The sequence below is a fragment of the Rhipicephalus microplus genome, chromosome 5, assembly GCF_043290135.1.
Source record: "Rhipicephalus microplus isolate Deutch F79 chromosome 5, USDA_Rmic, whole genome shotgun sequence".
Classification (NCBI taxonomy): domain Eukaryota; kingdom Metazoa; phylum Arthropoda; class Arachnida; order Ixodida; family Ixodidae; genus Rhipicephalus; species Rhipicephalus microplus.
This window is the reverse complement of record NC_134704.1, coordinates 19,163,886-19,308,064: the sequence shown is the minus strand read 5'-3', so window position 1 is coordinate 19,308,064 and position 144,179 is coordinate 19,163,886. Positions and strand designations below refer to the sequence as shown.

At 45.5% G+C, this 144,179-nt stretch overlaps 4 protein-coding genes and 1 long non-coding RNA gene across 7 annotated transcripts; 2 read left to right on the top strand and 3 right to left on the bottom strand.

Moving 5' to 3' along the window:
• Positions 1-15,315: 15,315 nt before the first annotated feature.
• On the bottom strand, positions 15,316-18,893 carry LOC142817678 (uncharacterized). Its single transcript, XR_012895297.1, has 2 exons — positions 18,275-18,893; positions 15,316-17,289 (listed from the first exon to the last, which is right to left on the bottom strand). It is a non-coding gene; the product is annotated as an uncharacterized LOC142817678 (long non-coding RNA).
• Positions 18,894-35,507: 16,614 nt separating this feature from the next.
• LOC119173982 (chitinase-like protein 4) lies at positions 35,508-37,070 on the bottom strand. Its single transcript, XM_037424763.2, has one exon. The coding sequence runs from the start codon at positions 36,957-36,959 to the stop codon at positions 35,508-35,510; it is 1,452 nt and encodes a 483-aa protein (XP_037280660.2). The 5' UTR covers positions 36,960-37,070.
• A 744-nt stretch (positions 37,071-37,814) lies between these two features.
• On the top strand, positions 37,815-39,276 carry LOC119173983 (uncharacterized). The gene is made up of 2 exons (XM_037424764.2): positions 37,815-37,855; positions 38,608-39,276. Exons 1-2 carry the CDS (start codon positions 37,815-37,817, stop codon positions 39,167-39,169), a joined length of 603 nt encoding a protein of 200 aa, XP_037280661.2. The 3' UTR covers positions 39,170-39,276.
• Positions 39,277-46,489: 7,213 nt separating this feature from the next.
• Positions 46,490-61,463, top strand: LOC119174922 (enoyl-[acyl-carrier-protein] reductase, mitochondrial). Its single transcript, XM_037426056.2, has 4 exons — positions 46,490-46,843; positions 49,905-50,015; positions 57,361-57,635; positions 60,347-61,463. The coding sequence occupies exons 1-4, from the start codon at positions 46,508-46,510 to the stop codon at positions 60,756-60,758; spliced, it is 1,134 nt and encodes a 377-aa protein (XP_037281953.1). The 5' UTR covers positions 46,490-46,507; the 3' UTR covers positions 60,759-61,463.
• Positions 61,395-128,628, bottom strand: LOC119174923 (solute carrier organic anion transporter family member 74D-like). 3 transcript variants are annotated; one of them, XM_075894934.1, is made up of 13 exons: positions 127,923-128,628; positions 95,286-95,643; positions 81,272-81,516; positions 79,658-79,910; positions 77,164-77,400; positions 74,941-75,027; positions 72,930-73,172; positions 70,207-70,371; positions 67,942-68,143; positions 66,899-67,046; positions 65,639-65,814; positions 64,037-64,101; positions 61,395-63,413 (listed from the first exon to the last, which is right to left on the bottom strand). In XM_075894934.1, the coding sequence occupies exons 2-13, from the start codon at positions 95,296-95,298 to the stop codon at positions 63,067-63,069; spliced, it is 2,181 nt and encodes a 726-aa protein (XP_075751049.1). In that variant the 5' UTR covers positions 95,299-95,643; positions 127,923-128,628; the 3' UTR covers positions 61,395-63,066. The 3 variants fall into 3 exon arrangements, with proteins under 3 accessions (XP_075751049.1, XP_075751050.1, XP_075751048.1); XM_075894935.1 differs by lacking the exon at positions 127,923-128,628 and adding an exon at positions 113,162-113,357; XM_075894933.1 differs by lacking the exons at positions 95,286-95,643; positions 127,923-128,628 and adding an exon at positions 91,228-91,377.
• Positions 128,629-144,179: the final 15,551 nt, after the last annotated feature.

Genomic DNA, 144,179 nt, shown 5'->3' with positions numbered 1-144,179 from the left:
CAGAAAAGTGGGCCGTTACAGGGTGGAAGTACAAACAATTATTTGCAAAAAGAAGTACCGTACAGGTCTCGAGATAATTTCTCGGTATTATTGTGACCAGCAACTCGAAGTTATACATAGCATACATAAATGGAACACACATGCGATGCAATACATACGCGCAGAACAAATTCACGGCCATTGCCTAATTTGAGCATCGCTAGCTCCATGTAGTTACTGAAGCCACCGCGGGATGCCCCGCGCGCGTTTGCGATCAAATTGAAAGTAAGCCGCACTATCAAGAACGAAGAAGGCTCAAAGTCTCAAGATCATAACGTGCTCCTGACGTTTTTTTATTTTTTTTTGTCGTGTCATCCCTTTGTACTTCTCCCCAATGCTATTTACCGCGTGCTTACAGAAGGCTTCCAGAAGTCTAGAATGGGAAAAGTTAGGGATAAGAGTTAATTTAGAGTACCTTAGTAACCTCCGCTTTGCCGATGACATCGCATTGCTGAGTAACTCAGGGGACGAATTGCAACTCATGATTACGGAGTTAGACAAGGAGAGCAGAAAGGTGGCTCTTAAAATTAATCTGCAGAAAACGAAAGTAATGTACAACAACCTCGGAAAAGAGCAGCGCTTCGAGATAGGTAATAGTGCACTTGAAGTTGTAAAAGACTATGTCTACTTAGGGCAGGTAATAACCGCAGAGCCGAACCACGAGATTGAAGTAACTAGAAGAATAAGAATGGGGTGGAGCACATTCGGCAAGCACTCTCAAATTATGACAGGTAGATTGCCACTATCCCTCAAGAGGAACGTATATAACAGCCGTATCTTGCCGGTACTTAGCTACGGAGCAGAAACCTGGAGACTTACAAAGAGGGTTCAGCTTAAATTGAGGACGACGCAGAGAGTGATGGAAAAAAATTGATAGGTGTGATCTTAAGAGACCAGAAGAAAGCAGAGTGGGTCAGGGAACAAACCGAGGTTAAGGATATCATAGTTGAAATGAAGGAGAAGAAATTGACGTGGGCCGGGCATGTAGCACGTAGACAGGATAACCGCTGGTCATTAAGGGTAACTGACTGGATTCCCAGAGAAGGCAAGCGGGTTAGGGGAACACAGAAGTTTAGGTTGACAGATGAGATTAAGAAGTTTGCGGGTATAAATTGGCAGTAGCAAGCACAGGACCGGGTTAACTGGCGGAACATGGGAGAGGCCTTTGTCCTGCAGTGGACGTAGTCAGGCCGATGATGCCCTTTGTACTTAGCTTCTATAGAGTGCTCGTCGGGGAGAGAGAAGATAGAAAGCAATGACAGCGTGCGACAGATCTATGTACGCTCGTTCTTGACGGGTTCTAAAAACGTTTGCGGTGGTCGATTCGTGAAGCAGTCAACTACTTAAATGAAGTCATTTGACGGTTACTTGTAGAAGTGTGACAGGGCCCCTCTTAAGAAACCGAGGTAATCTAGATTTCCGGAACCCTCCAAACGGTACGTCCCTCTCGTAATCATGTCCTTGACGTATACTCGCAAATCACTATTGAGTATTCAATACTCAGTAAAAACAGGCCACAATGGTTACCATGCCTCGGCTGAACGCAAACAGGTCGCTCGTTTACTCTTGTCCGTTGACACAATACCACAGCGCACGTTGTTGCTGTCGTCAAAGGTTATGATCAGTACGCCCGAATTCGTCGATAAACCCGACCCTTCTCCAAGGCTAGGTTCAATCTGATGCCCTTATCAAATGCCATCCGAGACTCTTGTTTACAGTAACAACGAACAGCCTAAACAACACACTATATTCACAAAACCATCGGTGCGTATATTCTTCAAATAAAACTAAGTTGCTTTAACTGCGACTATACGCAGGTGTTCAAAAGCTATTGAGAAACTAGCTTCATTTCCGCATTTAGAAGTCGTATCAAATAAGTTTCGATGCCTGGATAATTGTGAAAAGCGCCGATTTAGGGTTGCCCCTACGGAGACCGTAGTATTCAGCTCTCCTTAGAATGACATTGTATATAGCGAAAACAAAATATACCAAAAGTAAAAAAAAATGTCTTGACAACCGTTCCACTCTGATGATTACAACTTATCTCCTATATATTGTAAGTCCCTCGAGTTGCAGACCTCCAAACCCACCACACTTTTCTAGTGGTTATGGTGCGCCGCTGCTAACACCGAGGTCGTGGGATCGAATCCCGGCCGAGGTGGCTGCATTTCGATGGAGGCGACGGTGGTCAACCAGATGCATGGTCAAACTTTCGGGAGCCTCCATGATACGGCGTCCCTCAAAACTATATTGGAGAGTTGGGGCGTAAACGACTAACAGCTAATATTATGGACATGTAGACATAAACTGGCCTATTTGCAAATGGTCACAATAACAGGAAAAAAAAACCTACTCTCACGCGTTATTTTTGCACTTTGCTACACGAGGTTTGAACATAATTAAAAGGACGCGCTTACCAATGTCGTTCCAGTGACTTGGAATTTCGGTATGTTCAATGAAGCTCACTGACGGCAGTAATTTCAGTACTCGTGATATCTCATTATAAAATTAGCCCTTTTCGTCGATTTTACAACACCCACTCGTCGCGTGGTAACTTAGCAGCTATAGGTAACACATGCAGCTTGAGGACGCCTATTTGTTTTCCGACCCCGGCGGCCTCGTTTCAATAAAAACAAAATGCAAGAACACACAGTTTACTTGCGTTTAGGTGCAAGTTTAGTAAACGCGGGTGGTCAAATCAATCTGGAATCAGCCACCATTACGCAGTGTGTCTCGTCATCATATCGCGATATTGGCACAGCCAAGGTAAAAAAAAAAATTCTTACGCTAACCCTCCCATTTAGCTTTCCTCGCCGATTCGTGAGACCGGAAGTGGATGTCCCCACGTGTATAAGCTGTATACTGTGTTTCTCCTGTGACCAGGCAGTTCCAAGTCGTACACTCATTCGGTACACCAACAGCTCATCTGCGAAGGGAATTAAGTAGTGCGCTCACCGCATTGCTCCATCTTTACGTTTGTCTTTTCTCTCTCTCCCTATCTCTCTCTTGCCAGGGAAGTTGAGGATAAACGCTTTTTCGTTCGAACATGTGACTTCACCAGTACCCCCTACTTCTCTTTGCTTCTTCCAGCGCTATAGACCGCAATTAACTTTCCTGGCAAAAAATATCCATGCGTATTCAGTTAGCCGAGACCAGTTTGCCTCGCCACCGCTGTGTAGTCTTCTTCGTGCACGCTTGTTACATAAAACGCTCCCTTCGGGAACGCGACACACGCTGCCGATGCTGCTTGCTTATCGGCGTCGGCGAGAGATGCCGCCACCGGAAACGAGCGCGACGAACGAAATTCGTAATGAACGCAGCTCACGTAAAGGAGGAGGCGTAGGGGTCGAAGGAAAGAACCAGTTGAAATCGGCTCTCAGGGGAATGCCGTGCACCGATTTCAGTGACCACTGGCCGGATATTGAGAGACAGAGAGAAGGACAGCAAAACCGAGCAGAAACAGAACAAATGTGCCGCAGGAGGTTAACGAGGGGTTTCTTTAAAAGCACGTGAAGATACTGAAGTTTTCGATTGAGTCTGAAACAAGCGAGAAGTTTATTTTCAGCAGAGATTGTGAAGTATCAGTTTCTTCGGCTGATGACTACGTCCTGCCTCTTTAACAGCTTCTATTTCTTTCACTACGGACCGTATTTTGCTTTTGTAATTCTAAACCCACAACTAGCCAACCAACCACAACGAAGTACCGTAACAATACAATAGCACAGACATCCACTAGCAATACCGCTGGCCAGTGGCAACACGCATCATTTATGCAAAGTAGCACCTAGTTACAAACAATTCGCTACAATAAGGGATGTGAAGCGCTGGTATTTTATAGGTTCACTGCGATACCCTGCAGCTGCCTCGGCGAACAGAGTTACTTCGCTTCCACGTTTCCTGTTATATTATTAGAATAAGATAACAAGAATTACAAACGATAAACAGGAGTCTCACGTAAAGCGTGCTCTATCTTTAATAAAGAAGTGTATGTGAACAAAGCCAGCTTTAAAAAAAAATGTGTGAAAACATGCAATGTAAACGAGGCTAGTCAGCTCGTTAGATGCAGCATTTGTTAGCTTGTAGTTGGTGTCCTTCGCCTCCGACAACGAACTTTTCTTCCTAAATGACGGCAGTACAACGTTCCTACGCACAGCGTAAAGGGAACCGTATAGTATATCACTCTGTGTTGGCAACAGAACTATGCTAACTTAGAGAAAAACGGCGAAAAAAAAAGGTGGAAGTGAAGTGGTGTGATGCGCGCACATTGTTTCACTTCCCTCCTTCTTTTAGTCGTGTTGCGCTAAGTGATCATAATTTTATGGTCAATACAAAGTATGAACTGACTGGCTCAACTGCAAGTACTTCTGAGATATAACGATCTTTCGCGCCGTTTCAACTCGTGCGTCGTGAATCCACCAGTCGAAAAGCATAAGCTTCTGTATACAATTCATGAAGGAAAGTGAAAATTTTATGGGCTCATTTTTTCTCGTTAGACACAATATTAATGAGGACTAACAGAAAATAATACCAAGAAAAGTATACAGGACGTTGTTTAGCGAATGTAATGAGATGTCCGTAAAAAAAAAATGCACGAAAAGATGCCACGGCCAAAGACCATGGCACGTTACCTTTCGTCCACTTTTTTTCTTTCTTGACATTACATAACGTTAATATCATCTATGCTTTCCTTGGCATTGTTTTCTGTTTTTTCTCATTGGTATTGTATACAAATCGTGCGCTACAAATAATCGCAGCTTGTACGCTCGTACAATTTCCTACAATATTTACGACATAAAACTGTGTTTCTGCAAACGTTTAGCCATGAGAAAGATATGTAATCTATTGTAATAATACTGATTGTTGGCCTAGTTGGTATTTACTTAATGGCATGATTTGGCCGCAAAAGAGACACACACAAGAAAAGGAACACTCAAACGACAAGCACAGGCGGCACTTCCAACTAAAGCAGACTAGGTGCAGACCCAGACTTAAGTACGAAAATATAGACATGCGCAGTCTTCATACAGCCTTACGCTATCCAACAATCAAACAATCTTGTCTCCGAAGCATACAACGTCACCGACGGTTCGCTGATACACCTTTCACCTTTCTTTTTAATGTAATAGGCTTCCATCAGCTCACGCGCAGTTTTGTACCTGCTTCTACCCAGAATCTTAAACTCATTAAAACGTGGTACACACCCACAGGCTTTACAGTGCATAGGCAAATGCGCCAAGCCATCGTTCATTAAATTTAATTCGTGCTCCCTAACTCGTTCATTGATGCAGCGCCCGGTAATCCCGATGTACGAGTTGCCACACGAAAAGGGAATCTCATAAACAACGCCTTTTGCACATCTCCCGTACATCGTGGCGTGTTTTTTGCCGCACCCTTGACGGCTCGCCTCCACCTCCCGAGCAGTTCTCGGGCACAGCTGAGCCAGCTTTATGGGCGCAGAGAAGGCGACAGGTACCCCATACCGGCCTGCTACCTTTTTCAGGTTGTGGGAGACCTTATGAACATAAGGAATCACTGCAGGTCTTACGGTTTCGGTTCTTTGTTCCCCCGTGGCAGCTCTAGTACCATCACCCTTAGCTTTCCGCAAAAGCGCTTCGGAGACAGCTGTCAATAGCGAGTCAGGGAAATTCGCAGCTAAAAGACGCTGGATCTGGTTTCCGAATGATGCCTGCGTCATGTGCGTGCACGATTTCTCGAGAGTAGATCCCAGGCAGAGCGTAGCTATACCACGCTTAACTATTTTCGATTGGCAAGAGTCATACGGCATTACACCTTTCTTGGCGCGAGGAAAATATTGCCAACACGTTTGCCCGTCATGGAAAGTTAAGCGGAGATCTAAAAATTGCAGGGTGTTACTTTGCGGCAGTTCTTGTGTAAAAACGAGTCCTTTTCCGTGAAGCCTAAAAATATTTAAAATGTCATCGCAGCGCGTCAAGGAGCCTTGTCTGTTAAAAAGAATTAAAAAGTCATCCATATACCTAAAAACTTTGGCAACGTTCAAGGCGCTATGCAGATTAAAAGCTTCATCGAGCGACCGGTCAATACTAGATAAAAATATGTTGCACAGCAACGGAGCAATACAGGATCCAATGCAAATGCCGCGTTTCTGCAGAAAAAGCTGCTTGTCGAAAGATATAAAAGTGCTACGTAGGTAGGCTTCTAACAGAGTTAAAAAGTCGTCTATCGTTACACCAGCCGCATTTACCGTTACACCAGCCATACCCTTTCAAAATGCGGCTGGTGTAACGATAGACGACTTTTTAACTCTGTTAGAAGCCTACCTACGTAGCACTTTTATATCTTTCGACAAGCAGCTTTTTCTGCAGAAACGCGGCATTTGCATTGGATCCTGTATTGCTCCGTTGCTGTGCAACATATTTTTATCTAGTATTGACCGGTCGCTCGATGAAGCTTTTAATCTGCATAGCGCCTTGAACGTTGCCAAAGTTTTTAGGTATATGGATGACTTTTTAATTCTTTTTAACAGACAAGGCTCCTTGACGCGCTGCGATGACATTTTAAATATTTTTAGGCTTCACGGAAAAGGACTCGTTTTTACACAAGAACTGCCGCAAAGTAACACCCTGCAATTTTTAGATCTCCGCTTAACTTTCCATGACGGGCAAACGTGTTGGCAATATTTTCCTCGCGCCAAGAAAGGTGTAATGCCGTATGACTCTTGCCAATCGAAAATAGTTAAGCGTGGTATAGCTACGCTCTGCCTGGGATCTACTCTCGAGAAATCGTGCACGCACATGACGCAGGCATCATTCGGAAACCAGATCCAGCGTCTTTTAGCTGCGAATTTCCCTGACTCGCTATTGACAGCTGTCTCCGAAGCGCTTTTGCGGAAAGCTAAGGGTGATGGTACTAGAGCTGCCACGGGGGAACAAAGAACCGAAACCGTAAGACCTGCAGTGATTCCTTATGTTCATAAGGTCTCCCACAACCTGAAAAAGGTAGCAGGCCGGTATGGGGTACCTGTCGCCTTCTCTGCGCCCATAAAGCTGGCTCAGCTGTGCCCGAGAACTGCTCGGGAGGTGGAGGCGAGCCGTCAAGGGTGCGGCAAAAAACACGCCACGATGTACGGGAGATGTGCAAAAGGCGTTGTTTATGAGATTCCCTTTTCGTGTGGCAACTCGTACATCGGGATTACCGGGCGCTGCATCAATGAACGAGTTAGGGAGCACGAATTAAATTTAATGAACGATGGCTTGGCGCATTTGCCTATGCACTGTAAAGCCTGTGGGTGTGTACCACGTTTTAATGAGTTTAAGATTCTGGGTAGAAGCAGGTACAAAACTGCGCGTGAGCTGATGGAAGCCTATTACATTAAAAAGAAAGGTGAAAGGTGTATCAGCGAACCGTCGGTGACGTTGTATGCTTCGGAGACAAGATTGTTTGATTGTTGGATAGCGTAAGGCTGTATGAAGACTGCGCATGTCTATATTTTCGTACTTAAGTCTGGGTCTGCACCTAGTCTGCTTTAGTTGGAAGTGCCGCCTGTGCTTGTCGTTTGAGTGTTCCTTTTCTTGTGTGTGTCTCTTTTGCGGCCAAATCATGCCATTAAATATGTAATCTAGATGGGCTTACTTATAGTAATTCGCGCAATACGGACTCTAACGCACTTGTGGCTTTATTTACGGTCGTGTTTTGGTTTTGGTTTCAGTTAAAAGAATGGGTCGTTGTGAACCTCGTCAGCTGATTTGAATTGATCAGCCTAAGGAGGTCAAGGTGACGAAGTGTGAATGCCGAATTTTGTCTTGCGACGCGGAGCCACACAAAGCTGACACATTGATGCTTAAGGCACATCCAAGTGCCCATCTTTCCCACGCAGGATCAAAGCGCCATGCTGTGAATCTCCCACAAGCATTAGCGACAAATTTCCTTCGTACAGATCGTCTGCAAACTCAGGCCTACCGCAGTGCATCCGACCCCTTAAAACGCCGTGGGACGGTGCTTTCACCGCCTGGAGCGATGCTTGGGCAGCCATCATAAGACGGATACGTTGATGAAGGCGACGACGATTTGGAGATTGTTGTGTGCCATACTCTCCTGCTAATACACTTGTTTACAGCCTCTCGTATGCATCTCTTCGCTTAACACTATCATGAAACGATATGTGTAAAGTATGCTTGTGGGGTCAAAATGGTGTCAACAAGAATTAAAAGGGTTGGGTGGTCGTTGTCTCTCTGAACAGGAACGCGTAATATGTCGCGGAGCGCGAGGCCTGGAATGGGTTTATTTTTTGTACAATACTAATATGTTTTGCTAATAGAGTTTCCTGCACTCCTCATACTTTTTGCTCCTTTAGAGTACAGCACGCATTCCTTCAGCAGATGGCGGCAGTCCTCAGGAGAAAATGAGATCCCAGCACATATACGCACCACCATGCAGGTTCTGCGTCAATAAAACAGCCACCCTGTACCACATGGCATAGAAATGCCCACACAATCCACCTCTACAACCCAGAGCACAACACAACACTGTAGGGTGGGAGGTAGCTCTGTTTAGTTCGGATCCGAATACCCGAGAGGCCCTATAGTGAGACGAGCGAGGACAGCAGCCCGGACTAAGGATCCCGGACTAAGGATCCCACTCACTGACATTTCTTCCTCGGTCGCGAATAAATGTTTTATTCGCTGTGTCTATTGCCCCATCCCCCATTCGTTTCGCTATAGTAAGAATTCCGAATTCTTTATTTCGTCACAGAATTTTGTTTGTTCTTAAGATAATGGTGTTCTTGTTGGGTACATCACAAGTGTTTATCAGGTGTACGAAGGAGAGACGCAACAGAAATATTGCACCCAGGCAACTCGTTCGATTTCGCACTGCATTCTAAAAAAAGGAACGCATGCGCCAAACAACCGGTAAAGCTTCGGTGAAGCTTGTTCCGTGTCTCGCGAAAAAGAAAGACGACAAAGAAAAATGGTGATTTGTTGCGTGCATCGATCCACCTAACATCCGTATAGAAACGATCCCTTCTGACGAAGTACATCGCACCTTGCACTCGCTTCCGAACGCATCTCGCAGCGTGACCGATGCGATTGAGAAGATCTCTGACAATTCAGCTGTCTCGTTCGAGTCTTCGTCGGTACCCCGTTTCCGTAGAAAACGAACAAGACGGGACCGGGCGTTAAATGTTCCAGACTCGGAGTGCGCGTCGGGACCTCGCATGCGTCCGTGTCAAGCGGCGTTCGCCGAAGCGTACAACACGCTCAGACGGGTTATATTGGCTGTGTGCACGCATCGCACACTGCGTTTTGCGTTGCGCCTTACACCCAATAATTTACGCCGTCTGCCCGTGCAGGTGCACCCCCTGCCACGTCCTGAGCCGAGAGCGAGCTCCGCCATTGCCGCCTGAAAACGAATTAAGCGGCAATTTATATGCCGCGCCAAAACGGTAAGCGACCGCGCTTCTCTCGGTTATATATACGTGCAACCGCGAGCAGAGAAAGAAGAGGACGACGTGATTTACTCTTTATAACCGCACCTCTCTCTCTTTCTATAACTGAGCACTGGCTTGTTGTTATTGTTGTTCTGATCAATTTGCTATAGAGCCACCGGTTTTTATGTCGGTTGTCCATGAGCTATCGCTGTGTGAGATAGGAACTCGGTAAAAGCGTCTTCTTTTTTTCTCTTCGAAGCCGCGCGAAAACAGCGCCGGGTGGTCTCGGTGCCGCCCGTGTCGCCGTGGCCATCAGCGCAGCGTGCTCTAACCCGTTCGACATTAAATTTGCCGTTTACAGCAATTCGAGCGAAAAAAGATTAATCGACGCGATGGGCACATTCCTGCATGCTCGTGCTGGGGGTCGACACCGCACCCTGCCGGTGCCATTTGGTCGCATTTTCTTTGTTTTCATTGCATCCGATTTTTTTTTTCGTTTGACGCTGATCAGAAAACGTGTGTACGCGACGGCTTTCGTGTTCATCCTTGGGGTTATGATGATGATGATGATGATGATGATGATGATGATGATGATGATGATCCTTAATACTCTGGCGCACAGCCACAAAGGGGGATTGGCCAAGAACCGGGCGGCAGGACCTTAACTAAAAGGCTAATGGTTTTTCAAACAAAACGTAATTTTGGGCTGAAAAAAAAATACTGAAAGAAAAGCCGAAAATTCTATGCAGCAAACCTCGCGCTTTTTCGATTTCAAGAAAAAAAAAAAGGTATACCTATTACAGAAAACATAGATAATACTTTTTTGCTTATTTGCCATCGTTTCACAAACCATCAGAAGAAAAATTTAGAACCTATGTTAAGAATATGAAGCATGCTCTTAATTCTGAAAATATCTTTTCCCTTGGAGCTTCTTCTCTGGGCCACGGCAACGGTAGCGTCTGCGTATAGCAGTTTGCGAATTTCCTAGAGACGCAAGATGCATTGCTTGTTAGCTTTTTACGAATGAAGTTCTAGTCTTCGGAATTATCATTTATGTAGTCATTTCAATTCATAGTTGTACACCTACTTCATTTGTAAGAAACCTTATGATTGTCGAATTTTATATTTCTTAGATGTTTGAATATTTATTTTTTCTTCATCCAAATGTGAAATTCTTGTTCCCCCATTACATCAACTGCCGGTTTAATGGCTAGTCTCTCCCAGTGGGTACGAGTCATAACATAGATAGAAGCAAGCAAGCAAGATGCACAACACGTGCCGTCAGTCGTGTAATCTCGGTACACACGCCCATGCTGCACAGGGGCGATCATTTGTGTCGGCCTATCGGACAAGGTTTGGTTACATTTAAAAACATGCTTTTGCCGATGATGGTGAGAATGATAATGATGATAATATGCATCATCATCAGCAGCAGCAAGCTGGAAGACGAGTAACAAACTAGATATCCTATTTGGCTAATCATGTATTCATATTTATACAAGCTGCAGTTTCTGCCTCTGCTGCAATACATGCACATTTGCCGTTTTTGTTCATTCGAGCTTTATTTTATTAAATTGTACTAATAGCTACCCCTGCAACAGATCTAATTCTATTAATCGCTATTTCTTATTTATTTATGAAGAACTAGCATTCAGGAACCATCGCTACTGCAGCGGCTGACATGATTATGACGCGTTGATGTCGAAGTGAGGATAGGTTGGCAAATGTATACTGGCCAGCCTCTTGCCCCGAACAGAAACTTAATATGGCGGTGTGAGAGCTACTGAAAATAGAAAAAAATCAATTGCACCATTTCTCACTAAAGCTAACCAGGAGTATATATTCGAAGCAGCGCATAGGTCGACTTAAAGTTCCGTTTATTACGGGCACTTTGCACGATGTTAACGTGTCCTTGAAAGGGGAACACACCATGAATTCACTGTATATGGATGAATGTTACATAGTGTAAAGAGTGTCATAACACACATAATATTTCGCACCGGAGGCGTATATTTTCACTAGGCGTCAAAACATGCGAATTGCGCAATGAGTGGTTGGTCTATATAAAGGTGTTAACTGCAAAACACACTAAATGTCTTACGGACATGGTATTAGGTACTTGGCCAATTCTAAAAACAGGAATAATGGGCTTTTCGCACATCCTTTTTAAAGTGGGCATTCCAGAATAGTTTGAAGCGGCCAGTGCTACGAACATATAGGCATTACTTTTCTTGAGGCAAGGTTGAAGTGTCCATCTAGAAGCTAAACTACACTCAAGTGATTAAGCGGACGATGCGAACGAGTCCCGATCAAGCTATTGCGTTCAATTCTTGAAGGCGAAGCCGCCAAGCTTCGTGCATGGTAATTTTAAGACAAAAAAGCGGTGATAAACTGGTCGCTATCTTTCTACAGACGTAGAGAGATAGGACGACACGTATTGCGTAAAATCCCACTTGCTGCTATTTACGTAACTTAGTCTCCCTGAAAATTCGGTCGTTCTAGACTTCCCTTTCGAACGGTCACTGTGCATATGCTTGCGATGGGTGTACAATCGAGCAAACTTGTTGATATGTGTACTCAGCATGGAAGAAATGAAAGCTCCCTGAAACTGGTCGCCTGACGAAACTTGTGCCTTCCCACATTTCTCACGCGTACTTCAATTCATGCAGAGGCCGGTTCCCATTTACGCAGACTGGTTCAAAGCTGCCGAAATTCACCAAAAAAAAAAAAAACAGAAACAGATGGACATTTTGAGAAGGAGGATCGAATGAGGCGATACTAAATAATAAGCACTCTCTATGCCCCACATTCTCCCCGTTTTACGGCTCTCGTGGCGAAAGCCTGACGACGGGGGACCACGTAGAGTGTCAAGGCTTCCTTTCGGTTCTTGTTCGCTAAGAGTGTATGCGCACAAGCGTGCCTGGACTCTATCGGTACGGCCGATCGAACGTTGGCAACCACCGCGACCGCTTACCTCATGCCGCACTGCATACTTGCGGGTGACAGAATGTGAAGAGAGAGAGAGGGGGGGGGGGGGGAAGACGCACTCGGTCCTCAGGTGTATTCTCAGCGGGCGTCTTCTCGACACCGCAACGGTTACTGCGAGAGCAAAACAAAACGCAAACCGGAACGCAGGGCAGTAGAGATCAGCGGCGAGGGACGTGATTGGAGGATCTTGCGACGTGTCGTCGTTCGGTAGCTGGCGTGAACGCACCCGGGCCACAGTAGGTAGGAAGGGCCCAAAAGTTATGGGATCCGGCGACGTGGGAGGTGCCGACTCACTCGGCGCGTAATGTCCCCACCTCGGTCACCCCCCACCACCGCTTGCACCGACTTCGAGGAGACGCCACCGCCACTGCACGCGGTTATTGCCGCGGCATTGGTGGCCTGGCAGTGGCACATCTCCGACGCGCGACCACCCACCGGCCTCTGCCGCCATCTTAGCCACTCTGGGGCAGGTCTATAGATAGCTTTAACTTGGCTTCACTAGAGCAACCCCCCCCCCCCCCCGCCCAACCTCTCCTTACATCCTGCAGGGTCGCAAGAGATGTGATCTCCTCTGGCGCCCCGGCCAACGCCACCACGTAAAGCCTGTCGTAGATAGGAGGATGACGCAGAAGAGGGGGCACACCACGGGCAGGATTTCTGCGCTATGGGATACGTGAGCGACTGTTGCCGAGCTATTCACCTGCGATTTCCGTCCGCCGTCTTGGCAGGGCTCGACCACCGGCTTCTCGGTGTTCCTTCGTTTCGTCGCTATTTGCTTGTGTTCGTCGTCTTCTTCGCGAATCACCTGTTTATGGCTCCGACTCTTCGGAAGTCTGAAACACGGCTCGCCACAGCCCGTCCATCGGTGCTTGTCGCGTGTGATGGCCGTTATCTCCTGGTTTTCTTTTCTCAGTTGTGTTCTTCCAAGCACATCTAAAGAAGAGAGAGAAAGAGAGAAAAGAAAGAACAACGACGCAGCGATGCGCTGATAGGTATACGGCGTCCTCGCGCTGGCAGTAGGCGCAGCTCTCGTTCGCAGCCCAGATGCGACTGTCACATGGCACAAGCTTCATTCCAAAAGGTTATCTTCTGTTTGTTTACCACCGTGGAATATTCTTTGCTGTCTTGCTGTTTTTTTTTAAACTTCACAAAGCCTTAAGCGGACGAAGGTGCTGGGACAGTATATCAAGTCAAGACAGTCGGACGGCCGGTCGCGGCAGTGTGCGCTGGAGCGGCGCGGTGATGGATTGCGTGAACGGCAGTAAAGCTGGTCCACGCCTCTGCAAAAGAGCGTCCCGACCATGCTGCTGGATATCGGCGCTAGCTGTCGCTGAGAGTCTACGTTCTCCGCGGCATTCCACTAACGATAATACCGACTGCATTTAGGCGTGACTGCCCCTATTTGCGCTGTACTTCGCGGGCGCAGAGATACGAGGAGCCAAAGTAGTGTTGAGGTGGCTTGGCGGATCCTAAAAACCGTTCGTGAGAAAGGGAGGCTGCTTGTCTACGTACTTTGAGGCAGAGGCACCTTTTTTTCCTATTCTAACCATTACCACCACCACTAAGCTAAAGTAAGTCTGCAGATAGCCCCCACCCCACACACCTGCAAACGTTTACCAGATACCTTGTACTTCAGGATTCGTATGTATCGATCTTAAGAATCGTGTCACTTCGGCAAGTTTATACAAAAAGCTTAGAAAGATGGCTTGCTTTGCATTTGCATCCAACCGAATCTTAGCATACTTCTATACGGTAAAGCCCTATTTCATTATTTTGTATTTATTTTATTTGTACCATTGTAAAAATGGGGATCTTACGGTCAGAGTATCCGAAGAGTCGGAAGGCCACCGGGCGTACAAAACAAAGCGAATGGTCTACAATGGACTTAAGCGTTCCCGAAACATTGACTTCACCGCTATAAAACACTCGCATATTGTATAACGCGAAGCGCAGTGCTACGCAGTTCAATGTACCAGTGACTGTTATTAACTTACCGCAAAACATTTTTCGTTCTAGGTATATTTATCATAAAGATATGTCCCGCTAAAACCTTTGGTATACCATTACAAGAAGGGTTGACATGTTGTGATTAAGTATGTGTTTACAATAGCTGTGGTGTTCCCATGCCAACGAAATGGCAATGCATGTTTAATCTATAGGGTCGATGAAATTAGAGAAAAAAAAGCTACTGTAAATAGGTCCCTTACACTTTGTTCAATTCAAGTTAAGGCGGAGATCTCTCACCTGCTTGACATTTCAACGCCACCTAAATTACGGTGGTACTGGGCATCATAATGTGGTAATGTAGTGGCTATAAGGCAAGGAAATGACTCTTATATCTGCAGCCCAAAGTGAAACACGCTGAAGCGCCGAGGGGCAAACTGAACGCCCTTTGCAAGGGTGTGGTGTCACTCGCCTTCAGGCTAAAGATAGACACCGAAAGAACACTCTAAGCCAAAACGGAGCAACAGGGGTATAGGGGTTGCTCCTTTCAGGGAGCAATTGCATTGCCACTCCCATTACTCTCCTAAAAGGAGTAACTGCAGAGGGAGGAACCGTTGCTCTCCTTTCAGTTCCTCCTTCGGGGGATGAACAGTTACTCCCTCCAGTTCCTCCCTGCAGACCAACAGTTACTCCCACCAGTTGCTCCCTGCCGACCAACCATTACTCCCATCAGTTGCTCTTCTAAGAGCAGCAGTTACTCTTTACCGTTCCTCCCACGTGTTCGCAGTTACTCTCTGAAAACCAACTGCACATGCTTCCAGTTACTCCTTGGGGAAATGAGTATTTATCTCGAGTATGCTTGTCACACGCTTAACACATGGCGAGAACTCCTTGGAAGAGCACTGCTTGGGTGCTTCTAACACAAAAAGTGGACAATATTGAAAGGAAAATAAATGCTTTATTGTTCTTTTTATGAGGCGACGTGTGACCACACGTAAAAGTAGATTTCGCCACACCACAGCCAGCACTAAACAAACACCATAATACATCAAAGGTTTTCTGCGTCATCCGTGGAAAAACAATCTTGAATTTCTAGCATAGGGCAGTCTGTGTCATCATTGGTGAGAGAAGGGCAACTTCTCCAATTCTGAAGAACTCAAGTTTCGCAGCTGGTGTTGCCATCACGCTAGCGCAGCAGAACGTCACCGCAGGCATATTTGAAGCATCTCATTCCTGCAAGAAAAAAAATAGAAGTGTGAGGTTAAACATGCCAGAATCAATTCATAACAATGAGTCACACACACTGCAGCAGCGCTTACATTCTAGGATGTCTACTGCAAAACGAAATGTGAAAAAAAGGAAGGTTCGGCCAAACGTTACTTGGCAAGCCATATAAATGCTGATGTGGTAGACGCTCTTCACATGATGTCTCAGACAGCAATATTCTGGAAGAAAATGTGCAGCACCTCAACAAGGCATATTTGTAGCAGTTAAAGATACCCTTAGGTTCAGTTAACTTGTTTCCTATACACAGCTGAGTGACATTTCTATGAGCCAATTCACCAATGGGCATTCTAAATGAGGTCATGTGTGTGGCAATTAACACGTACTGTCCGCTCATGTTAAAATACTTATTTAGCTCGTGCACATAGTTGCTCTCGACTCTACTGTTCTATCATACGCTGCTGCGTCTTCAATTGTGCAATACCTGTAGGCACAAGCCAAGCATGCAAAGCCTGCTTGAAAGCAACCATTTGCAGAGGCTACATGATAATCTTCAGTATATTTCTTTGTACCTGACGCAAACGGCTGGACAAAACTATAGACAAATAAATGTAGACCGTGCTACCTTCAAAAAATGCTTTAAATTTAGAAAACTAGGGTGCATTTGTTCACTCGGTTGACGAGTCACAGCCACGAGATATGTAAACGAAGCAATATATCAATATATCTTAAGGCATGCACAGATATTCTGATTCTTTGTTTGACAGAGTCACAGATAGCTTGCCAATACATATATATTTGAGAGCAACAAGATGTGAAGCTTTTATTAGCTCAACGTCTTGTTGGTTCACAGCCAAACAGGTTACTGCTTGTTAGACAAATTGGAATAAGCACACCATGGTTCCCCAAAAAAAAAGCATTATAAGAAGTTAGCTCCCGGTGTGAATGTCTGCCTATTTATTTTGTACTGCCTTCTACATGTGCCACAAAGACATTTGTTGAGGATGTGCTACCAGTCAAGCCAAGATCGCATACTTGGTCAATGTGATGGAAATACAAACATTAGAAACACTGCCACCTCTAGTAAGAGCATAACACTTCAGTATCTTGGACTAGCAAAGAGGTGCACAAGAAAGTTAAGCCCACTCTTGTGAAACTTTGAACGCGAATATTTCAGAGTGGGGGAGGTCAACATGCTGTGGCACTTTTAAACCCACGAAACATCTGCAGAAAACAGGGTAAAGGCAAGTCAAGAAACGCTGTTATGAAGGCCTGCGCATGGACAGCTTTGTGAATCTAGGCCCAAGTGTTATGCTTTGTGCAAGCCAAAATCCATGTAAATAGGGAAAGCATACTTTTAGGAGTACCAGCGTAAACAAATCTTGGCAGTTGGCTTTTTAGTGCAAACAGCAATCCCTGCAATGAAAACATAAACATTTTATCTTAACGGTAACAGTGTGAGCACACACACGGGCCAGCGGAGCCATGTCGAATTGTCAGTGCCAGTGTAACCATGTGGCATAATGAACTATTCTCTGGCCAACACATGCACAGTTTGCCCCTAAAAAGCGATGCTTTCATATACGTAGTACAAAAAGTCTGCACTTACCAAAATTCACTTGCTTTCTGTACATTAGCATCGTTGGGAGCATCTTTATCTGCAGTATAACCAAATTTGTGTCATATCCCTGAAAAAAAAGTAAAAGACATGCATCAAATATTGTTTCATTTGGTAGCAGTGAAGTCAGGTTAAGAACAGCCAAGTGGGAATCAGCCTAATTATGTGCATGCGGCAAATCCCAAACGGCGTTATTGAGGTTGTCAAAATTTTCGTCGATTGGTCGATATGTCGATATGTGACTTCAACGGCATGCCAAGTTTTCACAGCGCATAAAGATTTCATGATGCAGAATAATGACAGCGCTAACGAGAACACACAGCATTTATGATTGTCTTTTACAATATTCAGTTTTGCTAAGGTTTTGCATCACTAAAGAAATCTGAAAGATTTGGGTCATTCCTCCTCCTATTGTTCTGTCAATATGTAAACAGAACATGTAAACTGCTCGCTTGATGGTGCGCTTATAAAATAGTACGTTCAGCGCAGAGGTGAAGCAAGTGACGCAGTGATGTGGGCAGATTTTTTTTTTTTAGGCGTGCGGGGAGGGGGGGGGGGGGGGGTCCGCTTATCTGAATAGGCCCGGCAAGCGAATATGGTCGTCAATTTGGGCTCCCTACGCCCGGCCTAAAAAAATTCTGTGCGCAACCGCCTGGCTATGCCAGTGAAGTGAGGCGACAATGATTTGTTTACTTACTGATTTACATACACTTTACATCTCTAAAAAATGCGGCCCAAGGCCCCAACACTCAGCCGTTAACATTACATAAAGCCAATGGTAGAAAAGTGCCAGTATGAATGCAGCTACAACCCCGCCCCAATGTTTTTCCAAGCGAGGTAGTGTTGCGGAAATGAACTTTTAACTGCAAAAGTACACTGGCACTGCAGTGGTGACAGGGGAAGCAAGAGGGTATGCAGGCGGTAATAGAGGTGATTTAGTCCGATACGGCTAGCAATAGATACGGTGAATAAGAGCAAATCATTTCTATTTCAATAGCGCAACCACTCAACAATGTATTGTAAGAGCATTAAATGTTGCTAGAAATGCCACTCACCTGCACGCTGATGCATGCACAGTCCTTTGTCCGACGAGCGAACAGGCTTGCAGATAGCTGAAGACGTGTTTACGATGTGTTTGTTCCACCCAGCAGCAAAATCCACAACTACTTCGCGCTCCATAAAGATAAATATACACTAACCTTCATCACGAATAAGTAGAAACGCAAATCTGCGACACACACACACGATCAAAACATAGCTCACAGCTCGCACGTCCATGTGCTCGCCAACCACAGACCATATGAAAATGAGTAAGTAGTGCGAACGCGAACCTAGTTGCGCCGAAAAAAAAAAACGTCGAGCAGTGGCAGCACAGGCGTCAGCGCAATAATTTCAGCGTGTTCTCCTAATACAATTATAAAAACAAACTGAGGTACACTAAAACTCATAAATAAATATAAAAAGTTGAGTGTAACTTTTATTTAGTGCTAGTCAACATAAACACTGAATAAAAATTACTTTGTAACTTACATCGTTTGCTACTCTAGCGCCACACTTGTCGTGCGGGCGCAGATGGCGCAGATTTGTCATTCTGCCCTCAACCTACACGGTGAAGCGTGCTACTAAGTGTATGGCTGATGAGAAGCGCGTCTGGGTCCGCTTTTTTTTTTTTCTTCTCCGATATATTTGGGCGGCGGGGGGGGGGGGGGGGGGGCTCCTTATGCACGTGTTTCGGTGCTTGATCGACTTTCACGCCCTTACTTCGCGGACGAACGGCGTGTCTAGGCTTTTTTTTATCGTTGTTTTGCACGTGTTTCGGCGTTCGGTCCGCTTTGACGTGCCAACTCTCCATTCTGCTGCTGCGTGTGTTAGGTATTTGCCGTACTGTATTCTCAGGCCTTCTGTGTTCAGCCAGCGCTGCTATCTTATTATCTACGGATGCTAAAATAAATCACTGTTTTGGTTTGGTGAAGTTTGGCACACAGAACAAACAATAATCTGGCCCATGAATATCAATGTGGGCGGCATGCATATTTGTGTGCGGTGTTCTGCCGGGGAGTAACCGTTGCGTGACGAGAGCATTTACAGCGGTTCCTCCTTCCGTTGCTCCCTTACAAACTTAAGATGAATACAGTTGCTCCCTCATTCTCGAACAAGTCGGCCATCTTGTTCCGCTTGGTCTTTTCGGAGAGTAACAGTCGGTCTGAAGGAGTAAAAACAGCCGTTGCTCCCATTTTGGCCATTTTTGGCTTAGAGTGAAGTAACCGATAAGAAAAGGCAGGGAGTAACAGAGTATAACCTAGTATGCTTGTGTATAAGCAGCGTCACCTCGTCATAGAGGAGCGCGATACTTGAGCCCGTGAGTCATCGCGCGTGGCTGGCAGTAAAGATGGTCCTGGTTCCCATCAACGGAGGGAGTCGACGCCCAGTTCCCACGCAGTTTGTTCAAAACTCCCCTCGGGCGTAAGCGTACATATAGGCTCGTTTCAGAAGGTTGATACAGTGCAAAGAACAACAACAACTATACGACTACAACAAAAATAACTCATTGGGACAGTCAGTGTATAACACCTCGCCATGTTGTGACTCTGGGAACAATGGGCGCTTTGAGGCATCGCTGCGCGTACATACTCAAAAGGGAACGGCGATGTAAATTAAAAAGCGGTTCTTTAGGTCTCTGCCTTGCGGTTTCATTCCAAGAGTGCTAACAAGCTACCATACGGCTCGCCCCGCTGAACCATGCTCTACATTTAACGTCTTCCCACGATGATCGTCGAAATGGGAAGCCGCTTAGACGATTCGCGGTCGCTTATAGGTCTACGAATCGAGCAGCCAATACAGTGTGGCTGCTTTTTATTTCGCTGTGGATGGCGAAGTATAACCGGCCTTTTACGACGTGGGAAATGCCCTATCGCGTGACCACTCCCACGCATGTGCTGCATACAGGGGCGGCTTCTTGATCTCCGTGTGCAAGATTGGGCTTTGGTCCTCCGCAGGTGAACTCTGTGCGTGTAGCGTGGCGACTCGTGCATGGCGATATAGCTTCTCGCCCCGCCGTGTATACGGCCGTGGCCGCTTTGCTGCGGCGCCCAAGGTCAGTGGAACGTTTCGTTTTCTCACGACCCGCCCGCGATGCGACGTTTGCCCCGCTTGCGGACGTTCTACTTTCGGCTGCTTGATTTTGAGCATCGCTGTATTCAAACGCCGCCTCCCATCGCGAGGACCCACGACGCGGTCAGGGCTCGAGGCCTTGTGGACTAAGGACTCGTCCCTGTCCGAGGCTACTTTCTGTTAAGAAGATGTCGATTTTCTTTCTCGCGTTGCCTACCAATGCTGCTGCTATCTATTAATTTAAATTAAAAGCTTTCGCATAAGATCAGCAATTTTATGACATTTCTATATTGATGGGAAAAAAGATAATATTCCTGGGGATGAATTCCTGGAGATGCCATGCATAGCGTAATTCTATCTGTTATCAAAGCTTCAACTGTGATGTATATTCAAGCAAGAGTTTATCTATCTATCTATCTATCTATCTATCTATCTATCTATCTATCTATCTATCTATCTATCTATCTATCTATCTATCTATCTATCTATCTATCTATCTATCTATCTATCTATCTATCTATCTATCTATCTATCTATCTATCTATCTATCTATCTATCTATCTATCTATCTGGAAAATGTAAAAGAAATTGTGCAGTCGTCAACAAGCGCAACACGAACGCTGCGACGCTTGATTTGAACTAGTTTAACTGGTGCCAACTGTGGAGCACCAGATGCTGTTGCCGCGATAATACGACAGTATGCTTGGATAGTATGTCGGCTTGCGTGGGTAAAATCTCGGCAACATAACCATTACCAACGTGGCGCTAGTGTCAATCAAACTGTTTCAGGAGACGCGGTGGAGCGTTTGTGTCGAGCTTGCTGACGACTCTACGTACGCCAGTGACCAATTGCAAATACCGCGTACTCGCGCCCTGTCTGAAAGAACATACTTGCATCCTAATCCTTTACCATCAGATATTTAAGCTTGTTAACTTACTCTCAAGTTAAGTACTTGTACATATATAGTCTTTGTCTCTTTAGTAAATGATTCCCGCTAAAACAACAGCAGAAAGCTCCGACCCTACCGTTGCAATACGCACATTGATTTATCCAATTTCCACGTCTACAGTTTGGGCAGCCTCTATTTATCTAATGTCTCCATGATCAATTTTTCACCACTTATCTTCCACGATCAAGTTCCGCGATTTATCTAATCTCCACGGCTGAGCAGCCCGGGGGCTGGCCACCCCATCAGTTACCTAAGGGGTGCGGGGGGAGGGGGACGATATTTTTTCTAAAACTTGGATAAGAAGGGCTGGGGGTTGCTGCGACGAACCTCCCCCCCCCCTCCTTCTCATGGTTCATTGAGCACCTCTACATTGCACACCCCTATATATGGCAAATGGCACTAGCACCTTGAAAATTTGTGACGTTTTTATGATGTCACGTTCTATGACGTAACACGATGACGTCATCGCTTGACTAGTTGCTCGTTAAAATTGGATTGATCACAAAGGCAGTTCAAGACCAGGTGGGGCGCAGAAAGGTTTGGAGGGAGGCGGGAAGGATCAATACATCGACTGAAAAGAAAAAAAAAAAATAGCTTTCGTCTTCGGGTCATCTTAGCCGAATGTATGAGAGACATTGTGTGCTCTTATAAGAGCTTATAAGAGCTACTCATACTACTACTTACTACTTATTACTTATCGTTTGTTATCAGCACCCTAGCGGTCTTTTTGCTGTCCCCGCTAGAGTAACGCCGTGGTAACTCTAATCCCCGCCCAGTAGCGTCACGCCATCTCTCGGCGAATCCACATACCAGTTATTTCTCCCTCACCTTTGTCGGTCCGAACGCGGTGGTTTAGGCAAACGCGGATCGCACGTTCATCCCACGAAAGCCTTCCTTATCGCCGGCTCGTACATTCACGCTGACCGCGTAATGGGGAGCCAACGACTTATTTTCCATCGATCGAGTTCGACCAATTACGCCGTGAATCACGTATACATCTCGCTATACGTCCGCGTCGGGATTATACGCCATCGCGCCCACGGCGCAGCGCGTCGTCTCTTCGTTTTTCCCACGGGCATCATCCCTGCGGTCTGGAAGGATCTTCAGAACGAAGACGTTCTACGAACGCGTATGCGTTCTCACGCTGCCCTTGTGTGACCTCGTTTCTTTTTAGGCAGGGCCGGTGGCGAGCCACTTGCCGATGCGGGAATTACCTCGGTTTAAATAAGGAACCACCGCCTGCGTTTACGATGGCGTAGTGGTGGTATGGATGGGCGAAATGATCCCACTGACTTGCCTTTCATCCGTATGCCATATGCATCTGCAGAGGCACCTGCATGCCGTCAGACTGAATTTTTGCCCGGAGCAGGATCGTTCATGCCACCATGCAAAAAAGGTGTGAAGAATGTATGGCACCTTTAGATACATCACGGTGCATCATACTTTGCAGCAAGTAGCATAGCGTTGTGCGATCTGTGGGAACGTGTTAAGGATAGTCCGGGCCAACGAAGTACATTCGCTTTCAGCCAGTATTTTTAGTAAGGGAGCAGTAAGTGTTGCGTTCAGATCGCGTGCGTACTCTCTCATGATACTGAGTCTGCTTATAGTGACTAGTCTTTGCTCGATTAAGAAAAAAAAAAGGAGTAGTCGGGGCCACAAAACTCAGCCAATAGGCTGGATTATGCGGGTTTTGAAGATATAAATATTGCACAAACAGGGGGAAATCTCTCAAGTGTGCGGAATGATGTTTCGACAGAGGGACGTTGCGAAACGCTTGCCAGTATGTCTGAGACACTTATTTCCCTCTGCTTACGCAGTTATTGTCACATATGTTGTACGTCTCCATCTGTCGGCCGCTGCCTGTGCCGTGGGTGGCGAATAGTAAATCGATAATCTCGGATGAGCCACTTCACGGGGATTGCATTTTTGCTTAAGCGCACATGGCGTGCCATGGATTATCAACATAAACCGAACATTAGATAAACTTCAATTCGGTGTATGTAGGTAATGCAGCGGTTGGTTGAAGGGCCACCTGTCAAATGTCATCTAATACGTACGGCAAGAAGTGCCCGCAGTACGTAAAAAAATGAGGCCCAGATTTGGTAACTATACACAAAGCTATGATGTCATTATTTTTTCTCTGCGGCAATGGATATCTGATATCATTACTTTCTGCCGTGCACCTCATGTTTTACACGCATGCGGAGTCGAAATTCAGTCGAATTAGAACACTATTGCATATTGAGTTTCACACGTTCAAGAGTGATGAGAACTTTATTTCACACGCTCAAGTGGAGCAGCTTCGAATATTCTTAGTGGCTGCAGCTCTGAGCGACCGCAATATGCTGTTTCTGGACGCCCTTGCGTTCCCACTTCACATTCCCCCCCCCCCCCCCCCCCCCAACAAAAAGTGCTACCTGCAGTGTCGAACCGAAAAACAATAAATATAAAGGAAAAGAGCAACGCGGCCATTACGGAGAATTCTACATGAGGTGCCCACAATGGAGTAGGCTGGTCCGCAAACACTAAACGTCTGTTTCGTTTCTTTTCGTGGCCGTGGTGACGCGCGAACCGAAGCGCTGTTGTCACGGGGGCATCATCCACTGCCCCCGCACAACCGCATTCCGCAGAATCCTGGCTTTTGTGTTCCAAGGGACCACGAACCATACGGTATATACGTACTCTTACCTTCCGTACGTTATATATATAGTCACCTATGGCTGGCCATCAAGTGCGTTCTTTCCACGCAGTTTGTTTTCTTTAGATTTCTTTTTTAGTTTCTTCTCCGTACATGGCGCAAGCATATGACCGCCTTCTTACGTTTACGCAAGTTCGCTGTTGCCCGCAACAATGGACTCGGTGATTCCGGGGCGGTACCCGTGTCTCGGAGCGCGCGCTCTGCAATCGACGGGGACGGTCTGCCTTGCCTACCTGTTCTTCCGAAGCGGTGGTAGACACGAAAAGGAGCTGCTGAACCTTGCTGCTCTGAAGCCAGCGACGGTCGTCAGGGGTGGCTTCGTATGTGCCATGGTCATTTCCTCGGAGGTCTCGTCGATTCTGCGCGCTTGTGCGTCGTCTCCTATAGAAGGCAACTCTATCTGTCGGCCGTACCACCACTGTCGCCGCTTCGGACTGGCGCCGTGCTTCGAGCTTTACGAGGGCGGACGCCTTCTTGCGTCCGCATACCAGAGCTGAAGAAAGAACATGACAACGAAAGTAAAGGGAATTTCGCTGTTCGGAATGCGGGGGTGTTTATAAAAAAAATTGCACTCGATGGAAAACGGCTGCTGAAACTGCGTCCGTGTCTTACTGCCTTTTAGACAACTTCGGCTTTTCCCCAGAAATGCAAAACTGAATAAGAAACAACAAAAAGAAAACTTGAAAAACCTCACGTATACAAGCTTTCCTCTCTGGGTTTTCCGCAACACTGTTTATATTTTTTCACCCTAAATCAATTCAATTTAATATTGCCACCACTTCAACCGATATTACAGGGTTCAAGTGCCCGTTCGTGTAAATGCAGAATATTTTATTGTGGCGATAATATAAACGAACATTACACGAACAGGTTACGCCGAAAACAACCTTAAACCAAGTGGCACAATAACAGTTGGGTCATTGATAATCGCGAAAAAAAAGTTGCATTAAACAATGCCTTTCTTGAGAGTGCTGCGGCTGCTGATGATGATCATAATGATGATAATGATGACCATGTGGTCACACCCTTCGCAACTGGGCTGGTGTCACTTGTTGACTCCGGACCAGATATAATGACAGGAAGCCGCAATTAAACAGGAACATAGACAGAAAGTATTTATGATACGTTGCTACGTATTTCGATACTCGTCGCACCACAGTCAAGCACTCCGTCAATCACCCCACAGTTCTCAATTTGTCGGGTCACCGTTAGCGATTGATACTTCCTCCCCCCAACGCCCGCCATACAGACAGGCACCCATGCACCTCCCCTCTATGTTCTGGTAAGACAAGCCCTCTTCCTCCTCCTTCTCCTCGTGCAAGAAATAGAAATTATGAATAAACTCCTAGTCACCGCATTTGCTGCGATGAGAACCAGTGTGCCTGCAAGTATTTATAGGTTGGTGGCGCCACCTGGTAGCGGCGGCCGCCAACAAATGCTACATGTGAAGCATTGGTGCGCTTCGACTCTCGACGCGTCGGGTTTCAGACTTCCTTGCTCTAGCTTTGGGACGAAAATTACCGAGTTGAATTACCCATGAACTTGCGTTAGGCATTTGGTATTCATCGCGGCCTTACCGCTTCTTCACTACGACACGAAGCAGTCAAGGAGCAGGAGCAGGCTGTGTCCGGAGTGGGCTTTCAAGTATGCATGCGTTAGTGTGTATTAAGAAGCTGCATTACTCAGTAGCTCAGCTGATCTGAAATAAATTCGTGACGTTTATAAAAGAAAACCAACTTATACCGAGCGTACAACCCAAATTTCAAATCATTGCATACGTTTAAAGTTTGGGAAAGCGAAAATCGTTAAGTTATCTAGACAGAGTTTTGAGCGGCAGGAGCAGCAAATGCTTATCGTTGACACGAACATATGTATCCAGATTTTGTAAACTACCTCGTAGCGCACTTCTTGTTTTGTTCTAGACAGCGAATCTTCAAGTCTGAAGTTGAGAGTCGCGTAGAACCTGCCGCGGTGGTCTAGTGGAAGGATGCTCGTCTGGTGGCCTTCAGGTCGCGGGATCGAATCCCGGCGGCGGCGACCGCATTTCCAGTCGGGATGGAAATGCTTGAGGCAAGTGTACGTAGACTTCGGTGCTTGTTAAGGAGCCACTTCCCCCGTGGTCGTAGTTTCTGGAGTCATCCACTACGGCGTCTCTCGTCATCAGACCGTGGTTCCGGTACGTTCAACCCCATCGGTTATTATAACACTCTGTATAGGTGATACCTGTAGAGGGCCTGTGAAAAAAATACTTTTCGTAGTCTACAGACAACAGGGTCTACAATTGAGAAATTCCCTCCGAACGTTTGCATGCAGACGCGTATACACTTTACGAGGCCCAAATTTGCTACAATGCTAATTAGCTTATCTATGGCGGACTTTCGACAGAAAATGGAAGCTTGACGGTATTAAAAATTCTTTGAACACGGGGGCTCTGAAACCAGCGCTTGGACGAAGGGTCTTGCATGTCTTCTTCAGAGCAGAAACATGAACATAGCAAGAATACGTAATTGTCTAAACATCGGCTCCAGTGACACAGAGTGTTCAACCATTTTAATCCGCTCACTTTAAATACATGAATGAACTGTAGTCTGTGTAGCTCGTTTTCATATTGTATTATCTTATCCTGAATAGTAGCTTTCCACCTGTCTGGTAGGAAGCCCCACCTGTTCCTCAATGGTTGATGAGGCCGGCATACCGTCCCTGCGAAAATAAAAATAAAATAAAAAGGCAGAACGTTTTTGTTTTGTTCTTTCCTCTTTCCTTCAATGGAGACCCAATGAGTGCGTGCACGTGAATGCACGAACGTATAGACGCATGATGCCGGCACTCACCGGGCGAGATCGGCGAGGGGAGGCGAAGAATCGTGATACATATTCCCCCTCCGTACAGTTCACGGTCGTTTTCTCGCCGGCCGCCCGAAGCCACGACTCGCATTCCGATGATCCCCGTTTTCCGTGCGGATGCTTCGCCCCAAGAATGAAGGCAGGTACTGATTTCGCGGCGAACCGCGGAGGAATATTGAGCAGTCTCGATCGGGCTGCATGCGGCGCGCTTTGTACGTGGTTCGAACCCACCGTGGGAACTATGCGAAGAAGCTTTATAAATGGGCACGGCAGGTGCATCCTGCACACGCGTACATCTGTTTCCATCAAACAGATCAACCGAGTAAAGTTCTTTTTTTTTTTGCGCTATTATGTGAGCATCGTTGGCTACCTGGCGGGTGAAACGCTATCGTGACGTGAAAGACGAGCGTATACTCTCCTGATGATGTTGAGCCAATCACACGCATTTCTCGTGTACGAAGATTTCAAGCTTTCTCTTGATTGTGTGTGTGTGTGTGTGTGTGTGTGTGTGTGTGTGTCTGTGTGTGTGTGTGTGTGTGTGTGTGCGTGCGCGTGCGTGTGTGTGTGTGTGTGTGTGTGTGTGTGTGTGTGTGTGTGTGTGTGTGTGTGTGTGTGTGTGTGTGTGTGTGTGTGTGTGTGTGTGTGTGTGTGCGTGCGTGTGTGTGTTTGTTTGGCGTGTGTCGGATACGGCGAACCACTCCCGATATATTACATCGAGTGCGTGGTGCCGCCGTATCGAGTTATACTCATGTAAAACAGCTCACTCTCTTGTAAATGAACCTTTGATATGCTCATCTAAGGGCGTCTCGCCTACTTGACGCTCCGGCTAAAGGGCCGTTTCGTTGTACATCCCAATACAGCGCTTTGACCACGCTTATACCTATGCCTCCGTAATAATTTCGACAAGGTTCTTTTCTACAGCACTGGTGTGCTCCCTTCATTTTTTGTTGAAAAACGCTGGGCGCCTCGAGATCACCCCGAAAAATGAAAGGTATTTTTTCCTAAGTATTCCCGTTAAATACGCAGGTCTACCACACTTGGCAAGAAGCCCGTGAACTTAAATGCTGCATGCTCTTAATCCTTCGTATGATAAGCTTGAAAGCAATAATAGCTTGCTTCTTTCACCAAAGGCAAACGCACCTGCACCTGCAGAAAAGAGCAAACGTGATAACACTTAGCAACCGCGCTTTGATCTAGAAATGCGTTATTGCCAACACCAAAATATGTGTCGCACAGTGTTCAAGCTTACGATTGCGTATTTCTTACAACAATGTTGATGGTTCCGTGTGGTTACACGTTGATTATCGATATTCTGGAACCCTAATGTGGTCATATAGCTGCATTGCACTCCAACGTTGTCTTCGCTTTTCTACGAGGTATACGACTTCGGTGGGCGATTTTAAGAAAAAAAAAAGCGTCTTTTTTGGGTGTAGTTACACTCAGACAAGCTAATTACAGCATCTGTACAACACAATAAATGACGAACGTGGAGACATTATCAGCTCTACTTCTTTGTTAAGACGCGTTCATGGCCACATGCACTATTCCGAATGGCTGCATTCATCGCTCCCGTCTTCAACCCCTTTCCCTCCTTCATCTCCTTTTGCCACTCCATAGCGAGCATGCATGCCATCTGCCCTGACGTCATCGGCCCGTCGATCAGCAACAATGGCGCGCGTTGAAAGCTCTCTCTCGTACCACGCGCTATGAGGCATCACGCCTCGTATATAATCATAGATTCCATCATCAGTTCCTTGTTAAGCGGCCACACGCACACACTAACAAAAAAAAGTATATGATCACTGGAAACAGCTCCGCATTCCGTTGTGGGGGCGCGATCATCCATCCACTGCAGGGTGCGTGATCTTCCCGACAGGAATTAGCCGGAGAGGCACGCATGCGCATTACACGACCGCGCCAGTACTTCGGTATACGTACTACCCAAGTAGGCTTGGTTCGCGGATTCCGACGGTGTATCAAAGGAGCATCAGACGGAAAGAGGGCAAAGAGCATGCAGTGCGTGCGTGCGTGCGTGCGTGTGTACGTGAGTGTGTGTGTGTGTGTGTGTGTGTGTGTGTGTGTATGTGCGTGTGTGTGTGTGTGTGTGTGTGTGTGTGTGTGTGTGTGTGTGTGTGTGTGTGTGTGTGTGTGTGTGTGTGTGTGTGTGTGTGTGTTAAAACCGAGACTGTGGAGAGGGCCGTGTCAGCTATAGGTCGCGTGGAGGTGGTTTGTAATGTAGGGGCAAATGCTGCAGTGCACTGCGCGGCAGGGGCGGCAAGAGCGGCAGCCGCCGAAGACTCGCGAGGAATTCTTTCGAAATTAGCCTCACGCATTCGCGTGGCAAGCGTGTCGTGCGTGCGCGTGCGTGCGCGCGCCGACCACGCAGGGTGAGACTCTGCGGAGGGCTTCTCTAATCGCGCCAATCTGAGACCCGAAATGAGCTTGTTTTTTTTCTGGAGACTTGGCCTTGGAACTCCGGATGAAGTCCTGCACCTACCCCCGCTAACCACCTCAAAAACCCCAGTGCCGCCTCCCTTTCCCCCTCCTACGCCCCTTACGCTTTCGTAGAGCAAGTATAAAAGAATGCGGAGTGGAAAAGCTGCACTGCAGAACAGGCGTGGATGGACGCACATCCATTGTGTTGGTGTTGATTCCTTCTCAACTTGCGCGGACCTCTGATTCTTTCTTTCTTTCTTTCTTTCTTTCTTTCTTTCTTTCTTTCTTTCTTTCTTTATTTATTTATTTATTTATTTATTTATTTATTTATTTATTTATTTATTTATTTATTTATTGGTGGCGTCGGCACCTTGAATTTCGCGCACCAGTCTTCGTGACGTCGCAGATCTTGACGTTGTCTGCAAGGACTTACATAGTTTCTAATCGATAGAAATGAAATAAGCTGTCCTCCGAGTGAGCCAGAGACCTCACTTAACCAACTTTCAGGAAGTTTGGTTCAGCCAACGGGACAAAAATACGAAAAAACACGTGGAAATTCGCCACAACACCATCAGAAACTTCGGGCAGAAATTCATGTGAAACTTTTGTCGTTGACTTTCTCATCTATTAATAAATCTATGAAGGTGAAGTTAGCCAGATGTTATAATTGATCAGTCGAAACTAATTTCTTGTTTCCCTTTAGTGTCTCTTTAACCTCCTCAATGTCTTTGATTGATTATGTTCATTTCCTTCGTTGCACTGCTACATGCAACATGGTTTAGTGTGCTGTACATATAGTTGGGAAAATGGTTTAATACTTCCAAGCTGGTGAGGTGCACTTGGCTCCTTCTTCCTCCTCCTCCTGTGGTGATCGCGAGGTGGGCGCGCGCCACGCGCTGCCCAACGCCAATCAAACGGCAAAGTGCCGCCACACCAGTGGGGAACCGGATCTTCTGCGGCCGTGGCGCACTGTGTTGCGTGTAGTGCGCGCATGCTCGGGAGCCACCGCCGCTGACGGTGGCGTTGGCCGCCGCTGGTGGGCACGCCGGGTCACGACGGGGTCCGCCGGAAACGCGCCCCCGCCGTGACCCCGGGGTCACGTGGCGTGGCCCGGACCATAGAGTACCGACGACGACGCCCCCCCGTGTCCGGTAGGATTCTTCGTTCAGTCGGAAAGCAATGCGGCTGAGCCTACCGTGCCGGAAGAACGGCGGCAAGACGCTTGCGCAGTGAATCGGGCACAACTGACTGTGTCGGTATGGTAATAATCACCGCTACGAATGCAATGATGATGCTCATGATGAACCAGTATACTGCGCAACGGATTGAACCTGACGGTTGCGTAGCCTGTCATTGCTGCGCCTGATTTATCCTTCTGTGCGGTCCACCGACGTGGATCAGTGGCTGGGGTGCTCAGCTGCAGTGCTTACCCAGAGGTCGCCGGTTTGACCCCCGTCGAGGTGGTCGTATTTCGATGGCGACGGAATGATTGAGCCTCATGTGCTATACGACAGCAGTGCACGTTAAAGAACGCCAGATGGTCGAAATCTCCGTAACCATCTACAACGGCGTCTCTCATAACTATATCGTGGTTTTGGGATGTAAAACCCCTTATGTTATTATTATTATTATTATTATTATTATTATTATTATTATTATTATTATTATTATTATTATTATTATTATTATTATTAGGTTATTGCATGATACACAGTAGCGTATCCTGTGAAAACGCTTTCAATAGGGGTTCTAAGATAACTTGTGGGACGTATACAAAAGAGCAGTCAGTCTCGCGATACCTGTCATTCAGTGTTCGCTTTGAGATGAATGGCACTGCAGACATCGAGCGACATCAACGGACTCCCATCTCCTTTGGAAATGACTCAAACGTGCTCGCCCCGTTGGTATCTATACGCCAGTCGTTCGGGCTCCATTTGTACATTTCCCTTTTATTAATCACCAACGCGGCGAAATGTGGCGACGCCCTTTCACAGCGGCACGCATGCGCGCCTATACGTACTATCTATCCACGGCCATGGCTGCACACCCCGTGGCCGCCTCTTCAACAAGTGAGAATTCCACGCATGTCACGGCCGCACTATCCCCAGTTTCACGCCAAGCCAATCCACCGGTCACGCGCCCGCCCTCGATCCATCCCCGGTTCACGAAGTTGCGCTGCAAAGACAAGTCATTCTCTTCTACTTTCTCTCTCTTTTTTTCTCCATTTCTCTTGCCAAATCATATACACCCTTAGTAAATGTGCTTGTGGAGCGATTTTCGTCGTTGCATAACTTCCCTCCACCCTCTTCATTTTTTTTTTGTGTATGTTTCGAACGTAACAACGCGGAGACTGTTCGAAGTTCGAACGAAGAAACGCGCGCATATAGCTGAGCAAAACGAGGGTCACGAAAAGCGTCGCGGGAATTTCTCTGAATGAAAGCACCTTCCTTTCGTCCTCCGCACTTGTCCTTCAACCCTCCAGCAGCTCCTCTCCTCTTTCGTGTACAGTCTGGTCATACGCCGTCTCGAAGCTCGAACTGTGCCCCGACCTGATCGAACGGCGAAGCAAAATCGGAATCGGAAACAGTGCGGCCGCTTCGTGCACGCGCGAATGCTTACAAATAATAACACGGCAACGAAGACCCGTGGAGAAGAGATGGAGTCGAGACTAAAAGCTTTGTGTGTAAGGGGAGAGAACGTATAAGGGGGGGGGGGGAGGGTGCAGTTCGAGAACGAACGGACGTTTATAAACGCCCTCGCCACTGACGACGACAGATGCCCCCTTCTTTACGCCACAGTTTTGTTTCGTTCACTTTCCGTCCCCTTACAACGAAGCCGAGCGTAGTAACGCCGCGTAGTATCGCTTTTTATTAGTTGTTGAGCTGCTTTTTGCCGTCGAGCAGTGGCATCCCGCGGCGCAGCACGCTCCTAGGGGGCGTTGCTATCACGCCGCACGCGCGCCCTCTGCGTGCCGCGCGGTGGAGGATCGGTAAAGCCCCGTGCTGCAACAGAGGAAGGGGCGCTGAACACAGACCCACGGTGGACGCGCAACTTCTGAAGCAGCCGGCCAAAGAAGCCACCGACTAGAAGCCGCGGGGGCTACATAAGCCACCGAAGCTTAGTCCCGCAAGCTTGCACTGCGCTATTAGACGAGAAAAAGGAAAAAAAAAAGTAAAAACACGCGAAACATTGATTGAAATAGGGGTTCCAAAATTATTCCTTGTAGTATGAGAGTGCGCGCATTGGCGGCGTCGTGACCCCGGCAACCTGCGGCGATGTAGGCTTTCACGAGGTCCATACTCGCCGCATCCGTCGTAGACTGCCCCCTCTTTCTTTTTTTTTTACTTCGTTTTTCGCGCATACTCACTCGCTCACAGCAGCAACACACGAATGCTCGCCGCCATCACATTCAAAGCGTGCGTCGGTGTACATGCGCTGATCACAGCTTGCAGCCTTCATCGTAGCGAGAGCCACAAGCCAACCACCCCTGGCTGGCTCTCAACGAAGCTTCACCACCAGTATGCACCTCCTCCCCTCCTCTTGCTCCTCACGCCTCCGCAACGGACCACAGTTTCGCGTCCACCACTGCAGGCAGTGCATTTTTTTTTTTTAAAGCTATTCTCGTTCCTTACTTTTACGCTGCCCTCGGAACTGTGTACGCGCATGCCAGAGTGAGAAAGAAATGAACAGAGGATAAAAATATTCCTCGCCATATTCGTCGGGTGCCGAGATGCCCCCGCAGGGAAGCATATCCTGCCGCCGCCACGCTCTTTGAAGAAGGCGGATGGCGACTTGACCCGACCCCGCCGCGGTGGTGCGCGCAGAGCGCCACGAGTACATAGTTGATGGAACGTGCGTAAGCCGACGATGCCATATCGCGGGAAAAACAAAGACACAGAAAAAAATTTTGTGGTAGGAAATATGTATTTGAGAATGCGGCTATAGCTACTTTCTATGCGCGCACCTATACAAAAATAAGTGAACGTTGATTTGGTGCGGGATATTTCTTTGCACGCACACTTGGCAAGACGAGCGTCCTTTTTATCAAACACCCATTAATATAAGAATAGTCGCCCCCACAGGAGAAATTGTTATGGTACTGTTTTTAGATTATTATGTACGCAAGCCCAGATACTCCATATCGTTTGTAAAGTCTGTTAGCCAATAGTAGAGGCTTTGCTAATTCGCTATACAATTTTTTTACTACACCAAACGAAAGCTCAATGCATGAGTGCGATGTTCTGTTGTTCAGTACAAAGGTGCGGGTTCGACTCCCGTGTAACAATGGTAAATCAAAACATATGGCACAACGTTTTGAGGCTGGCATGATGGTTCAACTACTTGTCCGCAAATGCCGACCCGTATCGAGTCCAGACAGATATACGACTATAAATGAAAAAATAATAATTACAAATTACTCTAGTCTTGTACCAAGCCGTGCAAGGCTTGAAGCATCGAGACTGAATGATGAAAACTTCTCTGGTTGCCTCTACGATGTTACAATGCCTTAGCTACATGGTTCATGCTCTAGGTCGCTTGTAGGTTGATGCCATAGGCATCAGCTAGGTGATGCTAGATTGTTGGTACGCTGATTCTCGGTGCACAGACGTCCGAGTGAAACCACATGCAGTCACACACATGACACAGATTTTTAAACTCCAGCGACAGAAACTCCTCGCGCTGATACCAAGCGTTTTCACTAAGACACTATAACTAGCCTCGCAGACACTTTAAGCGTAATCTATCTATCTATCTATCTATCTATCTATCTATCTATCTATCTATCTATCTATCTATCTATCTATCTATCTATCTATCTATCTATCTATCTATCTATCTATCTATCTATCTATCTATCTATCTGCCTGTCTGTCTGTCTGTCTGTCTGTCTGTCTGTCTGTCTGTCTATCTATCTATCTATCTATCTATCTATCTATCTATCTATCTATCTATCTATCTATCTATCTATCTATCTATCTATCTATCTATCTATCTATCTATCTATCTATCTATCTATCTATATATCTATCTATCTATCTATCTATCTATCTATCTATCTATCTATCTATCTATCTGTCCATCTATCTATCTATCTATCTATCTATCTATCTATCTATCTATCTATCTATCTATCTATCTATCTATCTATCTATCTATCTATCTATCTGAAAAATGTAAAAAATATGTGCAGTCATTAAAAAGCTTAACACGAACGCTGCACAACGCTTGATTTGAACTAGTTTAACCGGTGCCAACTGCGGAGCACCAGAAGCTGTTGCCGAGATAATACGACGGTATGCTTGGATAGTATGTCGGCATGCGTGTCTATAGTTCCCACCTTTCACCGCCGTTAGTTATGGGCACTGCGGCCCAACCCTCGCTAAACATTGCCCAAACTAAGAAAATTACGCCCAGTGAATTTAACGTGGCAACCTTTTCTGGTCAGATAGTGCTCAAAGTGTGTCCCTCTGTTACTATTATTTATTAAGTATCAAACTCAAGGCAAATTTTATTGGAGATTAAGTCACCGATACTAGCCTCTGTATATATAGGTTATTTAATCAGAAACAACTTTATTTTGACTTATGATTAACGTGCGTAGGTTTCCACCTTAACTCAAAAGGGTGCGCGAGTGCCGCTCCTTCAATCCGGTAGTGGAGGTGGCTGCCTACTACTACTACTACTACTACTACTACTACTACTACTACTACTACTACTACTACTACTACTACTACTACTACTACTACTACTACTACTACTACTACTACTACTACTACTACTACTACTACTACTACTACTACTACTACTACTACTACTACTACTACTACTACTACTACTACTACTACTACTACTACTACTACTACTACTACTACTACTACTACTACTACTACTACTACTACTACTACTACTACTACTACTACTACTACTACTACTACTACTACTACTACTACTACTACATACATACATACATACATACATACATACATACATACATACATACATACATACATACATACATACATACATACATACATACATACATACATACATACATCGCGAACGCACGACACACGTCTTAAGGTGCTTCACCCCTAATTCTTTTTATAATGGCTGCAGAAGTCTGTTTAAATAGGGAAATTCACGCCTGGAAGTTGTGCACACACAATAACGGTGGCTGTTCTTTTCACTCGTCTCTTTTTTTTATGTCTTAAGGCAACGATTTCACGTACGGTGAAGCTACGCTTGCATTCTATAGTGCTTCCTGTGTTGGAGCAGCTGGGTTATGTGAGGAGGCAATCAGGAGTTCCTTATGGACGGATGCCAAGAGAGGCGTGCGACCTAATCCACACGTCCCTTTTGCGTCGTCCATATCAATGTCCCACATAACGACGCAGTATATATTGAGCCTTCTGAATATCTCAGAAACCTTCGATGACAGCGACATAGGATTTTCGTAACTGATCCAGTTATTCGCCAGGCCCTTGTAGGAGCAAATCTCCTTGAAGTCCATGTACGCGCTGTGGTCGCCAAGCACGCATACCTCGTAGAAGGCCATGCGACCTCTCGTGCCAGTGAAGTTCCCTTCGATGCCTGGTCCGAGAACTCTTGCGGGCATCAAGTCCCTGTCTGGGGAGTTCACTATGCCAAGGCGAAACGACAGCGCGGCTAAAGACAGGCTGAAGCAAATCTTTTGCGTCGTGTATGGAGGCACGTCTTCGACGACGTCAGTGAGAGCGCTGATCAGAGACGGGCCTTCGCTATTGAAGGGCGAGGCGCAATGCGTAGCGTTCTCGTACGGGCCGTGAATGTCGTGCGTTTGGACGATCAAGTAATCGACATTAGCCACGAGGTTGTCTAGCGCGTAGCCGGGCCTCCGAGACTTGAAGGGTGGAATTGTCAGCGCAATCGTGTAGTTGCGCGACAGTGTCAACCTGAGCTTGTCGACGAGCTTCGAAAGCCACGCCGCGTCATGCGGAGAACCGCAGCGTCCGGCGTCCGCAATGGTCCAATGAACGTGCACTCCGTCGTAGTCGTTTTCGGTCAGCCAGGACAACACGTTCTGCGAGAACTTGGCCCTTCGCACCGCCGACGAGGCGAGGATACTTAAGTTAGCGCTGCCCCTTTCGTACTCTCCAAATGACACGAGAACTCTCAGGTGCTGATACTTTGTTTTGAGAAGGGCCAAATTCTTGAAGCCCTCCTTGACCAGATCGAAACCGGGATCAGCACTGGCCAAGTCATCTCCGGTGACCTTTGCGGAGGCGTAGACGACGTGCGTACAGAGTCTACCATTGATGAGACCCGTGCGAAAGGCCCACTCCTTGTCCCTCTTGTAACTACTGTGGTTGAAGATGCAGAAGATCGGGCCTTCTACCAGTTGAGCAGTGGGGTAGTCTTCAATGGGATCCGTGAAAGGCGGCTTCCAGGATGACTCTGGAAGCGCTAGAGGCTTACGACACTCACTCGTCTCCCAGTACGGCACTTCAGGTGTTTTCGTGGATGTGGAGGCGACGCTGCTATCGGAATGACGCAATGATGGCACTGGCTTGGTGGAGTGGGCCCACCTTTCTTTCCATTCCAAGGCGTGCTCCATCTGGTCACGATACATCTGGTAGTTGCGAGCTAGAGCGATAGCTGCCACTCCTAAGGGAAACGCCAGAACGGCCCAAGCTATGTTGGCGAAGAACCAGATGTAGTACATCTTGCGGTGATGCTGCAGGGGCGTCTTCCCATCTCTAGATCTCGCTGTTCTTCGGGTCGCTTTCGTTGTTTGCAGCAGCTTGCGAGACGAGTGTGACACGGTTGGTTTTTTGTCCAGATTTTCGTAGCACACATCCATGATCGCGCTGGTCAGCTCTTCTTTCTCGGGGCCCGAAGCGCACGAGATAATCACAGGGCTTGTGTTTAAATTTGATTTCCTTCAACCGGTAGTCTAACGTTGTAAAAAACTTTCCAGAGCCCGCTAAAATATATTTTATGTTAAACAGCCTGATTCGTTTTCAGCCGTATAAATTTCAAGAATTCGAAACCCACGCCGCTTGGCAGTCTCGTGAAATCGCAATCAAACAATAGAAGACCTTAGTAGCCCCATTACGAAAGCTAGGAGTACAAGTAAATCTACCAGTAATTTTATCGCTTGGCAGAACTTCATTTGGGTACTGCCACAGGGATATATGCTCCACTGTGTTTGATTACATCCACGCAACTAAAATATTACCGTGCTAGTGACATAACCTTTTCAGAGCTTTAGTTTAAAATTCGTAGCTATGTCTATCAAAAACAAGAGATGGTTTGACCGCTTGCTCAGCAAACATTTTTTTGGTATTATTGTTTTTAAACTACCTTTCAGATTGCCTTCATTTTCATTTTAGTTTCATTTAAGTATCCTGCCGCCCGGTTCTTGGCCCATCCCCCTCTGTGGGTGAGCGCCATCCATCAGAGGTCATCAGCATCATCAGCAAGACCTCTTTCTAGTGGCAAAAAAAAACAGTTAGGGTTGTCTCTGACGAGGTTTGCGAGCTTCCTCGTTACAAGATGAGTCCTCCGTGAGCCTATTATGTTTTCAAGGCTCCACATCGAAAAGCACGGCTCGAAAAGGTGAGGTTTTAGCAACATTTTTTCCTGGTGATGTGGTTTAGCCTCCTGCCCATTTGGTTGGTACACCTTTTGTAACTGACCGATTTCAAGGTTTCAGACGTAATGGCAAACGCGCTTTGAGTGTAGTGACGCGCCAATTGCCGTATCATATGATTCATATAAATTACTGCTACCGCCAATGCTGCCACTCAGATTCAAAGGGGAAGGTGGGGGTGGAGGGTGTTTACACCCATTCCACGCTCATTCGTCGTTGATGTATGCTTTCAGGAAGACGACATATCAAGCATTCCAATAAGCATCCACCGTCCCCACCCTTTCCCTAAAAATAAATAAATAGATGAAAAATTTTTCACGTCACTACGAATTTTATACCTCGTCTAATTACGACATCAGTCAATGCTATTCACTATGTAAACATCGCTGTTTAAATAGTGAAATAAATAATGGCACATAAATAGCGCTTGGATGATCCCACTCTTACTGAGAAACGTAAGAAAACGTATGGCACTACGAAAACCACATACTTCAGTGCAGGAAGTGTTCCCAAAGTAAATTTCCGTGTACCTTTCAAGCTTTTTGCTCCTATAAACAGAGCAGGTCTTTTTACAGTGTCACACGAATCACTTTACAATTCTACATACATAATCACTATCTGCCAAGTTCATTCGCCTTCTAAATAAATATAAAAGCTCTTCTATTCAGTGGTACTTCGTCTATTTATACACTTTATATTCTTCTGACGCCGCTCGCAGTCATTCCTTTGACGCGCTCAAGGTGGAAACGCTGGCCAAATTGGACGAAGGCCTCGAATCGATCAAGTTCCTTCAGCGGCTGGGCCAAGTCCACATGAGCGAGTCGCAGTTCAGCGCCCTCCTCCAGGTCTCGAACGACTTCTTGTGGACCAAGACCACCATCGAGCGGGCTTTCCGGAAGTACCCGCGCAGCAGCGCCTCCAACGCGGACAAGAGAATGTTCCGCGAGCTGCTCATCCTGCTCTACAAGTACGTCACCAAGAGCATCATCATGCTCCTCACGCAGGTCGGCATCCGATGTCCGCAGAACGCCAACGCCGAACTGGGTCACGTGCTCGAACTGATGCTCAAGAGCGTCCAGAACACGACCCACCACGAGTCCCTGCACCCGACGCAAAGCAAGTTTGCGGTCATGAGCGTTCGCCTGCTGGCCAAATCGCCGCGGCCCAAGGACGCCGATGTAGAGTTCACGATGGTCATGAAGGCAATGAGGAAAGAGCTGGCCCAGCGCAAGAACACTATCAAGGCCAGCTCGTGGCTGTCGCTTAGTACGAAGCGGTGATGATACTGCGTGTAGTGCGTGGCGTATATTGATGCCAAGTTCACGACAACGTGCGTACCAGTTGGTGGAACGAGCTGGTCCAATATCGTAACTGTTTTCGCAATTTGAGTGCTTGTGATGTGTGGTGCGCGTTCAAAGTGCGCGCCTTTGGAAAGTGCGCGTCACAAAAACAGAAGAGAACAGAGTGCACGCGCGGTGCTGCCTAGACAACGACGAAGACGACGACAGTGAAGATGTCGCGTGCATGAGGACGCGTGGCATCCCGTGAACAAAATAAAAGATAAGGTAACCAATGATCATAGACCACGGAGATTTCAAGGCCCAATGGCTGGGTACCACGAAAGTACAGAATCTCCAATGAGAACGAGACAAGTGGGCCAGAGCTGAAGCAGGAGCCTGAGCAGACCAGAGCAAGGGGAATTCGAAGAAGACGGGGCAAGCGGAAGGTCGTCACCAGACCGGGCGCTGAAGATGGGCCGTCGGGCGTAGGACCCGAGCCTGCAGGTCTTCAACCGGCCGGGGCCTCCTGCCGTCGTGTTCCCGCTCCAAAGGACCGTGGCCATCCGGTCCTGAACTCCTTTCCAGGGCCTGCGGACTTTGGTTCCGGCAGGCGAGCTACAGCCGTTGGGTTCCGGGCCCGAGCTGTGCGCCCAGCTGCTTGACTAGGTCGACCCTGGTTCTCTGACGCGTCACCACCAGCCTGCGTTCTCTCGTCACAGACGGGTCCACACTCCTAAAGCCAGAGCCACCACGTTCCGGCCTGGTTTCTCGACGTGTCGTCAGCAGCCAGCGTTCCTTCATCCCCGTCCTGCCCGCGTCCTGAAGCCGGAATCACCGCGTTCCGGTTTGCTCATCGTCGGCGGAATTCAGCGTGTGGGTGAGACCGAACAGATATCTTGCGCTACTCCCATCACTCAGCCCCTTTCGAACGTTAGGTTTAGTTACTGACTTTGAACGTTCTTGTTGGGTGTTTACAGATGTGTTTCGTCATGTCCAGTCAACTGTTTATTAAGTGTTTTGTTTTGTGAGGAATCTTTGCCTTTTTACTTTTCAATTAAACTTTTTGTGTGTTTCTTGGAAACCGAACGGCTTTGTCCTTATTAACAAAACTCTCTGAGGCTCAGCCCGGGAGAAAAACAAATCAGCAACAAGAACCCGCATCACAAATTGGCGTCCGCAGCGACAGGACAAAGTCGTTTGTTTTTCCAGTAGATTTTTTGACGCGGTTAACACGATGACGAACACGTGGGAGTTAATTGAGTTGGCGGATAAAATGGGACTGACGGGAGCGGAGTTTAGAGTATGGTACGAGGAGCGGATGGAGAGGGAGCGTGAGCAACGGGCTGCGGAACGAGAAGCTCGAAAGGAACAGTTGGAACGGGAGACGCAGGCCAAGAAGGAGCAGCTTGAGCTCGAGACGCGCGAAAAAGAAAAACAGCTCGAACTGGAGACACGCGCAAAGAAGCAGCAGCTCCAACTAGAGAGGGTGGATTTCGAGCGGCGACTCGAGCTTGCCCTGGCAAGAACGGGGAAGCTGGGGATACAGAGGAGTGAACGAGTGGCTGAGGTGTGCTCTGACAGCAGTTACGTCACGAGCGATTTGAATTTATATCAGGCTGACCCTGTACCACCTCATGACCTTTCGCTAGAGAGTGAAACTAGGCAAGCGTATGACAGGGAGGTGGGTAGTGAAGAAACTAAAAGGCTCGAGGAGCTTATTGAAGCACGGGAATGCTTCGTGAGCATGGAACAAGAACGTTCCATTCAAAGTAAAGGGTGTGTTAAAACCTGCGAGAAGTCAAGCACACTTCATGCAGAGGTAGGATTGTCTCTGAAGAGCTCCATTGAAGGAGCAACAAAACATCTAGCTAACGCCGGCGAATGCCGTAATGAAAGCTCCGATCTAGTTTCTGCCTTTTGTTTTGGGCCACTGGATGTAGCAACAGGTGCTACGTGCACAGCTTTTCACGATGAATATAACTCGCCTATACAGAGAGAGGGCTTGAGTTCTCGAGAAATTGTAGATGATGCTTTCATGAGTAAACTGGAGCAAAATGCAGAAAAACTTGAAGAACAGAGAGTAGAGTTGCAGTGTAAGTCAGCTCTACGTAGTAATGAGGATAGGCACGATGACTCGGGCAGAGGGGTTCAAAGTTTTGATGAAAGAGCAAGACAAAAAGCTGAAGTGATGGAGGCTGAGCACGCAGGGAGTAATGGTCCAGCAACTCATTGTACGAGGAAGGACGCCGACTGGTGCTCTCTGGCATCTTCGGTTGAAGAGGTCGCATCTCTAAAAGTGTCTGAACGATTGTCGGCTTACGAGCTCAAGCAAGGCGTTCCCGGGAAGCATGAAGTCATTCAGACGTGGTTGTACTGGCGCACCTTGAGGCAACGCTTCCGACTGGCATACATCCATTCCAGTGTGTATGCTTGTGATTTAGAGGTTGGGCGTCTGGTGATCCGCAGCTGTAGGTTCAGACGAGCTTACGGCCGACAATTCTTCCACCGGCGTCGAATTCCTCACTCTTGTCAATTGGTTAGGGCCACTAAACATTTTGTTTGGGACGCTATAACTTAAGCGTCAAGTTTGATTTCCTGGTGATTTCTTCTGGATCTTGGTTTCGGACTGCGGAAGGCTGTTTCATGGGAACAGTTTAAGAAGTTACATGCAATATAACATTGACTCGATGTGTAGTTCTTTTTTTTTACCTAATAGGGTATATATAAAAAAAAATGGGCTGTATTAAACAGGCTAATTTGGGAATTTTTATGATCCGCTAGTTGAGTTCAGAATTTTTTTGCTTCGTGTGTATATAGTGGTTAGCGAATGTGGACCTTTGGACGATGTAGCGAACTGTAGCCCGGTGATGTGTTGAACTGCGTGGTGCAAATATGTGGTTTAATTGTGACGTAGTGCAGAACGCGCACTCATCGGCAGTTTTTTTTCTAAAAAAAAAAAAAACTTGAATAAAAGGGGGGCGTATGTGATGTGTGGTGCGCGTTCAAAGTGCGCGCCTTTGGAAAGTGCGCGTCACAAAAACAGAAGAGAACAGAGTGCACGCGCGGTGCTGCCTAGACAACGACGAAGACGACGACAGTGAAGATGTCGCGTGCATGAGGACGCGTGGCATCCCGTGAACAAAATAAAAGATAAGGTAACCAATGATCATAGACCACGGAGATTTCAAGGCCCAATGGCTGGGTACCACGAAAGTACAGAATCTCCAATGAGAACGAGACAAGTGGGCCAGAGCTGAAGCAGGAGCCTGAGCAGACCAGAGCAAGGGGAATTCGAAGAAGACGGGGCAAGCGGAAGGTCGTCACCAGACCGGGCGCTGAAGATGGGCCGTCGGGCGTAGGACCCGAGCCTGCAGGTCTTCAACCGGCCGGGGCCTCCTGCCGTCGTGTTCCCGCTCCAAAGGACCGTGGCCATCCGGTCCTGAACTCCTTTCCAGGGCCTGCGGACTTTGGTTCCGGCAGGCGAGCTACAGCCGTTGGGTTCCGGGCCCGAGCTGTGCGCCCAGCTGCTTGACTAGGTCGACCCTGGTTCTCTGACGCGTCACCACCAGCCTGCGTTCTCTCGTCACAGACGGGTCCACACTCCTAAAGCCAGAGCCACCACGTTCCGGCCTGGTTTCTCGACGTGTCGTCAGCAGCCAGCGTTCCTTCATCCCCGTCCTGCCCGCGTCCTGAAGCCGGAATCACCGCGTTCCGGTTTGCTCATCGTCGGCGGAATTCAGCGTGTGGGTGAGACCGAACAGATATCTTGCGCTACTCCCATCACTCAGCCCCTTTCGAACGTTAGGTTTAGTTACTGACTTTGAACGTTCTTGTTGGGTGTTTACAGATGTGTTTCGTCATGTCCAGTCAACTGTTTATTAAGTGTTTTGTTTTGTGAGGAATCTTTGCCTTTTTACTTTTCAATTAAACTTTTTGTGTGTTTCTTGGAAACCGAACGGCTTTGTCCTTATTAACAAAACTCTCTGAGGCTCAGCCCGGGAGAAAAACAAATCAGCAACAAGAACCTGCATCACAGTGCTACACTCATCATTGTTTGCCTAGCTGAACTTCGCGAGAAAGTGCTTGACTTTCTTGAATTGAGTTGTTTCCTTTGTAATTATAATTATATATTTATCCTGTTAAGTATCGGCGTACAAATGCACTTTTAGATGTGTGCACAGTCAACTGAGAAAACTGGTTAATTTTTGCCGCACCTGAGTTTATGCATTGTCATCGATAGAACACCGTGGAGTATATTCGCAGAACGCATGCCTGTTGTTATTATTTCTTTGTTGAGGTTTGCTTTTATATAAGTAGTACAGGGGTAGCCAGAAATTTTCAACCATATCTTATGTATGTTCATGCTTGTGTTTGTATGTGAGTCTATAGGCGTACTCAAGGGGGGAGGGGTCCAAAGTCTGCCTCATACATTGACTTAAGAGGCATGGGGAGAGGCTCCGCGACAAACCTCCCCCCCCCCCCCCAACGCGTAGTTATGCGCCCAGTTATGCACATGCAGATTTTTTCTAATAGGGGGAGGGGGGGAGCTGAGGCAGGGGGGGGGCACCAGCTAGATTTTGGGAGGGGCACCCTCTCGAAATGGCCATGTTTCGCTCTCTGTGGCAAAAAAAATTTCGGGGTGGGGGGGGGGGGGGCACGTGCCTTGGTGTGGATGGGCTACCCCCTGGCTACGCCCTTAGGCTGAGGGGATAAAAATTACTATTCGACTTGACCTTTCTACGCCAGCGGTGGCACATGGCAATGGTGGCAACTTCTGGGTAGGCGCCCGTGAAGCCAACACATGGTGCAGGGACGCTATTTCTCTTCTATGCTCACGCGGAATATTTAGTCGGCAGGGTCGTTTTATACAGCACAGCTCGCGTACGATCTACAGTGAATGCTCGTCACGAAGGAGGCCATAGCACGTCTCGTACACCAACTTGTCTTGTCGCCTAGAAGATCTTGGCTCATGCCCACAAGGGGGATTGGCCGCACTGTACATAATAATGGAATTTTTTTATACAACACTTGCTAAAAAAAGAGAGAAATTAGATAAGAACAATAATATTGTTCCTTTGAAAAAACGTGAAAAAGTGCCGAAGAATTCGATAAACCAGAATATATAAAACAAATTAGCAAGAATGAAGAAGGGGGACAAAGAATTAGATATTTATTTATTTATTTGAGAATACTTCACATACCCCGTAAACGGCATAGGGTGAGGGGGGTATACAGTACAATTCAATACATTGTAAAGAAAGATTTCCACAGAGTACAATTACAGGGCAGTATAATAAAATAACATAGAATAAAATAACAAGTAGGAAATAGATTAACAGATAACTATACGTGCAAAAAATATATATCTGGTAGTACCACTAGCAGCGTATCCTGCCAGTTGGCTGAATGAATTTACGTAGCGCTGACAATATAGAAATTCGGCCCACACCCAACTGACTGGCTCCAAACGATAATAGGGTGGATGTATTGACTGGCAATCCGAGCATCGATCTCTCAAGAATTTTCGGTGCAGTGAGGCGAAGCGGCGGCACGTGAGAAGAAAGTGGTCTATTGTTTCCGGTTCATTGCAAACTGCATGTAGGTTAGTTAATGAAGAATCTGATTCGTGGAGATCAAAATTTAATCGAGGGACTCTACAGCGAAATCTTGTGAGGGTCACCTCACATCGACGGGAAAGGCATTTTGCGCTGTTCCATGTGAATTGCAAGTGCCAAAATTCTCCAGATTGTAGGAGCGATGTTTCGTTGGTTTTTAAGATTAACAGGCGTTTGAATCGTTCGGCAGTAATAAAAGGAAACTGCGGAACTACTAGTACCACCAGGCAATTTAAAGATGCCGAAACGAGCGAATCAGCGATTTCATTTAGTGCAATTCCAGCATGCCGGGGACCCCAAAAAACCGAACTTCTAATAGGCGACGCGGTACGATAGACCAAAATATCCTGAGAAGAAGAGACTGCTTTGCGGACGCTAGATGTGTACAAACAGACAAAGCGCCCGAAATAATAATAGCTTTTGATTGCTGAGAACTTAGTTTTCGAAGAGCCAATGTAGTAGCCAGGAATTCTGCGAGATAAATTGGTGTGAATTTAGGCAATCGGAGCGCAAAAGACCAATTAAGCTGATGAAAAAAATACCTACTCCAGCCTTCTGAAGACTTTCCGTTGCATCCGTCGAAATTACTACGTAGTTGGGAAAATGAGTGAGGTGGTCTTGAAGGAGGCCCTCCAGAACGTGCTTTGGAAGTAACTTGGCATTTTCTGGGAAAATATCATCGAAAATTAAGTCAACTGGCACCGACCATAGAGTTTGGGGAGTTAAATGCTGGAGGGAAACGTGAAAACTTGATAACAGAGACTCGACGAAAATGACTTGGGGTCTTTGATAACGACACCACGGGCGCTTAAAGAAAGAAACTGGATATTTGATGTAAACTGTCTGTAAACAGCAGAGGGGCACATCGTAGAGTTTTAAAAATATTTGCACTGTAAGCTGTCGAAATCTAGCATCAAGTGGAATGATTTGAGCTTCCAAATAAAGCACGCTATTCGCGACACACCTAGGTAGCCCGAGAAACAGCCGCAGAGCTTGCCTTTCTAGCAATATAAGAGGTCTTAATTTGTACTCAGCACTTTTGGAAAACAAAACGCAACTAAACTCCAGAATTGGGCGTACGTAAAGCTTGTATATCATAAGTAACGTATCCCTGCCCATCCCTGAATTCTTATTGCAAAACCGGCGTATCAATCCTACAGCGATTTCTGCTTTGCGGGTGTTTCATTCTATTTGTTGCTGCCAATTTAAATTGTCCACGTAAACAATGCCAAGATATTTTAGTGCCGTTACTTGTGGAATCAGATCATTTCGATAATGTAGTGAAATAAATACGGGAGCGGATAGAGGGAATACAAGCAGAGCACATTTGCCAACATTCCATTCCGGCAATTCAAAACACGCGCTATTACAAATTATTTAGTGAGGGCTGCCATCTGTTGCAACGTACTGACACTGTGCAACATTGTGCATGGCCTTAAAGATTAACGCGTGGCAAGCTTTTCTGCCCACTCGCACTCTCGGAGGTTCTGCGCTGTGCGGTGAAATAGTTGATGTAATTACATTGCATATGACAAATTAAAATAAAGTCAATAAAAATAAAAAATCATTTTAAGTGTAAATTGGGATATTTATTGTGTGCTAAGAGTATTATTTGTAGTTTTTGGTGCAAAACACGTCGTACATATTTGAAACAAGTTGTGCTATTAAACTGATTTTGGCGCGTATCACTGGGCTAAATCTAGCAACCACAGTCTAAACAAACATGGCAGCCTCAATGCGGTGCGTTCGTCTTCTTGGAGTCTTGCTGAGATCTCAATCGCCGCTTTTAGCGTCTTGCAAACCTTGTCATGCGATGAGTATAACATGGTCAAGAAAGAGCAGTTACGCCGTACAGTTTAAGGAATTTGGAGATCCTTGCAAAGTTTTGGAGCGTGTCGAAGAAGCCGTTCCCGACACACTGGGCGCCGACGAAATCTTGGTCAAAATCCTGGCAGCCCCGATAAATCCTTCAGACATAAACACAATACAAGGAACCTACGGAATCAAGCCAAGCCTTCCCGCGAAAGCAGGACTCGAAGGTGTGGGAGAAGTGGTTGAGGTACGTAACACTACGTAACATGCTTCACTGTGGCGCCCGAGGTGGTTTGTTTCGGGCAAGGCTCTGTTTGGCGTTGCATAAGTCAGTTGCCAGATTTAGACGTGATTGTTGCTTTGTTTCGTATCATTCTTACAGAAGTCACGTTTAATTGGCGTGTCAATTTCGTTGCATGTGCAGACAGTAGCAGGTTTTAGTGCCGCTAGGTATCCGCAGGGCAACCTCAAAATTCTTAAGGCGGCGCGAGTTTCAAATCGTGGCGCGTGCCGGTACTACGGAGATTGTGTTGTTTTCTCCAATATTCTAATTAATGTTCTGAAATGAAACACATAGGCTTACAAGATATGTGTGTTTGACCCACTGTGTTATATTTACTGCCATCGGCATAGCCTGATAGTGGACGCCAAGAACTCCTTCATGGCGCCTTGGTTGTTTGGCGGCAGCTGTGCAACACCTGCTTTTATTCGACAGCCATCTTGTGTGAAGCTAGACAGACAAGCGACGTATCGCACACGTCGGGAGCAATATTCCCCGCTTGCACACTCATTACCGATGTCTGCTTGATCCGGCTTCATCAATGATGGCGAGGTGGATGTGGGTTAGCTGGAAAAGACAGCTGCAGCAGTTGTAGGTTTTGTGGCAGCACACCTGCGGTGACAGGAAACTGCAGACAGGCAGGAAAGAGGCTGGGTTATTCATAGATATGCAATACACAAGCGTCGCACTATAATACACTCACGCACGCTCAAGCAAAAAGAACGTCTGAATGCTACATTTACAGCTTAAAAATCACAATTTATACCAGGATTTCTTTGAATACCATGAATAAAAAAAGGGGGGGGGGGAAGGAATAGCCAGATTTGGAAGAATTGTATACAATGCTTGTCAGGGCATGTGCAACATAGGAGAAAAAGGGCATTGTGAAAGGGGGTTATTGGTGGCACTTTTCTTAAAGTCATTCATTGATACCTTATGAGTTTTCCTTTCTTTTTCTCCACACAATTTTTCACTTGGCCAGCAGGGCAACCGTTTTCAAGATATAATTGTAGGAGCAAGCTCTCTGGAAGTTTCTGTGACTATTATTTCTCATTTGCTTAACATACACAGGGTCTGTCCCAAAAATTTCTGGAATTTTATTTTATGAATAACTTATTCTATATAAGTTTACAATCTTTTAACGACTTTTCAAAGCAATGTGGCCCTGATTTAATGCATTGTTTTTAATGCTTCAGCCAAATATTGAAGATGCCTTGTAACCCATCAAGGACCTCCTTTAGTGAAGTCTTTGAAGATGCTTTTACTGTCTCTAGCATTTCATGTCGACTTATATTCAGGTTTTCTTTGATCATTGGGGAAAAAAAAAGGTGAGGATTGATGCTGTACAGTGGCTGGAGCTGCGCTGCCACACCCATTCTGGCCTGCAACTTAGAAAGAGAATCAGTGCGGTGTGACTCCTCCTGCACTTCACTCAAGACTTTTGGCACCATTTCCATGCAGACTTTCTTTATTAGAATATTCTCCATCAAACTGGGACAAAGGATTGCTTTGGGTATTCCACACTTCTCCGCGATCATCCAAACACTTAATCGCCGAGGCTTATCAGATACTTCACGCAATTTCTGCATCGAGCCGTTCATTTGTAAATGTGACAGACGTCCAGAGTGGTCGTCGTCATTGACAGATTTCTGACTTTCCCGGAACCTCTTGTGCTGCATCAAAGTATGGCTTTGTTTTATCGTGTCATCTCTGTAGGCTTTCTGAAACATTTTGATCATCTCTGCCCTATTTTCATTTCTGTTTCAGACAAAACTTGATTGCATGACACTGCTCCAAAAACCTGTTAATATTTTCTCTCAACGAAGGTGCAGGTGATACCTTTGCAATGGCTTGACCCACCTCAACGACTACTCACGGTCATCAGGAACTAGACTCGTTTTGAAGCTTATATCCCACACTTGTGCACCTGAAGTGCCACCCTGTCAAGCGGTGCTGCCAACTAACAAAAAAAAATTCTGGAAACTTTTGGGACATACCCTACATGCACGCACACATGCACGTGCACACACACACATATACACACACATATCGATTGTTATAAATTGGATACAAGCTTTGGTAGAGTGGCCTGTAGTATTAATGAATTATCGCGTGGCATGTTGACTACTTTGTGTCCTTACACTTCTAATGAATAAAGAAACTATGCTGCCATATAAGCCGATAGACACTATAAGTGTTCTAAAATCTTGTTGAATGAAAAGGGATTGAACTCAAATTTTGGTGATGAGCGAGAAATTATTTCATAGGAGAAGTTGTGGCAGCAAATTGGCCATACTGTTGAACAGATTGTCCTCAGGAGCCTTTGAAGAATTCGGAGACCCAATCCGACTAGCGCAAGTCATATCCTCAAAAAACAACATGGTGGTGTAAGATGTCCTTTCCATAAAAATTAATCCACCTTCTCAGTTTCCGTAGAACTTTCGGTGTTTGTGCACTTTCAGTTGTTGATTAATGTATCCCCCCATAACGGTCTTTTAGCCTTCTTTGTCATAGAAGCTACTGTTTGTGAGGAACAAATATAGTAATTGTAATTTGATGATAAGTTATAAATAATGCAACATTTCATTTGTAGTGCTTGCAGATTTGCCATGCACAAGGAATTAGGTAGGAACTATGCACTATCTGAGACGGTTGATCCTTTTATGTGCATTTAAATCTGGAAAAAGCATTTTTCAACCATTCTTGCCACAGTTTTGTCACCCAAAAGGAGCCTTTGTAAGGAGATGGTTCTTCATTTCGTCTCAAATATAAAAGAAACCGAGGCTATTTAGTTCGCACAGGGTTAAAATGCACATCATGGTATTGTGTGTCTTATGTTGTAACAATTTGGCAATTTAGTAGCAATGCAATAATAGTGATATGAAAAAAAAAAAGACTGGATATTGGTGTGCATTTCTATATATTAAATCTGCGAATTGATTTCCTCCACTGAGATTCATGCTTATGTTAGTTTCCAGGAGGGAAAAATGTTGATGAAGGAGTGACAATTTCCACATCTTATTTCTAGGCTGGGCCACATGTCAAAAACTTGGAAGTAGGAAATTGGGTGCTGCTTCCTGGCGATTCTTGGGGGACATGGAGGAATTTCGGAAAAGGGGACCAGAAAAGGTTTCGAAAGGTGAGTATCCTTCAAGCCATTGCATGAATGGATGTATGGTCGAAACTGTAGGCAACTTGTTTGGCTAACTGAGGTTATAAATTTTGTGAATATGTTCTGACCATGACTGCACAAACATACTGCTTGCTTGCTGGCTAGGCAGGCTGTTTTCATGAGCTTATTGCTTCTGTCTGAGTCAAGGTGGGGGAAAATGATAATGAGTCGACTGGCTTTGTGCAATGCCAGAGATTGGCTTGAAAGCGATGTACATGTTTGTATAGTGCAAGCAAAAAAAGGCAGATACACATTAAAAACAGGCCTATTCTTTCTGTATGCGTTTTGCAGGCTGCTTGGCATGTACTGTAAAACCTAAATTTATGGGATCATTTGCTTTATTGAACCAATGCTCCATCTCTTTGCGAAACTAAAAATACCTACTCTGTTATGCATATATTAAATGGCTGTTCACCTTGATACAAATGCATGCGCATGGGGGGTTGTGGTGAAAATTGCACCCCTACACATTGACATGTAGGGAACAGGGGCAGCACAATGATGACCCCCCCCGCCCTCCACCCAAAATGGAGGAGCCTGGTCCATGCCTATGCCTCAACATTCAGTAAACCAGACGCTTCACTGCAGTGCAACCATGACGTCAGCTTGTCCTTATCATATGGTTATTTACTTCGTCAGAAATTTTCATGCTGAAGAAGAGCACTGTCATGGCAGATTCTGTGAAACAAAGCTTTGAATCTGATCGAAAGTGCAAACCATGGTGGAAAAACAAGTGGTGTGCGTGTCTCAAAACATGAATGGCTCATGCACCAGGAAAGTTATTTGCGCTCGTGAATGGCATATTGCTTTACGAGGCTTCAGCGCAACACAGCTGTATAGTGCAGGGAAGACCACCAATCATCGAAAAAAATCAATTGTTGTGCAGTGAAACTTACTGCCTGCAGCCATTCATTACCGTAACGAGTATTGCCACAATGCTTCAAGAAACCGAAAAGCTTCATTCCAGCACCGACATTCTGAAAAAAAAAAAATGTGAGTGAAAAATAATCAGTAAAATAATAAGCAAGAGGAAAAAAAAATCGGAAGTGCTTTTTTTCCACAATATTAAGGTACTGTCTGAAATAGGCAGAGTTTGCAGACTAATTCATAGACTTTTTTTGGGCGGTTATAATTCATTGAACTATTTAATGATGCCCTTCGAATGAGGTATATCCAGGTTAGACTGTACTGACAAAGGGAATCAAAACCTCAAACCAAAGCTTTAATGCACGAGTTGATTGCAATGCACTACAGCTATGCAGGTGTCGCAGCTCGCATTTGACGGGTCAAAGCGTTCGCTATCCAGCCAGTGAACGGTCAAACACTTGTGAACATTTAAACAAAAGTAACTTTAATTAACAGGAATTGGGGCCACATTTTAACAAACATTTACAAGCACTCAGTAAGTCCCCGTAAAAAAAGCGGTGCTGTTGCTCGGGCTGGTAGGGTGAGTCTGCCCGCCGCCTGGCATTTGTTCTTCCGTCGATGACCGGTGCTTTCACTCTCTCCATGAGCCGACAGAGAAGATAATGACGCTCTGAAGGTCGTTTGCGGTGCCCGTTTAAAGTGGCCATAACAAAGGAAAAAGTATTTTCAAAACGTAGAAGTAGCCCCTATTAGGGGCTTAAGCATCCCCCCGACTTCCTTTGGCGGCACTTGAAAGGCAAACACGACTCCTGGCCGCTCTCTTCGAGAGGGGACGGCACACTCCCCGTCTGGTGTCTGCTTGTTAGACGCCACAGTTTGTTGATGGTGAAAACAAGGGCACCACTTCCGATATCGGTCGGCAGAGTTTCTTTATTGCGCCATTCCTTGCAATCTTCACCTCCACCTTGCGCACCATTCCGTTCGCACTGGGCAGACTTTGGGTGACAACGCCGATGGGCCAATCGTTGCGATTTGCTTCTTTGTCCCTGATGAGCACGACGTCGCCTTCTTTTATATCCTTTCATGAAGTGCACGAAGCGCTCCTTTGTCTCAGGGTTTTTTCGCAACGTGCGTCGCAGCGAGTACAGGCGAGAGAGAGCCTGTTCTCGGTTATTCGGAAGTTGTCTTCTTGGTGAGGGAAAAGGTAGAGGGGCAATCCAGTTGTTGGACCTGTCTTTGTATAATTCCCTATCCATGATATTGAGGAAGGCTCTATCTTCTATAGACAGAGAACGCTCGTTTTCTTCTCGCGTTGTCTCGAACAGGTTAGGTGCCAAGGTGTCATCTGATGCTGTTATTGATGAGAAATCATTCTTGACCTGATGCCTATCCGCAGTGTAGAGAACCGGCGCTTCTATCACCATGAAATGTTTTGTACATGGGGTGAAAAGGGATGGTCTTCCCTTGCCCAGAATGGGTGTTTTTAACACATTTATGGTGCCTGTTTTACGCGTACGACCCAGGCAGACGTTTCCGACAATGACCCATCCGAGATCGAGCCTCTGTGCATAAGGAGCGTCAAGTGGCCCGTTAATGGTCTGGCGAACTTTGTGGACTCTGAGAACTTCTCGACCGAGGAGGAGCAATATTCTTGCCTCTTCGAGAGGTGGAATGTGAGCGGCAATGGCCTTCAAGTGCGGGTAGTTCCGTGCTGCGTCTGGCATTGGAATTTCTTCCCTGTTGTCCGGAATCTCATCGCACTCAAGAAGAGGCGGAAGGGAGAGCTTGACATTGCCCGATACGCTCCGCACAAGGAAGCCGTTTGTGACCTTACCAACAACCTCAGTACTGCCGGAACAAGTGCGTAATGTGTACTGGGTAGGTGTGCCCTCCACACTGAACTCTTCGAGAAGTTCTGGCAGAACCAACGAACGATTACTCTGTTCATCGAGTATCGCGTATGCTTTTAATATTTTGTCAGGCTAAGATTGATGAGTCACATCCACAAGGCAGATTTTAGCGCACGATCTGTAGTTGTCGTTCACGTCTGCAACCTCGGTGACTCGTTCATCTGCAACCTCGGTGACTCGTAGATGTGACTCGTTCATCCAAATTCTGAGTAGAGCTGTTATCGCGTTCAATAGGCTTCGGCGACTCTGAGCACGTAGTTGATGGGTGAAGTGCTGTCGCATGATTACCGCTGCTGCATATGTAGCATTTTACAACTGCCTTGCATTGCCACTGCGTGTGATTTGGGGATAAACAACATCGTAGACATATTCCGTGCGCTTTAAGAAAGGTCATCCGCTCTTCCAGTGTTTTTTCACGGAAAACGCGACACCGTGCAAGAGGATGAGTCTTCTTGTGATGCGGGCACCATTTTTCGAAGCTCTTCGATTCAAGTAGCTGCTTTGGAGTGGTTTCCTGAACCTGCTCGAAGGCGTGATCTACGTTTGTTTTCCTTGCTGACACAGATGACTTGTGCAGCGGGGTCTTGGTGGTCGTTTCTTCTTCTCACTGTGTGATCGAAGGGGAGACATATGGTGGTTGCAGGATGAAGCTGGGATCGTTCCTCATGCTTGCCTGGTCTTGAACGAACTTTGAAAAAACCGCAAAGGGTGGGAACGCAGTGTTGTTCTGTTTTTTGTATTTAGTCCCCACTGACATTCAATTTTCTTGAAGTCCAGATGGTAACTTGGAAACAATTTTGTTTATTCCTCTTGTGCTATCCAAATAGTTAAGACCGGCAAGGTAGGGATCAGATTTGGCAGCTTCGAGTTCCAGTAGGAGGTCTCCGAGCTCTTGCAATTTGGCATTATCTCGGTTCGATATTCTTGGGAATTCCTCCAACCTCCTCAGCAGCGCATCCTCAATTGCCTCAGGACGTCTGAAGGTGTCGTCGAGCCGTTTCCACACGATGTTTAAGCCCTTCGAGAAGTCATCCACATAAACAGATTTCAACCTTCGAACTTGATGCGATGACTCAGCACCAAGCCATTTGAATAGAAGGTCGAGCTCTTCCTGCGCAGGAAGGTCTACATCTCTGATGACGCCTTTGAAAGATGACTTCCAAGCTCGAAAGTTCTCAGGTCGATCATCAAACTTCGTAAGTCCTGTAGAGACAAGGTCCTTGCGGCACAGGAATTTAAAGACGCCGGCAAGCTCTGAGCTGGAACTGTTGGGTGCTGGCGTGTACGCAGGCGGCTGATGATAGTCACGCAAGTCTGTGAGGTGGTTGGTTACTTCGGCATGCTCCAAGCTCTGGCTTCTCGGATGAACAACAGGTGCCCGAAGAGACATAAGCTCGGCATCATGTATGGCGGCTTGCTCAGTGATGTAGCTCGAAACCCATAGTGTCCGGTATAAAGGTGGGTGGGTGCGCACACACTCCCCGCCATCCTGTTCCACAGCTGCCTCGAGTGCACTTGCCTGTACGTCTGCAGCAGCTGCCTCTTTTTCATGTTGCAATACCTCAAGCTCGGCCTCGATTCTTGCCTTCTCTAAGCGCATTGCGGCATGTCCAAACTGAGCTCTTGCTTTGACGGCCTCTGCTTGCGCGCGGGCCTGCACAGCAGCCAGGCTAATCGTGGAGGAGCCCGATCGTCGTGATCGCGAGGAAGCTCTTGAGTGTACCGATAGAGAGAACTGCGATGCTGTTTCATGTGCCTTGTCGCGTTCTTGCGGCGTAGCCTCTCGTAACTTTTCGCTCACGATCGCCTCACGGTCCTCATCGATTGCCTGTTGTAGCTGTAATTCGTGCCTGGCTTCAGACGTCTTCGCCTTCTCGAGAAAGACTGAGTATCTTGCGGTAGCCTGTCCGTAGCAGTCGTAGTTTGCACGAAGCTGCCTTTTGGCGCCGGTAAACTGTTCTCTCTTAGCGCGTGACAGTGCCTGAAGAGCGCTCTCCACGTTTTTCCAAACAGAATCTAGTTTACGGCAGTGCTCTTCGCGGCTCGTGTGATACATTTCTTTAGCCCTCGTCGATTGGGTTGTTTTTCTTTGCGGCCGAACGTTTGATGCGGAAGCTTCATCTTGTGGTGTGACATTTGGACACTCATGCGTCAGCTCGTCCTGGTCCATCCTTGCTTGCACGTTTTGTCTCGGAGCGGACGTATGTGAAACAAATGGTGCTAAGCTGCGCTTTGAGCGTTGAGAGATGAAATGAGCCAACCTTGTTGCTGCCCTTCTGCTGTCAGCTGCTCAACTCCTTGGCGATGAAATCCTTGCAATGGGCGTGTCTTTGGGTTCAACCGGGGGTCTTGCCGTGGCGACGTATCCCATTGCCGGCGGATGTTGAGTTTGTGGCCGATGGCAGTTGAAGCGCTTTTTTTACTATGCTGGTCTCGCAGCTCGCATTTGACGGGTCAAAGCGTCCGCTATCCAGCCAGTTAACGGTCGAACACTTGTGAACATTTAAACAACAGTAACTTTAATTAACAGGAATTGGGGTCACATTTTAACAAACATTCACAAGCACTCGGTAAGTCCCCATAAAAGAAGCGGTGCTGTTGCTCGGGCTGGTAGGGTGAGTCTGCCCGCTGCCTGGCATTTCTTCTTCCGTCGACGACCGGTGCTTTCACTATCTCCGTGAGCGGACAGAGAAAATGACAAATGACGCTCTGAAGGTCGTTTGCGGCGCCCGTTTAAAGTGGCCATAACAAAGGAAAAAGGATTTTCAAAACGTAGAAGTAGCCCCTATTAAAGGCTTAAGCGTCCCCCCGACTTCCTTTGGCGGCACTTGAAAGGCAAACAAAGCTCCTGGCCGCTCTCTTCGAGAGGGGACGGGACAACAACTGTGGTCTGTGGTGTAATCAGGGGAGTTGGAGGGGGGGAAGGGGGTTCAAAGCCGCCTCTGAAGTTTTTCAATTTTGCATGTGTATTGAAATGGGCTCATACATATGCAGTCACGAACATACATGAAGTATGGTTGAACCCTCCTTCTGGAAATAAAATTCTAGCTATGTTATTACCTTTACTAATTATCCTACACCAAATTAATGTTTATTAGTTATATGGTGTTAGCTGTCACTGCAAGCCCATCACAAGCCTAAAGAATCTATAAATTTTTTTAACAACATAAAGACGAGTACATATTATTATTGGTTAGGCATTTTCTGGAATATTTCTTGTCTCTTGAAAAGCACCACTTTAGATGCTCTGTTATTAATTAACACACTTATGACATCTGATAACTTGAGGCCTTGTGTGAGGGGGTCGCATGTTTTGTGTTACGCTGCTTCGTATTTTGCTTGCGAAATACGCTTGACTATATTGGGGGCAGGGCAGAAACAGTAATTGGAGTAGATCTAAAGTATCATGAACTCTTTCGCAGTCCGATGACAGTCAGAAAAAAATGAAAAGCTAAAAAGTAGGACTTGTATGTATCCATACTAGCCGTTTTCATTAAACTAAATGTGAGATTGAAAAAAATGAAAAGCTAAAAAGTAGGACTTGTATGTATCCATACTAGCCGTTTTCATTAAACTAAATGTGAGATTGTATTGGCTACATCTAGCTAAATATTACTTAGTTTTGTTGTGTGAAGAAGCATCCTATTCACACCAATGCAGAATACAGTTCGACAATGCATGTCTTACGAACTTTGGTAAAGCTTATTGAGCCCCTTTTGTACCATCGCCATAAAAGTATGGAAAAAATAAAACAGTGGTTACTTAATGGAAAACCTGAAAGGGTGCATGACTTTTTCATGGTTATGTGCTACATGGACGCAGCTAATACCTGGGTAATTTATTGGGGCTAGGAATATTTTTAAAAAACTTGAAAAGGCATGCAGCTTTCACATTGCTTGAAATACATATGATGAAGAATGGGTTTCAACTCTTCAGTGCCTCAACTTTCATTCATTCATTCATTCAGAATTTATTCAAGACAATTTACAATTGTCTTAGGAGATGCATCAAAAGGCCCAAAAAATGCCTGACTAGGCTGCATCACCCAGACAGCAGTAGCGAAAATGCATGATGTAATTCACAACTTAACATAACTGCAATAGCACTTGTATGGTTTAACAGAACAAATTAAAAAAAGAAAATCTGCTCTTGTAAAAAAATTTACTTAAGCTTACAAAATTTACTTAAATAATAGCCAGATGAAATCGCAGAACATTGAAGAAAGGAACAATGTAGTACACAATGGATGCTATTTTTCTGCCATGCAGAAACTTGTGTGAAACTTCATGAAAAAAAAAGTTTTATGAAAGTGTGCAGTGGCCCATACATATTCACTTGTACATTTATTTTTATTGCTTTTCAGTGATTAATTTTTTCTGAGAATCGAGGCCAACTAATCTAGCTATTTTGCAGGATTCAATATTTTCATGATTGTTGTCCAGCTTAATTTTTTATTGGTTTATACTTTTACGTAGTATTGCTTTAGTAATGATGACTTACTATAATTTGTTTTATGGCTTCACTGTATGTTGCAGGTTTCCAACAAGCTCGACATAGTAACAGCAGCTACCATGACGGTCAATACACCAACGGCCTACCGCATGCTCTCCGACTTCGTGACAATGATGCCGGGCGACACGTTCATTCAGAATGGGGCCAACAGTGGTGTCGGACAGGCAGCCATTCAGATTGGCAAGAGTATGGGCCTCAACTCCATCAACATCGTTCGTGACCGTCCCAATCTAAAAGAGCTGAAGGATAACCTGAAGTCCCTAGGAGCTGACTATGTGGTTACTGAAGAGGAGCTGAGGTGAGGCACTGTTCCTATAACTTTATTTTTTTCTTAGCTTTGCAATGACAGTGCTGCTCATCATTACTAACTCTGCTGGTATAGCAGCACTTTGTGAGTTGTAGAAAGCAGTATTCATGACTACATTTCTTATGGATATGTTACTGATCATTAAACAAAGCTGATTAAGTTTTGTAGTACTTTGGCAATGAAATAACTTGAACAAGAACCCAAGGGTCTTTATTGTGAGTTAAAGGAGGCTTCAATTTGGGCTTGTTGGTATTGTGTCATTTTTTTGCTCTGATGAACTGTTAGATCACGACATAAAGAAGAAAAAAAAGGAATGCATAGACCAGACACATGTGAGCAAGGCAATGTTAGTGATGTCAGTGTCAGTCAAACCAATGTTAAGATTCTGCCTATTGAACAGACTCGCGTTATGAATGAATGAAAGACGGGAAATGAATCAAGGGCCCCACAGGTGGCTATGTTTCTGCCATATGTTTATGTTTATTTTTATAATAAGTATGTTGATGACCTGCACAGGCATGGCTGGTTTAAAGCACTTTTTTTCGTGAGGCTCCCCGTGTGGTCACCGTTTGTAGAAGGGTAACCGTGAAACCAAAACATTGATTCGGAGCTGGCATCCAGATTTTTACTAATTGTGGAGATCGTTATGGATATGTTGTTAGATGGAATCGTGGTTCCAAATCTTCAGAAATGAACCATACTCAAGATATCAGAAAGGTTTTCTTTTCATTGGTAGAATTTGCTGAGAATGTGTAGGAGCTAACCCTTCCTCCCTGCGTTTACCTGCTTACCTGGCCTGGCCTTTGCTCGACTAATTTCTGCGACTGCCGCCCGCTGCATGAGACGAGCTTTAAAGCCCTGCTATAAGGAAGAAAGAAAGACCGAAGTAAATAGACAAAAAAAACAAGCAAGAAAAAAAAACAAAAGAAATATTTTGTGGAAGGCATTTAGTTGAGAAGGCAGAAGTAAAATGTGTATGGCCTCATTTGTATTGATTCCGACCATGCCCACGAGTGCGATGCCGCCAGCTTCGCTGTTTTAACCAGTCGTCGCAGCATTGTAAGTGAGGCTGCTTCAAGTTTTTGCGCATGGTGCAATCACATTTAAAGAACAGACAATTGAAGTTGGAGGATGCTTTGAATTGATTGATTTTCATATACAGTCAACGTGTTGAAATAATTAGGTTAATTGAAATGGAAACCAATGATCATAAGACTTGTCTGTGGTGGGTGTTGAGCCTGTGTCTTTAACAGTATGCTGTGCTTTACCCATGAGGCGGCATCGCAACCGTCATCCTGGATAGTGTCTTGGACATTTACGTGTCCGTGTAATACTAGGCATGGCTCCCAAACATCGACCTCTTGTCTGATGCTGGGGAGCTGTAGTTGTGGTTCTCCTCTGCTGATCCGAAGGTCGCGGGTTCGATTTTGGCCACGGCGGTTGCGTTTCGATTGAGGTGAAATGCCAGAGGTTTGTGTGTGTACTGTGTGTTGTCAGTGGACGTTAAGGAACACCAGATGGTTGAAATTTCCGAAGCCTTCCAATACGGCCTCATAATGATGTCTTAATTTCGGCACGTAAAATTCTGGATATTATTATCAGGTGTCAAGCTTTTATTAAGCTGTTTTTAAGTTCGTAAGGCTCTGCCTGATTACTGTAGACAAGACAGTTTTGTTTATCTGGACTAGATTTTGGGTCGACGGTGTTCACGTTAAGATGGCATGCTTGGTGGGAACCATGGTTGTGGCACACTAATGCCATTGTCGTCTGGTGTCACAATAACAAAACCTCAATCACATCAGCATTACTTTTGTGTTTCACTTGCGGTTGTGACAAGGTGCAACGGTTATCACCTCGGTCCCATTTTTGGCCTTTTCATGTGTGCGTACTATATCTAACCCTGGGGAGTGTTAACCAAGACCACTCATAGGCATAGTGGCAGTACATGGAACATCGTTTTTGACCGACAGCATCACACGCTCTGTGAACTCTGGGAGCAGGCACCTGCTAGTAAATGCTGCTTGTGCACTATTTTTTAAAACATCGCACCTGCCAGCCCCTCTCACCCTGAAATGAACGAGAACAAAAAGAACTGAGGGGCCCGAATTTCATTGGTCCCAACCATGTGAAAACCAAATAAAGTGGACAAAAAAATTGAAATAAAATCAATTTGGGCTGTATTTTAATGAGAGAACATTACTCCACTGACTCTGAATGAAAACTGCGTTGCAGCTATGATGGCAGATTGATTACATCAGCAGACATTTGCCAGCACTTAATGTAATTTAGCTAGGGCATGGCAACACTAGCCAACATTAGCCATTATCAGTCTGGTGCTGGCAGTGAGAGAGCAGGAGTAAAATGTGTGTGGCCTCGTATGTCTGGAGTGTTCAACACAACATGCCTGGACACCCAACGCTCACCCTTCACTAATCCTCGATGGTGCCCCATTATAAGCTTGTACGTATAAAAAATGCTTCATTATCACAGGGAGCCAAGCCTGCAGCCTCCACTGTGCACGTTGGTTGTGTGATGAAATGTGTTTTTATGATCATTTGTTTATATTTTCGGCCACATTATGGCATTTTTGCAGTCTCTTTTGCTTCTTTAATGTGTTACAAGACTCTATGTTTGCAGATTTTGTCATTATTGCTGCATTTCTTTCCTCTGTTTCCATCGCTCCTTGCCTTTGTGTTATAAAGGACTCCGGTGATGAAGGACATTTTTGCTGTTGTGCCACCTCCGAAGCTTGCTCTGAACTGTATCGGGGGCAAAAACGCCACTGACATGATGCGACACCTCATGAAAGGTGCCACCATGGTCACCTATGGCGGGATGTCACGGCAGCCTGTCATAGTGTCAACGGCTTCTCTCATCTTCCAAGACATTAAAGTGGTTGGCTTTTGGAGAACACTGTGGGCCAAGGAGCATGGTAACACCAAGCTTGATGATGAAATGTACGACTACCTGACCAAGATTTCAATGGAAGGAAAGCTGCAGCCTCCTGCGCATAACTTGGTTCCGTTCGAAAATTATGAGGACGCTGTTAGAATGTCCATGGAGTCATTTGCGGGAGCCAAGCAGGTCCTGGTTATGGATGAAAGGTTTGCGTAAGGCTTGAGTGAAATATGAAGTGAGAAAGAGCATTCGTTGCAGACTAGGCCAGGTATGATCGTGTCCGTTAGCTGTGGTCAAGGCTTATCGTACTATTTTGCTTCTCAATGCCTGCTTTTTTTGTGTGGGAGAACGGTAGTTGGCTGTGTACCAAATGCAATGTTTATTTGTGAATTTCATCTTCAGAGCTGAGAATGCACCAATGTTTTGTACTTGGAAAGCCTGAGTGATAAACTTCATACACGGTTGAGTTGCTCAGAAACTAAAACCTTGTGCATGGACTCACTGTTACATATTGTGTAGATACGTCTCATGCTACAGTGTCTCACAGTCAGTGATATTGTGTTAATTTCATGACACTAGTCTTACAGATGAGAAGTATGCTTGGTTTCTTGAACTATGCAGATCTCTTTGTTTTTAATAATAAAATTGAATTTTGAATGAGTAATGATTCCTACTTAATTTGTGTCATATTCATGGTGAAATCGCCTTTCACAAATTCGTAAAAAAATTTTGTTACCAGTATCTGAAAATAAAAGAATTATGTTTTTTACAGCTGTAGTTATATACTTGTTCTAGTACGACTTAAGTTGTAATGTTCAGTAGCGATGAAATGAATATGCGACTATTACTACATAAACTTGTAATAAAGTTTGTTTATTTGCTGCAAAAATATATCCAGCCGTGGAAGGCCGGCACCCTGAATATTGCCTTGGGTTGTCTTAATTTTTCAGAAGCAAAAACTAGAGCAGTATTGTAATAAAAATTTTACCTGTTGTTTTCACTCTCCAAAGATTGCAAAGGACATCACGCAGAAACAGCAATCATCTTTGCAAAGCTGTTCATACAGAAGATTCATACATAAGGATACATGCAGTTCAGCAAAGATAATCATTCAGAATATAGCAAGAGAACTTCACATAGACAAGGAAACCTTGTGAGTGAATAACTTCGTGAATCTGGCCAGTCACTCGTGGGCGTTGAACAAACCCTTGGGTACATTTGGTCCACTCGGTTCATCGTGTGTACACATATCACAATCTTTGCACTGCACTTCAACAATGTCTGTAGTGTATGTCGTCACACTCAGAAGGTTCTTCTAAGGATCACTTCTTGAAGAATGTCCAGGTGCTTGGCGCTGAAGTGAGGCATCATCCAGTACTTCACAACACTGGTTCAAGTGCACTCTATTAGCATGATTCGATCAAATGCATAACAAAAAAAATGCAGATGAGCAGTATATGTTCCATTATAATGTCTGCATATACTTGGGTCTTGAAATTTATGGTAACATCTTGTTTACTGAATAGGACAAAGACCTACAGAAGAGATGGCTACATTCTGGGCCCATTGTGCACCATCTCTTTTGTGCAGTATCTAAGTAAAATTATTTGTATTCTAATTGTGGTGCATTGGTCATGTTTAAAAAAATCTTGTATAAAGCCAGGCTAGAAGTAACACTTGGCGTCTGTTTGCCTCTTACTAAATTCAGAAACTGACTCATGGCAGGCACTGCAGTACTCAGTTGATAAAAGTTTCTGTCCAAAACTGATGTTTAATATCATGCTTGTGCAAGAATCCCTTGCTTTTTATAACTGCTCATTGCATTGAGTTGGCTACTCGCAAGTTGCACATCCCAGTACCATATTAACAATGTAGTAAAGTCATGTTCACATCACCACCTTTCCATAATGTGTTAACATCGGCTGGTAAAAATGTATGGGCGCATAACTGCAATTGCCCAATTCAGTTTTTTTTTTCACAAAATGCTCTGGACTGGTGGCATTTTCCACTTGCTCTGATAGCACAGACTGAATGCCTACATATTGTACGCCATAGTCCACTTTCGTACAGAGTGGTGTCACATCTCCACTCTTGAAATACCTTGTTTCTTCGCTAGCTATGTCTTCATTTCGGACAAGCATTATTGCAAGATCAACATGTTTGAATATACTCCCCTTAGTTTTATCATTTCATGTGTATTTTCTTGTTCTTGATATTTACTTACACAGGGAAGAAATCTCAGTTCTGGAGCATGAATTTGGTGAAGTTTGACGTCTCTTCGTAGCACAGGGATCCTTTACCGAGCCCTAGCCAGTCTACTGACATCTTACACTTGATATCCTTGATGTCCCGTGCAGACCCAAGCCTGTCAAAAAGATGTGTCGTTCAGGTTTTTTTCCTGGACAAACTCGACACACTCACAATCTCCTTGTTTGGAGAATCAATCGGCGCCACTTTCTTGTTGAGCTTCAGTCTTACACAAGGTATTCATCTTGAGCATTGTTCCTTCACTTGTCTCTCAAGATCAAAACCTGGTGGCCTCTGGCTTCTCATCAGACTTGTGTATGCTCTCAACTGAGAATGCCTCGTTGATCGCGGCTTTGCTCTCATACTGGTCTTGACCGTCACTGCTGCTACTGTCATCGGCGAGGTCATCCTCGTAGAAGCGTTTGATGCGTCCGCTTAGCAGAAACTGAATGATGTAGCAGACTCCGGCGATGGCCAGAAAGACGATAGTTACAAGATGCAGGGTGTATCGTAGCTTGTCTGGATCGTACACCCAGCAGTTTCCACGCCGGCCACATTTCTCTTCCCAGATCATGCACGAGTGGTCCAGGATGGCTCCGTATATCAGGGGATAGGGTATGAAAGCTGCCAAGACAAGGAAAGAGAGGAAAGGGACTTAGCACGAATATTTTAAACATTAAGATCAGCAACTGACAGGAATGTCTTGAGATTTCATCTTATGAGTGAATTTAAAGAAAAGCAAATAAATGTTTGCTTAGTTTACGTCACCTTTGATATAGTGGATCGGTTTGACTTGGTCAACGTGGCATGGAGTAGAATTGCGCTGCTTCTATGGGGTCTTTGAAACATTTTATGCGTTTTTGAAATTTTTGCTTAACGAATAGACTCTGTCGTGGTGGCGTCTAGTGTGTATAGCTTTCTGCATCCTTCATTTTTATTATATTTTTGTATATGTCAAGCTCCCAGCATCTAAGCATTGATTTTTGCTTTTCTGGGGTTTCTGTACAATTGCGTGAAATTGACCGCTTACCATAATAATGCACACAATTGTAGAATTATTCAAAATACCAACCTTATGGATGTACTGTTAGCAAGTTTTAATTTCACACTAATGCCTGAATAAAAAGTAACAGGTAGTGCCTTAGGTTTTACACAACGCTGACTACTGATAAGACCTTCAATCAAGTCGGGCATAAATGCACAGTTTCTGCTGCCATATGATATGGAAAAACATGTACTGTTCTTACCAAGCATGTGCAAGATAGAACCAGTAGTCCCCATCGCCATGCTCTTGTCGATAGGGTCGACACATCTGCAATGTTGAACGGAGGAAGATTACGTAATTATAGGCCCTGAAGCAGTAAATTCTTCCGAAATGCGGAGTTCTGCATATTGTAAACAATACAGGAGGCATTGTGTGGCTAAAAGGACCCCTGACAGCGAAAGTTTTGTTTGCGACTTTTTTACTGCAATTTGTTTTTTTGCATTTGGTAATGCTGAAGTTAAAATGGAAATACTCTAACAGATTGTATGATTCTAGCATCGTTAAAATAGAGCGATCTTGCATCACTTCGAAACACCCGCTTAAATACCATAACAAAATAGCGACCCACAGCGGAGAAGTGGTTGAGACTACGTGTGCTCAAGCTTCGTTGACGCTGAATGCACCATTTTCAAACACTGTTTTTACGCACAGGCGGTGAAGAATGAAACGATGTGGATGTTTTGAGCGTGTTCCTATCAGAAAAGAAAGAAAATCATTCCTGGCGTACGCAGCCAAAACAACCTTTAGAGCAGCTCGACAATGAATCGAGAGGGGTGACGAACAATAAACCTCGCTGGCTGCCAGTCGGGGTATTGTGTGTACCTCGGAAATGCTTTTTGACACCGAGACAATACTTGCTTGACCTCTGCAAGGTCCCGAGAGGCCCCCTGTCTACATCAAACCACAGAAAATGTTGATTGCAACGGAATTTTCGTGTGTGCACCAACTCTTTTTTGAAAACCAAATTGAAATACTTTATAAGCAACGCTCGTCACTAATAATCCGTCAGGAGTGCCAACGCACGCACGACTCTCAAAGTAACACCAGCATCTCGTGTTTACAAAATTGGTGTCTGGTGTCCTGTAAAATAATAATAGATGTGAGTAAACCTAGCACTCTACAGTGAAAAGAATGGCAAGTACTTCTAAGTACTGGCACTATGCTTTGTCATTCTAATATCACCACAAAAAACAACAAATCATGCTGCTTTAATGGTGCCAATGTATATAGTATGTGATTCCTCTTTTGTTACCATATTTAGAAAAATGTTTTAACTTCTACTTTACTCAGCCAGATGGCATCGTCATGAGACAGCACTCATTGTGCATGTGCCGGTGGCACTTGACAGAGTTATAACACTAATAAAGTTCTAACATTCTACACGAAGGAGCGCTAAAATTAATTTGTGGGATGTTAAGGACATACACAAAGTGGTCGATTAGTTTAATAGTTAAACGAAATTTTTTGAAGCTCTAGAAGACAATACATTTGTGATAAAAAAAAAAAGGCGTAGCTGAAACTTTTTTTGTCTAGAACACATATTCAGTATGTGAGATATACATTGAGACTGGGTGTTCAAAGCAGCCTCTAGCAGCATGTCAACAGTGTCTCAATTGTTACATGGTGGAAACGTATGTGAAAAAGTAAAAAACATGAGAGTGCACATCTGAGTGCCTGTTGCAAGCTACAATAAAGATTATTTGAGGTGTGAAGGGACATCAGATGTGAGGATTTGTTAGAGTATAACCTTTTTTGCACCATATGGCCTGCTGCATAAACTACTGATGACCTCAATATAATGCACCTGAGGAATATCAGCAGGCCTCCTACGCGACCCGTGGAGCCAAGAAACTGGCCGGCGATCACTATGCCCAAGAAAAGGCCCAACTTCTGACATGTGTCGCCGCAAAGCCCCGACGTCACATAGGAGTCGTCCACTGCCTGGTCACCTCCTGCAATGCAGCTGCAGTCCTTGTATATCTGTGAAGCCGTAGATGCTGATATAGACATATTGTTGCAAATGTGCAAAAAAGTACGAATAAAAATTTTGTTGAGTAATAGTAGTCAAAACAACGGTTCCTGGAAAATGACAGGACATTTTAGAAACCGTTCTACCACGGAAGGAATGCTGTTGCGGTGTTCTGTGTGGCAAGCAGCGGCACACTGTCTTATCGTGTGGCTTCCATGAGGGGCACCGGCAGGGCGCCATTGACTGTGTAAGCCATGACTTTTTGTATTGCCGGTGAAGTGGTAAAGTGAAAAGTTCAGGTCTCGAGCGAGCCACGCGAGCGGGTGGCTAGCGGCTCTCACCGATTAACATTGAGGGTGTGTGCTACAGAACAGACGATTCCTGTGACCATTCCTGTGCATGTTTGTTGTTACGATGATGCACACGCGAGGAGGAAATTGATGTTGCTGAGCATCAGGGTTAAATACGCACACAGAAATTTGTTTTCTGGATTTTTACCCGTGGAGCTATCAGTTGGATGCTCATATTTTGCACCTGCACTGCCTACAACTTGGTATTTCCACACATACATGCCATCTAGACTGCCACCATCTTTCACAATTTGTTATGTGTCGGCCCGCTCCAATGCAATATAAGAATAGTCCTGGTGCGGGACCGCCTGAATACTGCAGTTCACATCAACTGCCTATTACCAACCCCATATGTTTGTCCTTTCTGCCGGACAACTGATGTCATCTGTACATCCACTCCTTGTAGTGCCCTAGATTCAACTAAAGCGCATGAGAAAAAGTCAACATGTCACATTACTGGCAAAGTCAGCATTATTGAAACACTTGTTCCCATACACAGTATGGTATTGTCTGGTGAATGCTGGCTGCTGGTCAAAAGTGAAACAGCATGGGGACGGTACCCGTGATGGTGAGATGTAACGATATTTGGCGCTGCTGATTGACAGTGATGAAGTGATTCAGTGAGCCAATGTATAAAGGCCCGAAACCTCGATTCTACGAAATGTGGTCCTTTACATGCCAACCGTTTGCGGATAAAAGTGGTGAATTTACTAACATATTTCCTTTAAATGTTTGACCAACTTACCGTAACGTTCATTGGAGATGTACCCGTAGTCCTACAGCCGGCATGGCAGGGTGAGAAGTAGCTCATCATTTTGTTGCTCGAGCACACGGGCTCGTATATCTGTGTGTTGCAATTGCAATCCACATTGCACTTCTCCAGCAAAGAAGTCCTGCAAAATAGAATGTCTCTTCAGTACGTGCAGGACATGAAAGTCCACATTCAGCCTCTTTTCTGAGTACCTCCTGCTGTGGACATGTACACCTACCATTGGTTTTCTTTTCGCATCTTCACAAGCAATTAAAGAAAAAATTTTTCTTAAAAGGAAGCATACTTTGGTGTCCGATAAAAATGTCAGCCCAGTTAACGATGGCATTGCTTTATCATATGCACTGTTCTGTGCTTGAGTTGAGATAAACAGGAGAAGGTGAATGAAAGAAAAAACAAGTTAAACATTGAAGCGAGAATTAATCAAAGTGTATTTTATCTGGGCATCTACACCTCTGTCTCTGGCAGCTTCCACATTAGGACATTGTCATGAAGATGTTTGCTCTGCTGTTAAAAAGCTCTTCAGTTGGATCAAGACGGTTTTGATCTAAATTCTTAATTTACAATCACTAGTTATATCGATTTTTTTTTCTGAATGCATACGAATGATGTATGCTTGTTTTTATTAGACTCCATTATATGACTAATCTTTCAAATTGATTGTGAGCCACCAACGTAGCCGTTAAAGTTGGAAGAACTCTCTTTGTTAAAAACATCACGTGGTTTACTATAGTTATTATTTCTTGTGGTTCATACTACGATACTGGGACTAAGCAGGCATGACGGGTATTGTGCATTACACGTCTTGTCCCTGTGCCGTCCCCGTCTCGTAGTATGGAGTGCAAGAAAAATTCGTGAACAACCACCAACTAGCCCAATTCGCTGCTTTGCATAGATAGAGTGCTGATTCTCGACAACCCCGTGCAAGAAAATGTGGGCCATTTCCTTGACCTGTAGCTGTGCAGTATATTGCAAACAAGTTTTATGTCATGGTGACTACATATTGATTTGCGACTCACGCGCTGAGGTTACTGCCAGGAGTGACGCCAGCTATGGTGGGGCTCTCGCAGCCAATGAACATCATGGCGACGAAGCCTGCCATCATAACCACCTCGACGAATGCCGAGTAGCCGGCCACAACACGTGGGCCTGGCCGGAACCGGTGTATGACGACGCCACCGACTAAGATTCCTACGATATTCGTCACCACCTTGGCCGCCCCTGGATGAACAAAGCAAAAGGGAGGAAGGAAGTCAGCATTTCCGTTATTGCTCTGCGCACGATTGTCGACATGCAAGACGCCAGCAGTGCGAATATTGACAGCAATGTCACCGTTCTAGCCCTCACAGATGCGCGCACTGGGCTGGTGAGGGGGGGGGGGGGCACCTGTGCTCCCCTTGAAGGTGAGCTCTGAACCTTCAACCTTCAGCTCTGCTTGTTTTAATAATAACAGATGCATAAAATGAAAGAAAAGAGAGAGAGAGCATCCTCTGAAATATGTAGAGAATTTTTCCAAGCAAAAATGTAATGACGTCTGCCTTACAACAGGTACACCTGAACAGTTCACAGGAATCGTCTTGGACAATGCTCTCAAAATCTTAATAATAATATCTGGCGTTTTATGTCCCGAAGTGAGAGATTCCGTAGTAGAGGGCTTCGGAAATTTAGACCATCTGGTGTTTTTTAATGTGCACTGACGTCACACAGTGCACAGTACCAATTCGCCTCAACTGGAATGTAACCGCCGCGGCCGATTCGAGCGTGTGACCTTTGTGTCAGCGGCCGAGCACTGTAACCACTTGTCCACCATGGAATACTGATCTTAAAATCTTGTTCACAAGCAAGTGCTGTGCAGTCTGTCTGTCCTGGAACATCCAAAATACGCATTATCTGTTAATTTGGGCCCATGCACATTTGAAAAGGAGGCGCCTTTACCTAATTGACTACATGATAGTGGGTAATGGATACACAGTGAAAATTTGGCATGGTGCCATTTTATTACATAATCTAAAGCCGTAGGGATGGGAAACTGGATACATTTAGGACGTTAAACACCCCATATCAATTAACCAAATCAATGGTAAACAGGCTACGAATTTTTCTAAATAATATGAAAGGTGCCAGAGCCTCAGAGGTGCTCCTGATTTTGTTTAAAGGCACCCTGCAACATTTTCAGAATGGTGCGAAGATGCTGACGATCTGTGGTCGAGGCTCCTCAGAACATGAGCCAGACCTTGTAGCGCAGCAGGGGGCCTGCAATGAAAAATTCATTCTCAAACGCAGCTAGAAATGGCTTGCTCTTCATTTGATAAATGATGCCACAAACCCAAATGACCGCGTCATAAGTACAAAGTTCACGGCTGTTGGCTGTTTTGAGCATCGTGAGCTGCATAGTTACTACGGCAGCCGCAGGATGCTGCCAACGTGCCAGCTTGCGATCACGCGGAAAGTAAGCTGTGCGTTCGAATAGAAAAGAAAAGAAAGTGTTTACAATCATGTTGCGTGCTGACGAACGGACGTAGCTTCTTCCCACTTGTTTTGAAAGCTGTGCAAAGTGCAGAACAGTGATGTGTCTGTCCCTCAGCAGCACTCGTATTCGCAAGCAAGTGCGTGTTGGCGGTAAAGGAAATGTTTGTTCGTGATGCAGTGATGCCACCTGACGTCCCGCGCTCAAACCACGAATTCGTTGCGGTGTTTTACTTTACGATCACTCTTTGTTTGTATGTAGGAGTGCTTTCCCGACAAAATAGCCGGCGTGCATAAACTGACGATACCCGGTAGTCGTGTGCTGGGTTTTGGGCGTAGCGGTGATCGCAGTCCACTGCACCTGTTTCTTGATTGGGTTTAAGCTACACACATAAGCTCGATCTCAGGGGAAATGCTGAAATTCATGCTGACTTCGTTCGCTGCTTTGACCACCACGCTGCTATAGTTAACGCTGTAAGCTGTGACCATCTTGTCTATCTTTGTCTTGGTATGTCGTGATTACGCGAGAGAGCCACCGATAACTAACGCAACGGCCGTAGCAGGCACAGTGCAGATTCCGAGGTCTACTGTGCGCATCCCCTGCTTGCGCACGTGCACACATTTCTTGTAGGCTCAGCGCATGTGCAGTGTTGCTCCCGCTTGCGCATTGCATGCCTGTTGTGCTTAAATTGTCTATTATATCATGGAGACGTCCAGCGCACTCCTGCCGTAAGGCCTACGCCAGTTTTCTTTTTCAGATGTCATTGCATAACCGGATGGTAATATAGCGACAGCATCACTCATTCGCGCCGTCTTACCTGTGTAGTAGTTGGCCTTGGAAGCCGATTGCCTGAACTGGAATTCGACGTACTTGCTGAACGAGGTGCCAAAGCCGGCTGTTGCGAGAAAGACGAACACCAGGCCGATTGTGTGGAACATGAAGATGGGGTTACGGACCAACCGCTTCACGATCACTATGATGTCTGCAAAGTAGGGGAAAAAGTAGTATAGAAGTATGTTAGCGTGTATTATAAGGCACACTCACTTTTTTCAGCATGCGGGTTTCATTGCATAATGGTATCATAGGGCACACGCTGTTTTATTGAACACGTAGCCCAAAACCGCTGTACCAAATAGTTGGTGGGCAAGCAGGTACACAAGAGAAGAGATCAGAACAGCACGAATGCCCACGCACACACACACACAAAAAAGCTTGAAGAGTGCACAGTGGGGGAAAAGAGGTGTAGCAACTATCTGCGTGTGCACAGGCATGTAGCGCTACCTGTAAATACGCCAGACGTCTGGTTTACGCCAGAGATAACTAGTCGGGCATTTATTCTTCATGCAAGCTGATGACTGCATGGTGGTTTGTGATGGCTGGTGGCTTCATGATGCTGATGGCTTTATGATGACTGGCCAACACATTGATATGCCAGACCTCTACCATCAGGAACGTGGTTGCATTCTCGTGTCTGTGCGACGCTGTATAATCATCGAATTACTGTGTGCATTTACTGTTTCGACAATGTAAAGATAAATTAGATGGTCAGCCTTCCGTTAGGACCTCTCATGCTCGCTTAATATCTGATTAACCAAAGGCTCACCATCTAATCTATCTTTACATTACAGCGAGTGCCAATGTACACTGACATTCGATTCATGTGCACTGTTGTACAGGCACAAGAATGAAGACTCATGTCTGATGATAGAGGCCTGGAATACCGATAATAGTGGTAGCGCATGCGTGATTAACTTGCATAAAGAAGAAAAGTAATGCCCGAGTAGTGATCTCTCGCTAAGACCTCCACGTGTGCCGGATTGGCGGGCCATGCTGCACACCTTCTGCACATACGCAGATAAGCTTTTGTGCCTACTTTCTCTTCCGCTGCTGTGTGCTCTTTCAGTTATTTCATGTTTGTGTTATTCTGATCGCTTTTCATTTGGCCAAGTGTGGATCCCTTTATTCTCTTATGAATTTATATTAACATGAGCATTTAGGATTAAAATATTAACTAGCTAAATAATAATTGTCATTTGTTTGTTCTGTGCTAGGGTCAGTAGATGGTTTTCTTGGAATCGAGTGTGCCCTTTTGAGGTCCATATTTTGTGCGGCTTCCTGCAACCATCTAGCAAACATACCAGGAAGATTTCTTCTATTCTTCCCACAGTATCCTGGCGGCGAGTTAAGCTCACCAGGATTGAATCAAGTCCTATTGCTTAACTTGTCCTGACGGTTGCCTCCAGAAGCGATTGGTTGAGAATGGCTGTATAGCCAACACACGGTATTTTTATGGAAAGTATGACGTTGTAGACTTCAACAAATGGGAAATAATTTTCCGCTAGTTCACCATCAGATAACCTGCTGGTCATCGTAGGAGTTGTCGGAAATGACAGTCATGCTGAAACCTTACTCTTAGGCCTGAAATACTACATTTAGCTTTATTTAAAACCTGTCCGCGTTTTAAGCATGCCATACTTACTAACTAGATTAGTTCCCAAAGACGATCACTCGCATTGTGTATATGACTGTACTGTCAGTATCAAGAAATCCAATATGGAAGTTGTATAGCGCTGCTGTTCTTATCCGGCAGTTAGTAGATTATTGCATAAACAGAGTGGTAACGTACATAAGGAGGGGTACTTGTGATTACGCCATTCATCATGTTCTATAAAAAAGAAAAGCTTTAACAACATAAAGAATTTTTAAATTGTAAAGCTCAAGGCTTCAGCAGTTAGGCAACTTGCTGACTTTTTGTTGTGACATACCCGTAATCATGATGGCATCGTAAGCAATGTCAAGAGCGCAAAATCGCTCAGCTTGGCATCGTTCTAGCGAAAGCGCATGAATATGAATTTACTTTTAGAGCACTTGATTCCAAAAAATGGACCTGGCAATTCAGTGTAGCTAGTTACCTGTAGACCTGCCGAGAATCGCGAAATTTTTCATATTTTTTCTACGCGTAATTTTCAGGCTTTAGTCCAGTTTTTGACACCAAGAATCTCGGTAATGTAAATCTTTTTAGCATTGGCATCAGTGACCTTTGTTACTCTCTGCTACGTGATGGCTTGTTAAAATGCATTACAGACTGTATTAACAAACAAAGGCAAGATATATTTTTCACAGATAAATGTGTCTGTGCAGAATCCTCTTTTAGAAATCATTTCCAAGTGTTTAAAGCCGACATTGGTTGGTTTTAGAGGAAGTGTTTTTGTGCATATATGAGGCATTCTAGTAGGTATTAATTTTGCCCTTATTCTTACTGATTTATGTCTTGGTAAGGTTGACAGAGGTTTGGAGAACGCCTTCTCAGCACGCCCACTTCAGTCATGAACAAACTAGTTTAATTTTTAGTCTTTCTAGTACCTGGGTACACTTTCTTGTGAATTCTGAAATAGTACACATGGCGTGTCATGCATTAGTGTAGTAACATCGTAGTCAATATTTTAACTCTTGCTCTCCTTGATCTGTTGATTGGTTGATGGTGCTCCTAGCTCTCAGTCAGTGTTGTAACAGGACGTAATGAACGTTCAAGCCAATAACCTTTTATCATGGCGATGCTGATGCCATGCTGGCCCGTTCCTTCAGCGCCCTTGGCTGCCTTGTTCGCCTTCACCACAGAAAGCCTCTGCATGCGGTTCACTTTGTAGTTCTTGCCTGCCGGCAGGATCCGCGGGAACATCATCATGGGCAGTGAAACTACGGTGAGGCCAACGGCGAACAGTATGTAGCCCATCCACCAGGCGCCCACCCAACGGGGGTCCTTCGGCGAGATGCCTGGATTGTCTGTGCAGAAAGTTGAAGTGCGACACATACAGGTTTTTACGTTTGTTTCTTTTTTAGAGAGATAAAAAAATGACAAGGATTGTAGGTCAACCAAAAGTTTAACATCCGGTTTGCTACCTTACTCTAGGGGTATGGGAATGGAAAAGAAAGGTGGGAAGAACGGAGTGACAGAATAAAAAACAAAAGAAAATGATGCAGTGAACTGTCCAATAGACCGCTACCACACAAAAAAAGTTCCATACAGCCCTAATAGATTTCCGCGATGACGGCAGTTCGGGTCAGCATTCTATAGACTGTTCTGACAGGGGCCTGTCGTCAAGCCTTGTCAACGCAGAAGCTAGTGGCAATCTCTGCGCGCTGTAGCGAGCATCGACAACGTTCTGAGCAGGTACTAAGAACTCTAAGAATAAGTACTAAGAACTTAGTTGGTTGCACATGATCTTTGAGAAAGTAGCGTTAACATATAATGTGGATCTTTGTTCTTCCTTGTTTATTAAGTTCGTGCTGCTGTTCTCAGGACAATATTCAAACTACAAATGTTTCGGAATTTCCTGGCAGGCCTGATTGCATAGCCATTGTCGTCGAGCAGCTTGCTACCGGCGACATTCAAACAGCCGTACATTGCTTTGTTCTCTTTTTATTGCTTTGTGACACTAGGACTGCTTCTAACTATATTCATCTATTACTTGAGAAGCCAGGTAACAGTCCAAGTACACCAAAGCACGGGAATCCGGAAAGACAAAGACAAAGCACTAGTTCTAATGAAACGCTTATTCATGACCCTGTTTGAATGCCCATACGGTCTCAAAAGCCTTTGTTAGGAATAGTGTTTCGCCGATATATTTTCTTACTCCTGTACAGGTGTATATTGCCGCATTATGTCAACTTCGTATCACCGGACTCGTCCGTACGTTCATTTATGTACTCTATTTATCAATCTGATAAGGTTACACGGAACGTGAATGCACAATGCGCCACCTTTGGTTGTGTTCCGTTTGTTCATCATGCTGAGAATTCATCATAGCACAATTATTGAGGCTGCATATATTGTCAATTGTGAATGCACTCGGCTACCAGCCTTTGTTTCCCGTCGAGCATGGCATGATAAAGAGCCATTGTCTTGGTTCAAATTTTCTTTTACTGTTACAATAAAACCTCTGCGCGGAGTTTTGCGTGCATGGTTTCATCGTGTGGCGATTAGCACTATAAGTTGATATCAGTGCATAAAAAATCAGTTTTGTCGCAAGGCTGATGTAATTAATGCAGTAGCAACATATTTGAGTGTTCTGAGAAGTAAAGCTAGCAGCTTCTTTACGATCGCATCTTGCGTAACTATACAAAGTGCCAGCGTAAGAAAATACGGCTGCTCGAGAGAGAGGCGGTTTTCGAGCTGTCGGTCGTCCCAACGCAAAGTAAGCTGTGAAAACGCAGCACATACTAACTATACGACCCGTCTACCGATAACGTGCGCGCCAATGCTCGCACCCCTCTGCTTGAAGAGATATCCACGGTAGGCCTCGCACGCAGGTGATGTTATCGCATAGACCATTCGTTCAATGATGATTGCCGGCTCGTTTCATCTCTGACTCAGCCGTGTTCGTCCCCAGTGCTCGTGCGCTTTTACTTGCGCGTAGAGCATACGTTTCCCCGGGTTATGCGATTGATTCGGACTTTATGCAGTACATTGTGTCGATGACAAAGATTCACCGAGAGTGTCCATAGCAGTTGATTGACCGAGTGTATGGAGGTCTTCGTACGTAATACTCACGGAAAGGGTCTTCGTAAAAGCGGAGACATATCCCGGCTGTCAGAAATCCGACAACGGGACCGAGCAGTCTGAAGGCGAGTCCCATGCCTGCGGGTGTAGTAAGTTTGTTTTGTTTTGCAGAACAGACCAAGGTGACAGGCAACATGCAAAATAAAAATAATTCGCAAATAGAAACAGCACCAAATCAGGCTATGGCCTGGTGGTTTAATATTTTGATAATTTTCTCGATTCACTGGCAGGTTAAAAAAAACATGACCAAGGACACAAAAAAAGAGAACTCTGCTCGAGGATTTTTTTCCACGGGAAGATATTGTTGTTTCGCTCGCTAAACACGCACCCAAGTGGCGTGAAAAAATTTGTGTATACCTTCATGCATCATTTATTTTTAAAAAACGTCAACAGGTATACCTTGACGAAACAACGAAATAGCAGATAACAATACGCGATGTATTGCCGTATGATCGCGTTGTATGCGATAAGCGATCCTGACAAATAAGAGCAAGGTATCGGCTCAGTCTCATATAGCATTTCATCTATCCGGAAATAACCAATGTTACTTATACACAAAAATATTTCTACTGCGGCTATTTTATATAACATAACTTAAAATGTACGCTGCTAAGTGGCACAAGTACGGATACTCACGAAAGCAAGAGAGATAAACGGATATGTGCGTAAGGTCTGTGCGTTTCTGTCTTCTTTTTTTCTTTATTAATGTCCGTCTGCGCCGCACCAGTGGACCATACACTCAGCAGACCCTACATTCAGCAGATTTTACATCAGTAGCCCCGCCGCGGCTGTCTAGTGGCTAGGGCACTCGGCTGCTGATCCTCAGGCCGCGGGATTGAATCCCAGCTGCGACGGCTGCATTTTCGGTGGAAACGGAAATACATAGGCCCGTGTGCTCAAATTCGGGTGCACGTTAAAGAACCACCGGTGGTAGGAATTTCCGGAGCATTTCACTACGGCGTCTCTAATAATCATATGGTGGTTCTGGGACGTTAAACCTTACGTATCAATCAATCAATCAGACCCCCCACTTTCAGTGATACAGTATACAGTTTTTCCTTTTAAATGAGTCCTCAACCACTTTTCCAGGTAACCATATAGAATGACCTCAGTATCGCAGTTCATTAATGAAATAGAGTTAAAGAGCTCATTTCGCAGGAATTCTGGTGGTAGTGTCAGCGTCGTTCACTATAGCTGTGAGCGACAAATCAGCGTTGTCCAGTGAGAATTAAACCCAGCTCCTTTGCGTGGCAAGCAGCTGTTTCACGATAGATCTACGCATATGCATACGCAGAGGGGGGGGGGAGGCGAAGGTTTGTCGCAGCCCCCCCCCCCCCCCCGCCGTACAGACGCGTAGGGGGTACATGGCTAACCTTCAAAAGGATAGTTATAGAGTAGTGGGCACTTGGTAAGTCTGCTTGCAGTATACATTGTAGAATAGTCTGAAACGGCCAATGTTGCGTGCACAAACGTTCCTCAAGGAAGAGTTTAAGGCAATGCGCACGAGGAGCTAATACGCTGTTGCGGCAAAGATGATACGTTTATCTTTGAACGCGAAGCTCAAGCTCAAGCGTCCGCCACTATTTGTCTCACGAATCGATTATCGCAAAAGTGTCTCTAATCAGTCAAAAAAATTATCGGGATTACAGGCATTTGTCGCACGCTTCAAGCGTTTTAACGAGCTCTTTCTTCGTCCCGATGAGTACGCTGCAAGGTAAGCAGAGATGCACGGGGGAAAGTATTCACGCCAGCGAAAGTGGTGAAATGCGATTGCTCTCTCCCGTTATGATTCCCGTGTGTGAGTATGGCGAAGCTGCATAATGTTAGCATACGATGAAGCGCGGCGTCGGCAAGGGGTATGGCTTCTCGCGGTACGAAGTACATCTATAATGCAAACGGTGCTCTTGATTCATGCCGGCTGTTGGCCTATATATCATGCTACCTGCCGTTTGACGTCAAGCGGCAGGTGCCGGCAGCTCCGAAGAGAGTAAGCACAGACCTCTGTATAAGAAGAGAGCTCCTGAGAAAGTGACAACTTCGCACTTCGCTTCAAAGTCTCTTTGCCGAGCATGACTGAAAGATCTTGTTTAGGTAGCAGCGTCTGCTAACTGCAGGATGTGTTTGCTCGCCAAGTCCGAGGAATGGTTTATGAACTCTTTTTACGCGCCCTTGTAGATGCGATCGAGAAAACAAAACAATGAAGGTTGGGCTTACCGAAGTACAAGGGCGAGTTCTTCTTGCGTATGTTGTCGTCCATGTAGCTGCTGCCCGCGATGAAGAAGGTGGATGCGCCGAAACCATTCAGAAAGTTTGCGACGAAGAAGAGTGCGAAGGGCGTGTAGCTGTCCGCCATTGAGGGGCCCGAGCATTCGCGGTGTCCAGTCATCGCCGAGTTGCACAGCAGGCTGTCGGGACTGCGTTTTCTGGCTCCCAGTGCGTGCGCGGTGTTTGCTGCGAGAGCGGCAAATTATACCTGGCTTTTTTGTCTTCAAATATTAGCTGGGCTACATTATTGTCGGTTACAACCTAAGAAGAAACCCACAGTTTCACCACAAGGACGAAGCAATAAATGCAATTGCAACAAATTGTAATGTTCTGCGAAGTGAGTCTGGCAGCTAACTCTTCTAGATCCGATCTTATGTGACCCTACGAAACAAAGGTGCAAGAGAATACGGCCGCTCCGGGGACACTTAGCACAATCTCTTTGCGTTGAGAGGGCAGCACAAGCCGCCTGTCGATGGCTGCCGAGACAGCGCGTGTGCCTGTAATGTCGACCGTGCCCTTAAAATCAAAGTTCACACTGTTGTTGCTTGAGCGAAAACTCTCCATCCTCGCGTCTTTTCATGCTCGTTACTCTCAGATTGACGTTTTCTCTCTGCCTCTACAGCAGACCTCTCGAGCGGAGCGATGTCAACGCATGCGCCCTCTGAGCGACGGAGATGGGGCGCCTCGTTTGATCTCTGCTTCAGCCGCGTTCATCGCTCCACTCGCGTGCGTTTACACGCGGGCAGAACATACGATGCGTCGGTGTATGCTATCAATTCAGACGTTATATGGAACATGACGGCGACGCCGACGGCAATTACCCGTCGAGAGTGTCCATGTAATTGCTATCGCAATAAACAAAAAAAAAATCACCGCCCAAGTACTCCGTACAAATGGTTAACCGGCGAAAGCTGAAAAGTGCGACCGTGATGTTTAGCAGTGGGTTCAACCCGAGGCTGCACTGAAGCCTTTCACAGTTATTGGTTACATGTTCGTGCTTGTTAACGAGGTTGGACAAACGTTTGGCTTGGGTTTACCCCAACGTTTATTTCATATGACCGGGTTCATGCCTCGCATGATCACGGTCATGCCGAGGCAGGATCACGGTCATGTGAAATAAACACTGCGGTAAACCCAGGAGGAGTGTAATGAGCGGTTAAATGCGTTTCGCAATGCGTTAACCACAGTGGTTTTTCTTTAACCACATGCGTTCACAGACGTCGCAGCCGAAGCCCATGCACGTGCCATTGGAGCAACTACCGCTGAAAGCGGGCGTTCGCCCCAGTGAACACGCTCTCGCAATTATCACGTTGATGCTGTCGTGCCCGCAAGCTTTTGACTTCACGCGCTAACTCGGTGGTGTGGTTTTCAGGATCCGCCCGCCACCGGAGCTTGCATTCCAGTTCGCGATTTTAGCGCGGCTTGGAAGGCTGCCGGATCATCGGTAAGCAGTTGTATACCGGTACCCGACCTCCCGGGACTGTTTTTGTACCAGGACTGCGCCCGGCGAATGCCAGCTCTTGCACGTTCCCGCTGTCGGTACCCCTATAGAGTTGTCTGTGCATGACTTAACCCATGTGGAAGCTCTCAATAGACAGATGCGCGCGTGCTCGGCGTCATGGCTGTGATGGGATGGACGATGTCAATCGCAGCGCACCCACTAGCGCGCGTGCTTGGGTACCGACGCTGAGAATTACGGAGCTGATAGAACAGCCAACGGAGACCACTCGTGACACCACTGCCGAACGGTATCGCGTTTTTCCTAGCCATATACAGCTTTCGCTGTAAAAATGTCAGCTTCGCCCAATGCCATCGCTGTCCTTCCATCAGGAAATTCGCACATATGCTCCAATCATTGGGGCCCCAACCAACATGCTTCTGAGTGCCCCTTTTCTACCCCTTCCCTCAAAATAAAGTTCTGTTGTTGTTAATCTTCACTATTGTTTGCTCATTTGCATGAGGTGAAGCGCTTCTCGAGTGTTTGAGGTCGCCGATTTCGCCGTACAGTCCCACGTTTGTGCCGCTGATTTTAGATTGAATACTTCAACGTCCTAGAAAATTTTTTCGTCAGGTTGTCGGAAATCGGTGCTCAAGGAAACGTGACGTTTTAGGAAGTAATGACGAGCTTTGAATTCTTAATATGCCTAGTATATGCATTATCTGAGAAGTATACTGACGGTTCGTGCGGAAACCAGTTAGCACGACTCTTTCCCGGTTAAGGGGTAAGCGCCTCGCGGTTCCGTGGGCGAAGCTTACATATTTTTATTAGGTTGTAACCGGCTATAGTGAACCGCAAATTATGCGACGTTCATGTCATTGTCAGGTTACAGTGGTGCTACTGCGTTGGTACCTACGTTAGCGACGTACACACCCGCTATTCCGCAAAGAATGGCGCGTTTGTAGTCATCGCACCGTAACCTAAAATGGGTTGAAGGTGTCTCACAGAGGATGTGCAGTCCCGGTCCGTAGATCATGTAGGGCACGATGCTGATGAAGCAGCTGAGCACCACGATGAGTGCCCCCATGCCCATGATCTTGGGCCGGCTGATGCGGTTCGCGTAGTAGCCGGCCAGCAGGTTGATGATGATGGGACTCAGGTTGTCCGCGATCAGGATGATGCCCGTCGTCTGACTGGACATCGCGAACCGCCGCTCGATGGTCGACAGCGTGCCCACGAAGTACGTCTTGTACGCACCCTGCGAGGGAACACAAATTAATAAATAAATAGTGAAGTGGTACGTCCCAATACGATAGTTATAGTGCGAGAACAAAACGACGAAACAGAGACAAGAAGGACACGAAAGTTCTTGTCTCTGTGTCGTTTTGTTCTCGCGCTATAACTATCGTCATGCCATACCAACTAGCCCAAGCTGCCACACTCCCAATACCGCCATATAATTATGAGGGACGCCCTATATATATAAAGTGGAGGGCTCCGGAGATTTCGACCATGGGGTGTTCTTTAACGGACACTGACATCGGGCAGTGTACGGGCCTTTAGCGTTTCACTTTCACCTGAAAGTGACCGATGTGACCGGCATCGAGCCGGCGGCGTTCCGGTCAGCAGCCATAGGCGTGCGCGTGGGACGGGAGAGGGGGCAAGAGGGGGGTGACGAGTCGGCACCATACATTGATATAATGAGGAGGGGGGGTTCTGCGACAAACCTTCGGCCCCCCCGAAAACCCTGCGTACGCCTATGTCAGCAGCCGGGCACTTAACTACGAATCCACCGTGGCGGACATGAACGCACATTGCGAAGGCATTGTACGATCACAGGAGGGAGCTCGAAAAGGAACTGTCCCTGAAAGCTCAAGGGCAGTTAAGCTTGGTATAATGCATATCCATTGTTCTCATTTTAATGCTCAAAAGAAAGTAAGTCTTTGGTATCACTCCCAACAGACTTGCTGACTGACCGCTTATGTACATCATCGTTGTTTGTAAAGAAAGCTATTTTGCGATTGCTTCATGTGGTGTAGTGTTAGAAGTGTGAACAGGGGGTGTTGTGTGACCGCGTGAAGTTGACTCTGAGCATAGTGTGCACAGACGATAAAACAACGCGGTAAACAAGACGAAGACTAATAAAAAGGACAGGGCGCTGACCTCTCGCCCACGTCTTGTTTCTCGCGCTATTTCATCGGCTAAGTTGAGTAACGTAACAACCAGCCCAAATCAAGATGTTAACATGGTGTCCATGTTCTATGTAGCTTTTTTATTCCATTACTTTCTGTTGACCAAAACTCCACGAGGAAAGCGATCATGGTACTTTATCTGCGCTAGCAGTGGGGGCGGGTGGTCCTGCGCTTGAGGGCTGACGACGCTTCTTAGGTCTTTGAGATAGATAGATTTGGGGGGTTTAACGTCCCAAAACCACCATATTATTATGAGAGACGCCGTAGTGGAGGGCTCCGGAAATTTTGACCACCTGGGGTTCTTTAACGTGCACCCGAATCTGAGTACACGGGCCTACGACATTTCCGCCTCCATCGGAAATGCAGCCGCCGCAGCCGGGATTTGATCTTAGGTCTGTGAGCTAGCGCAGCGTGTAGGCGCGCTTACCTGCAGGATGCCCATGATGCTGTAGACGATGAAGAACATTCTGGGAGTGGCGAGTCGCTGCAGGATCCGCGGGTAGCAGCTTCCGATGCCGCACATGTAGTCACGCTCCTCTTGGAGCTCGCCATCGGCACCGCCGCCACCGGGAACGCGGCCAGCTGCAGGAGCGGCGTTGCCGTTCGTCTTCGCGTCGGACCGGGGCAATTCTGACGTCGCCCGGTCGATGGTCCATGGCTGCTTCTGAGTGCCTGTTGAAGGACAGGAACGGAGAGATGGAACCACACAACGCTTAGCTAGCATAGAGACAGCTGGAGTTAACCTGTGTGTGGCACAATGGTGGAGGAAGTTAAGGGAACTATAATCAACCTCCTGAAATGCGTGACACGAGCACGTTATTCTCTTCTGGCGTGTCAAGTCTTTTCGGCGAAATTCGCGACGCCAGCAGGCTCTTCACGCGGTGTCACAAAGCAATAAGCCCTCCGTTGGTCTATATAGGAGTAGTATCAGTCGTGAATTGTCCCCTATGCATTGCTTTGCTGTGCAGTCGCACGACCGTTCTAGCTTGTATCGCGTCGCAATCGTGCAGGATCAACTTCACTTTTTGTTCGTTATGTGCGTTTGCGACTGCGCAAGCTAATGTAACAGCGCGTAGGCGAAAAACGCGTAATTCTAACAGGCTCAACGCTTAGTGCGTATACATTGTCCACGTGTGTTATAAAAAAAAAAACACAAATGGCGACGACACTTGTTTCGCTTTCACAATAGCGGTATGTTGTTGTAAGGGCACTCGCGCAGTCTGCTTCGATTACCTGCATCTGTTTGTGACCCGAAATTTCCCTACAATTATTCAACGTAAACTTGTACCTGTCAAAGCAGTTTAAGAGCCAGAACTGTAGGCCGCGCGACAGCCATAATGCGTATACTGCGTTACTTTTTATAGTGTGCACTGTACAGCATTGTTTGTGTACACTACGAACACATCGCGGCACATTGTTCACGTATCTATTGTGCTTCTAACTGTACCACCTATGAACTCAAGTGTGACGCCACCGTGTAGGCGTGCTTCCTAAAAACAATAAGACCACATGTGGAGGATGACTGTACACGTGTCTGCGAGGGTTGTGTTGGCAAGCATTGACTAAGGCGCGGCCTGAAACGTTGACGCGGCTGCAGAAATGAAGCCTCCAGATAACAAAACCTCCTTGAACGAGTTACATTTATTCACATTGCGACAGTTCCACTTTACCTAAAAAAAGAGGAAAACGTAAGAAAAGTCATGCGTCTGATAATGGGATCGAAGTAAAGACCCCTGGTACAAAAGTGAGATGCTGTGTATAATAAGTAGCGTTGGTAATATAAACCGTTTAGCCATGCCGTCACTTCAGGGATACGCTATTGTCATAATGCACGTGTTGCCTCGGCGCTCACACAATCAAGCTTGCGTCACACGCTTGCAAGTGTCCGCCTAACGAGAACTAGTTTTTTTTTTTGTAGAAAACTGTTCCATGCTGCGTAACCAGCCGACCGCTAAACATATCGCACAATGCGTTGGTTAGGCATTACTATAAAACTCTTTCTTCCTGAACGCAAAACGATGTCTGACATCTGTGACCAACCTGCGCTATATCTGGTAATGAAACGTCATAGTAACTAATGAAATATTATATCCCGGTCTCACAACAAACATAACGTCATTTACATAGAATGACATTCAATGGTGGGCTTAATGTAATTTTACCTGGCTGCTGTCATGACTCACAAGAGGAAGATAAATATCATTTTGAAATGACGACCATGAACTTAGCCCTCCTGAGCCATGATTTCGCGGCGAGCTGAAAGTTTACCAAGAGTTTCGTATCACATGCGTGTATCCTCGAAAATAATTTTTATATAACTAAAAAGATGATCATGCAATATAAATGTAGCTGCCTTACACAACTTGCCACAATCGCGCGATATCTATGAAGTCAAGCCTAAAGTCAATCGAAAGCCAACACGGCCGACGATATGACCGGGCGTGAGCCGAAGTGTAGGAGAACTATAGTGACAACTCTCCCCCACCGGCTGCACAAATGAGACGGTGGCTGCTAATTCGCGTATATAGTCACGAAAGCCGTGCACTAAGGTCGATCACCAAAACACGTGCAATCGCACGGTCACGACGCGCGATAGAGGCGATAACGAGCGACAACAAAGCACAAATGGCCGGCGTCCAGCCAATGTAGTTTAGCGTTGATGTATGTAGCGCGAAACAACACACGCACATGAAAAGGCACTATGGACACCACTCAATATGCGCTTTCGTGTGTCCGTGTTTCGCTTCGCGGTACATCAATGCTTTTAAAGTGAATCACTAGCAAGCCCACATTGCATCTCTCGTCGGCTGCAGTTGAGACTAACTTTTTTTTTCGGCGCGAGCAATTACGTCGTACTAGTAATAGGTTCATCTATAGTAAAGAATAAGATATTTATGAATTGCAAAAGTTACGTGTACATAAGTTAACAGTCATTTCTCTTAAAGGCCCCTACCGTCGAGACTGCATGCACATTCCGCCCGACATTGAATGCAAACGTTTGTCGTGAACTCATCCGACAGGAAACATCATTTTAGTCGAATGGCATTAGTTTTCCCGTGCGACAGCTAAAAATTGACATTACAAACGAATGAGATTCGTTGTAGATTACATTATACTTTACGTGTGGCAGGGGTATTAGTCTAGTAAAGTATTTAGGCATTCCAGTTATGTTCCTCAATTGCAGTTGTGATTTCTCGATGCTTGACTGATTATCGTTGTGGCTTGCTTTTTATTGTGCGTGTGCGTGCCCTCTCTGAAATAACTGTTAGCCGAAGCTAAACGGTACAGGACCAAATCAATTTGACGAAAATAAACGAGAGATGCTGCGTCATATATACCACTTCCTAAAAAAGATTTTAAAAACTTGATGTGTGCATGTTATACATATGACGAAGGATGAGAGGAAGCAAAAAAGAACACACAATTATCGCTTAGGCGGAATGACATAAAATCGAATAATAATAATAATAATAATAATAATAATAATAATAATAATAATAATAATAATAATAATATATTTTAACACCGACACCATAAAAATGAATGCATCAAACAAATTAAGATAACATATTAAATATATTACGTATTGCAGAGGAACATGGCAGTCATGCACGTGTGCACGTGTCGGCTGTTTTGTTTCCCCAAAAGATGTACTGCACAGATGTTACCGCAATTGCTCAATGAAAAAAAAAACGCAATGTCCGATTTTTATATCGAACGGCCTTGTGCGCTAGGTAGCCGCTGTTCTCCACGAAAGTTCATCACGTTCTTCTAAAGGAATCTCGCTTAGGAAGTGTAAACAAAGCTGTTCATTTTTTTTCCCCGAGCCAGCGTCATATTTTGTTGCACTATGTTTATGAGATTTTTTCGCGGTGCTCTTAGAACGTGCGGTTAAGAAATAGCGGAAGGCTGCGAACACCTGGGATGTTGTTGTCGCGTGGTGTCGTGTCAGGTTCTGAATGATCGGCGTCTGACGGTGTGCATTTTCGAGCTGTATACCGTCTCTGTGGCGCGGGACGATGGATTGCAAACTCGTGCGACGCAGCAATGTGAGAAAGCGGAGGCCTCGCACGAGGAAAGGGGATGACGTGTACAGCTAGGAGTTAGAGTGAGATATAGGAAAAAAAAAAAAACTGAAAATATATGTTTGAGGTGCCTGGTAGAGTGCATGATATGTTAATTTATTCAATAGTTGTTTATTCGCTTGAAACGAAACTAGATAATTTCTTCTACAATTTTTCTCTTCGTTTAGTGCGGTTTTTTGCAAAGCCAAAGTTGAGCAGCTGAATCAAGCTCGAGCATGCCAATGCCTTCTACATGATGAGCCGTATAAATGCCGTGTGTGACTTGGAAACACCGAAGAATGCAAAGAGAGAGAGAGAATAAACATCTTTACTTGCATTCGTGAAGTTCACGAGTGCATTGTGTACAGCATGTATGGTTGGATCGCTTGGTTAGTGACATTTATTCTCGAGTCATGATCAATGAAAGTAATGAACGTGACCTTTAAGAGGGAGCGGCGACAGCAAGGTGTGGGTTTAATGGGATATTATTCGTAGAGGAGCTTCAAGCCACTCTGTCGTGATGAGTATATTTAATGCCCATGTACTATACACAATGGCGGCAGATCCAGAGGTATAGGTAGGAGGGACCCCCCCCCCCCCCCCCCGCCCCTCTTTTCGGCGCTTGTTATCGCCTGTGTCAGCACCTCTCCCCCACCACCCTTCGGCGCCTGTTATTCATATCCCATTACAGATTATAACAAATACGTAGGACCACTGTGAGCCCAAATAAAGAGTGTTCACGAGTTTAATAGTAACTACTGAAAATTAGATTGGACCGCCCTCTCCGGTTGTACTTCAAGCGACCGCCCCCGCCCCCGTAAAGTTAGTGGCTAAATCCTGTCCCCCCCCCCTCTTACTAAAGGGCTCAGCAAATTTATTTTTATTATTTATTTATTTATTTATTTTATTTTCACATACTGCAGCCCATTAAGGGCTATGGCAGGAGTGGGTGAAAAAAAACAGAGCAGAGAATTACAAAAGTACCACTTCCGGGAACACACTATAAAATAACACACGAACAAAATACAATATACATGGCAATTCCATTCAGTACAAAAATAAACATCCAATGAATGGGCACTGCGGGACGTACATATTAATAGAACAGAGCAAGGAACTATTGGTTAGATACGACTTCTAAGAGAAGGCAGGAATTGATTTATCGGTGCACTCCTAATCTCACCCGGCAGTAAATTCCATTGTTCTATGGTTCTAGGAAAAAAGCTAAATTTGAATAGATTGGTGTGTGCGTGAAAAGGGGCGAGGTTTAGGGCATGATTATTTCGAGTAACGGTTGGCATAGCATACGTAAGATAGCTGTTATCGGAGAGACGGTTAACTGAGTGAACGATGGCATGCAAGAATTTGAGCGACTCGATATCTCGTCGAGTAGAGAGTGAGGTTAGATTTAAAGTGGTAATGGCGGATGTAGGCGAAAAATGGTGGTCATAGCGTCGACAAATGAAACGGATTGCTTTTTTTTGCACAGATTCAATTTGTTTTATTTCTCTTTTTTTGTACGGACACCAAACGATAGAGGCATAATCAAGAACTGGACGAATTAGTGTTTTGTACATAAGTAATTTAGTCTCATATGGGGAAGTTCTGAGGGTACGTCTTAGGTAGCCTAGTTTTTTAAGAGATTTGGTGCAGACTGAATTGATATGTTTAGACCAGGAGAGGTTAGTGGTGAAAATCACGCCAAGGTATTTATAGTCTGAAACCCTTTGGAGAATTAGGTCATTGAAAGAGTAGTTGAAAACGGAAGTCTGCGTTTTGGTAGTAAACGACATCAAGACAGTTTTACGGAAATTGATATTCATTTGTCATGTGTCACACCAAGAGCAAAAGGCACTAAACGAATCATTGAAAAGATAGTGATCTTGAACGGAGTTAATGGTGTTATATAGAACGCAGTCATCGGCGTAGAGACGTAATTTACAGATAATAGATTATGGTAAGTCATTAATAAAAATCAAAAATAATAAAGGACCGAGAACGGATCCTTGTGATACCCCTGATGTGACTTTGATTAGAGATGAATTGCCAGAGTTAAAGCTAACGTATTGGGAGCGATTAAACAGAAAATTGGCAATTAGGTTTACTAGACTGGAATTTTTTAGGATGGCTTCGAGTTTTTTGAGCAACTTAGAATGTGAAACAGTGTCGAAAGCTTTTGCGAAATCAATGAATATTACGTCGACCTGGTGGCCGCAGTCAAGACTTGCAGAAATGTCATGGGTAAATTCTGTCAATTGGGTTAAAGTGCTGAATCCCCTATGAAAGCCATGCTGCAGATTAGATAAGACGTTGTTAGTCTCAAGAAAGTCGATTATATGTTTATAAATGATGTGCTCATACAGCTTGCCGGAATGTGGTGTCAGCGAGATGGGACGATAGTTTGGAAAAAGCTGCTTATCGCCAGACTTATAAATCGGCCGAACCTTGGCCAGTTTCCAGGCACTAGGAAAAACACCCGAGGATAAACATTTCTGAAATATGATGGTAAGGTAACGAGATGTCCATAACGCATACCGAATTAAAAAAGAGTTTGGAATACCATCGGGACCGTCTCCCTTTTTTGCATCTAGATTCAGAATAAGATTCAACACACCAGCATGACTGATAGTTACATCTGTAATTGAGCCTATATCGGAAGGGGAGTTAAAGGCAGGGGCAACATGATTATCGACGGAAAATACAGAGTGGAAGTAAGTATTAAACGCATGGGAGATTTTCTGGTCATCAGTAATAGTTTCACCGTTAATCAAGAATGAGGAGGAAGAGCAGCTACTAGGCAGAACTGATGTCCAGAATTTGCGAGGATTATTTTTGAGTAAAGAGTGTAATTGTGTGCCGAAGAAAAAATCCTTAGCAGAAGCCATCATTTCGGCAAGCTGTTTTTTAGCATTCAGGAACTCATTCGTGCTATTAGGTATATCAAGGTTCATTCTACGCCTCAGCCTGCGTACACGACGAGATAGGTGAAGAATATCTCTATTCATCCAAGGAAGTTTCTTATTCGTTTTTTTAGTTTTTATTGGAACAAAGCGATGAATGCACGATTTTACAATGTTTTCAAAGTATGACACAAGAGTATCTACGTCACAGTTGCTGCTCATGAATTCGAACAGAGAAAAAGCATCAGCAAGGCCATCCAAGATCGAAGTATCGTTAGCACGATTAAAATCCGGGAATGTTGTGAACGAATACAAGGTTTTAAACACAGGATAAGACAGGGTCACGATGACCGCCTTATGATCCGATAAACCTTCGGTAGTTTCACATATAAATCCAGCTTCCGCAATGTTAGAGCTTACAAACACTAGGTCGAGAAGTGCGTCCAGTCGAGTTGCATCACTAACCAACTGCACCAAGTCATGCGACAACGAAAAATTGATTAGCTCTCGGCCGAGGCCAGGTTCTCGACCGAAAGGTCTCAGAGAAGGCCAATGAATTCCGGGTGCATTGAAATCACCCATACAGATAATATTAGATGAACCAATATTGCGGTTATAAATATAACTATTGAGATTGCGTTTATGATCGACGGAGGTGCCAGGTGGGCGGTAGCAGACACCAACCATGAGACGATGCTTGTTTAAGTAAAGCTTGCACCATACCGATTCAACATCTAGAGGCACAGGCAAAACAGAGAACGTCAAGTCCGACCGAAAGAGTAAAGCAACTCCCCCGCCTTTGCCGCTCCGTCGATCACAATGAACTAGGGCGTACCCGGGTGGAGTTATCTCAGAGTCGTAAACGCCTTCATGTAACGCGAAACGCGATAATCGGCCGCCATGGCAGCATATATGATTTTGTTTTGTGCTATATTGGTGAGCGCTGGGAGCATCGAGTCGTTTTCATGTGCAATCAAAGTCAATGAATCGGCCTTTGCATTGTTGCAGTATTTTGCAAGTACGAGATCGCGCGGTGTTGGCCGGTGAAGCATTGAAGTCCCGGCAGGTATACATGCGGTATGACTGCCGAGCTAAGCACTGTACACTGCAGTACAAAGGCCTATCCACGGGCCTTCAGTCACCACAGTCTTACATCAGAAGCATGGACTGCTTGGCGAGTTGGTAATTCATCTTAACTGAGTTGCGCGAAAAATTGAAGAACAAAAGTACAATATTAGTGTGCGCTGTGTGCAGGTGTCTTCCTTTTGTACTTCAATTTTACGCACAACTCCGTCAAGAAGTCTTACATCCTGAGACTTACGCCCGTATACATTTCGTGATTTCGTCTCGGCGCATAATTCTCACCGTTCCTTTCCTAAGCATTTATGTTTGTAACTTGTGCAGATGACAGGATATGTTACGTTAATATTTACACGCCTGTACATCCGTCTTCTTCCTAATTTTCAATCGCATAATGTTATCGGTCGTCGCTTAATACACAATTCCAACGGCTCTTTCATCTGTATACATATATATGAAAGTTTTACGTTGTGAAAATAAGGACGCTTATAAATTTTCATGCTTGACTTGCATGCACCTGTACTGTGGTTCTTAACAATGCTGTGCGTCCTTGTTTCCGTGTCGGTTTTTTAGCGTGGGGCACTTTATAGGGGGCCGGGTGTCGGTATGGTGTGATCGCATGCTGTCGTAGTCGCCTGATGCAAGGCAGACAAAAGCACATGTGTAGCAATAGTATATTGGGCGCGCGCTCTTGCCAAACAGAAGTATTCTCCCTCTCGTACTTCGAGCGGCTTGATAGTGATACTAAGTGCAGTGCGGACATTACTGCTATGGCTAGAGAAAGACAACTTCGTGTGAAAATGCAAAAAGAAAACAACATAGAAACGGAGAGAGAAAAAAACGATGAGACAAAAAATATAGAGCAACATGGAAAAAAAAGAAGAAAAGGACACCGAAAAAAAAAAAAACTGGAAAAGCAAACAAGGAAAGAGAGGGGCAAAGAAAAAGAAAATCGAAGAAAAACGAAAAAGAAAGGGGGGGGGGGGGGCTGTCCAGCTGCGCAGGGCTTTCAGAATTGGCACTGCTAGAGCAAAGCTGCTGTAATTTTTTTACATTGATTTTGTACGCATCCGCTCTTCATGGGCGCAACGTCTATGGCTCTTTATAGTGACATCTTGGTAAAAGTACACAAACCATAATGGCAAGACGCGTCCACAAACTTGTTATACCCGTTAGGATGCAGTTATGGAGGAGTAAACAGGATGAGTGAAATTTCGTCACCGCTGATATAAATGAAGTTTTGAGAAATTACGACATCACTCTTGGAACGAAAACCTTTTGCTCCACCCAGAGCGGCAGTTGCGTAGCAGCACAATAAAGACGATAGCGTCCCTTTCTGTATTCATGGCTGTACTATAGAAACCTTTTGCAGTCGGCTGAACAAAACCTTATCTAATGTCTGAGCAACCTGTATACCTCATGACGTATCCTCAAGAGCCCTTAAACTTAACCTTTGACTGACACCACTGAACTTTTATGCGCACGCCTGAACACAAGTCTCGTCCACAGTCAGAACTCTGGCCACGTAGCTGGCTCTATATAGTGGACGCTTTACCTGTCTTGCTGCTAGTCTTTTTTTTTTGTTATCGTTATATTGCAGCTAACCTAAACAAAATGATTTGCGTTGTTGACAAGAGCTCGCTGTTTCTGAACTGTCAAGGTAAAGGCCTTTAGTCTTTGAAAATGCCGTGCAGTGTGCCTTAAATGTCTTGAAAGAAGCTTCGAAGAAAGAGAATGTTGTTTAACACGACGGTAATGAAAACCAGCAGACGATGAAACCAAGGAAGGTGTAGGGAAAGGTAACTGTGATGTTTTAACTGTATGCATTGTAATAATTGTGATATAGATATGTGGAGACAGTAAAGCAGATGAAAAGTCAACTTGTCGCTGGCGTCAACCGCAGCTGCGATGTTCCGCAGGTCCCAGACTCGGTCCGTACCAGCAGCAGGTTGTTTCCTCGTTCACTTTATTTTCTTCAGATCTGAGTCAGAATTACTACAATACACTTAAAACAGTACAATTATCTTTCCTAATACATATTTTGGCCTAATTATCTGCTGGTTTTCATTCAAGAGGCCTTCAATTCAGATGGTATTGGCTGTGAAATCTTTAATGATAACGCGACTTGATGGGATAACTTCGTCGCGGACTTCGGTCCAATTGTTGGATCATTAGTAACGACCTAATAACGCACAAGAAAAAACATACTATACAATAGCTACACTTTCCGGCACCAGATGTCTAAGTGGTTAAAGAAGTGGTTAATAAGGACATGCAAGACGCTGCGGTGTTGACCATTACAAGAGTAGAGGGCACCTAGCAAGGCGCTATACACTCACCGTACACGCGGTCGGCGTTCGGTGCGGCTTCGAGCAAGTAGGACTTCTCTCGAGCCATAAGCGACTCCTTCTCCTCGGTGTCCAGCAATTCCGGCAGCGCTCAACAATATCCTCGCTTCGCGCATCACCGCGACTTTGCACTTGCGTTCGCCGGCATTGTTCTTCGCTCGCGACGGCGACAAGGGAGCGATCCCTGCCGGCAGCTGCGGAAACTGGAAAGGCTGCAACTTTCGAGTCGCCGGCCAAGCAGCTGTGTCGATGTGTATCCCCCTAGAGGTTCTGAATTAAGTCTTCGGACACTTCCTGCAGCTGCCTCATGTGTATACGTACGACTGCTTTTGCGCAATTTTGCGCGAATTACTTCGCCAGAATAAACGGGGGCGAGTTCTCAGACAGCGACAGCGCTTGCGTCGTACAGGAAAACCCAATCGGTAGCCCCTTTAGCCTGCCTTGTTATACGACTTGCGCATCATCGTTTTATGGCTACCTGCGCCCCAGCTGCCGTTCCCACACCCCTGCCTGACGTTGAGTGCGCATTCGGAGCGTCGTTTATGTCCATCTATATACATCGGTACAGTGGGGGACCGTGACTGGAGCACGCGGCAGAGAGCGATTACGGAAACCTTTTCTATCGCAAGTAATCCTATAAAAGTGAACCCCGCTGTGCACAAGAATGGACGGACGGACAAACGAACGAAAGACTCGGTGATTTGCTCTGTCAAGGCATGTTTCAAGAGCGTATGAGTAATAATTTTCAGGAGTGACATTTCTAGCGATAGAGGTGATTTGCTATCCTTCGTAGCCTAGACGTTTATAAGACACAGAAAGATGAAGTGAATGTTTTCGAGAAAAAGAAAAGCGAAGGCGTAGTGCGACATTATCAGACAAACAAACGGCGCTAAGTCAATTATTCATTTTTTTTTCAACTAGCTTGCCATCTTCTCTTCAGGTGCATGTGTTTCGGGCTATGCCCACTGAGACATGCTTTGAACACTTTCGGTATCATGCATGCATAACCTTTTTCATTATCTTTTTTTTCATTTCCTTAAGAATTTATCAGTGTATTACTTCACGCCTTTTAAATAACTGGTATTAATGAAGCCGAACTTCCTATGTTTCTACACATAAACAAGAAATTATGCACCGTCTCCCCGAAGGGAATCCTGATGGAATGTGAAGCAGCAGCGGTGCACACGGCGTTGACCTGGTTGAAACGGGCGTTGACGCAAGTGCTGGAAGAACGGTCTGAAGCGAAATTCTGTGTAGTGTTTACTAGAGTAAATATTTGTTCGAAAAGCAAAGACACGCGACGTGATTTTGGGTTTCGAGTACGTTTCATAGCAGATAAAGACTGTTCGCTCGATGTGCGCTCGAACGTTGCGAACGGTGGAGAGGGTGAAGCGAGAGAGATGACACGCGGCGAGCGGAGACAGGCTAGGGAGAGAGTGACGTCAACGCGTGCGCACTGCGAGGGAAGGCGTGACTTACTTAGCACCGCCCCAACACCTGCGGTTTGGGGAGTGCGGTGCGGACGGAGGGACAGCGTTACACAGGCTAGTCAAAGAGCTGCTTTGCATCGAAAAATATTTATGTTTGCATGGACAGTTCCGCCGACGAAGAAGGTGCGACAACAGCTTATGTGATATGCCATCTGTGTATAAGTGGCGCTTGCTTGTCGGCTAGGAGGCATGTTGTCAGCAACACCGGAATAAGCGGGAATTATCCGACCTACAAATTTATCATTCGCGTCTACCAAGCGCACGAAGGAGAGTGGGTATTGTGAACGGACCACTTACCTACGTTATCATATCGTGCGTGCATTTTGCAAGCAGATCACACGCAGAAATGACGTGTGCGATACTATAAGGGGCATATCTTAGTCTGCCAAACAATGGAATATTGCACTGTGGTTCGAAGCATGGTCGGGCAGTAGACAGAGGGATAGAGTTATTTGTGGAAAAGTAGCCCGTAAATATGGGAAACACTATTATGTGCTTATATTTCCCATATACATATACGATGTATATACATGGCGCTTAATATTAGTTGCAACATGATGTTGATATTCAGCGGGGCTCCAAGCCAATATTGTAAACTAGAACTACGCTCGTTAAAGTGACTATTTATTGCTGTATTTTATTTATTTGTTTGTTGCAAATGACAGTATATAGTCGAAACTCTGTTTGCGTCACTAATTTTTTGTCTGTGGGCGCCAGTGCTAGTGCCGGCGCCACTTACACTACAGGAAGCGTGTTGCAATTTATACTGGGCGCAGCTCTACCTATGAAATTACTAAAAAGCAGTCATCTTGTATATCCCATCTGATTTACTGTAAGTACTATAAAAAAAGGTACCTTAGGAAGGGATCGTAGTCTCAAACACCAGTCGTACGCAGCCCCAGACCTGCTTGTGGAAGCCATTCAAAGAGGTATGGAAGCACATGTACTAATTTATTGGTTGCGCCTTCGAAAACAGTACATGGAATGTTTCTTACGCCGTTCATGGCAGGGCGTAGTCTCAATCCGTGCTGTGGTTGCGACAATGAAAACGTCTTTATAGTACATAATGTGGCGCGATCTGTTGTCAGCTATTGTGTACCTATGTTCAAATTAAGCTAGGACACTTAATGGACCTCAGTTATCGTATTGTATAAGTTCGGTCTTTAGTTTTGCCGAACCCGTTACGCTACAGTTAGTTTATATCATATTTTCTTAATTTTATTGCCATGACGTGAACAGCGGTAGCCGTCGTGTTCATTGATGAATGAATTTTTTTATTTCATATTTCAACAAATGAATATCTTAACAAATGAATGAATGAATCAGTTATATTGTGCAGTACAATGCAAGATTGACGGCGTCGTGTTCATTATTTATTCGCTCATCATGCACGTTTATCGTTAATCTGGTTGCCTCTTTCGCCGATTCATTTACCGGTTCACTGAACGAACTGCTTCATTCCCCATTTTCTCGCTCCTTCACTCGATTGCTATCCTCACAACACTCGTTAACTTTCTTCCTTCTTTAACAAATCAACCCTCGTATTTCGTGTATATTCACCTAAGCCTACTCGTTTAAGATTGAGATGGACGACAGTATTGAGATGGTCGCGTGTGCAATGGCTGTGCCGTTGGTTCAACTATTGAAGATATTTTGTGTAACTTCCCCACATATGCAAACTAGAGACTCCACCTCCGTTGAGTTCTACATCAGCTGTACGAAAGCGCTTTCACTTTCAAGAAGGTGTTCGGGCCATGGGGCCGCCCATACCAGTTCCAAAAGGCTATAGGAAAGCGCTGTTGCGTTTTCTCAAGGGCACCGACCTGATCCCTGTTCAACATCCCAGCCTTTCTTCTATTCTTATTATCTCTCTTGACGAATGAACCGCCCTCCTCGTGGTCCTAGCGCACCCCCCAGCCCTCGTTCGTCCGGCGACAATTGTGACAGGACTGTCTCACTATTTTTAAGAATGTTGATAAACTCAGGAAGGTTTTGGTCAACTCAACGATATGATTGCCTATTTATTTGGTCTTAGGACTTTCCTTTCGGTTACTTTTAATGTATTTACCAACAAAAAGAAAACAGGTCTGATGAGAATTCTGAATAGAGACATCATCCAAGTTATTGTATGTTAAATACATTCACATCAGTTATTTATACCTCTAAGGACGCACCAATGATTTACATGTGTGAAAGATGAGTTTTTTTTTCTTCTGAGAAATCTAGATCCTGGGTTGCAATAAGTTTTACAATATACCGCAGCTGATTTTCATTTTGACATTCCGTTGATGTGTTCGATACCGCTGGAAGTAACTGAAGATTGTCAATAGAACATAATGGGGGATACGTCTGGAAAGCTATAAAAGGAGAAATTTCAGAGTACTTTAACAAGGTATACTGCTTGCTAAAAAAAAAAGGAATATCTCTATCCAGAACCTGGCGACATTGTCCAAAGCACTGTTTTTGTACCGTGCCTTTATACCGTACTTCTCTTGTACCGTAATATCTCTTACACGAATCACCTATCAGTGTTGGCATTCGTGTGATTGGAGCACCTACCATTATGGTTCATCTTGTCGCTTGAGAGGTCCTTCCCGCTGGTTTCTAGCTGCCTGCGATGTAGCAGCGAATCTCCGAGCCGTCGGGAAGAGCCGGTAAACCGTGCACGGTGCGGGCAAACACAGCACAGAGTTGGCCACTGGCGATTAGAGCCAAGGGAGGCGGAAGCGAGGCGCACTATGCGTGCGTGGTAGCGCTCGGTCCGTCACTTCGCTTGCACGCTGGGCACACACAGCTGCTTCTCTGGCTTAGGGCCATTGTGCTGGCACCGCCGGACTGCGAGCGCATCACGACGTATGGGGGGGGGGGGGGGGTGTCGGCTTGGCTGCAGCTTATGTAAGTTGTCGCCACGTGGTCCCTGCGCCAACAAGATAGGCAAACAAAGCAAGGTTAAACTGTGTAAAGCGACATGCTTTAGGGAAAAGTAAGTACCATCATCATAAAGAGAGATACATTCAGTGGAACCTTTTTGATACGATTCTGCACATCTTTTTTCGGTCTAATACGTTTTCCGTCTAGTTCCCGGCCAACGTCACTTGGAAATAATAGGAAATGATGAGCGAAAGTGGAGCTTGGCCGACACAACTACAAATCCTGCGTTTATTCTAGCTCGAACCGCATTCTAACAAGCAGCGATGTGCACGTTGCCGAGCCGCCCAGGCCACAACGGCGTCTGTTTTGTGACAAAAAGATATCGGCTATGCACGGGCAATAATGATGATGATTTGTAAGGCGAAGAAATTCGGAGTAACTCTGAATACTGTTGAAAAGAAGTGTCTTAAGGATGTTGGAAAGAAAGTGCAGCGCTAATTGACCATGTACTTCAATGTAGCTCAATAAAAGTAAGTTGCTGACGGAGTATGTATATTTGCCGTTTTTCTTTTAAAAAAAATCTTCTCTGTTTAATGCATTTTCTGGATTATATGTTTACTTTTGTTAGTCTCGTGAAAAACGTATGAACGAGATTCCACAGTCGATGAAAAGGACAGGAAGGGAGGTTCGGGTGGTACTAGTTGCCAATTCGCTTCCTTGTATAGTGGGGAAGAAACAGGGCTCCGATAGAGGACAGAGAGATAAAACAACAATGAAAAAAAATTACACCATCTCTCGCTAAAGGGAACCATGTGTGGATGTGAAGCAGCGGGAGGATGGTGAACGGCATCTACAGAAGCTCGTCTACATCACCTTAAGCAGGTGCACTGCCATTCAGAACTTCTACCTGACTAACGTTGCCGATGGCCGTCGCTTGATGCCGGTGACCGCTGCCGTAACGCTGCCAATGACTATAGCACTGGTAAACAGCCGGTCCCTCAACGCACACGCCAGAGGCATCGAATGGCATTCAGTTCAGACGCGCTCTTTCTCGTGGAAACGGGGGGCGCGTTGCCACGGGGAGCGTAGGAGAGGAGAGAGAGAGAAGATGGGGACGCGCATGCGCGGTATGTGTGGTGAGACTGGTGACGCCGCACACCGGATTGAACTCTACTGTAAGTTGCTTCGCACCTAAAAAGGGCACACGTGCACACACACGCAGGACATTCCAATCAGAGCTGTTCTGATACACTAATTGAATGCAGAAAGGGCAGTATCGCTTGTGCGGCCGTCTTTTTTAACATTCTTTATTCTTTATTCAGAAATACCCTGCTTTGCCCAAAGGCTTGTAAGCGGGGGGGGGGGGGGGGTACCGCTTTGAAAAAAAAAACAAGTCTCGTTATGACAGCACACTTGGTCACAAGACAATTGATTCCACTCTTGTACAGTACGAACAAAAAAGAATTAGCATAAAGGTCTACATTAAGCTATCTTGATTGGTAAATAGAAATCATATACAATTATCATGACAGCTAAATACTATAATCATGAAGAGTAAACACCACCTGTTCATCGAAGCGTCGTTACTCCTTTTTTTTTTTGCACATCAACATTTTTTTTTATTCACGTTTCCTCACTACGTCAGTTAATGGTTCAAAGAGTCCCTATTTCTTGCTTTGTCTTTAAGGGGCCCTGCTATACACTTTTTCATGCAGCCATGAAATGGATTCACTAAAAGAGCTTATTGCCTCACGAATTCACCGCTGTAAAAAGAATTTTAGAATCCGTACACTACGAACAGAGTTACAAATATTTGTCGCACACTGCAATCTCATTCTCTCTTCTGTCGCCCCGACTAAAGTGCTGGAAGCTGAGCAGGGAGAGTTGGCACGGGTAAATAAAATACGTCACGCGCGCTTCATGACCTTGGGTACTTATTTATCTTTTTTTCTTCGAATACGTGGCGTTTTCGGTGCGATCGCGCGCACACGCGTGGACAAGTCGTGGCCTGCTGCGGTGATTGCTGTAACGAACGAGCTCGCCTTGTTCGAATCAGCTAATGGCTGGTAGAACAGCTGTTACAAGTCATTTTTGAGGTACTTCCGTCATTTGTGGAGAGAAAAAAAATAATTTTTAGCTGACTTTGAGAATTCATTGTAAGTTACAACCTGGCGTGCTGCGCTATAATATTTGGCTCGCGTGTTCTCTCGAGCCTCTACTACTGATTGGGAACGTTTCCTGACCATGCTCAAAAAGTGCTGCAGGACCCCTTTAACATTTTTATTTCCGCTTTACTTGGCGTCTACATAGGGTTTGCTGGAAGGCCAACGCTTTTTCCCCCCGCTGACAACAAATAGTATTGCACGGTGTCTGGGGCTCAATTGAACAACGTGAATGTATCACTGGCATTCCGATTTCACATCTTCTTCTTATTCAAACCTCTGATATCGATATCAATGAGCTGTTTTGTATGGGGAAAATATTTCAGCGATTGATGTAGCTGGACTAAGCGTCTTTATTAAAGATTACATCAAATGATTCCAGTCCATCGGCATTGTGAAGGAGAAAACAGGCAAATAAATTACGATGACAGCGACGTCTGTTTAGATACTCGAGAGAGGGAAGCTTTGACGGTTACGGTATGAATTGGGGAACGGTTAACGGCACTGGGCAAACAAAATCGATGTAGTAGCCCTCTCGACCAAATTATCTCGAACAACTTTCACTATTTATCGAACACCACTCAGGTGTTTTTCTTGTCTGCGAAACAAGACAACAATAAAAAACATCTTGAGTTGAAAACACGAGAGAATGCAAAATAGGGAATTAGATCGCATGCCTCCCGTGCAGTGGCGTGGGCATGAATTTATTTCGTTGGGGCCATCTCCTGAAACCGCAGTTGGGTTGGCACATGCAAGGGTGGGCAAGTGTCATTTCGGGCTTTGCGTCCCATAGCGGAAATAAACGTGAAGGACGAGGACTGAAGGGGGGGGGGGAGTTGCCCTGTGTGGCATCCCCCGGCTTCGCCACGGCTGCCGTGCTAACTTGGTAGACCGCAAAAAAACAGCTGTTGATATAAAACGCGCATACTTGAAGAGCTAAAAATCTTACGTATAGAAAATCACAATGACACACGAGTTTCTTGTCGCGAACTAAGAAAGAGACAAACGAAGTGACGAAACATGTTCGACATGCCAGTCACATTGCAGAGAGGTCGTGTTTTCATTTAGAATCGGGACGGACTGCAAGTTCCAGGAAAAAGTTTTCTTGTAAACGCAGATGAAACGTAGATCCCAACGCGCAGTCCTGCAGCGTGTCCTGAAACAGTTTGATTGAAACTAGCACCGCGTGACATTAGGTTTTGTTGCCGAGATTTTACCCATGCATGCCCACATCCCGTACAACCATACCACGGTATTATACCTCGGCAACAGCACCGGTCACGTGTTGGAGCGTTCGTTTTCAGCTTGCTGACGACTGTACGCTCACAGTACATATAGAACAATATAAAAGGGTGCACAACTATAAAAACGTGAGATTAAGAGCTTACCGCATGTCCGAGGTTAGGTGCGTATTGATTTACTTTCTCAAAAGGCTCTTGGGTGACATGCGAAGAGGTGCAAACATCAACACCTCTGGTCAAATCATCGTTCCTACTACCTTGATCACCTGAGATAAACGCGATTGAAGCCTCGCCGAGAAATATTGCGTCGGTACGTGCTTATTTCGAAGTGGTAAAACCCCAGATGGCCCCATGTATCCGCTAATTATCAACGCAGGCGTGGAGTTCAAGGGGCGCCAAACGTCCGTGTTTGCAAACACCGGACACCATTAATGTGTGCTGCCTCTTTAAATGGTTGCTTAAAGGTCATGACCTTGACTGCTTGAATGAGAAGCAAAAGAATACACATCTTTTAATGCTTGGTGTTCCCTAAATGAAGGCTTCTGTCAAAAAGCAAAAAAAAAAAAAAACTGAAACCTTTAACCTGTCAGAAAAACGCATGCAAGCGATGCTGTGCGTCGGGTTCTTTCTTTCTTTCTTTCTTTCTTTCTTTCTTTCTTTCTTTCTTTCTTTCTTTCTTTCTTTCTTTCTTTCTTTCTTTCTTTCTTTCCTTCTTTCTATCTTTCTTTCTTTCTTTTTCCTTTCTTTCTTTCTTTCTTTTTTCCTTTCTTTCTTTCTTTCTTTCTTTCTTTTTCCTTTCTTTCTTTCTTTTTTTCTTTCTTTCGTTCTTCCTTTCTTTTTTCTTTTTTTCTTTTTTTTCTTTCTTTCTTTCTTTCTTTCTACACTTCTGTTGCTATAGGCAGCAACGACGTTTAGATTCTCATAACCAGGCGACAATGAGATATGACAACGTAAAATGATCAGTCACCTCATTTAATTACCACACTTCTACATCGGAAAACCTGATCGCCGACAAGCGCACGACCGAGGAAGCATTAATTATTGGGAGACGGCGCATACAAATAAGCACGTGGGCGCCGCACTTTTGAAGGCCGCATTTCTGCACGGTCACCTTCGCCGCGTTTTTAGGGAGCCTTCATGTGCGCGCGTCTCCGTACATACCCGCTTTTAGCTTACGACGCCACCGCTGAAGTGTGTTATAAATGTTTCACCTTAAATGGCGCCGGAATTCCGGAGAATCACTTCTTCAAAATCGTGCGTGAATCGTAGCATGGCACGTGGACGGTTTCGCACGTCCGTGCTCCAAATGAGACTGCTGACGTGAATGCTTTCCTTTCTTTTTAAAGATAGTGGTTCACTTGCACGCTGCATGGCGCTGCAACCAATTCGCACACTGTAAGGCACTTGTTGGACGCTAATTCATGCAGTGATTTGTCATATCTACTGTCGTGTGCAAAACAGTCATTACTGGTTGTCATGGTGTAACGTAGTTCAGCTTTTTGTATAGAAGACGAAATCAGTCCATTTGCAAGCCTCCATGGACTCGTACATACAGCTTCCGTCGCTGGAAGGGGACAAAATGAACGAGCTGCACCGATAGTAAGGGTGGCCTGTTTCGTGTATATGGTTGACTGGAGATATAATGTCCGTCTCGGCCCAATATCTCATGAATGACGCTTCCCCGGCTCTATAGTAAAATGTGATATGATTGCGAGCAATTATATACGAAGGGGGATAAGAGGGCGTGTGTCCTGCCGCAAGGAAATGTGTACTGGCGCGGGGGGTGGGGGTGGAGAGTTGTTTATGTGGTAAAATAATTAACGGAAAATCTGTTTCATGGGGGCTGTACGCCTGCAGGTGACCAGTAGTGTCTTGAATACGTATATATTTGAATGCGAAGCATTCTGACGCTACTTCCTCAGCAAATCCGCCCGCTCATTTGTCTTTCTGTAACATAACGCAACGCCTATTCATGGATTATATACAAGAACTCTAAAAAAGACACTCAACCATTCATTACCAATTTTATTGTAAGATACCAAATATTCGACCGCCAAATATGTGAGGACGCGAAATTGAAAACATCAATACATGAGGCGTGTTGGACCCTCGACCTACGAAGTATATAGGGATTGAACATCTAAACTGGCCACGTATCTATATAGAGTATCGGTCCCCGCAGCCTACAAACGCATGATGTTTCGCGTATCTTTTGAACTCTCCTGGTTCAGTTGTCATCATAATCATCATCATCATCATCATTATTATATTGATTGATATGTGGGGTTTAACGTCCCAAAACCACTATATGATTATGAGAGACGCCGTAGTGGAGGACGCCGGAAATTTTTACCACCCGGGGTTCTGTAACGTGCACCCAAATTTGAGCGCAAGGGCCTACAGCATTTTCGTCTCTATCGATAATGCAGCTGCCACAGCCGGGATTTGATTCCGCGACCTGCGGATCAGCAGCCGAGTACCTTAGCCACTAGACCTCCGTGGCGGTGCGCTGTCACTTCATTTTACTGCTAAATGCTGTAATAGGGATGTGAGGAAATGACGTAGAAACGTAGGAAGGTTAATGCGGAATAATGAGCGCGATGGTTATGATGTTAACTTCCGCGCATTCACTTGTGCTTGTGCAACCTGCATTCGCATAAAATGACATCGTCTCAAGCAAGGAGACTCCATGACGTGCGTTATTTGCATGGCTGTTGCCGCCTCGCTGGTGATTGATATGTGGGGTTTGACGTCCTAAAACCACCATATGATTATGAGAGACGCCGTAGTGGAGGGCTCCGGAATTTTCGACCACCTGGGGTTCTTTAACGTGCACCGCCTCGCTGGTGATTGTGCGAGATGTGATAAGCTGTTACAGTGTATCCCGGCTGCGGCGGCTGCATTTCCGATGGAGGCGGAAATGTTGTAGGCCCGTGTGCTCAGATTTAGGTGCACGTTAAAGAACCCCAGGTGGTCTAAATTTCCGGAGCCCTCCACTACGGCATCTCTCATAATCATATAGTGGTTTTGGGACGTTAAACCCCACATATCAATCAATCAAAGCTGTTACAGTGTGTCCAATATTTGTCGCGGCGCCACACTGATGACCGAGTTTGTTGAGGACGTACCACAGCACACACGTTCTTTTTGATAATCATCGGAGCTCCGAGCCGCCCGGTGTGTATAAGCGTCATTGTGCGTCCCGTTCCTTTCTTTTGCTGCTCGCTTTGGGCATCCTCATTAAAGTTCATTCGATACCGTCTTAAGTAACCATCTCCGGCTGGATCGGCGTAATTAGATCCTAGGAGTTCTGGTTTCTTCATCGAATGTGCTGACGATCGCAGGGGGTGCTTCGTCCGCTTGACCGCCGGCTCTGCCGCACATTCGTGCGTTTAACTTTTCATGCTGCTCTGTTCTTACTTGTTGCTTTAAGTCACTATTAGGAGTTTGCATCATAAGCGTCTTGGAAATTCGAGAGTCTAGTTTCCTCGATTGTACACAAAAACAGATGATTGCTTCTTCCACATCGCAGGCTTGCCATGATGACGTGGTCCAGCTTTACCCTTGTAGCAGCATATACGGACGCGTGAGGGCGCCCCGGACGTCTCACATGACACACCTAGACGTGAACCAGTAAGGTGTCTTCCTGAGCTGTTTAAATCTTGTCGATCGGCCGAGGCTAATAAGACTAAACGATCTTAAACGTTGAAGATAACGTGCATGCCTTGCTGCACTTTTGTAGCGGATTTTTCTGACCAGGTCAGGGACGACTACGGTCTCACTTTGTGCAATATAAGCGAGAGGACTTCCGCGTTCCCCTGTATGCTAAAAGTTCTCAGTTTTTCCTGGGCGGCTTGCGTTGCTATTTTTATTAAGGCAAAGGCCTCAGCTGCCTTATCAAATCCGCAACTTAATCTCCCGGCAGTGACAACACGAGTGATGCAGAAAATCGTCAGCGCGTTACGACGTGACCATCCACTTGACGCCACTTTTCGCCAAATTTCGTCATATGTGATGTGACGTCATAGTGACGTCATCGAAATACGTGGCACGTGGCGCCTCGTGATGACGTCATCACCCGACACCATCGCTTAGTCAAAGATGGTCTAATCCCGCAGGCAATTCAAAACCATGTGTTGTGCAGAATCCAATCCAATGCTGTCCAAATTTTATTTTTGCAGTGCCCAACACAGTGCATTGTAAATATAAAAATAGGAGACCAGAGAAAAAAAGCTGCGCTTGCGCAGCTTGACTATAGGCTCCGGTCACCACAGCAGGAGGGACAGGAAGAAAAATATCATCAAATCTAGCAATAGTAGATACAATGTTATTATCAAAATAATAATAAAATAATGAACAGAAAGCTTGCACTGCCTCCTATCCTGGAGGCGGTGCGAAACCACAGAAAGCTTTCGCAGGGAAGCTGAGAAGAATCAGTACATATACTAAGGTGACTTAAAGGTGAAAGCCTTTAAGTCGCTTTAGCCATTCGCACAACGGACCTTGTGAGTTTGTGTTACCATGCGCTTGGTGCTACTGAAGCAGACATCGTTTGATCCCTCAAGGGATATTTCTGTGAGAAAAAAAAAACATTGAGGAAGTGCCTGGGCATAGAATTCAAGTTAACTGCATGCTGGGACTTCACGTTATAATCATGAGACACGCTGTAAAGAGGGACTCTGGATTGATTTCTACCTGTGGAGGCTATTCAACGTGGACCTAAATTTAGGCACATCATTGTCGTGAATGTAGCAATGATTTCCGACTTTACGATGGCCTTGATGGGACAAAATAATGTGCAGTTTACGTCCGCGTCGTTAAACTGATGATCAGCACTAACAAACGTGGCAGATAGTTTGAAGTATGAACGTTCACGCGAAAACAAAAAAAAAAAGGTGGAGGGAGGGCAGAATTACCGCGAGCCTCGTAAATTTTTGATACTTGATAATATGCTCCGAAATACGAACATGCACGAAATAATTTTTTCTTCTTTTTTATTCACCGCCATTTGAGCGACGGAAAGGAAGCGCCGGTGATCACGTGTTTATAGTTTTGCGATTGTTGTAGATATCGTCCTAGATATAGTCCACATGCCTAGATATAGTGCGACGTGTGGGGCGCATCAGGTCGCACGCGGTCGAATACGGTGGGTATTCCATTGCTTCAACCACCTGCCCATCATCCTTCGCGACAAATGTTACAAACCACCTGTGCTGCGAAAATTAAAGTGTTCAAATGTTCTCTTTTCCTGTGTATCCACCCCTTATGTAATACCGCCCAGTGGGGTCCTTAAGGAAATAAAAATGAATGGATGAATGAATGAATGAATGTATGTATGTATGTATGTATGTATGTATGTATGTATGTATGTATGTATGTATGTATGCATGTATGCATGTATGCATGTATGTATGTATGTATGTATGTATGTATGTATGTATGCATGCATGTATGTATGTATGTATGTATGTATGTATGTATGCATGTATGTATGTATGTATGTATGTATGTATGTATGTATGTATGTATGTATGTATGTATGTATGTATGTATGTATCTATGTATGTATGTATGTATGTATGTATGTATGTATGTATGTATGTATGTGTGTATGTATGCATGCATGCATGCATGCATGCATGCATGTATGTATGTATGTATGTATGTATGTATGTATGTATGTATGTATGTATGTATGTATGTATGTATGCATGCATGCATGCATGCATGTATGTATGTATGCATGTATGTATGTATGTATGTATGTATGTATGTATGTATGTATGTATGTATGTATGTATGTATGTATGTATGTATGTATGTATGTATGTATGTATGTATGTATGTATGTATGTATGTATGTATGTATGTATGTATGTATGTATGTATGTATGTATGTATGTATGTATGTATGTATGTATGTATGTATGTATGTATGTATGTATGTATGTATGTATGTATGTATGTATGTATGTATGTATGTATGTATGTATGTATGTATGTATGTATGTATGTATGTATGTATGTATGTATGTATGTGCAGCCAACGACAGCGGTCGATTCCACACTCTAGAGACAGGCGCGCTCACCATGCGGCGGCGAGCAGCTTCGAAGTGGCGCATGCGCACTGACTTTGTCGAACGTGTCCGTAGCTCCACGATCTTCGATTTACGCATACACAATTTTCTCGTTCTTCGCTCACCTCAACCGAAGCCTTGCGTGTGTCTGACTCGCGTGTATTTTCTCGCTCTGTGCACTGTTTGACTTCACATCGGAAACGGCTTTCCTCGCTGGCATTGCTTTAAACACTCTGGGTGCCAGAATACAGCTACGTAGTTGTATCGGAAACGCAAGCAGATTGTCTGTGTACATACGAGAACGCATTCCGAAGGCTTCCAAGGCGTTTCTTTTTCTCTACGCGTCGCAGCAGTCCGCGGTGTTGCTGGTCTACACGCACATGTGACCTTTTGAGCAGACACAGAATGATGTGGTCGTTGATTAATGTCGAGCAAATGTGTTTTTGTCGCTTAGCAACCCTGAAAGACGTTATCTCGTCGTTTACTCGCTGATATACGACCGCGTATTGACAAACGGTGCCAATCTGTCCTCCTCAATCTGCGCAGTTTCATTGATGAGGCAGAATCATGGTATTAAGACTTCCACGAAACAATATCCGCGTGACCAACTGCTTCCCTGTGCCAAGCGAACAGCCGTCTTCTCGCGACAACAATTCATGGCGCACAACTTTCGTGTATCAGCGACAGATGATGCCAGGTTCTTTTCGCACGTATACATCTTTCTTAAAAAAAAAACCTGAGATATTTGTAACATGACGTCATATAATAATGAAAAATGAGCGATAAAGATAGCTATAGTTCACCCGATGCCCATGATTTTGTAACTCCCCGGTGCAGCTTAATTTTAATGGCGTTGGTATAAAAAATATCTGCTTAAGCGCCTGTGCTTTATACAATTCGGAAGCATTTGGTCCTCAACTAGATGAAGATTCTTTTTTTAACTGAACCGAAGAAATAAGGGGCAAGCAAGAAAGTAAAAGAAAGAAAATACAGTGAGGTTAGCTGGAAGAGATAAGCATTTAACTACCCTGTACTTCAGAAGCAAAAACAAGGCGCAAAAACACAAAAATCGTATAAATGCGTCTCAAAGACGCTAAACAGAATATGAAAAAGAGAAAAACTATTACTTTTTTAATGAGCAGGATTTTTAAAGATTGACTGCGACAGATAGTTATAATCCTCGAACTGATTAACTATACTTTAAGGAAAAAAGAGGAGCAAGCGTGACTTTTTTCGGGTAGTCCTAACGTGTCATGACTCTCTTAAAAGAGACATGGTGACTTTCTTCTGGGTCACACCACTCTCAGAAGAGAGTATTATATTGGTCGCCAAAGAGGGCTGATGTGAAAGAGTCATATACGTGGCAAGCCAGAACTCTCAAAATAGTCAAAGAAATCCCTTTTTTTCCCTCAGAGTGTAGAAGGGCATTTGTCATCCATTTTGTAAAAATACGATACTGTATGAAACGTGTGCAGTAAGCTGTCCAGGATTTAATGATGCGTTAAGAGTCGGCGCTCCTAACTTAACAAGTCACCGCGTAGGTGGCAAGAGACTTTTATAATATACTCGAACGTAAGCTAATTAAGCTCCACCTCCAAATGAAAATATTCGTCTGTACCCCTTCCGCAAACAGTCACATGACCTTACTTTTGCATTTGCGGGAGCGACGGCGACCTTGTCCGCGGTTCGACATAGATGCCTTAGATACGAACGCCTCCGGTTATGTCCGTTGTTTCGAAGTGCGTCGCCGTCCTTAGTGTTTCGGCGACCAGTTCAAAAACAACTGTCATATCCGCTCACACTACGCGCATAGCGTAGCAGATTCGAGCGGGAGATCTTCCGGTGGAACAGGTACGACAGGGCGACTTAGACGCGGACGACGAACGATCACGAACTGCGATGAATGATGGAGGGGAAGGGGGGGGGTGAAGGTAGCTCCCTCAGTGACCACTGCCGCAGTCTCAGACCTTGACGCCGACGCGGAGCCTTGATTCAACAAGGTTAACGCCTTCCTTCTCCACCTCATATTACGTGCCGTACGAGCTCTTCCTGTACCGGCTTCATAAATGTGACTATGCATGTACCGGTCGCCGACAAGAACTTTTTTTTCTATGTGCCCCAAGTGGTTGCGTACAAAGTGGTATTGCTAAATCGTGGTTAGCGCCTATGAAGAAGGCAGGTTGCTTGGAAACGCGCATAGACGCCTTTCATGTTGTAGTCAGCGTAAGTGTCTCGTCCTGCGCTCGGAGGCCTGGAAAAAGGCTGCTCAAGATTGCTCGTTTCCGGCCGCTCTTTGCATTGCAGCGATGGGTAACTGCAACGCACTTTCGCGATGTTCAAATATATTGCGTAAAACCAAGGTGGTGGCGTTTGTTGGGGTGGCCATTTTGGCACTGTTTCTGAACTGTGCCCTTTCCCTAATCCCCTAGTGTAGGGTAGTCAACCGGATGTTTTTCTGGTCAACCTCTCTGCCTTCTCCATTTGTCTGCTTCCTTCCTTTCAGGACTGTGCATATCTTCTGTGGTTGTGTCCTTTCTAATTCAGATCACTTAAGCTCGACATAAAATGTATGACCACTATCATCATCACAAATGGATATGTGCAACGAAAATTAAGTAAATACCACTACTTACCAGTGGCCTACTAAAAATAAAAAAGGCAACAGTCAGCCCAACAACAAATCGCTGCGGAACCACGGCAGTGAGCAAAAGACCTCGAGTTCGTATACAACAGTAGAGTACTACAGAACGAGAAATGCAACGTATATAGATTCATAAGAGGTGGGAATGCTCGGTCTCAGTGCGAGCTTCTGTCTCTGGTGTTCGGACAGCCGTGTCGCGCTCGTGACTTGCTGTGCTTTAACTATAGCCCCTCAATGCGCTGAAAATCAACTTAGAAACAACCAAGCATGGCCCACCTACAGCTTAGCAATAAGGTGCAAACTAGAAACAATTTAGCACCACTCAACAAGTGGGAGAAGTCTCTCAGGAGCTCACTTCTCGCCGACCAGCAATGGGTCGTCCAGCAGGCCCACGAAGCGGCCGCCAGGTACTCCCTGTCGGTCCCTACGCGGGAGACGCCCGCTACCGTGCTAAGCGCGTCCTGCAGGACTGAAATAAAGTTTTTTCATTCCATTCCGTCCAGCTAAAGTATCCACAATCTAACCGTACTAGACTTCAGAATCGTCCAGTTTCGCTGTTTCAAGCCTGGCGCGACTTAGTGCAAACATCGCATTTTTTTCTCACTTCTTTTTTCTAGAGGCAGATCATTCAATTTTAGTATGCGTACAATGGACAAAACTGAGTGTTCAATTCAAAAGTGAACAAGACGCCGCGGGCGATGTAATGTAAAGTGATATATGATACAGCTTAACCTCAAAAGACCAGAAGATAGCCGAGTAAGGTCATGGCAACAAACTAGCGTTAAGGACATCTTAGTCGAAATCAAGAAGAAATGGGTACGGGCAGGGCATGCAGTGAGACGCCAGGATAAGCTCTGGTCATTCATAATGAGAGTGGAGTCCAAGAGAAGGCACGCGCTCAAGGGGGAGACAGGAAGCAAATTGTGCAGATGGAACAACGTTGCCGCAATAAGCACTGCAGGGCCGAAAAAGCAGCTGATATAGAAGAAACGTGTAATGAAGCTCTATCGTTAACATGTATACGTCCATCTGTACCACATGCCAAGTCGATTATAAATGTGTCGCTCGATACTCAATAACTATAAATAGCTTGCGTTTCTGCGCTTCCTCGCTTATATTGTGCCCAAAGGAGGCAGTCCGCCCATCTCCTCTCTAACCGGCTATACCACCTGTTCTCGAACGATTTCACTTCAAAGCGTCATCGTGCATCAGTGCGTTTGATGGCTTTGCGTGACCGGTTGAAACGCGTGTATGTGGTCGCCTGCTTAGTCTTGCATTTTCCTTGTCAGTATTCATGTTCTTTTTCCTTGTCAATATGACAACGTGGGCTGTAATCTGGGAAAATCCTGCTTTTTCTTAGGAGCGCATTGCAGAATAAGTTGGAAGGTATATTCTATTTCTTTATTGTGGTGTTCACAAAGGCGTTTGTAACTTTACTGACAGCGGCTATTGGTATTTGCGACAAACATGATGAAAAGAAAGGAAATATGAAAACACTGAAAAACGCACGAAACATTCGAATAATAAAAAAGAACATTCTAGAAGTCTCAAGAATGCGACAGACAAAGCATTTAGAAAAATGTTAGGCATTTAATGACAGACGCACACTTCTGTAAACAATAAATGGTGTTATGTGCACTGCTCGTGTAATATTCTTCGCACCCTTTTTTCGTTGTGCGTGTGCTATCGCAGTGGCGAAGTTTCTGAATCGAGCACAGGTGTCTGAGAAAAAAAAAAAAAGGACTTGGAGAATAACGCCGAACAATGCCGGATATCTAAATAAATGGAAATACACTTTGAACACCAATGGTGAAAAAAATAATGCTTTTTTTATGCACGCATGCAATATTGTTGAGATCCTAATAACTGATAAACTTAGAAGTGATAAGGGCTTGCGGTCAGCTATTTGGGTCATTATAAAGCGGCAGCGATGAAACTAGATGATAGCCTATGTTCAATGGCCGTGTAACTCCGAGTACTGTGTTCATTGAAGGAGACAAGTGCGACATCTTATAAGGCCTAGTGCTTTCGTGGGACGCAGACGTAGTGCTACTACATAAAGAATAATAACGTCTTACTTTGAAGGTTACAGCTACTGAGATACTTAACAAAATTAGTACTACTGTTCTGTTTTCACAAAGGGGCTCGCATAACAGAGCAGTATCAAGCTATAGAACTATTTATTGAAGCATAAGTCGCCCATCCAGTGATTATAAATCTGACTGTATGACACATAGGTGCCGCAACGCGTTGCGCTTGAGCCAGCACATGAATGATTGACAGATATACAAGTCGTTATGCAGTTCAGGATAGTCAATAGTGGTTTTTGAATCATGGTTCGTCTTCTGATAAGGCTACCTGTAGTGTCACTTCTTCTCATCGAATGAATGGAGAGAGAGAGAGAGAGAGAGAGAGAGATAAGAGAGCGGGGTGATTAGTTTACCACGTGTTTGAGTGAATTATTAGAAATTATTTAGTAAGTGCTATATAGTGTCCGTCGGTCAGTCTTTCGGTCGGTCTTGATATTCATTTGTCAAGTTTAGCGTCCCAGAACCACGATATGATTATGAGAGACGCCGTAGTGGAGGGCTCCTGAAATTTCGACCACCTGCGGGTTCTTTAGCGTGCACCCAAATCTGAGCACACGGACCTAGAGCATTTTGAACACCATCGAAGATGACCCGCCGAAGCCAGGGTTCGATCCCGCGTTCTGTGGGTAAGCAGCCGAGTTCCTCAGCCACAGTCGGTCGGTCGGTCGGTCAGTCAGTCGGTCAGCAAACTTTATTCAGGTCCTAACAAACTACACCTACCATGCTCGCTGACCCTGGGACGGGCAGGCGCCACCTTTAAGAACATTGACTTCCCTGCATAACGATCGTTCGAGACTGTGTTTTCGCTCGTCATCGGTCCTTCCACCCAAAGACACTAATAGTTGTCATTATCATATTTGAGAAAAAACGAGTAAACCTCATTCGAATATTGAATTGTAAATACAGTGTGCGATACAAATATGAAATATACTCTTCAATCCGTATTAGAAATTTTCAATAAGCACGCCTGACATTTTGTTTATTTAATTAGCATGTCGTTTGCTTAGACGTAATCCACCGAAATTCGATAAAACGTTGAACGACTTCTGGCTGAATTCGACTAGCGTAGTTATTCGCATAGTACCAGAACTTAGCAAGCAGTTGAAGCTCGTCTTAGCGAACACTGGCATAAAGAATTATGAGTTATTGAGAACTAAATACAAACTTTTTGTCGGTCAAGCTTTATTGCAGTGGTTTTAATTCTTTTTATGCTTTTATTCTTCTCGTGTCCAAAAATATTTACTTCGCGTTGATATAAGGAGACAGTTAAAGCATGGTACAGGTAAGCAGACAGGTAGTGGGTTTAAAGCCTACAATAATGCGTTTTTGTATTATTTCTTTTTTTTTGCGTGAGCTAGATGGCCAATTTTATCAAGACAGCCTTCGTCTCTACGGCTACAACGAATATCGGATATAGGTAACTGACATATATGGTCCTCATACTTCGTTGTTATAATGAGATTCAACTGTAGCACTAGTTTAAGCTGGCTGAAGGTAGCAAATATACTAATCTCTTCTTTTTGTACTTTTTGTTGTTTGTGCTGGCCGTTATTAAGTTAATTGGCTCTCGGTTGCTACAAGAATATCATTATGTTCATCTGTTCTGTTTTCAGGGAGTGTTTTACTTGCACAATTTTTTTGTTTTGCGCGATTCTCAGATGTGAAGCACGAACCAATCATAGCCGTGAAGTACGCTTAAGATAATCAACTCAGTCGCCTATACTATAGCTTGCTACTTGAGTCAGCAGTCAGAAGCAAAGGGTAGTTCGTGCAAATAGTAAAAAAAAAGTTCGCCAGGCCTGCGCGAAACTCGCCGCACAGCCACAGCTGAAAGAGCGGCGTTTCAGAGCCTTTCTAAACAATATTTAGGTAACTGCTACAAGAACACTTTCATGGTACCTGCTACAATATAAATAATCAAAATATTTGTATAGTAAGCCAGCATTCACTATGCTATCCCTCGTCATTCTTCCGGAAGCATGGTATCCGCTGCGCACGTCACTTGTAAAAAAATTTTTTTTTTATGCAGTGGCTGATGAGACTGTTTGGGCGGTTTGAGCTAGTATGGCAAGGCGATTTTTATGGCGCGACAACAGAACGACGACAAAGGGACCAGAAGAAGAGAAGACAAGCGCTCGTCTTCTTCTTGTCCTTTTCTCGTCGCTCTGTTCTCGCGCTATAACAATCGTTATGAGGATGACGAATTATGCCTAAAGTGGGTATGCGCCACTATTGGAGCTGGAGTATTGGACAACCTATTCGTTACGCCATTCGGATTGTGGGACGCCTCGTTGTTCCTTTTCTGTTCTTAAGCGCTTCGCTACTCACTAACGCAATTCCTTTCCCGGCATGAAGCCTGCCTAAGGCGAGTTTGCAATAGACTTTCAAGCACTGGCTTGGCTCAGTAATAGAATACTGAGCTGGCACGCAGGGGACCCGGGTTCGAGTCCCGGCGTGTCTTTTGTGTTTTTATTTACTAAGCTTTTTTTTTCATATTTCGTGTGGTAGTGGTTACGGACACCGGTGGCGGCGGACAAATACGGCACACGTGACATTTGTGATTTCATAATTTTGCTGTAAAAGAAAAAGAATAGAATTTTAAATGAACCTTGCGTAACATTCGACGGGAAGCGCAATCCGTCTTTTCATAGTTGAAAGCGTGCCAGCATAACAATAGAGGCTTAACGACACGTTTTAAAGTACTCCCGAAGGTTGGGAAAGTTTCAATGACACTATAATGGAGACGGATCTTCAAATATTCTCTTGAAACAGTTGGCGCGATTTCTAAAGGACGCGAATGTTTGTTGCAAGATATAAACTACGTAAATACAAAGGGATACTATGTGTTGTTCTTACACTAGCCCACTTACTGTACAGTCTAAGCTTGGAACTTGTGTACATTAGAAGATACATCTTAATGCAGTATTTCTGCGACACTTCAGCACCCCAACCCCCTCTTACAGTGCCAAAAAAAAAGTTTTCCTGCAAACATTGCCACCCGTTTTGGGACGTTAAACCCCACATATCAATCAAATCAAAACATTGCCACCCCCCTCCACCATCATGAAGAAACTAGAACACCCATGATGTGACCCCGCAGCTTGGTAGTCGTTGGAGGTTTTTGCCCCTGGAAAAGCTACGTTGAGAATAATATTGTTCCGTAACGAAAGTCTGTATTGCAGAGCCGAGCTCATGGTGTTGTCATTGCAACAGAAGCCCTTTCCAGGTAAGCACTTATGTAAACTAGGCTACGCACAAACACCTAAGCGGACGCCACCTTGGGGAAAGCCCACTCTGCATTTTTGTTCAGCTATAAATCTCGTTGCGCAAAAGAGAGACAGTGACAGGTTTACCTTTCACCGCATACACCGCGTTGATTTCCAAGCGCGTCACTGCGCACGGTTTCCTGATGCACTGTGCGACGTGTATTCAGTCCCTCCCACCGCCTTGGCACCCAGAACAATATGGCGACTGGAACATCGGGCTGCCCGCGAGGGCGAGGTGGTGCCGGCCGCCGAGAAACGCTTTCCGAGAAAGGCCGGCCGGGCCTTGCGCACATATTCGCTCGCTGGCGTGAAGGATGTTTGTGTCGTTGAACAACCCGTTTCCGCTTCTTCGCACACACGCGCCATGTAAGTATAAAGCACTCGACCTCGTGACCGCTGAGGTCCTTCTTGTCTCGTATTGGCACCACCGCCCGCCGCTTGGCTGGAAGTACACGTCCTCGAGGACTCCCGAGAAACGGCGACAGCGCTTGTGGTTGTTGTGCGTGTGTGCTATGGAGACGCTATCGGCAGATTGTGCCCGCGTCAATGGCTTAATTGAGGCCGTTGGCGATTCAGAAGCGAAAATTACCGGAATTAGTTCTCGTCTTGTGCGGCGACAGCGAATGTGTTCGAGATGTAAATTGCTGCGCGTGCCGTTTTCCTTGCGCGTGAAAAGTCGCTCACGTGTATTCGTCTTGCAGAAATGTTTGCAGTACGTGTTACGCCATTGAAAGGGTTCACATTGTTTATTATTAGGAAGCAATGAAGGATACTTGAAGGTAGAAGACCAGAACGTTGATCGGAATAGTATCCGATTGGCTACACTGAGCCGGTAAAATGGGAAAGGGAATAGACAAGCGAGTGAGTCAGAAAAGAGGGGATTCGCTCAGTGCCCCATTAGACAAAGGCACCCGCAAAAGCCAATCGTCCTAGATGAGCACAAAAGTGACTCACTGTTTCGTTGAGGAAAGACACACACAGATAAGAAAGAAAGCACCAACTCACAGGTCCCATTATATCCAGCCAGATTAGGTTATGCTGAAACACAGACTGCCCAAAGGAAAAATCTGGGGAGACTTCTGTGTCCTGCTTTAGCAGTCCATCTGGCTCGTGCGTCAATATTTGGCTTCGAGTTAGCACAAAACCGGATTGATTGGCGGATCATGGGACAGGATTTTGCCCTGCAGTGGGCGCAGTCAGGCTGGTGATGATGATAGCTTCGCTCGTTACGCATGGCTTATTTTGAACCGCCGATGTAATGGGAATTACTCACACGCGTAAGCACGATACCTTTCGTCGCTCACTTGTACGTGAGCACTGATCAATATTTCGTGCTAGATATCGTCCGTGCTTTTAGAAAACTCTACCAAAATGGCAGGTGTTTCTGCAGCATCATAGCGAAATTTCAACGCACTTGGTCGCATGGGAGATGTACACTTTCGTTCTTTATGAAAGGGAACACGCGAACGCGTGGCCTATGCTCTCTGGCGGCCGCCTACAGCACCATCAAACGACAAGCGAAAAAAGCGCGTTCGCTTTTGGCGTTATCTATGGCCAAGCAAGATAACAAGTCATGACTGGTAGACAAGCTCTGCTAGGTTTCACAGCGATTATAATTTGTAAATTGTTAACACTTCAATGATCGGCGTTCCCTAAGTGCCATGCAGCTGCTTTTTTTTGCTTTTATTTTTATCAGCTTCACACGTCCGTTTACAGTCATTCCCTTATAACGCTGTCCTAAATAGCGGTACGTGTAAAAGTTTATTGACGTGTTAAATGATTATTCTTGTTTAGCGATGGATGGCCGGAATCGCGTATGCCTAATTGCATGCAATAGCTTGTCTTACAGCTATCCAGCTGCGTTTGCAATATGTGAACAAAGTAGGCTTCGAAAGGGTTTCGGGCTCCTGTCTGTGGAAGCATAAGCCATCATTTACATGCATCATAAACAACGTATGATTGACTGACTGACTGATTTTGAACAATGAAGAAAGGACTGAGTGGATGTCTGTGACAGGAAAGTAGTAGTAACCAGCGGCTAATTGCAACAGACAAACGAAGAAGCTTTTGCTCTTATAAATAAAAGATGACGTGCACGTTCTGGCACACATGCGTGGAGCTCCTGCACGACCGCAAGTTAGACCTGACTACCGACCGTGATGCATGCATTGCCACATGAAACACTGAGTCGTCAGTTCACGGGACGTCCTACAAAGCAGATACGATTGCCTTTCAGAGGTCGAACACGCAATAGCTCTCAGGGATGTTCTTGCAACCTGTTGGTGAGGTTTTCCCGTGGTCAAAGGTTGCAACGTCGTAAGCGCGCGAGCTATTGAGACAGATGGGTCAAATCTAACTGTCTTCGATTATGTATTCGAGCTGGGTCCACAGAGCCTAGACACACCGTGGCCCGAATGAGGACACATGGACCCTTCTTTTTAACTTTTTTATTTGATGAGTAGGTGAATATATCAAGATAAATGTACCGTCCCATTTATACAGTTACGCTTGTAGAGTTGCACTTGTAGAGTGAAATTGTGTAAGAGCAGAGGTTAGACCATGGATCAGTTTTCTAGACGTTTTTATTGAACTTCCGATGGCTGCACGTCGTTTGAAAGAGTGCGTCACGTTTGATGTGCATATTTCTTTTTTACTCTTGCGACAGCATTTTTTACTGTTATGTACAAAATTCGTTCTTTTTTTCTTTTGCTAGGAGATTTTGTCGACTGATCGGCACACTGTGATTCTTGCGCTCCTGTTTCTTTTAACTTTACGTGGTAAATAGATGAACTGCCCTTGATAATGAAGTCTAACCAGTTTATTTTCACGATCGCTCGCCACCGACTAGTGAGTTTACGCCTGAAGGCGACCAGGTAGGACGCAGGCGCCCAGCTAGTGAGGGAAGACAAACCGGACTCGGAAACGCTGAGGCCAGGGTTACCAGTTCGAAAATACAAAAAAAAAGCCCATTAAAACAAAAATTATAGCGAAGAAGTAGCCCACTTGAACCAAGGGTAATACAAACAGCCAAAAGTATCCACTTGTGTGCAGTGGCGTAGCCAGGATTGGCACTACGAGCTCGTGCCTCCCCCCCCCCCCTATTTCTTTCGACATATACTGAACAAAAATGAACATTTCAAAAGACTGGCCTCTGCTTGTGCGTGAAAGCAATCGCGCTGTTTTCAGTGATATTATCGAGCCCTTCGTCGGAGATGTAAGTGAGCACATGATGAACCCCTTAACATCGGCATTTCTCAAATAAAAGCATAAAGTGATCATCACCTTAGCAGCCATATTGTGAAAATGACAAAGCCTCTTGCGCTGGGACAAAACTGATACTCTCCTAATGATAGTCTCTTACTGGCCTCGCGTATTGCTCTATATCTTCTTAAAAGGCTCAAAAGCAAGTCTTATGGTGACAATGGTAATCAGTATGGCATGAATACGCTCAAAAGCATAGTTGCTGTTACTAAAGTATAAACTCTAGTGACTTATGCAATAATTTCTGGCGTGATGATGAAGTCCTGGCATAAAATGTTTTGAGCCCTCCATTTCAGCGTCCGTCATAATCATGTCTTTGTGTTGGCACGTAAAACCCCAGATATTACCGAAGTGCGAGGAGTCAATATTTCTGAATAGCAATCCGCACCTAATTCCAGGTAATGACGCAAGCAGTTTGACTGATATCCGATTTCTAGAATCGTTGAGTGGAAAGCGCTTTACATTGTACTCATCACTTCCAAATGCGGTTTAAGGTCGTCTACCGCGGTATAGGTGGTCTGGAAAATGAGGCCCCGTGCAAGAATTTTCCACGAGATCCAGCCACGTAAACACGTTCTTGCTTTTATGCAATGCAAGTGCCGAATCGTATTTTAGGAGCTGGAAACACCCATTCGCCACCATTTAACATCGCATACTGGAACGCCATAAAAGATGCAGCGTTAGCAGATATTGATAGCTTGGATGGAATCTATAGGGAACAAAAAAGTAGCCATAATGTAGTCAACAAGATGTTTCTTCCTTGCGCCGCAAGTATAAAAATGTAGAAACAATTGGCATAAAGTAGCCAAGCATGACAATCCTGGAAGGGGCAGCTGTTAGATGTAAAATGGAGGGATGGGTGGAGGATTCTTCCAGAAGAAAACAGAAGGGCATGCAAGGGTTAGTATTCATATTTGCTTTTAAAGAAAATCTTAATTTAATTCCCTGTCTTATGAGGGCAATCACGTGTTAATTTTGAGCAACAAAACTGTTTTAGATTATTTGCAGATGTGCACTAAGACCGTTAGCGTAATAAAGCAATGTAAATTCTACCTATCAAATCAAAGTGCCGTGTGCAGATCGCCTATATTGATGTATAGGACGCATTCGGTATTGTAGAGTAGTCACGCATTCAAGTAAGTTAGTGTGATAAAACTGAGCACCGCTTCGCAGTTCACCCGCTACCACAGGTGCACACATGACCAGTTTTTTTTTTTAATTTGCAACTTGTACCGGTACTCAGAGTTGTGCATTCTGCAACTGGAACTTCACTGTATCCGAAGTTACTGTAATGCAGTTCTCCTGCATACGGGTTGTTTTACCGTAACGTGGCTTGCTATAAGCGATGTGTATATAAAGCGGAAATTTACTGTATGTGGTGGTATGACTGTATGTGGTGCTATGACAAGTCTGTGCTGTAACAGGCATCGCAATCGATCGACTCCTGCGATCATGGCGCGGAGGCTATAGACGCGCTGACCAGAGTTGGCATCGAAACGTTGGGGACGAGGTATGTGAAGCGTTAAGCGGTTGCCAAGTTCTCAAGCTAGTACTTTAAACCGCGCGGTACTGCTACGAGTGCGAAGGGACATGCCTTGGCTCTTGCTGTTACGCAAGCCAACCACATTAAAAAAAAAGTAGCGCACTCGCGCCTTTGTTGCGCATTTGTGAAGTGTGAGGCTTGAAGCTGTGCTCAGTGGTTGGCTATGGTTACCGAGACTACCGGTTTTGTGACCTTCAGTATGAAGAACAAAGGAATACTGCGACGAAAAAAAAGAAAAAAAAGAGAAGAGAGCTATATTATTCATGTGCATATCAATGTCAAGGAAGAAAGAAAAAGAAATTCACAGCGTTCTTTATTGCAACTCGAAGGCGAAGGCTACTTTCCTCTTTTTCTTCTCAGTTTATTTATTTATTTATTTATTTATTTATTTATTTATTTATTTATTTATTGTACCCTCAGGGCATACAGCATTATAGAGGGGAGTGGGTTTAGAAGACAAAAAATACAATTGAAACGTGACCAATCACATTCAATCGTGACCAATCAATTGAAACGTGACCAAAAACAAATCACATTCAGTACATGCGTACAACACTCGAGAACAACGTGTAAATGAAGCACCGCGACAACAGGAACACAGTTGATGTATTGATCCTACCCCACCACCCTTCGAAAGCATTCTACACATAACGTGACTTTGCACTGCCTCCAAGATGGGAAGCTTTTGCGATCCTTGCGCACCTCACCTGGTTTCATACAGCTTCCGTTATCAGCACGCTTTTGTCCAAGCTATGACGTTATGTGATGACGTCATCATTTGACTCATGATTACGCATCTGCGACGTCATACGGTGACGCCATCACGTGATGACAGATTTTTTTGCATCACTAGTGTTGACGCCGGCAGCAGTGCCGGTCGGTTTTAGCGCTGGGTGAGGATTTTGCCTTTAAAGGACCCACACAATGAACCAAATGTTAAGCAGCAGCTTGGCGCCAACTTTTTACAGAAGAAACGACCATAATACGAGCCTGTGCGAAAGGTGGCTCTATAGCGGTCACGAAAACGTGGCTCACATAAAGGCTAGTCACACCTGTTGCTGTATCTTCCTTCGTTGTAGAAAGCACTTTCGCTTCTGCCACATCCAGTTCCTGACACGTCGGCCATATCTCCCATACGACGCGTTAAAGTGGGGCAGTGAAAGAAAGTCACCAAAGGACGTGCTTTCATAGATCAGGCCTGTGATCGGCCATGCAGGTGCAGTGGCGAATTTCACGCGATAAAGAATACTGGAAGGTTGTTTTTGAAACCCTGAACACGTCCACACGTAGCACGCGTTCTTAGCGGCTGGTTTGCCGAGTCTGTTGCATAACTGTAGTTTGCATAACCGCACGCCTGCGATTGTTATATACTTCCGACCACGTTCCCTCCGTCATAACTCTTCGTTCCACTACCTCCTGTGCATGTATGCATTTCTACGTTAGGTGCCGGAGGTTTACTTGCACACGTGGTGATATCGGCTTACCTGCACACGCTGTGTCTTTCAGGTTTATTCTGCTCACATAAAGGGGTACGTTAGATATTCCGGACCAAGCCGAACTACCGTATTTACTCGAGTACTATAAGCACTGTGATGCCAACTCGTCTGGGCCAAATAGTCCATTTGGGCAATTGCAGCTTAGTATTTATTTTAGCTTGGCTAAATAACTTCTAGTGTTGAATGAATGGCTGACAATGTAGGCTTGTATTCCTTGACACCCCCCCCCCCCCAAAAAAAAAGGATATATATTGCAGATACTTTAATGCTTTTATTATTACCTGGAGTTTTACGTGCCGAAATTACGACATTTTTAAAAGGCATGCCATGATAAAGTTCTCTGGATGCTTCGACTGCCTTCTCTTCTTTAATATTGAATTTAATCTAAGTACACTAGCCTTTATCAACCGTTCAGCGCCATAGAAAATGTGACCACCTCGGTCGGGTTCGAACCCATGACCTTCGGGTCAGCAGCCAAGCACCGTAAGTACTGCACCACCGTGGTATACAGTCTAGCAACATAGGTGTTACTACCCAAACGTCGCTTTTTGAATATTTAACTGGCTAGTATCACAACAGATAGTTAACTGTTCGGAAAATCGATTGGTTCTCTCACACGTTACCCATAAATATAATGCTCTAATATATTCGAATAACTACGAATTACAACGTATAAGCAACCATCCGCGATTCTCGACTGATCCACCTATTTGTTGGCCAAATGACGGATTGGCAACATCACGTTGGCTATAGTGTCTACTAATCCTGAGAATACACTGTTGTAAGAGCAACATCGTTTCCATTCAACTTTAGTGTAAACATTGCGTTGTTTACGTTTTCCATCACATCGGAGCCTGTGCTATGTATACTGTTACGACTCGCCAAAAAATAAATGGCGCCAACGTGCGCCAACTTACTGCGATAGGCAACGTTTTGAGGCAGCGCCGGAAGGCGCGCGCTTCGTGAAGCGTGTGAAGCGAAATTGGTCGCGCGTTCTGACAGGCCTGTCGTGGTGATCCATCGTTCCGGACGCGGAGGAAATAACTTGTTTCATCTAGGAACCTCAGGAGGAAACAGTGCACTAAATAACCTTTCCACTCTCCCGCGACCAACCTATAGTCCGCAAACACTCCTTCCAACGTTCTGGCGTCGTTGTTATCTCCGGTTTGGGTAAACACTGTGTACACTTTGGTGAGAGCGCGACTCTTTTTTTCAGCTTTTTTATTGATTTTATTGATTTTTATTTTTACTGTAGCTTTTTGAGAGCAGCGCGAGATCCCGGCTGCTTTCTGGGTCACCTTAAACTGATCTGGGGCAGGCTCCGTTCGAGGAAGCTTGTCAAGGGATTAAGGTTGCGCTTACATTTTGCGACTGGGCCGCACCCTGACGGTGACGGCCAAAGTGCATGCGCAAGTCGAGCGCATTGCAGCAAGACAGCAGAGCGAAGCGGTCACTCCCAGACTTGTATTACCGGTACTCTTAATTATTATACAATAATAATAATTGTTTTGTCGATGTATTTACTAAAACCATTATGTCCTGACGTCATGTGGAGGGCCCCGAAAATTTTTTTCTGCTTCTTGGGGGTTTTGTAACCTGCACCTAAATACGTGTTTACGGGCCTTCAGCATCGTTACTCTAAAGACGTGGCGCAAGGTTGAAAACGAGAGGAACGAAGAAGAGACCGAAAGAACGCCATACCTAGCACGGCAAGAAGCAAAGGCGATCAAGCGTGCATATATAGTGCTGAGCCTTTGTGGAATGAAAGCAACTAAAGCACTGCTACTTTACCTAAAGTCAACAAACCTTAGCGACCGCCTGTAGACTGTGTGTGCTCCCCGAGTGTGCTCGTGATTGTGTGTACCTTCTCATCTCTCTGCAACCTCTTTTCTCCCCTTTATCCCTTCCCCAGTGCAGGGTAGCAAACCGGATGTGCGTCTGGTTAACCTCCCTGCCTTTCCTTGCATCTTTATCTCTCTCTCTCTCTCTTTGTGGAATGGAAAATGGACTGGAAAGCACCCGCTGAAAAAGAGATGATGCTTAACAGTATACTCTTATTCGTTCTTCTCGTTTTTAATTTCGTGCCTCGTCTTTCAAGTGACGATGTACCAACTGGCCTCAAATAGCGTACTGTTGAGCCTCCAGCACTGCGTCTCTATCGAATTGCGGCCGCAGCGGTCGGGATTTCATAACCTGACTTTCGGGTCAGCAGTGGATTTGATTGATATGTGGCGTTTAACGTCCCAAAACCACCATATGATTATGAGAGACGCCGTAGTGGAGGGCTCCGGAAATTTCGACCAGCTGGGGTTCTTTAACGTGCACCCAAATCTGAGCACACGGGCCTACACCATTTCCGCCTCCACCGGAAATGCAGCCGCCGCAGCCGGGATACGAACCCGCGACATGCGGATCAGCAGCCGAGTACCTTAGCCACTAGACCACCGCGGCGGGGCGGGTCAGCAGTGGAGCATTGTATACCCATGAGAGAGCCGTGGCGGATTGACAATGACATGAGTGTGTTCTCAGATCTCCAATCTTTCAGTGAGGTCGGGGCATGAAAGTGGTGAAGTTTTACCGCATCGCCTACTCCCGTCTTTTCCTTTTCCAACCTCTTCCTGCTATGGATACGATAAATACGCATATTGGACCTATAGTAACTAGCCGCATAGGCTAATGGCCGAAATATTTATGTAACCATTTTTTTGTATTGACTTTATCAAATAAACATTGATTGTTCGAATGAAAGGCAAGGTATTAAGGGAGCATGTCTATGCTGGAATGTATAGCCTCGATACCCTCTCCCCGTGCGCAACACCTATAGAAACAACATGAAACTATATACGACACATTTTGGCCAAATGACGATACAGTGTGCCTTACCGCTGAAAAAAAAAATTCTATTTCTGACCCTGTGAAACGGTGCGCCCGTCGTCGCATTCATTTCTCATTTGCATCAATAATTGAATCTACTGCAATAGCAAGCTGTGTACGCCAACTGGGGCTACATATGCTCTCCCACGTTCGTCGATGATAACGTTGTTAACTCGTCAAGGACGCTCCGGTCTATAATCAAGTAGCGCATCAGCCGCGCACCTCTTACCGAACCGGTTGCGTTAGATCGTCGTGATTATTAATCGCTTCCCCCGCTTTCCTTCCTCCAGTGGACGCCTTACGTGCCACTCGCGAGAGTGGTCATGAAAAAGGTTTTCGCGTATATGCAGACACTTGCATCTACCGTGACGTCATCGAGGTGAAGCCGCGTGCTCTACATGCGCTCTATACTGACTTGCAGTCGGTCTCGTTGCCTTGACGGCGTCATAAACCCCTATGCAGTATTTATTCTCCGGTGAAGCTATCACCAACAAAACAAGGCAAGCGAGTGCGCCGCGTAGCGTTGATTGTGCTTAGCGTAATATGTCGACCAAGTAGCGCGGAGCGCGTGCGTGGATGTTTGCGATGTCGTAATTGGTTCAGTGAACACGGCTTTTTAGGTTCTTCCTGTTTTGCCTTTCATTTGAAAACTACCAGATGGCTGGCTTGTCGGACAGGCATAGAAGTGTGGAACCGTGGCGCAGCTTAACTTTTAATTTTTTTTTACCAGCACTGAAATGAGGCTGCTAAGATCGGCAGGGAGGGGATCATTAGTCACGCTGGATGTGAAGGGGCCATATAATAGACGCACTCAAATGAACTCGTAGGTAAAACAAAATCCCGACATGTGACGACTGGAAATAGCGCTAAGAAACGAGGACACAAGAAGAGGACACACAGCACAGGCGCCATGTGTTCTTTTGTTTTTTTTTTGTTGCGATGAGCATTTAACATGACCATAAATAATGCTGTAATGGTGGAATAGAAGTGATACCTATTTTCACACGTCAGAATATACGGATAGATCACTTTATAAGACATGCTTTTGCATAACGGCTTACCAATACTCTGAGACCAAAGACAAATTTTTGTTGTTTTTTTTTCTGTCTTTTATTAGTTTTCCAACGTGGTTCGGCCTGTTGTTTTTAGAGCATAGAACCTTCACATGGTTTCCGCGACAACACAACTCGAAGCTTGCAACGGGTCTCGCTGCGTTTCAAGGGCGATTTGAGCCGAAGTCTGTTATTAACCTGTCTCATATAAACTCTTGGTCTAGACAACGTTATGATAAGGAACTATCGGGGATGTCTGTCGGAAGCAAATGCTTGAGGGTTACTAAATACACTTGCGTTCGACTCGACGAGATACATGCATGGTGCTGACAATAGCAACGGCAATTATAATAACTAGAGCACGGTAACGACGAAAACTTGCAAGAGGGAAAGGAGGCTCACGAGTGCCGTGAGTATAGTTCCAGGTCCCTTCGCTTCGATGAGATAGCATGTGTGCACATAGGCACATATATACCATGTGCGCACATATGCACTCGGGGGGCTGTGATGTACCCTAGTGGGGAAACCGTGAACAAGCTTATGTGTATGCAGGACATGCGTTCGCTCTCGTTGAAGTTGTCTACGCGAAACTTGAAGTGTCTTGACTCCGGAGGTGGGCCCCGCCGCGGTGGTCTAGTGGCTAAGGTACTCGGCTGCCGACCCGCAGGTCGCGGGATCGAATCCCGGCTGCGGCGGCTGCATTTCCCATGGAGGCGGAAATGTTGTAGGCCCGTGTGCTCACATTTGGGTGCACGTTAAAGAGCCCCAGGTGGTAAAAATTCTGGAGCCCTCTATTACGGCGTCTCTCATGATCATATGGTGGTTTTGGGACGTTAAACCCCACATATCAATCAACTCCGGAGGCGGCGTAACCAAAGGCGTTGGTAACTGCTGCTTAAAACGCTGCAGCGTGTGTGTCCTTGCGTTGCGTTAATTACGAACGACAAGAACGCGAAGAATGATCGAATAAGCGCGGCGTTTAGTCATGCGCGCTGCTCGTGTAACTGTATAGGCATTACACGTTTGTGTTGCTTATTGAGACATGAAAAGTTATTCATAACCTTTGGGGCATACAGGGATATAGATGACGTAAACATCAAAATATGATATCGTAAACGGTACACGCAGATAAAGCTCACAAGGAGACTGGTAGGCATGCAGCTGCAGTGGATCATATAAGGCTAAACGGTCAGTCCACTTGTGACCACGTGAGTGGTAGAAAGTTTGCAGATATCTGCGGATGTTGGTCGAGACCTTGTGAAGGATGGCATAAAATTAGCGCAACCAAATTATGGCCATAATTTACTCGCAAAGGAAAACACGCAGAAATGGATGAGAACAGTGACAGCATGAGTGGGACATCCAACTGAATCAGTGTGGGTGCTGAACCAAGAACAAATGTACAACAAGCGTGCGCAGTCTTATCTCAACCTTATATTATCCGGCGATCAAACAATGCCTTTTCTGATACGTGCCACGTAACACGGGTCTCTCTTCTACAACCCACTCTCTTTTTTCAAGTGACATGCTTCCACAGACGCACGCGAACTCTGATACTTGCTTCTGCCTAAGATCATCATCTATTTAGAAAGTAATCGACACTTGTAGGTTTTGCATTCATTAGCTAATGCGACAAGTTATCTCTCACTAGATTTCGTTTATGCACTCTGGATTATTCATTATGGTCGTCTTGGTCCTTCAGGTGTGGCAGGAAAATTGAGTTTGTGGAGACTATTGATTTTAGTCGTTAAACATTAGGACGATAGACGCGATGTGATGGATGCGATGCCACAAAGATAGGCTGAGTTGAAGTGATAGTCGCTGTAGTTGCAAGCAAACTCGTGATGGCGAAAGCCGCTTGCACGAGCATGCCCGGACGCGATGACCTTGAGGCTGACCATGCGTTGGCTGACGCCCAATTTGCCCCTTAGCCACGCCGCATATTTTGGTGTAGACTCTTTCAGATACATGTTTTTGATAATAACCTCTCAACCCTTGAATCGGCCGCCGAAGGGTTGCATACGATTCTGACAAACGCTTAATCAAGCCTGTATGGCCGACGCTTTCCAACGCTTTCTTTTTTATCCTTTAGAACTATAGGCCCACGATACTTGTATGTTCTTTTTCATTTCGGGCGCGCCTTCCATGCATGTGGTCCGGTATTCTCGTCACGACACTTTAAGAGCAGATAATCTTTATCGATAACACTACTTGCACATGTGATATGCGGGAATAATCGATGGACAAATTATCGCCTAATGAAATAAACAAACGCGAATTCTCTTGAAACGTTGTTTTCGTTCACTCATGCGTCTCTCGTTGCATTCATGTCGGCCATAACGTATAAGCCTCATTGGCAGCGCAATGGTGAACATGAATGGTTACTGAGTCTGCCGCGGCTTAGCGCTGGTTACGGAGTTCGGCGGCTGACCCGAAGGTCGCTGGTTCGTTCCTGTCGCAGCGCTGACAGTGAGGTGGAGGCGACATGTCAGAGGCACATGTACTGTGCGAAATGCAAAGTGCAGGAACACCGGCTGGTCGGAATTTCCGGGGCACTCCACTACCGCGTATCTCGTATACTCGTATCGTGGTTGTAAAACCACGGGTGTTACATTATATTGAATCGCTACTCTTCGTAATGTTACTTTCCGTTCGTTGCTGCCACATTCTACGGGTTCTACAGGCCGTTCACAAAACAAAGACGCCCCCAAGGTAACCGGCCTTGGGCTGACCGCCGACTGTTGTCCCGCACTTCCGGTTGCCGCTTCCGGTGTATAAGCCACCACAGTCCCCATAGTACCAACTCCGCCGCGTAGGTTTCGCGTTTTTTTATTCGCCGTACAATAGCGGGACCACACGCAAGTGAACGTTACAAAAATATTTCCTTAATGGGTTCATTATTCCCTGTTCAAGCGTCATAGTTAGTTATTCCCCACGCTCTTTCTATCTACGCAGCCTGCGAAACAGCTTCTTTTGGCGCACCGTATGTTCAAGGCCGGCTTATATCATAGCCACATGAGCTCAATTCCATATTCATGGGCTGGCTTGACTAGCCGTATTTAAATCAGGGGTGTGGCCACTGCAAAATAAGTTAGTGCTTCACTGATAGATGACCAAAATATCGAGATATAAATTTCAAAGAGACGATTAGGCACCCACGTGGATATCCTCAAAGAGGTTGTCACCAGCTGACTGTTATCAGCCCCGGCGCCTTGCGTTAGACGACCATGAGAATGAATAATGACTTGTGCGCCCTGACATCAACGAAAATATATAAAATATACGCAGACCCATATGTGCGTACGAAGGGGCCATTTCCGGTAGGTGCTATCAGAAAGCCCGGGGCTTATCTAAAAAGGAAAGCTGACGCCTGCATTCAGTGCATCCACTAATTTATGTCTCCAGACCTGGCATTGCATTCCGTCCGGCTAATAGTCTGTCCACCAGATACATGATTGGGGAACGACTTATAGTATTTATGTTAATGCATAATTGCATTTAAAAGAGTGAGAGGAAGTGCGAGGGTATCGGTTTGTTCCTAACCATTGTTTGAGGCATAATTATAACTAACACTAATTAAAGATAGAAATGAAAGTCCACGAAGATGCAGTATTTTTGCGCAGGAGAGAGTATACGTAGACGTACACACGAAGAATCATGCCGTAAGTTCAGCCTATATGTCGAAATAAGAGAGAGGTCCGATGCACAGCTGCGTTGTCGTGAAGCTACGGCTGCTTCTGCTAGTCTTCTCATCAACATTTCTTCATTGACGAGTTACTAAAGAAGAGTGTTGTGAAAACACTGCAAACGCCGTGGCAAATAAGTTAAAGTGACAACAGACGTGGAATTTCTGAGAAGAACAGTTTTACATCATCACTATGCAAAAGTCAAGTACGAGTCTGATTGTGTACCGATATTTGAAGGAGATGTTGGTGTAGTTATCAAAAGAACCCGGAGACGTAGAGTGCACTTGCTTTATGCTGGTGGGCTCAGAAAATTTCGACCATCTGGTGCTTTTAGCGCGCACTGTCACGGCGCAGTACATGACCCTCTCGCAGTTCTCCCCCATCGCTTTTCCTCCTTATGTATGACGGAGAGAGGGCTGACGGTAGTTATTGCGCGAGAACAAAACGATGACACAGAGACAATAAGGACACGAGTTCTTGTCTTGTCTTCTTGTCTCTGTGTCGTCGTTTTTGTTCTCGCGCTATAACTACCGTCATGCCATACCAACTAGCCCAAGCTGGCACATTTCTAAGGAGAGAGGGCGTGTAGTTACGGCTACAAGGGAGGAGACTAACAGAATGCGCGGAATGGCGGAAGAGAACTGTTTCTTAAACATGAGTACCTACGAAGAATGGCTGAGCTCCCCGTCACTCTAGGCTCCATCTAGAGTTGTCGCTGAGTAGTAAAGAGGAACGCTGATGACTAGTGTGGCGTACTTTACATATTGCTATTAAAGAGGCTGCATTGTTTCTATGTAATTCTACTGAATTTTAAATCAGATGTCAAAACTATGAGGCAGACGAACGGATGGAACAATAATAGAAGGTGTTAAGTCAAATATTCAAATAATGAATTCGGAAAGAAAATGAAAGGTGGGAAGTCTGGGCATCGCTCACCTGTAGCTGAAGTTCCGAACGCCGATGCGAGACGAGTTGAGTTTTTCTCCTACAATTCCGGCGGGAACTTTTTTCGTTTCTTTCTTCTCCTCTTCCTCTCCGGCAAAACCTTGGCACAGATGTATGCGGCGGCACTATCTTCGCTACACCGTCGGCACTGCTAGGCAACCGGGTGAGAGGCCGTTTTATTATTTTTTTTTTCGAAATCCCTACGCGCGTGTGACTCCGCACGTTCGTAAGAGATGCAACGCAACACCGCGAATCGCGCGCTTCCCAAGTACAACTTTTGTCATTCGCCGCGGTGGTGACCGCGTTTCTTCAGCGCCTGCGCGGAGAGCGACTCCCGTAGCACATCAAGCCAGCCGACGACCCTCGTACGCGCGTACGACCAAACACAGCGCGAAACGTGCGTTCAGTATCGGGGAGTCGATCCTTCTGCGGCCTTGTGGCGGAGCGTTGAGTTCCACACACTCGCGCTGAAACGTCGTCGTTGTCTCAGGATCGCAGCATCCGGAGTGAAATCTTCCGATGACGAGAGTTCAGCGAATGGGATGCGGTCCTCGCGTAAGGTCGTCTTCGCGCGGGGCTTACTCGAAGGCTTCTGGGGGCGTCCGTCGCGAAGCGTCGACGGTCTCCGACCGCTGAGCTGGCTGGTCGGCAGACACTTCCTAACCTCGGCCGACGTTTCTGATTGACTCTTCGTTGCCAAAGCGGCGCTGGCGAGGATAAGAGGAGAATTCATGTAAGGACAAAAAATGCAACGCCCGGCGTTAGGAAAGAGTGGAAGGAGGAGGAGGAAGAGGTGAGAGAAAGGCTGCCAGCTCCTTTGACTGTCTCGATTTTCGAGGAGGCGAAAGAGAGAGAGAGAGAGAGAGAGAGAGTATCAGCATATGAAATGAACACGCGGGAAAGGGCCGCGCGGCAGCGCATGGAAAGGTAAGCTGAGAAGCGAAAGCGGGATGGCCGGGCAAGGGTTGCGTACCGTTGCGCCTGTAGCGTGCGTGCCAGATAGAATGATGAAGAAAGTCTTTAAATGAAGAGGAGGAACATTGAATGCTGTCCCCTCAGATCTTCGCGCTCGTCGGCAGTACCACTTGACTTTCCTCGTTAACCTGCGGGTGTTTTTGCGCTTACTTTCTATTTTGTTCGAGATTTCCGGGGCGGGGGTTGTCAGTTTGAGAATCGCCCGTTCTGAAAGCTACAGCTCGACGTTGTTGTTGCTATTGTGAAGCGGCGATTTTTGGTGGCACGCACTGGCTCTTGAAAGTTGGGTCAAGTTTAGCAACATCTATGTTCTGCCATCACTGGCTGTCTTGTTCTCGTTTCATTATTTTTTTTAGAGTGCGCGTATGCCATGCACTGTGGCACAGCGAGTTCTCTTCCGTGTACAGGGGAGGAAAGTTTTATCTTGTTTTGACGCATTGAGACGACTTGCGTTTCACAGAAAGGAAGTGGGAAGTGATTCGGCCCTTCGGTAACCTCTCCTAGATGTCTCTAGAAGTACCTAAGAGATTATTATTATTATTATTATTATTATTATTATTATTATTATTTTAGTCGATCCAAAAATGAATCCGTTACTATGTACTGTTCGAGAACTCTAGCGAAGTTCTGTCGTACGCATTCACGCTGTAATATAGTCTCTATATCTTTCTCGATCTCGCGTTTAGTTTTATCTCTTTTTTTCGAACCAAACCCGTGTGTTTATTCAGGTGCTTTGATTAATTTCGTCTTACTGCAGTACGCATGCATACTCGGCGAGAAAAGCGGATACGGTTGGAGCGTCCTTTTTTAAATGCGAAGCATTTCTTAGCGAACTTCGGTGACTATAAGCGTATCTGTCTATCTATCTAGCCGCCTACGACTTGTAGCTCTCCTGGCCGTTTCGGTGATGGTATCGATACCGAAATTAGTAGAGCGTAACATGATTGTATGACGAGCATAAGTGACTAGTGATGAGTGAGTGAGTATGAACTTTATTAAGGTCCTGAGAGGAAAGAAAGCGGTGCCGAAAGCCCCGCCATCAATCCGGCGGCTGACTAGTGATAAAATCAAAAGCATGGCATGTATGTCATGGATGTCATGATTTACATTTCATGGTCTTGCGGCTCTTGCGGTCGTTTTGTTCACATGACATAATGCAAAACGGATATCGTATGACATACATGGTGAACATAAGTGACAGACACTAACGTGGAAATCATGGCATGCATGTCATGTAACAACATGACTTCATGCCATGCTCATGGTGTGCTCGTGGTAGTTTCGCTAGCTTCACATATACCGAATTCGGTATTACGTGATGCGAATGGACGACGAAGGTCCATTCGCATCACGTAATACCGGCACATCCAAACATGATAATCATGACAGGGAAGTCATGTACGGCATAATTTACGTCCGCCTCGTAGCGTTGTGTGCATTTTAAATTGACATACCAACTTTCCTCATTCGGGCTTCGGATACTATCATCGATTCACAGTGTACGGGAGATCTCGCCTTTTTTTTTAAACGTAGGCACGTTTTTGTCCTTGAAAACGCCATCGACCATGCTTCGAGTGATAAGCTGTTCGGCTCCTTAACTTGCGATGAAAGATTGCATGCATCTGCAAATGACATTGACTCTGGTCGGTTAGGTTAACAGAGTGGTGCTTTTCGATGGTCCTTTTTTTTTTATCACTGTGATTAGTACGTATGTAGAGAAATCATGTCAGTTGGTAACCTATTCTTGTTTATTTATTTCGAAGTCAGCTGTAGTGAGCAGGAGAAAAAAAACGCTAATGCTTAATAGATATAAATGATGATTGATTGATTTGTGGGGTTTAACGTCCCAAAACCACCATATGATTATGAGAGACGCCGTAGTGGAGGGCTTCGGAAATTTCGACCACCTGGGGTTCTTTAACGTGCGCCCAAATCTGAGCACACGGGCCTACAACATTTCCGCCTCCATCGGAAATGCAGCCGCCGCAGCCGGGAATCGAACCCGCGACCTGCGGGTCAGCAGCCGAGTACCTTAGCCACTAGACCACCGCGGCGGGGCGTAATAGATATAAAGTTATACACTTTACATACAGGCGTCTAACGCTCTCTTCTACGTCGAACATGGCCACTTTTTCCATATCCTTAAGCACGTTATATTTACACTCCGCACAGGTTCCGGTGTTTGTTGTTTAGATTACTATCCATGACCACGAGGTATACGAACAGAGCTGAGCTTATACGCCAATATGTCTTGATCTCTCTTGACGCTTTCGCATTTAAAGAGCTCCTTTCGCAGAAATCTCGGTGGCAGTTACTGGGAGCGCGGAATCATCATCTCGTCTGTGAGAGAAAAATAAAATTGAGAAAGATGGCAGTCAAATAAGGCTTATAGATTCGCGTGAGAATCGAACCCAGGTCGTATGCGTGCCAAGCAGGTGTTCTCTCACAGAGCCATGGTTGCTTGAATCTCTTTCGGAAATACGTATATGAATGTCATACAGTGAAAGGAGTCTCTTTACCGCATGCAACATTGCGTGACAGAAGCGTAGCGTATAGAATCACACCAGGCGTCAAAACGTGTAAATGTAATGACGATAGTTATAGCGCGAGAACAAAACGACGACACAGAGACAAGAAGGACACGAAAGTGTCCTTCTTGAAGGACACGAAAGGACACGAAAGAAGGTCTCTGTGTCGTCGTTTTGTTCTCGCGCTATAACTATGGTCATGCCATACCAACTAGCCCAAGCTGCCACACTTCTAAGTTACATGTAAATGTAAATTACAAAGCGCTCTTACGTGTTTGACCCTAATGAGCTGCAAAAGCATCGACAATGTTAACAGCTGCAATAGGTTCGCGTATTGCCTTACGGAAGCGTAGTGGGCCTTTTCGCGGATTCGCAAAAGAAGGAATCATGGCGTAGTGGGCGCTTAACGACTTAACTTGTTCTGTTCTCGCGCTATAACTGTCGTCATGTCATACCAACTAGCCCACACTGCCACACTTCTAAGTTGCAGTAGGCATTCTGAAATAGCTTGGAACGGCCAGTGTTACGCGCAGTCGTTTGTTTCTTTACGGCATGGCTGAGGCATGCACCGAGAACCGAAGCTAGGCAAACGATTTAGAAGGCGATTAGCGAGAAGCCAGATTACGCCATCGCGTGCCGTTGTTGTAGGCGAAGGCAAGGTAAAAAATAGAAAAAAAAATTTAGCAAAGTTTACCTGCAGCGAGAGTGGCGCAAAAACGTAAAACAGTTGTTCACTTACTGAGTAGGTCATGTTTTAAAATAAACTGCCTAGCTACTTGTCATTGCAGTGTCGGTTCGTGATACCTGCCGAAGATTTGCGGACTTTATGCAGCAGTCATTCTCCAAAATACTGCACGTGTATAACTTGCAGGAGACCGTGGGTCTCTTGAGATGCTGTCCTTTCCTAATTCCTTCATGTCTGTCCTGCTTCTTTTCCTAGAGTTTTTGATTTTTTATTATTTTTTAACGTTTCTTTCCCCCTCTGTTTTTTTTTTCATGTTTTTCTTCTATCCCTTTGCCTCCTGTCTCGCGAAGCTATATGAAACACTAAAAATGTGTAAATACCATTATGCCTTGGAAACGACGAGGCTCCCGTTGAAACATCGGCTGAATAAACAGTTGTCATGTGAAAGCGCATCTACTTTTATACTTAGAACCTTGCAGCAACCGAAGAACCGAAGTTGGGGCGTTTGAGCTCTGCTAACGTGAAACCTGGGAAGGTGCGGCGCGGGTGATATGCGCTGGTGTTTTCATAAACAGCGAAGTCTTGTGTGTTTAGAAAAAGTGGTGAACTATTTAGAGCTCTTGGCACTCTATTATGGGAGAGCTTAAAGCCGTCCCGTGGGTTCACTGCTTTATTTCGCACCGTCATTTTGCTGACATGCCATAGAGCAACATATTACTATGTTACTCTATGGACATGCTTCGAAACGTGGGATTTCAAATAGATGGCTATTACATTAGATGAAGGCGTGTGTCTCTGGTTTTAGATAACAACCTTGAGCGTCTTAGTAAACTTCTTCGGGTATTCTGACAGTGCTGCTAAGCCAAACATAACGCTTTAGTCACTATTGACGAACATTTAACTGATGATAGGCATAGCATGGACTGGCGGCGAGCACTGGTACTTACCGAGTACCTGTTTATCATAGACCATGACGACGACATTACACGCCGTCAATTCGAGACCCCGAGATGCTTCGCTCTCTATAATACGATAATAGGCACCACTACGGGGTGTATCACAGTATTCTCGAGCAGTTCTCGCTCTTACCACCTATTAGTGAATGAAGACTTCATTGTTTGTGATCGTCAACGCATGCAGCGTGAAGCAGTGGTATATAAACAGACTAAAAAGAAAAGCTTTGCAGAGCAGCAACAGACTTTTGTGTTAACTTTGCTTGGAAAGTAAAGTAAGGAAAGAAGGAAGAGGAAAACGAAGGCAAGGCAGTATAACCAGGTTCGTCTGATTTGCTACCCTACACTGGGGAAGGAGAATGAGGGATCAAAAGCTAGAGAGACAGAAAAGAGGGAACGCGCACACGCACACACAGAATATACTGCTGCGTTCCATGATAACGCAGGATCTCGGGCGCATCACGTTGCACTTAGGTAGACGAGTAAGGGTGCCTACTGTTGAAGACTTGCAAAAACTGGACACAGAGCATCCAGCACCTGTTGTACGGGCTTGGCAGTAATACAAGCCTACTAATACAAGAAGCCTATTTACCTAGCAAATGACTCGTATTTATGTTTGAAAACTTGCGTGTGCCAACATAAAACTTCAGTGACTCAGAGTATTAGCACAGCCATTGTGGTCACATCCGCTGCACGCAATATGCGGCAGAGTAGATTGGAGCCGTATGTCATGCGACCTTGATTTCGTCTCTGCTACCGGAAAACAAGTAACCATTTCGCCTTTTTCGTGCAGGTAATTTAACTAAACCAAGAACTGATATCATTATCTATAGCTCTCCCACGCGTTGGCCTTTTTTTAAGCAGGAAAATTAACAATGAGAAAAAGAGAACGAGATACATAATGCGAGTTGTCGAAGGCACCTCGTGACTTGCGATCGAGTCCTCGCGCGAAAGTTATTCATTTCGACGTGTTCGGACACGCAATTTCATTGGCAGCAAACCAATTTCAAAAGCAAGACGTTCTTTTCAGGCTGCGACACGCGCGCCCGTACACTTCAAACAGAGGACGGGGCTTGTGACATCCGATGCCAGACACCGGATGAGCCGTTCTCTGGTAGGCCTACCTGCCTTTTTTTTCGCACAGTCGTCGCTGCGTCATATGAGCCGAGTGGTCACATTCTTCTGGACACAGTATCCGCAGTACGAGAGGCCTGACGAACGCTCGCGTGCCTGCGGATTCCAGCGCCCTGAGAGTGGCATTTGGGGGTTGAATCACCACTTGTTCAGTTTCGAAGGTTCTGTCTGTTTCTGATCACGTGTTTGGCCAGAAGTCAGCGGTGGTGGTCGTGTTCTAGTCAGTCGCGGGGGCACAAGAAAGCCCAAACTTTTGTAATATTCGGCCCTAGTAATGTAGAGAGAGAGAGAGAGAGAGAGAGAGAGAGAGAGAGGTGGACAGGCATTGTTATTCCCTACACCCCAGATGTTTATCAAGACTCCGATATCAACACCCCCGTGAAGCGTCATTATGTGCACTACTGATCGCTGACAAGTGCGATCCGCCAGATGTATAGCAAGACCCTAATATCAACACCGTCAGGAAGCGTCACTGATATGTACTACTTATCTATGATAAGTGCAACCCCCAGATGTATAGCACGACCCTAATATCAATGCTCTGAGGAAATGTTACTGATCCGTAATAATGATTATTAATAAGTGTTATATACTAAGTACCTCTCGGCCTTTCATTATTCTATAAAAGACATAGCAGTGGCTCAGCTCGGCTTTGCAGGGATATATGTATACTGACGGATGAACAGGGTGGCCACGCCGCGGTGGTTTAGTGGCTAACGTACTAGGCTGCTTGCCCGCAGGTCGCTGATTTTGATATGTGGGGTTTAACTTCCCACAAGCACCACATGATTATGAGAGGTGCCGTAGTGGAGGGCTCCGAAAATTTCGACCACTTGGGGTTCTTTAACGTGCACCCAAATCTGAGCACACGGGCCTACAACATTTTCGCCTCCATCGGAAATGCAGCCGCCGCAGCTGGGATTCGATTCCGCGACATGCGGGTCAGCAGCCGAGTACCTTAGCCACTAGACCACCTCGGCGGGGCGACCCGCAGGTCGTCGAATCAAATCTCGGCTGCGGCGGCTGCATTTTCGATGACGGCAAAAAAGCTGTAGGCCCATTTACTTAGATTTGGTCGCACGTTAAAGAAACCCAGGTGGTCAAAATTTCCGGAGTCCTCCACCACGGCGTCTCTCGTAGTCTCTCATAATCATATGGTGGTTTTGGGACGTTAAACCTCACATATCAATAGATCAGTTAGAGCGAGTGAGCGAGCTCACGCGAGTCAAGCACCAGTCCACTAATGACACGTCACTTCAGGATGTTCCAGGCGTTCCCCGGTGCGCGAGCTGTGCACTCTGTGACGTCACTGCTCTTCGGGAATGCGCAGCATGACTCCCGGTAAGCCACGCGAAACTGCTCAACCTCAGCCAGTATAGTTACCGCTACAAAATGTTTAGGAAAAGTTCTGTTGGTGGATGACCCGCACATGTATAGGCGACGGTGATAAGAATGGCGCCGTCTATGTCTGCGGCCTTCATCTTCACAAAAAACTGCCTGCCACAAGGGCATGTCGCCGCTTCATCCAAGGCCCCTCGAGCAGCTTCTTTCGTGTCATTCACTGAAACGGGGCGCGGCGCAATGCATGCGAGTGCGGGGCAGCTAGGCGAGAGTCACGCTCAAATGCAAGCACTAGCTATCGCACGCCTGAACACTGGCCGAGAAACTGTCGCGAGCATTTGGAACCTCCCCATCGCGTGAGCTGTGAACCAGTGAAGCGATGGCGAGACGGCGGCGAGGGTTGACATCTGTACACGACTACCTTGGCATTGAAATGTGGCCCGGTATAAGCGCGCGTTCGATCACGTTTGCATCCGTCTTGAGCCTGGCACGCTACCGCGCTGTTTTCCTTGCCTGTTTCACACCGGGAAACGGGTTTAGAAGGTCATTCGCTGTCACGAAGCTTCTATGCTCACGCGTAGCCACTTGCTCGCTTTTGTTGCGTCGAACGAGTGGACGTGTAGCTGCCGTAAAAATAACAAGAAAAACGTTGCTTTATGCTCAAGTGGAACTTGTGTAGTCCGCGTTGCTCTACTCGCTGCCAAGTATATGTATGCAAGAGTCCATCGAGCAACCAGCTGCAGGCGTCCCGATAATTACGTTGGTGTCTATTTCATCATGAGACAAGCACGTTATGCGGGCACTTCGCAAAAAAAAAAATACTGATCACAGCAGGGGATAACGGAGGTGTTAGAAAACATAGCATTTCTCTGTAGCTGTGCACCTGGAACGATGACACTGGAGATATGTATGTAACACGGTCAAGCAAAAGGTCACGGGTTCGATTGTCTGTCGTTGTAGGAACATTTCAGAAGAGGAGTAAGCGAAATGTTATTTGTTATATTTTGTTTCAGAAACGACCCCTGTGTGCGCCTTTTAAAGCACTCCAGGTTGTTGACAGTTGTCCAGAACGCTTCTTTGGGACGCGGAATCGATCGCTTCCTCCCTCCCTTTCTCATCCACTCACTCACTCACTCACTCGCATTAAGCGCAGCATTAAGCGTTGTACTTCATTTGCTTTGTTCAAAAAGTCTGTGAAAAATCATTTTCTCGAATAACCATACTTGTGATCGTTTATCTGTTTGACTTGTTTGTTCTCCGGTTCTTGTTGGTTCATGTTGCTTGTTTTGGCTTGATTTGTGATGCAAAAATGTATTTTGATGTCCGTATATTATAAGAATTTTCTGTTGCTCTGTATAAAGTTTACCGTCATTTTGTATCGACGAACCGAGGGTCCCACTAAAGTCTCTGGCTCTGGGACCCTCGTCTGTATATCCTAGATTTTGTAAGTTGTTCTTGGAAATAATAAAACTTGAAACTTGAAACTCGCTGAGATGTTACTCAACTCACTCAATGCAGAGATCAAAAATCTTGATGGGAGCCGAGAGATGGGAGCGAAGTATTGGGATAATCATAAGATGAACAGGTGAAGTGCCTCAGACTGACTAGCCGACATTTCGTTAGGAGGACCTTTCTTTCTCAAAGGCGCCGTGTCATCCTTGGCGTGTTAGTCCTAACGGGGTTAGTGGTGACGTAGTCTCATGGTGGTGGCGCGTGACCCTGTTGATGATTGCCGTCTGAAAATCAAAATACTATAAAACAGAAGAGTGCAGTGATTCATGTACAACTGCGAACTAGCCCGCTGCAAGCATGTTCACAGGCGAATAGAAAAGCGAATACCATAAAAACCGCATTACCAAGCTACGTCAGCACAAATGCACGCCGTGGCGTTTAATTAAAGAAAAGAAAAAAACGACGAAAGAACCCAACGCGACGCTTAATTGTTTCGCCTCCAAACAAACAAGCGCGCCGCGTTTGGGCGGCCACTAAAATCAGCGGGCAATGGATGCTTTACAGAAGCAACACTGCGCATCGCTGCGGCGGCGGGCACCCCGTGCCGCTCGTTCGCAGTAAAATGACAAAAAAATATGCTTGTGGAACTTTGTTCTTATAGTTAATTTGCAATGCACGATCTTTTCTTGCTGCAACACGTGCTTTACGGGAACAACTTCATTATTAACCTCGTTACCAGGCGAGCAACGTGTTTCTGCATTGAAGCTCGTTCTTGACTTGACCGAGCAAGACGAGCATCTATGTAACGCGAAGACCGACTTGGGCATTTTCAAGTCCGCTGCTTGCTTCGCGTCGACTGACTCTAGTCAAGTCGCTGGTACGAGTCAAGTAACATCTCTGCATTTGGGGGTTAGGCGCTGGTTAAGAAACCTCAGGTGGTAGAGAGTTTCCGGGGCGCTCCATTACGACGTCTCTCATAATCATATCATGGTTTTTAGACGTTAAACCCCGACAGTTATTATCTTATTTGTTACTTTGTCAATGCGAGCCCTTCCATCGTGCGTATGCGTGCGTGCCAGTATGTGTGCTCATGTTGTAAGTGATGTGGGGTTCCTCAATTTTACGAAAGAAGCTTGCTACAAGGTTAAAAAAATAGAGGGCATCACTGCTAGAGCGCTGTATTCTTGCGGGGCTGTTCGTAAATCCGTCTCTTCCTATACGACTCTTCTTATAAGACGTTTCGAAAGAAGCGTAGGGTAGGGTAGTCAACTCGTTTCTTGCATCAAACCTGGCTTCTTCTGTGTGGGTGTGATGTACTGCTTATTCAGTCCCTGTCACGGGGCGTATAGACCATTCACAGACAAACATATCGGCTTGATTGCTTCACAAAGCACGTTCTACGCTGACGCGCAGTTTCACTTGCTGCTTGGAATTCGGTCACATGCATGATATCACCAGTGTACGTCAGGACTGTGACGCAAGAATGAAGTGAGAAAGAGACGTAAAGAAAAAAAGCGACATGTATGGCCGCCGGCCCACTTTAAGTTTATGGCTGGCGATATGCTTCAACGTGTGTGAAGCTCGAAAACACGTGCTTGCTGGCGCGGCAACAACGTGCACATTGTGCGCGTTAATTCTTCCCCTTGGCAGGAAATCTGCGCAATCTAATTTGTTTGCAGATAGATAAGAATCGTTCTTTGACACTCGGAGTTGCGAACCAGTCGCCACAAGTCTGGTTAGCGTATCTAATGACGGGAAGCAATATGCAGCCTGGTTTATGAAGGCTGCCCAAATGCGGAGGTAATTTCACCGCTTGGATTGTCATCTCGTTTCGAGCTACTGGCTATAGTGCGTTGCACCATCTTCAAATCTTAGCCTTGTCACGTTGTATGTGAATGCTTGTAGGCAGAATGTGTATACAAGCATTTCACACTGTTCGTCAGAAGGAAACCGATTTCGCTTTGTTTCGCATGTTGTTACTTGTCTGTTTAATGATTAAGAGTTGTACATCAGCTACATCATTTGCTGTGTCTTTATACACCGTTGTTTCTGCGTGTTTGCACAAGTTGCCCGGATGAAAAGTATTCTGTAGTCTCCATTATTAAAAGCTGTCAAAAATTACGACATTTGTGCAGTGAATTTACTGCTATGACTTTGCGAAGTCTCGGGGATCTTTAAGCCCAAAGTGACGAAAATTCACAAGCAGCTCTGTTCAATTTCTGTCTTTGTAGTGAACACCTCAGGAAATCGATGCCTAACTTAGCAGTGAGAAGAACAGATTGAACGGTTCCACAACACATCAGCTCTCATTTGGTATGCTTCGATCACTTTTGTGACTTAATTCCTTTGATTGCTTACCAGTGTTAACGTAATGTTTCGTGAACAGGTTCACGTTACGCTGTGGTTATGAGCTAAAGGTTCTTATTTACAGGCAGACATAAGAAGCCTATCTCCTAGAGTAGATGCGCCCACGGACAGGCGTGAAACTAAAGCGGATGTAATGCCTCGCATACATTTATAATGCATGAATGTGAAGGTAACACTCAGTTGCTCAAGAAAGCGCGAGTCGCTCGAAGATAAGCTAAATAGAAGCGAGTGCTCTTTCACCGACGTGTTCCTGCTGGCAGCGACTATATAGCTAATCGTGTATAATCCATATTACCTACCCGGCTCTGGCTCCTTGCGACTGACCTTGTCCGTGTTCGTTCCCGCCGGCATTTCGAAGAACATTTGTCAGATGGTGGTGTCTGCCGGGACTTGGCGTTTAAAAGCAGCTGATACCACGTTTCAGGCTGCGGTGTACGTACTACAGGGTGCGGTGCGACGGGAAGGACGTTAAGAACTTTGGTAAAAGCGGTCGCGGCTGGATCGATATTCATGACTCGCGCTGGTGTTATCGAGAGCGCGGTAGCTTTACTCTGACACGGAAATTCTCCGCCGTCGAAGTGTAAGACGCGGGGGAGAACGCTCAGTATTGAGAAAGAAAGAAGGAAAGAGAGAAAAAAAGAGAAAGAAATAGAGAAGGAAAGGGAGAAAGAAAGAAAGAAATAGAGGGGAAAATGGAAGGAAGAAAGAAAGAAGAAAAGAAAGAAATGTTTTTGTAGTTGGTCATTTTAAGTTCTCAGTTGCTCGCAGTGCATGCCAACCCCGTGCACTTCAATTTAGGGGTACGTCAAAGAAAGGGGTTGCAATTACCGTAGCCTTTGACTACGGCATGCCTCATAACCATAACACATACTCTCTTTCTCTCTGCAGGTATTACCCTGACGGTTGGTAATATCACCACCATCATCATCACCATCATCATCATCATCATCATATTATTATTATTATTATTATTATTATTATTACTATTACTATTATTATTATTATTATTATTATTATTATTATTATTATTATTATTATTATTATTATTATTATTATTATTATTATTATTATTATAAAGAAATGAAATGAAGTGCAGAGCTTAGATGTATTCTCAAGAACGCGCGACATACGCACGTGATAATAACGACCTGCGCAATCGGCGATAGTTGCAAGCGTGCGCAGCGTCAAACACGACCAAATGCGAGGGACCGTAAGCGCACTGTCGTCAATGACGCGAGTTGCTAATCACTTGGCGGTGCCGCTGGTATCAACGTCCACGCGTTCGCTAATTCCTGTTAACATATCTTAATGCAGTGCATGTGTAAGAAGAAAAAAAAAACGGAAGAAAAAACATTAGTTTTTGGTAAGCGAGGCCTTTTGAAGACAGTGTGGCGGGCTGGTCGATGAAAGGGTCGCGCGAGAAAATCTACAGCCTACGTAATGGCATGCATATCTCACTTTCTTTTTTCATGTTTTTTTACCAATGTCGGACACTATATCGATACCGCGCTGCGCGTAACACGCTCGTTGAAGGCTGACCATGAAGCAAGGCTGCAGTCCGGTCGTAGCGAGCGCAAGCGGCGCGTTTGCCCTTGACGAGGCATGCTCGCTTTGACAAATCAATGAACTCGGCCAGTGGCTAAGCGAATCTACCGAAGCTGTGAAGTTGGCGCAGCGCGCCTTGCATGCTAATCTACAGCTGTACGGTCGTGCAGTGGACGACTGCCAGCAGTGTCGTCAATAGTTCCTGAATCATTGCAGTGTCATTGTCACGTAATATATATACTTAACTGAAATAAAGGCGAGGCCGTTATTTTACAAGCTTAGCAAGTTCGCTTTGTTACTAAAGTGGTAGTGTGAACTGGCAAGAACCTGACGTATACGATGGCGATGAGAAGGAGAAAGAAAATGACATCAATGATGTTAACTGGGAAGAAAGGTTTGTGGACGTAAGAGCAACGCATCCATTGGAGACGTAATAGGCAGAACAGAGATGCAAGCAAGCTCAGCACATAGGCTATAACAGGCGCAAATATGTCCGTTAGCTCTGATAGTTTATCCATATTTGGAAACGCAAGTACGAATGAATCGAAGCAGGACGGCTTTTATTAAGTAGTCTTGGACAGTACTATATAGTGGAAGCTCATATAGTATATACACACTTGGAAATCATAGCGTCAGCCTGAGGTTGCAGGTTCGATTCCTGCAGCTACAATATGCCCGCGTTACGAGGAGTTCAAAATGGGAAATGAGTCGGGCCTTCACCTCAGGTAGCCTAAGCTAATTCACTGTCCTAAGTTTAAACGTGTCCCATAGGCGTGGGGGTCTTCTTTAATTGAGGTACTTACATTTACTGCAACGTAAGTGACAATAATGCCGCAGATTTTGACATGCTTGCTTTCTAGAAGCAAGTACGGAATAATTGTCCGAGGGGCTCGTTTTTTGTCCTGTGCACGACTAATGGAACCGAAAGACGATTAAGCCAAGAAAATATTGCATGTAATACATTATTTGTCGTTTTTTAAGTGTGGTGTTATTATTCTCGGTTTAAATTAAAGGAGCCAAATTGGACAGAAAAAGGAACAGCCTTTCCATCGGTACACGGCATTCGAGCCCACGGCCTTCAAATTACGTCCGATGCTTTACCCTTTTAGCTACGATGGAGGGTGCTCCTTTCTCAACTTTTTTGTAGGATATTCATATGCGTTTAATAGCAGTGCCGTGAAATCAGAAAATTCACAATAGTGGACCATACATAAAAAAATGGCGGCCATTTTGTTTCTATAAAGGTCCTTAGTCTTCATTGATGTAAAAGTAAAATTATGATTTCAAATAAAATTTAAAAAAGTGAGCATAAATGTCGGTGCCGGGTTTCGAAAAAGAAAACATTGAACAGCCATTAAACGTATGTTTCATGCATAGGCGTGTGTCTTAAGGGGGGGGGGGGAGGTGAAAGGTGCATCGCAGTGCCGCCTCCTCTTCCTTCATAAAAAGCTGATTTATGGGCAGACTGCGCCACCCACTCTTAGGTGACTAGGAAAAGCGACCGCCTTCCTGCCACCCCCCCTCCCCATGCGCATGCTCATGGCTTCATGGTGAAGTTAGCTTTTTATTGTAACTTGTAAGTAGGCTCCAGCATATTTGATTGTTAGAAACAGACTTCCATGATTTACGCCTCGAAACTTCTTCACATAGCATTGTTACGTTCGCCAGTGCTATTGTTTTTTTTTTGCTTTGTTGTTTTTAGGTATTGTCATAGTCGAGCAATCGCACTGTACTTCATTGTAAATGGCTTCCAACAAATCGTCGACTTAAATATTGGCAAACGATGAGAGATTATTTATTTATCTTGAATTATATCAAGCACAATGAGCATTCGCTGCACGTCAGAAGTAGTCCATAGCATTTCAAAAAGCTCGTTCACGTTTTTTTCTTTTTTTTTTGAGAGGACAAGCAGCTTTCATTATGCGCTTGGTTAATGCTTATTTCAGAGTTGCTTTTTTATGTATGGAGAATGCTATCTTTAACTGTCAAAGCATTCAGATATGATAAATCTCAGGGTGGGAGGAGACAGTTGCAAGGGGTTCTCCCTACCTCCAGCGTGAACACAAGAGGGGGGGGGGGGGTATAGGCCCTTGTGTCCCCTGCCATTTACTCAACCGCTTAATACCTCGGAGTGCTACAGCCAGCGCCGTTGGTAGCCCGGGCCACTCGCTCGCTGGATTCCGTGCCGACCGGTTGTGCCCTCGTGATCTCCGACGACAGCGTAGCTCTGGCCGACTGGATTAGCCCTATGCCATCTCCTGTCGCCGACAAGAGCTCTCACCAGTGGCGCCCCGTCCTCCGACTTCTGCAACCGTGTCCTTCTTTCCTGTCTTCTTCTTACTTCCGTCGCTCCCTGTCCCACCACCTCGCCCTCTCTTTCCACTCTCTCTATCTCTCTACCTTTTATCCCTATCCTTTCATTCCCTCTTTACCCCCATCCTTCGATAGCTACTGTTGAGGTGTCCTCCCCCTGAGAGACAGTTACGAGGCTCACTTTTCTCTTCTTTTCATTTAAAACCACATTTAAAACCCGGGCGGCGAGTGTGGAACGCTTTCTTTTGCTAGATGGCGACACGAAACATGATCTTACCATGGAGTGGCGGCTGACCATATGTTTAATTAGTTCTACTTTCTAGCTAGTATGACCTTACATTGTGTGCACTAGAGTATGTGATTTGGGCTTCAATTATTTGTAAATAATACGAGGGTTTGAGGGACATGTCTATGTGGGCCCATCTCTCGTCGGGGACAGCAGTGGCATACCGTAAGTGAATGGGAAACAAGTGAAAAAAGTTATATCTGACGAAAAAAAAATGGCAGCATATCCACGGAGTGAATGATAGAGAGTGGGGCGAAGCATTCGTCCGTCCATTAGTTCTTGCTTCTGTCCGTCCATGCGTCTGTTTGCGTGCCCGTTTATGCGTCCATCCGCCCATCCGTGCGTGCGTCTGTTCGTGCGTCCACACGTCCATCCGTGCGTCCGTCCCTACGTTCTTCCATGCATCCGCCCCTGCGTCCATCCATCCGTGCAGCCATCCATGCATCCGTCCATGCATCTGTCTGTGTGTCCGTTCGTCCATCTATTCAACACTCCAAGTACCACCATCTGGCATTTTTTCATCATATATTCCCCATATAGAAGCACCATCATCCAGCGGACATTCCAAGGACTAAACGAGACGTGGCACACGCACACTTTCTTACGGCTGGCGCTTCGTGTCTACTTCCCACCTTTAGCCACCTCGAGTTCATGGTATATACTAGTTAA

What these genes read in the sequence shown, in the direction of transcription:
- LOC119173982 (XM_037424763.2), bottom strand. Translation starts at nt 36,959, where the DNA reads ATGTACTACATCTGGTTCTTCGCCAACATAGCTTGGGCCGTTCTGGCG.
- LOC119173983 (XM_037424764.2), top strand. Translation starts at nt 37,815, where the DNA reads ATGTTTTCAAGGCTCCACATCGAAAAGCACGGCTCGAAAAG. An exon ending in GAAAAGCACGGCTCGAAAAG is followed by an intron (nt 37,856 to 38,607) that starts GTGAGGTTTTAG and finishes CGCCGCTCGCAG; the next exon opens with TCATTCCTTTGACGCGCTCA.
- LOC119174922 (XM_037426056.2), top strand. Translation starts at nt 46,508, where the DNA reads ATGGCAGCCTCAATGCGGTGCGTTCGTCTTCTTGGAGTCTTGCTGAGA. An exon ending in GTGTGGGAGAAGTGGTTGAG is followed by an intron (nt 46,844 to 49,904) that starts GTACGTAACACT and finishes TCTTATTTCTAG; the next exon opens with GCTGGGCCACATGTCAAAAA. An exon ending in ACCAGAAAAGGTTTCGAAAG is followed by an intron (nt 50,016 to 57,360) that starts GTGAGTATCCTT and finishes TGTATGTTGCAG; the next exon opens with GTTTCCAACAAGCTCGACAT.
- LOC119174923 (XM_075894933.1), bottom strand. Translation starts at nt 91,285, where the DNA reads ATGGCTCGAGAGAAGTCCTACTTGCTCGAAGCCGCACCGAACGCCGAC. An exon ending in CTTTTACGAAGACCCTTTCC is followed by an intron (nt 73,173 to 74,940) that starts GTGAGTATTACG and finishes CTTTCTGCACAG; the next exon opens with ACAATCCAGGCATCTCGCCG. An exon ending in CAAGGCCAACTACTACACAG is followed by an intron (nt 68,144 to 70,206) that starts GTAAGACGGCGC and finishes TTGTTCATCCAG; the next exon opens with GGGCGGCCAAGGTGGTGACG.